This window comes from Erigeron canadensis, chromosome 8, assembly GCF_010389155.1.
Source record: "Erigeron canadensis isolate Cc75 chromosome 8, C_canadensis_v1, whole genome shotgun sequence".
Taxonomy (NCBI): domain Eukaryota; kingdom Viridiplantae; phylum Streptophyta; class Magnoliopsida; order Asterales; family Asteraceae; genus Erigeron; species Erigeron canadensis.
In genome coordinates this window covers 24,179,970-24,292,333 of record NC_057768.1, presented here as the reverse complement: position 1 = coordinate 24,292,333, position 112,364 = coordinate 24,179,970, and the positions used below count along the sequence as shown (strand labels likewise).

The following is a 112,364-nucleotide window of genomic DNA, read 5'->3' as shown; positions in this document are numbered from 1 at the left end:
AACTTTGGGAACATCAACCTTTAACATTGATCTGCAAATTAGGAGCATGTGGTGACAGAGAAGTTGCGTTTTATTAAACAAAATAAAATAAATTATTGAAATTAATAATATATAATTTAGCTTGTAAATATACGTGACTATTGTATTACTATTATACAAGAATTTGATAAAAAAAAAATAAATAAATAACATATTAACATACAATTATATTATCAATATACTGTACATTTACAAAAAAAAAAAAAAAAAAAAATTTTCCAACCTCTTTTTTTCCCCTAAAAATCAAAACAACTCAAAAATTTTTACTCTATCAATAGAGATGTTTATCTCAAAACTAATGTTTCCAACCAAGTGATGTACTTTCAAAGAAGAGGCTTATGATAACAAAGTCAACGTTTGTATGTATTTATTTATTAATATTTTGAAAAAACAAAATTACAAATATACCCTTAAAAAAGTTTACATTGTACCAAAATTGGAGTCGGACTCCATCCATAGTTTTATTTCATATATTTTGCAAAGTTATTATAGAATAAAATCGAAACTCAATACTAATGTGTTAACTATGATCAATTCTAACTTGACAATTCAAAGTATTTAGGATATATTATTTTTCTTTATTCGATTGATAAAGATCACAATTTCATCTTTTTTTTGTGGAAGGGGTAAAGGAGGAGGAGGGAGGGGGGTCGAACTCAGAAAATGAAATGCAATGGATCGGCTGGTAAAAAAGTGGGTGGTTTAGGTTTTGGTGGTCTGGATGCTTTTAATTTAGCATTGATATGTACAAATGGATATGACATGTGGTACAAAATTTAGATGCCGTGAGGTTTAAAATCATTCATGGTTCTGAGTTTGTGTTCCGATGTAAAACAAATGGTAATAATATTTGGGCAAATATATGTTCGTTATTCTCTGTGACACACTCGATTGCTAGCCCCCTTAAGATGTTATTGAAGAACAGTTGGGATTGAAAATAAGACAAGATTCTGGAATGATCATTGGCTTAATGGTGGCAATCTTGCAACTCGGTTTAGAAGGTTGTATGTCTTGGCACCATCTAAAGAATGTGTTATGTGTGATATTTTTTTATAATATAACATGAAAATCCGAATGACATCGAGATATTTGTGATGACATGAATAAGTAATACGAGTAACTTTTGGCATTGAATCAGTAAGACTTAATAAACAACACAATAAATTTTATGAAATTATCAAGGTAAAAAAAAACAAATGTTAATAAAGTGATATTGAATATTTTAATTTATTAATTATTACTTAGGAAAATTGTATTTTTGATATATATAAGTATAGAAATATATTTACTCGCGTATTACGCGGGTCAATAATCTAGTTAATAAACAAATTACTCTCTCATCTTTTTAACTCTCTACCTTTAAAATACCCAAAATACTCTTAATTTTTAACACATTCTTAACTCACACACTAAATCTATTTAATATATCCCTAAAATATTTTACACTCATATTTATCCAAACTATCTATCTCCTTTATTAATTAATTTAAATATTTCCACCTAATATCTTTATAATATTCTTAATAAAGTTATTTACAAAAGATACATCCCTTAACCATAAAATAACTACACTACCATTTACGTCAATTACTTTTTGGTTAATAACCACATCGTTACCACCACCGCCATTAGCACCACCCGTTAACGTTATCGTCGCCGCATTTCGCAGGTACCCATCTCGTTTATTTTAATGGAAAACCCGTTACGGAATTTGTCTTCAGTATTTTGTTGTACATTGCATGAGATGATGTTTTGCTTTGTTGTACATTCTATGAGATGATGTTCCAGCTTGACTACTGTTTTGCTACTTTCTGTCGTCTACACCACATAATCATGTTCCTTATGTATTGAAGTTCATCTCCAATGTCAAGTAAAGCTTAAACTATTTGAAGTTTGAAAATCATTGACACCCTCCATAATCACACTAATAATAGCCTTAAAACATTAAACTCTAACCCTTACGGCATTGGAGTCTTTGATACAGTTTAACTACAATTTGCTTTTTAGAGTTACCTTAGATCAAAGAACAAGACATTGGTCTTTAACTACATTTTGCTTTTTAGAAATACCTTAGATTAAAGAACAAGACATTGGATCATTGGATCATTTGGCACCACTATAAACACTGAGATTGCTTTAAAAAAGTATGCTTAAGTTCTAAATTAGTAAATTACATGTGATTAAAGTATGTGTAAATTTTGTGATTGTCAACGTTTTTGAGAGCCCAAATTGGTACAATGATGATATGGCCATCGTAAACTTTTTTGCATCAAAAAGTTCACTACTAAAATTGGGCCATATTTTATTTTGACTAGCTTACCTTAATAAACTAAATTAAAATACTGCCCACCTCTGCTTTTATAATAAGAGGGTTAAGAGCCAAGTTAGCTAATAAGTTGCTTTGACGAGAACAGTGTTATGCTCTTAATAGGCTACTAAGCTTCCTTAATTAGAAGCCAGACAACCCCCAAGTCCTTCCTCCTTTTCGTAATTCTGCGATACCATTCTTTCATTAAACCACATGATGAAACTTGTTTGCACGCTGTCACTCACCGGATGGCATCACAAGTTCACAACTCACACATATATGCTAATTGATTGCTTTGCCCCAACCAACTCATGGAGGGTTAAAAAAATTTTAGGCACACTAATAGGCTTACAAAATTAAGCTAAATGCAAACACATTATTCGATAACGAGAAAGACGACTGTATGCAACATAATAAACTGTAACATAGAAGGATGAAAAAAATAGCTTTTCATAAAGTCATCCTAAACTGAAGTGATCCACTAAAGATTATCCAAAGTTACAGACGAAGAATACGTTGAAATCTAACACATCTAAAAAGTTCAAACTTGCATGAGATAAAAATTAAAGGTAGGATAAATTTTGTTCCTAAAAATTACCATTGTAACCCTGTGCAAAAGCAAACCCTGATTGAAAATTACATGAGATGGTAATGAAAAATACTTGTGAAGAGACCTGATCCACCAATAATCTTGTAACATAACGCTAAGGAGAGAAAGAGAAGAGAGTGAGTTCAACCTATGTATTGGTGGTCACTCATCAAACACTATCTCTTGGAAGGTCTGGCATCATCATCGGCACCGTCATCATCATCGGAGTCATCTTTGGGGGATCGCTTTCGCTTTGGTGGGGCTTCAACTTTGCCACTGTCGTCGTCTTCCTCATCTTCATCATCCTCTTCAACCTCATCTTCATCAACGCCATTCTCCTCTGGCTCAAAATCACTAGCGTCTTCCTCATCTTCTGGGTTAGCCACTGGTTGAACCAAGTATTCAGTTCCCATATCTTCCTCCTGCAAGGGCCATGAAAAATAGTCAGCAAAGTTGCCAAATAAGAAAAAAGATACAAAATATAATAGAAACGGTTCCAAATCATCTACAACTTCATGGATCTGACTTCACACGAGAGTAACATGATGTCACGATGTGTTCACCACCAACACATGATAAACTATTGAGATCTAATATGAAACCATTAGTATTCTAATACCAAAATAGAAACAGAAAACTTGGTTAGAAGTAACAGCAAACATATCCCCTGAAACAATAATGCAAAAAATCTTAAGATGCACAAATTAATGTAAAATTAGCTCAATTAGATATTTTGACAAAAAACTGACAAACAGATTCAAAGGATATAATAAACACCAAGTTCTACAACCATCAAATAATCCCAAAAAATTAAACTTGAATAAAAAGGAGTGTCGTTGCAATTGTGAATTCGTAACAAGAAGAACAGACACAGTATTCAAACTATAACGCAAAAAGTCGTACTGATAACAGGAAAGTGGTCCAATCCCATAAGTTGTTCCTTTACAACTTCATAAGTTCATATATTTATTGGCTCAAAAAAAGCAGTTTAATTTTATATTCATGTTGCTATCATTACTTTTCAGATAATATTTGCACTCAAATCTCAGAGCACAAAACATACTCATCAAAACCATGTACTATCGGTCTCCGACTCACTGTGATTCAAACTCCTTTTGTTACATGAGCTGAACAATAACCTATACTAGTCCAGTAGTCCGTATCACAAAATTGTCATCAAACTAGAGTTTTTGATAAAAGGAAAATACGATACGGAAATCACGTATCACAGAATAACACAGCTAGAAACTAAGGCACGAAAGCTGCAGTAAAAAACTCTCGATTCACAAAAATCATCTTATCCAGATATTCAAATCAATACAGTATTTATATATATCATTTATTAAAAAAAAAATATAAGCTATTCAGAATTCAGATGTAATCAGAATTCAGGATAATTTGAAAAAATTTATAAATAAAACGAAGATAAATATTTGAATTTAAATAAGTAATAGGATAAAATCACCAGATCTGGACTAAACTTTCATAAACACTACAATAGCATAATTAAAGTATTTAAATTCATTAACTAAATAATATAAATTAGCAAATAATATGCAGACATAAACATAAAATCACCAGATCTGAAACAAATAATTCTCAAAATTATATATATATATATACATACACACACATATATACATATAGATAAAAAGAGGTTAAATAAGAGATAAGTATATACCTCATCTTCACCTTCTTCATCGTCATCACTATCTTCGTCGTCGTCGTCGTCGTCGTCATCATCATCACCATCATTCTCATCATCGTCGTCGTCCTCGTCATCTTCATCATCATCACCTTCTACCGGCTGAGCCGGTACGCCGGAGCTCTGAAAAACCTCTTGCGCATCATCATCTTCATCTTCTTCATCGACGTCATCATCATCGTCGTCATCGACGTCATCATCGTCATCTTCTCGAACCTCCTCAACTATTCCTACAGCTATAGGAATTTCATCATTCATCTTATCACTTCCAATTTCCAATTCTTCTTCAGTTAACATATTGTTATTCATCTTTGAATTTTTTTTATTTTTTATTTTTGAAAATAATTATTATTTTTTTAAGTAAATTTATTTTGGTTGAAAATTAAGCCTAGGGTTTGACAGTGAAGTGAAATAGAGAGGTATTGTTCGTTTTTCATATGGTTTAATCTTAACCGTTAAATTTGTATGTCGACTTTGGTGACGTGGAGTTTAATCTAACAGTTCGTTATCAAGAATAACACTTGCGGCTCCATGGTCTCACGTGCCTCACGCGTGATGGCATCTAGGGTTTAATGTGCGAATATTGTTACAATAAGGCTAATTTTGTCAAAGTATGTAGAGCATGGACTTTGACCTAATCAGTTCTTTTGGGTTTTAATCAATAGGCCCATTTATAATGAACCCATTTTCCAAATTATTTTGGGTATTTAAACTTGGCTAGCATAAGGTTATCTCCAACGGGACGTCCTTAGGTGTCTTTGGATATCCTTTGTCGTTGAAGCTTGTCCAAAACTATGAATATTTTGAAGGATGCCCTTACCTAAGGGCACGCACTTACTTGTCCTTAGCTAATATATTTTTGTTTTTAGTGGGAGGTAAAAGGATATGTAAAGATATGTAAAGATGTTTGTATGGTTGGAGATAAAATTAAAGAATTTAAAGGATTTCTAAAGATGTATAAGGATTTGTAAGGATATGATGTGGCAACTCAAAGGGCGTCCTTAGCATTGGAGATAGCCTAAGATGTCCGTATGTACGAAATCTCTTATCTCTAAATCTATATCTATATTTATCTATACTATATTATAAAGTAGATTTTCCCTAGATTTTTAACATTGAACTTGAAATTTCCAATATTAATTTTAAGTACTTCCCCAAAATGCCTTTCCTATCTATTCTATATTTATCTAAAATAACTATAATACTCTTTCTCTCTCCTCAAATCTCAACCAATCATCTTTTTTCTCTTTCCTCCATAAATCATTTATTCCTCCATAAATTATAAAAATTGTATGGGTGTTCTTAAAATTTCATGCTCTTTCATTAGAGATGTCATTCGATATACTTTCGACAAATTTTAATTTAAATCCGAGGACGGAGCCCGTAGGGCTAAGGCATTTGACTATCATACTCTATGACATATCAACTCCTATAGCCTATCATACTCTATGACCTAGGTATCACCCCACTATCTCACCGCCGCAACGCGCGGGTACTTGCTCTCGTACTATATTATAAAGCAAATTTCCCCTGACTAAACTTTAAGTTTCAACATTTACTTTCCTAAAATGTCCATCTATCTATGTCATATTTACCTAAAATAATTATATACTCTTTCTCTCTCCTTAAATCTCAGCCAATCATTTTTTTTCTCTCTGCTCCATAAATCATTTATTTCTCTCATTCATTCAAAATCTTTTATTTTAAAAACCGTATATCGATAATTTATAAAACTTATATGGGTGTTCTTAAAATTTAATGCTCTTTCATTAGAGATGTCATTTGATATAATTTCGATGAATTTTTAAATCCGATAGCGGAACCCGTACGGTTAACGCATTTGGCTATCACATTCTATATGACCTATCACTGTGACATTCGTCAGCAAAACCGGTACTTTATTATAGCCTCTAACTTAAATTCCAAATTTCTTGACTAGTCAATGTACCTAGTATAACAAGTGTAGAATTTTGGTGAATAAAATCAATAATTATCAAAGTAATTTTTATAATCAATACAAGTAGTAAAATAGAAATAATAATAAAATTATACATCAAAAATGGTGGAGTATAACATTTAGGGGGAGAAGGGGACGACCAAAAGAAAAAAAAGAAAAGTTGCATTTTTATTAGAACTCTTGTTAAATTATATATTAATATAGTCTAATTATATTCAAACTCAAACACTTATCTCTATATCAAATATAAATCAAATACCCTAAATGAAACCAAAACCCTTTGATTTGTTTTGTCGTAGAGCAACAAACAAAGCTCCATCACAAGATCAAATATTTTAATCATCATTGTAAGCAAATATTTGGTAAGATTATTTATAATTCTTATGAATTTTTGATTTAAATTACAATTAATAATAAAATCCTTATAGATTATATTTTATGTTATTTTGTCAAGGTGTCTAAGGAGTGATCGTCAATCTTGGGGTAAATTACTTATCTTTTCTTTTCATATATATAAATTTATCTTAATATCTATTGATCTTTTATTTTAAGTAACCTATTTGAAGAATCTATATTATGGCAAAATTTATAATAATGAATGAAAGGTTTTTTTAAGGTTAAATCAAGAGCTTGAAGTATAAATCATATTAATACTAAAAGTTTACGTATTATTTGTGGTGTAACAATTTATATAATATAAGAACTCTAATTATGAAGACATGGAAATCATAATAACATATGTATATAGGTGTTGGAAGATTTGAAAGTATATATATAAATATTTATTTTTAGTAGTCTTTAAAACAATAAGTTTGAGTTATTTCAGAATCTGGACAGATTTGGTTTGCCAACTTGAAAAAGGTCGTATCTTGGTTATGAAAGATGGTTAAGTCACGTTTTTGGTGTCTAAAATTATGTTCAGGAAGTCTACTTTCTGGTGGAAGTGGTTTCGTGTCAAAATATGAAGTTTAAGGTTGTCAAACGAATTTTATAACAAAACTGCGCAAAGCTGAGTTTTCCGAACATATTTAGGTCGACTTCAAATAGTCATATCTTGGTCGATTTTATGAACTGGAAGATTATTTTTTTTCCAGAAACATTTTTAAGATGTTAAGAGTGTACAGTAAAAATTTGGATTTTTTTTGAAGCTTCGAAGGCCCTTAACATTTATAAAACTTTTCTGCGCGCAAACAGTGAATTTCAAACTAGTCTGTGATTATGGAATTTTAAAAAATAGTTAACGTGCGAAATAAACTAAGAAAAAATTTATGTAAGTATATAACACTCTAAGGTTACAGTGGTTAAGATTTGAAAGCTTGAATTGTTCGTTTCATCCTAATAAAAATAGATAAAGTTACCAAAACTTTCAGTGAATATGAACTTGTAGAAACCAATGGTATATCATTAAAACAAATACACTATATTAAGTTATGTGACTTGTAACTTAATAATACATGACAAAATCAGTTGTGAATATTTTGAAAGTATCCATATATGTACATCATCAAATAGGGGTTACAATGGACGGTTATTGACCATGTTCATAATTGTAACTTGTTCATATATATATGTTGTGTAGTATCTAGCGACCTTGTTAGACTTTGCATAACTACTTGCTTGTTGAGGTGAGTTTCGTGGCCCCTCTTTATTTTATTTCTTTGGGGGGAAATGATGCTCAAAACACTTTTCATTTCTTTACTAGTTGTGCCAAAACTTGTTTGTTTTCATGAACAAATACGTGTAATTATGAAATGTGTATGTTAGCTTGCTTGTATTGATTTCTTTGATGCAATAGACGTCTTTTGATATTTATTGAAGACTATTGGAAAACTATCGACCAACTTTATACTCCAACTGGTAGTTGTTGGTATTTAAAGCATAATTGAGTTGTTGGCAGGAGTGATGGGGATTGTGTTGTTGGATAACTATGATGGCATTGATCAGTATTTAGTATGCTACCACATGTTTATATTTACACTATTGTCCAAACCTCATATATCATGCACAACAAACTCATTTGTATTCCTTTAAACCTACGAACTCACCAACGTTATGTTGACATTTTCGAGCATTCATTTTCAGGTAATAACAATGCTTAAGGAGAGTGAGCTTATGGACTTTAGGAAGACCAATAAAGAGATCATTCATGGACTCCTAGATTTCATTTGAAACATGGAACTCTATTTGCAATTTGCTACTTCTTTTGATATTTGAGGTGTGTTGCCTAGACTTTCCGCTTGTGGAATTTACATTTATTTGAATTTCATTTAGTATGACTCTATTATAAAGTCCATGTGCTATTGCTATATCTTTTCGTCATATCCTACAATTCCGCCTAAGATGGGGTGTGACAGAATGGTATCAGAGCCTTGGTTATAGAGAATTAGGTGGTTTGACCTAGACTATAACCTAAGTTCCCACATATAACATGCATAACAGGGACTATGTGTGCATTATATATATGTCTAATCATTCATGAGTTGTTTCACTTATTTGTGACCAATATGTGTTTTGTTATGTGAACTAGGTGCTTGTATATGTTTATGTTACTCATATAATACTAATCGTTCACTATGAACCTATGATCATTAGTAAATCCTGCATTATTAGATTTAGCTTGTTTGGCAATACTTCTATGGGGGTTGTGGTAGTTTTGAGAATTCCTAATATTTAGACCTATAATCACCTTAGTTGTTTAAACTTCTGTTTATAAATAGTGATGTTGGATATTGAAGGTAAACACATCACATAACACGACATTAAGAAACTAGAAGTGGAGCATATATAAGTCTCCATCGTCCTCTTGAGTACAACTTAGAAACCTTATTTAAAGAAAATTTCATAACATGTTGATATTTTATCTTAATATTTTTATGACATCATCAATAAAAAAAACAAAATGGGCAAAAAAGAAAATAGAAACTTATTTAAAGATATAATAATTTTAGATAATTTTAGTAGATACTCATGAAGGTTTTTATTTTACTTAATCTTTTAAGAATGAAAAAAACAACTAAAAATCAAAAGCCGTATAATTAACTAAACTTTTCATAGTATCTTTTTTTAATTTAATTAACTAATTTTTCTTTTTTCTCTCGATGTCATGATAACTAAAGTAAAATGTTAAATGTTCCCAAAAGGATCGTTATTGAAATAGAAAACAAATTTGTGAAGTACACTGATTATTGTAATAATATTTTGGAGTTAGAAATATGAGATTTGAATCATTATTAGATATCTAACATAGCTGATGTGATTTATATATTATAATTTTTAAACAAATTGTAATCTTAACATCATATTTTAATCAGCTACCCGCATAATATGCGGGTTGAGCTAGTTAATCTTATAAAAGAGTTTTACTTTCCGCTTTGAGAGTGTCATAATTAATAAATGTTATCCATTTTTCTTGATTTTCCTGATAAAGGTAGATTTATTTATTTTTGTAATATATTTAACTAGCTAATAAATCTGGATTCAATTGAGACATATTAATAAAAGTTTTGTAAAAAGTATTCTAAAGTTGAGACAAAATTGATTGAGCCTTTCCTAAATATCTATGTGATAATTAACTAAAACATTTTTTAGTTTTGACAAACAAAATGCATATATAGCTACTGATGTGCAAAATCGAGCTTTAAATTTATAAAACTAAAACCACCTAAAAACTCACTACTATGCACTCACGGGCTGTGGACCCAATCGTTTGTAATATAGTTAAGAGATAAGTCTGAGTTCGTTTTCAGGGATTGGGAATGATTAGTTGCTTATGAAATGGTTTGAAAAATGGGTGTTGCTTTGAAATCCTCTTGACAATTAAAGTAAAATTGGTTTGCAAAATAATTGCATAAATTTAAAAAGAACTTCAGACAATATAATTAAAAGTCATCCGCCTTGACTTCCCTCGACTTCAAACGTGATTGCATTTAATTAAGAACAAATTCTCTAGAGTTTAAAGATAATCGTGACAAGATTAAGGTGCTCACGTGGTACCACCAACCGTGAACAAAATACCGAATCATTTAACTGCTAGTTAAATTACCCAAGCCGGTACCACCAAAACTAAGACAATTCTTTCAACAATCAGTTTTATTGACTATCCAATTATCAATTGAACCTATGTGACAATAACGTGGTACCACCAACCGATATCAATCACGTTGACAAAATTAATCTTTTCTTAAAATGATATTCACTATCATACCATGAACTAGTGATAATTACTTATAGACAAGTAACCGTTTTGAAATCAAATACACATTCAACTGGTACCACTAACGAAGAATTATATGCAACCAATATCAAAGTTAACTAATAAAAAGAATTAACATCATCAAGATCACAGAACAACGATAATTAAATAAACTCTTTTGAATTAAAAATATTGCAATCACATTATCCGTCTTGTTTCATCAAGGTGGATACGTTTAGCCACTCATGATCAATCCAAAGTAATAATTAAAATAGAAGAGAAACATGACGTACCAATCGTTTGATGAAAAATAAATTGCAAGACAGTAAGTAGATACGATCTAGATGGGTGCCTGTGAATCTTCAACAAATCCGCCTAAAAAATTATCTTGATTGGAGGGTGAAGAAACCTTGTAGAACAGCTCCTAGAAAGAGTTTTTGATGCCTGAAATTCGACCTAGGGTTTTGCTTATATACCCTCTGAAAATCTGATGCAAAACCGACTTATTCCTTCAGACCCCGTGTTCCCACTGCGGCGCGGGCTTCGCCTTCCCTCACTGCGGCGCAATGGTCTTGGTTTGACTTTGACTTTCAGCTGACTGCGCGGCGCAGTGGCTTGTGTGACCGCCACTGCAGCGCAGTCATTTTCCTCGGCCTTCTTTTCTCCCTTCCTGACTGCGGCGCAGTCAGCCTAGCAGTGGGGTGTTTTCCATTTTTTCCGTGGATAAGGACTACGGCGCAGTGGGCATGGCAACCTCCACTACGGCGCAGTCACAAGCCTGGTGACTAAGATTTATCTTTCGATCTTCAAGCTTGCTGAACTCTTCAATCTTCTAAACTTTATCAACTCTCAATCATTCAGATCAACTTCTAGGCCAATAACCCTTCGTAATTGCACCAGATGAACGCGTAACCTGTTTAGAGTCTGTACACACTAACAAACACCATAAACGCGCCAAATGCATACAAAATATACTTGAAAAGCATAAGAAATAGGCCAATAAGGATGTGGGTAATGAGTATAAATTAGTCACATCAACTACCATCAAGTTTTTGTATCATATATACTTAGTGAGTTAGTGTGTGTAAACAATAAACATACATATAATATTCATAACTTCATAATAGTATACCTTATGTTTCAAATAAATATAATTAGATTATTAACCCGCATAATATGCGGATAAATTAAAATCTACTATGAAAAAATTACTTAGATAATGAAATTTAAAAGACCATGTTTAAATTAATAGAGTTTAAAAAAAACATTTTTTTAAAAAATTGACATCATAAATATCAGAAATAAATAGTAGAATAAATTTTAAAAAAGATAGTTTTTATGACATCATAAGTAATTAGGGAAAAACTAAACTTTAAAAAAAAAAGTGAAAATGCCAAATAAGTTATTTCTATACAATGCTTATGTCATAACAATTGTTTTTCTTTAGTATAGAGATTTTTGATTTACAAGGAAATAAAAAACAAAAAGAAAAAAATATATAATTTTATAATTATGTCCTTAATATATAATTATGAATAGAATTAGGTTCATATATAAATTTGTAATTCTTGAAAGCCTAAAAAAATTTTCTTCCCATTTAACTCATATTTGGAAGGAAAAACTTTCTACATTTTCGAAATTCAAGTAGTAAGAATATAATGTAAAAAAAAAAATTCTAAAACTATCAAGAGTAATGTAAATTTTTTTTTAAATGATCCATGAAAATTTAAAAGATCATGTGTAAATTAATAAAGTTTAAAAAACATTTTTTTAAAGTAATTCTTAAAAGCCTAAAAAAATTTTCTTCCCATTTAGCTCATATTTGGAAGGAAAAACTTTCTACATTTTCGAAATTCAAGTAGCAAGAATATAATGTGAAACAAAAAAAATTATAAAACTATCAAGAGTAATGTAAAATATTTTTTTTTATGATCCATGAAAATTTAAAAGACCATGCGTAAATTAATAGAGTTTAAATAAACATTTTTTTTTTTAAAATGTACATCATAAATATCAAAAATAAAAAGTGAAATAATTTTTAAGAAAGAAAGTTTTTATGACATCATGAATAATTAGAAAAAAAAAACTAAACTTTTTAGAAAAAGTGTGAAGATAAAAAAATAAGTTATTTTTATAGAACGCTTATATGGAGATTTTCAACTTACAAGGAAATAAAAAACAAAAGGAAAAAACATATAATTTTACAATTATGTCCTTAATAAATAATTATGAATAGAATTAGGTTCATAGATAAGTTAGTAATTCTTGAAAGCCTAAAAAGTTTTCCTTCCCAATTAGCTCATATTTGAAAGGAAAAACTTTCTATATTTTCGAATTTTAAGTAGCAAGAATATAAAGTAGAAAAATGAAAAAGATTGCAAAAATGTTATTTTAAGTCAAAGGAAATAAAAGAAAAGAAAATTGATATGGAACAAGATTAAAGTCATACACAATAAAGTTGTGGGAAAGTTAACTCTACGTCATATACTAACTAACAAAAAGCAGCAGATTAAGATTATTCTTCTTCTGCAGACAAAAACGCTTGACACCAACAACAATCCCGTCTTCTTTTCTAACTGATAAAAACAAAAGCAGCGTAAGAAGCAAAGGTTTTTATTATTATAATTTTGAAAAGAAAAGAAGGGAGGGAGTTATCAACATGAGGTCAGGCTCAACATCTATTTCCCATTGGGTTTGGGGTTAAAAAGTCAGCACGTACGCAAACACGACATCTCCGACGCTGAGCTTGAGTTGAAGTCCTCCAAGTTCCGGGGAAAAGATTGTGGATGTTGTGTTCCTCAATACCTCGCAGATCCTCATCATCAACTTGGGTTACCTCTTGTATGTATGCATATTTGGCCCTATCAGACAGCTTTGACCATTTTTAAACATCAACTCATACCTTTCACCGATTAGGAGAAATCTAGTGGGATCGTCCATGTGGTATACCAAACAAGTTAGGGGGTTGGAAAGCCATGAAAACCGACCTGATTTGATAATCATGAGGATGATTGTAAAAACTGATGTCTCAACCGTCTTTATGTTGCTGTTGGGATCCATCTGATCTCTCAGGTATAAAACAACCTCTTTCAACTTAGGAAAAATAAGCTCTACACCTTGAAGGACCTCAGGATACTTAAGACTGACTTTCAATCCCTGAGATCCCGGAAGTAGTTGAGGTTCCAATTAAAACTCCCCCTCATCTCCCAAAGCATGGGACTTCTGCCCGACTGGTATGCGAAATAATAAAAATCATCTCGCCTCATCACTGTCTGGAGGGCCAATACCTTATTCGAGTAGTAATCAAGTTAAATAATCGCATCACCATCTAACATCCCCCGAATCTGTAACACCCAACATTTAAGAATAAGGATTTCCAAAAACTTTTGCCTAACGGCGTTAAAAGAAGCGGAATTAACTTTAAAAGTCCAAACCAGTAAAATCTGTTTGGTTTATTCATTAAATGGTGTTACTAGCCATATCATCAAAATAAGTCTAAATGGAAATCCATCGGTTGCCTAACATTAAACAACCGAGCACATCATCAATACAAGTCATTATTATCTAAACAATAAGCAAATGTCTAAAGCGAGTAGCCACTATGGGTAAACTATGACCAGCTTCAAGATCATCTACCCATGCCTCACATCTTCTCACATCTACCTGCTCGCTATTGTTGGACCTGAGGGCACAACACATTTTAAAAGAGCAAGTGTTAGCTAACGAATTAGCTAAGTAAGATAACACATAAGTTATGAAACGTTTGTCCATTTAAAACATTATATAAAAGTCATATTAATTCGTTAAGGCACATATCCCCAAACATATCATCACACTTACATATCATATCATCAACATCATTCATATTAGGATGGGTCATCCTAAATGTGCCTAGTCATCTTTTGTATCATCACATATCACATTTGAACATCTTTATAATTGTGACAAAAGTCACGCGTCTCATATAACATATGCATCTCGTTAAGTGTGACATAAGTCGTACCCGACTAGATGAACCACCATTCAGTAGTGCATCAATGTCGTTAAGGAATGGCAAGCCAATCTAGGAGTAATCCGTATGTTCAAAGACATTGGTGGTTAATCACGCCACCCGGAGGTACTCAAACCACGTAATTATATTGCAAGGAGCCACCCAAGCAACCATATACGCACTCACCGGGCAAGGGCAAGTACGGGTTAAGCTTAACACTTTCACATCAAATTTACGAGCTCGATTTCACATCACATATAGTTTAGGTGTTTACACAACCTAAACAATCATCGCATATACATCATTACGTTTGGGCCCTTAAACGTGCACGTGTCATGGCAACTTAACAAGTCTAGTGAACTAGATGAACAAGCCATGTAATCATGCACATTTCACATATCATCATCATACATCACATTTCATAGCGTTTCATTTCATATCATCACATCGCATACATTGTTACATCACGTACATCGTCATATATCATTGCATATCGTATATCATTACAACATTGCATAACATTTATCATCTTAGATCGTACATCATTTCATATCATATCATCTATTAAGCATACATAACATCTCATAGCAATACGTATCATTGGGGTAGCATTTCAGGCTTTTATATGCATCTACATAGCCCATATCACCTCCCGTATAATCCCGAATACCCATAAGCAACCAAGATATCATTAGGGGAAGTTATTATATGAAAACTATGTTTTTGTTGAACCCTCAGCGTGTCAAAGTAGTGTATCTTACCTCAATGGAGTGCACAAGAAATGATAACGTAAGTTACCGAGCTTTGCAAGTATTCCGACTACCTATAATCATTAAACGACTACCCACTCACTTAAGGTCATGACTCACGTCTAAATACCTATAAACATTACTCATGACAATGCTTGATGCATCGGACATTCGATTAATACTTTAAAGCTTACATAACTCGACGAAACTCGGGATACACTCACTAAATTAACCTTTCTGGAAACTTGACATTACAATAATCTTTCAAAAACATTTCCATTAGAAAGTAGACTCTCTCACGATTCCGTGGATATCTTATTTGTCAAAAACGGAGTTACGGTTCAAAAGTTATGGCCATTTGAAAATTCCGTCGCTATTGCGTCGCAACTACCTAGTTGCGTCGCAGCTATGTGTCACTGGTTTCCAGTTGCGCCGCAGCTTAGTAGCTGCACCGCAGCTAGCCCTGTTTCTGCACAAACCTCATTGTTTAACCTCCAAAACTTAACCAAACACACCCCAAACGACCCCAAACCTTATGAACGACTTTTAACCCTCAAAATTCATCATTTTAAGACTCTAATGATGTCATGAAAACAACCCTTAACATCCAATTGATTTGCAACACAACAACAATCATTTTAGGTTACCGAATTGATTAAAACTCACGTTTTTTACTCCAATCAACCCTCTAAAGACCTAGATCAGTTATGAATCGAATCAAGGGATTGAAAGGACATGAAATCAATGTTATTATACCTGGGATACCTGGAGATTATAAAGAGGATACAAAAACTTGATCAAAACACTCTCGAATCAACCAAACGAAGATGAAATCGAACAAGGAATTGATTATGGCAATGGGGAATGGTTAGGGCTCAAAGAGAAAAGGATATTAGAAGCTAAAGACCTGCTCTTTGACCCTAATCCCGTTTTTGACTTTCACTCTATGTCAAAACTCGTCCCTAAGCTTCCAAACGTCACATTATTAGCCCTAAACACCTATGTGAACTATATACAACTCAATAAACACTTTGAACACCTCTAAAGGCATATAACAACATCTTGAACACATTACTACGTCAATCAATAAGACATTCAAGTCTCACACGCATAACACATTAACTACATATAAGCTCTAAATTTAACATGGACGTAACGGACACGTTACGTTGACTTAACGACTAAAGTCAACCGTTAAATAAAAAGTTTGGGATGTTACAGAATCCGCCTTTCAGGCCTTTCCATACCCTTTTCTTATGCGTGACCTTAAAAAAGTGAATGGACTGACAGTATCAACATGGAACTCATACGATTCCACCATCTGTAACAGAGAATTTATTTAGGGATTAAGAAAAATACAATAACTTTCTTTATTGATTGATGATGCTAGTATTTGTACACATAACTACATTTCCCGCTCCTATAACTAACATTTGAATAAATTACAATAACCCTAGACTATTACAATTGCTACAAATACCCCATATACCTTTTGTTATGTAACAAAAATTAAAGAGATTTTTTTTCCAAAACATATAAACAGTCAAACAAACCCTAAATTGAGACATAATCGTATCCGCAAGCGAAACCCTTCGAATCACAAAATACCCGAGTACCGGTTACATCAATTACTTTTAGATTAATAATCACATCCTTACCACCACCGCCGCCACTGCCACTACCCGTTGCAGCCACCACCACCGTATTACACGAGTACCCATCTTTTTGGTTTGAATAGTAAACCTCTGTTCCTTTTATGTTCGGCTCCACTTCTATGTGTTTTACATCACTTTTTTAAACCTTTTATTCACTTTTTAAAACCTTTTGTCATGAAGGAGCTCAAGATTTAGCCTTAGGTGATGGTTGGTCAAATCTTAATTTTCATTTTTTTTTTTTTTTTTAATATTCAATTATATGATATAGTTTTTGTATTTTATTAATGTTGAGATTGGATGTCTAGCAGGTTGTTGCGTAGCTGCTTGCCAACTTATTTGTTTTTTTTTTCTTTTTTTCTTTCGTTATATTTTTTTTCTAACGTTTACTTGTGGATTAGTTTTCTGACGGATGATATAATTTAGTTTTTTTTTATTAGTATATTAGTTTGTAAAATTTTTTCAAACAACTTATCCAAAACAATTAATATCTGTTATCACTGGCCAACGATGTTAGGGTTTTAATCTATCAGTAATTTGAAAAGATTTCTTTAACGTTTTTTCAAATAAAAAATAGTTAATGTTTGTTATCCCGACCAACGATATTAGGTTTTTAATATATTAATTAGTATATTCATTTGCTACAGAGCCGGTCTTGAAAGTTCGAATACTCAGGGCTAGATGCTCAAAATTTTGCACATGTCATAAACTTTAAATAACACGACACAATTTTATTTGAGGTTTTGGAAGCTAGTCTAGCTAGGTAACTTATCCCTACGCTTTAACAACTAAATAAATAAAAAAATTGAATTAAAATTAAATATACAAATCAGTTAAAATAATGTCTTCATGCATTTTCTAATACAGAAACCTAGTATATACAAACATGGACTAGAAGCCCATTACCCCCAACATATTTGCTCCTTTGGGCTTGTGTCCACTTGGTCCAGCTCTGATTTGCAAAGATTTGTTTTAACATATTTTTACAAAATAAAGAAATAGATAACTTTTGTTATCCCGACCAATGACTGAGTAACATTAGTTGTTACTTATATCACACAGACACATTATATAACAAGGGTTTAGAACATTGATACTTAGTCATATAAGTTGATTCTAATGACGGCAAACCGCATATGGGCATAGTCATCTCAATTACAAAGTAAACGAGCTAACTGAGCTCAAGAAACAAATCTCTAAGGGCACGTTTAGTTGGAGAAAATGTTTTTAAGTTTTCCATTTTTAGTTTTCTAAAGAATGAAAAGGTTTTTCATTTCTAAAAAACCCTTAAAAATTTTGAAAACGTGTTCAAAATAAAAGATGGAGTTTTCATTTTTTCATTTTAAAAAACTAGAAAACATGTTCAAATTCACTTGTTTTCTAATTTTAGGTTTATATAAGGTTTAGAAAATAGAAAAGTGAAAACAAAAACTGAAAAAAATAGTTTTATAATTTTAGTGCAAAAGTTAGAAAAGAGAATTTTCATTTTCTAGGAAAACTTTTCTAAAAAATTATAATTTGAACGCGTTTTCTATTTTCCATGTTTTCTTAAAAAATGAAAATGAAAATGAAAAACAAGAAAATTTTTTTGAACTAAACGCATCCTAAACGTAACTAATAACACAGGAGATTCGAATAGTTATGTAAGTATTGACTTCGAGCCTAAACGTTGATAAAATATTCACATTCGACTTTGACTTGACTCGATTTACAACTTGCCTACAACATGTCAACATACATATATATAGACCCCGGCCCCACATAATTATCACAAAGTAACATTAAAATACCCAAAGGAGAAAAGAAAAGAGCAAGCATTCTGTGCCTGTGTATATTTATACATTCGTCCTTCCACAGTTCCACCACCTTGAAATAGCTATTTTTGTTTTTGTTGCCCAAATTCCTTTCAGAAAACACAAAACCCTAAATCACAAAATGCACTAGTCACTCCAAATCATATAACATATTAATATACATATATATATATATATATATATATATCATTAACAAGACAACATCAGTTTATTATCTGTGAAAATGGTGTCTGAAATTGAAGATGAAAGTTCATTTTCGCTTCTCAAGGTTCATTTTTTTTACTTATTTACTCACTAACATAATAATTATATATATATATATTTTATTAGATACAATGTATAATTTACTCTGTTACTTAAAATGTGTTGTTTTAGCTGTCCGTCCCAAAATAAGTGTCCACGGTTTAGAAGAGAAACATGTAGTTTAAGGAAACCCGTTATTGTTACATTGTGTAATAGAAACTAGAAAGATGATAGTACAATGTTGTTGTTTGGTCGGGCTTGTATGGATTAGTTTTGTGAAAAAGGTGTATATTAGGCTTAAAGGGTGTTTGAGATTGTGTTTTCAAGTGGGACATTTGGTTTGAAAAAGCATGTTCTAACCTGCTTTTTAAAAATTGTGATCTCTCTTGAAGAAAACATAGATAGTCACTTTTACGGCCTGACTCTTTTTCTGATTATTTGTGTTTTGCAAGCGCAATATGCCAATAATCATGTTTCACTCAAAATGCGATTCCAAACTCCCCTTAGAATGGTAAAGTTAGTATATTACTTTTGGAAGTTAACAGTTTTTGTAGGATGTTGAGAGTATCATTTTAGTGGAAAGTAGTACAAATGGGACTTGTGTTGAAAAGTGAAAGGAAGTTATATTTTGTTACGAACTCGAAAGATTGGAAATCATAACGAAGAAAGATTAACCAAACAGTTAGTATGAACTGTTGATTAGATATGCTTTTTAGAAGATTATCTTGTTAATAAGAAAATAATTTAAAAACAATGTTTGGAAAAGGAAAAAAAATATTTTCTGCATTTTTCTCGGTCTTGAAAAAGTTGGTTGACACCTAGAAATGTGGTTTTGCAATGCAATATCAAGATTTAAGCCCTAGTTGGGTATCATTTGTCACATGATGATTGAAGGAGTGATATGTTTTGAGGAAAAGTGCTAGGATGTCTTCGAGTTTAAGTTTATAGTGTTGGCTTGTTGGGAATGTTATTTGTTAATTGCTATTTTTTGCAATGGTTGTAGTTTATAAGTGATGAGGGACTTGTGGCTTCTCACGAAGAGAAATTGAGGAGGAAGGATATTATTGACAAGCTTAAAGAGGTAAAATAATAGTTTTATTTTACCTTTTCTTTTTATAATTCACTGTTCATTAGTTAAGAGTCTTATTTGTTATCTTCTATTCATTGCATGAGATGTCTGTAAATTCAAGAATCAATGGTCATGTTGGTCATAAAATCCAATACAATATATGTTTATAATGGGATTGTTATAGTAAATTTCGACAAGCGATTTCAAGGTAATGAATATAAATTTAAACATTGTACGTCTTTTCAGGAAAAAGAAGACCATTTGTCTTTTCACAATTTTGTAAAGTTTGGTTACGGGTGTGGGTCCTCAAATATCGTTTGGCAAAAAATCTAGTGGCTGACTTTTGAACTTGTTAAAGTGGAGTGTCTGAACTTGGAAGGGTAAACAATGACCTGTATTGCAAAAATATGTATTACAATAAGTTTCCAAAAAGATGAAATGTGGTGAATGGATTGAACATGATTGTTGTTCAGACTTAGATATTGTAGACGTGGAAGTCAAAGGGCAAAGGATGGATGACGATATCTTAGAGCTTGTTTATTAACATATGGTGGCCAATAAATTTATTTTGGGATTTGAGTGCCAAAGAATGAGCTTAAGGGGAGCATTTTTAGGATTGTGAGGGTTGGAGCACCGTGCGATTAAATTTGTCAGAGAGTTGGCGTTGGATAAGAAGCTTCCTCTTATTGTTTAATGTAGGTTAACACTAGTTTAAATCATGTTGGCGAGTTCATTTTCTTACAATATAGGATATAAAGGTTTCAAGGATAGTGGTTTCTTTAAAAAAGGAAATTGCAGCAGATGAATTATGAGATAGAATGGGCCTATTTGCGCGTGACAACTTTAGATAGCTATAAAGACTGGAAATCCATAATTGAAACTATATGTGTGCCTTGAAGAATATGATTATGGAATATGAAAAAATAAATATTCCCTAATAATTGATGATTAGGTTGCATACAAGCATCTATATACACAACTATTGTGGGTTTGATATTCGGCATCTCAGTTTTCATAGGACTTACTGAATTTGTAGTCAAAAGGAATGACTTAAGCATATGATAAAATATCTTTAATAACCATAAAAACTGAAAAAGAGATGCAGCAAAAGAAGATAGTTACCTGGGATATTCAGTTTGATAAAGTTTCTCCAACATCTTATAGGTTTATGAAAGTCTATGTATTGTGATGATGCAGATACTGATGATCTGGATTAAAAGAGTTGCATATCAACGTAGGTTGCCACATAATCATATTAAAGATACTTCAGCAACAATATTACCACATGGATCATATGGCCTTGATGTATGTTTTTATCTACTCTTTTGCTTTTATGTTGTACCCAGCAACATATTTTAGTGTTCTGATCTTTCCATAAATATTTTTTAGGTTTATGATGCAGAGTCCAGCATTGACGTTCTTTGCGTTGGCCCTTCTTTTGCTTCTATGGAAGTGAGTTTTCTAGTGTTCCATTTGATTTGTGTGTACATAGAAATGTTATGGAAGAGCACACTTCCTTAATCTTGTGGTTCTGTTTATGAGCAGGAAGACTTTTTCATAGTTTTGCAAAACATGCTTCTAGGGAGACCAGAAGTGTCTGGTATACACTGTGTCAAGGATGCAAAGATTCCTTTGTTGCGGTTTACATTTGAAGAAATCTTGATTGACTTGTCATTTGCTAAATTCCAAATTATAGCTGTTCCCGAGGTGAGCGAGAATGATGTTTTCTGTTTCTTCTGCATCTATCTTTACTTCTCTTTGCTAATGTTACAATTACTATGGCTAATTATTATGCTTTTAGAATGTGGATATACATGACCCCTTGTTCGTAAAGGATATAGATGAAACAAGCTGGAATAGTTTGTCTGGAATACGGGAAATGAATAGCATCCTGCAGCTTGTTCCAGATGTAAAGGTACACCATGTTTGTATGGCAAGTGACCTAACATTTTTGGTATTCATATATTTTAAAATTTAGTTCTGGAAGGACTATCTATGCAAACTAAATAATATCACCATTTCTTTCTTTCCTTCACTACTTGCATCGATTTCTGAACTCACCAATCATTCTTATTTTCATAATCCTTTCCAGAAAATCCTTAAAACTACAGAATGTATTTTTGATTCGTGAGTAATAAGTCTAAACCTATAGCGGTATCGTAGTAAATTTTCTTCTTCTCTCTATATATATAATATTACCATGCGGGTGTGAAACCAGCATAGTCTTACTATGGGACAGTGATGCACCTGTCCGTTTTTGACTTTTTTCTTATGCAATCCGACTCGCTTGTTAATTAGATATTTTCATGCAGATATTCAAGGAATTATTAACTTGTGTTAATACATGGGCAAAGAGGAGAGGAGTGTATAGTGAAGTAAGACTTTCCATTTTACCTTTTCACATTTGTTAATAATGCCTTCATAAAATTCTTTTCTGTAAGACCTACAAAAATCAAACCTCATTTGCCTGCTCATTGACACTGTGATACGCCCTTGTTAATTGATTGAATCCCCTTTTATCCATTTTGCAGCTATTTGGGTTCTTTGAAGGCATTCACTTGGCTGTTCTAACCGCCTTTATTTGTCAAAAGAACCCAAGTGCCAGTTTGGGAAATCTGCTTTCTATCTTTTTTAAGACATTTGCCTTTTGGCCTTGGCCCGAACCAGTTGTTTTACTTGAAGGAACAACATTGCCACCTCTTCCTCCTGGAACACGGCCATTGATGCTTATTCAGTCGTTAAGCACCCCAGATGACTTTTGCAGTTTAAACATGACTAGCACCTTCAACAAGATCAGATCTGAGTTTCGTAGAGGATATCGTCAGACTGAGGTACAAATAGAATACTTATTCTTTAAATTTCAATCAATTTCCTTACAAATAGGTCAATTTAGGTTGATTTATCTCAAAGGAAAAGTAAAGCAAATTAGCACAAGGGGAACAGGTTGGACGTCACCCAAAGACTGTCTAATACATAAAACCCACTATATCATTTTTAGTCAAAGATTTAGATTATTATTCTTACAATAATATATTTTTAATCACAATTAATCTTTTAACTATATATGATCTTCTTAAGTTGTAGAAAAAACCGGCCCCATAATAAATATGATGGACCCTGTATCAACCTGAGCTCATTCGTATCTGTTACCCTTCCACCCATCTTGCTAGCTTTAACAATAGCATCTGTAGTGAATATCACAACACTTCTATTTTCAGATATCACATAAAAGTTGCACACTTTGGGTGTTTGGAAAATTTCTAGTCAGAAGTAGACATATACGTCTTGTCGTTGTTTTGGCTTTCTATTGTTAGATGTGCAAGTGTGTTGGTTTTGTCCGTCAACCCTGAATGTTGATAATCCAAACTAAACTGAACCAGCCAACTTTGATCTGGGTTAAGTTCAGCGCCATTGTTTAGACCATTATATATACATAAATTATTTTGCATATAGAGATTTAAAAAAAGAAAAAGACATAAGAAAGATTTTTGAAATCAAAGATGAACTAAAAGAGCCCATGCATAGGATTGAAATTGGACTGATACTGATTTGAATAAGTATCTCTGGTTTTCTTTACCTGAAGGAACCAAGTACCAACTTCAATAATGCTTTATCGAACAGAAAACTGATACGAACCAAAACAGATTCAAATCTATAAACACAGTAAACAAAGAAAACGATAAAAGGGTTCTTGCAATTCGAGAAGCAAGGATCTCCTAAAAGTCTTAAGACCTCAATTCAATTCATCCATAATAAATGTTACAGCCTATTGTCTATATAAATACTAATTCTATAGCTTGATTAGCAAGCTAACTAAATAATATAGAAGATATCATAACTATAGTAATACAATAGTTTCCTAATCATAATAATAATAAAATTAATATTATATTTCTAAATAATAATAATATAATCTTCCAGCAGATCCATATCATTACTCCCGCCCCCAAAACACACCTTGTCCTCAAGGCGTGGCTTCAAAAATTGCTTTAGGTGATTCCCGGGTCCCATATTTTGATGTGTAGTATTGCCTTTTGTAGATCATAGGAATGCAGCAAAATAAAACCCGCAATAAGTTGCCATGGACGTCCAAATATACCATCTCTTCCTGTGTCGAATTTGAACTCATACTTTGCTGCAGTCTGGTGATTTGAAACTAACCCCACCCGATCAACAACATCACGACCAGAATGAACCCTCATGAAAGGCTCATCTGCCATCTTCTTACTCGTATGAACAAGAGATCCAGTTGAATAATTATTGCTCTCCCTATATTGGATCTTTGGTAACTTATTTAGTTGCCCAATCTCTAAAACAACTGTATCACCACCTCCACCGTAAGTACCCTGGTCAGCTCCATGAGTCAGACCATCAACATCTATGCCATTATAGGCATTCTCATCCACACAGTTAACTGGTCTGACTTCTTTCTGTTTGGCTTCTATTTCCAAATCAGAGCCCATTACCCTAATGGTTGGCCCAGGCAGTGGCACGGGCTGCTGTAACTTTTCTTGATTTCTTAATAATGACAAGAGTTCGCTGAGCTGTTGATTGATTGCCTTCTGACCCTGTATCAACATCTCCTGACCTTGCTTCATTTTCTCCTGACCATGCTTCAGACTAGCCAAGGTTTGATCTATACGATCGAACCGAGCTTCAGTAGATGCACAGTATTGCTGGAAATCGTTGTCAACATCAACAATCGTCCTAGAGCCCATTGTTTAATAAAACCACAGGTTGCAAGAAAGACCGCTCTGATACCAATTGATACGAACCAAAACATATTCGAATATATAAACACAGTAAACAAAGAAAACGATAAAAGGGTTCTTGCAATTCGAGAAGCAAGGATCTCCTAAAAGTTTTAAGACCTCAATTCAATTCATCCATAATAAATGTTACAGCCTATTGTCTATATAAATACTAATCCTATAGCTTGATTAGCAAGCTAACTAAATAATATAAAAGATATCATAACTATAGTAATACAATAGTTTCCTAATCATCATAATAATAAAACTAATATTATATTTCTAAATAATAATAATATAATCTTCCAGCAGATCCATATCAAAAACAAACTTCGACTATTAAATTAAACTTGATTTACATTTCGAAATTTAATCACCGTGCTCATCCTTCCACTAAAATAATCAATGTGATAATTGGTGCAATAGTTGTAAAAATAAAATAGTAAGTATGGTGGTCGGTTTGGTTCTAGAAACCATGAACTGAACTGAACAAATTGATTTGAAAGTCTGAACTCTGAACTAAATCATTTATTCTTAAACCAGCCTTATAATCGTAGCTATTATAAAGTGTACATTACATATTAACTTTTGGCTACTAGTCAAAAAGGTATATGAAAGTATGTGTCTGATTTCAACTTTAATGTCATAGAGAGAGTATGGTTTTCGCTTATTAATGTTCTTTTTTTTTATAAGAAGTTGGCTGCAGAATTTACATCCAATTGCTATTACAGATTTACAGTATTACTTCTATCATTGCCGCAGGATCCCTTCAAGCCACAGTTTGAATGGGGAAACCTCTTTGAGCCATTCCCTTACTCAAAGAGTTACCTTCGTTATATTAAAATATGTCTTTCAACTTATAACAAGGACGAGACTGGGACGTGGGTGAGCTGGGTAAAATCACGCATCTGTAGTCTTCTGGCTAAGGTAAGAATATCATCTTTTTAATTTTATGTTTGAGCAGCATGATCATACTTTTGTTGCCTGCTGTTTGCTGAGCAATGCTACTTTCATTTGAGCCCCTAAATAAGCGTGACAATTTCTTGTTGGATTACCACGACAAACAAAACACTTCCCTGTTTACCAAAGTTTGATTCCAGGATTACTATTTCATTTGCTAGTGACTATTACCAGATATGGGCAGTTGGGCGGGTTAGGAACTGGTCAGGACTCAGATAGCTGGGTTGGGTTGCCCTCAAATTTGTCCAAGAAAGGGTAATTTTTCATAAACAGTTGGTATGTCCAATATGATTACAGATTTTATTCTGTTAATAATAATATATTATTATAAGCTCGCCTTGACCTGAAACACCCTTTTCCCAAAATAGATTAATTGTCTGTAATGTAAACAGTTGGTTTGTCAAATTATACAAGACTTTTATTCCTTTTTATTTCAGGAGGTTTTATGTGTTTAAAATACATTTCGGGCATTTTTCGAGTTTCAACCCTATTGACTCATATACATTTAAGCTACTTTTATTTCATTCGTTAGAGATAAAATATATCTCGAATTGACACATCTATCGCAAATGGGTCAAATTTGTCACCTCTCAAAATAGATTTAGCATTGAGTTTAGTTAACAAGGCTCTCTTATGTCTTCACTATCTAGGGGTATATTTAAAATTTAATTTGACTAGTAGTGGAACACTTCCGAGTTCTTTTATCTTTTGCTTATAGATACAAGTATATAATCTGAAGTCATGAAGAATGGCTGAGTATTTATTATCACAGCCTAGGATAAAGTGGAAGCTTCAAATACAGTAAACTCACATGATGCAAGTGAGGACTAAATCTTTATCTTATAGGGGCCATAGGTCTCATCGACCATTCACATGACAACATTCCAACCGGACATTTAGTTTCCTAAATTGTCAACTAGGATTGCATTGGGGTGCATTACCTTTGTAAGCGCTTGGGGGGTGGAACTTGATTTACGCTGAACTTCAATGGTTCAACCTCATTTGCGATCAAGTAGTTTGTGTGATAAGAGCCTTTGTTAATGAATTAGTACCGTTGCAGGTTATGCAATTTAAGCCAATAACATGTTCTACTCATAGCTAACCAAATATTTGTAAATTTTACCACCTTGACCATTTGGAGCAAAAATATAATTCAAGCTGATTCACTTTTATAGATTACTAGGCCATTGCTACTTTTGATAAAATAACGTAATAAACTGCTTGGACAATGCCAATGTAATTTGGAAAATTACTTCGTAGTTACTTGAGTTTTATTTGGTTATGACAGTTGGAGGAGTTGCATGCTTTATGTGATCCGAACCCTACAGAGTACATTGACACAAGCATAGGGGTGCCCAATGTTGTTTTCTACTGGGGATTAGTGCCTGGAAGGGGGGATAAATTGGACCTAAATGCTGTAACACAAGACTTCATGGAAAAACTCGGTATTGGTTATCTCAGTAACCGGGGTCGTGTGACTCTAACCATGGTTCAATCATCCCAACTACCTAAACCTTTGCAGCTTGCTAGCAGTTTTATAAAAGAACTTCTAAAGCCAAACCTTAACCATCATCAGGAAATGATACCAGTGTGTCCGATGCATGCTCCTCATTATGTTGGGTACATGGAAACTAATGGAAGTCCTTTCGAGCTCTCAAATGGGGATAATTTGATTGATTAAAATTGGGTTTTCCGGACGGTTTCTCTATGTTGTGCTTCTTGTGGTCTTTTAAAATGGTAGCATAGGTGGACAGAAATTTTTGGGAGGATACGGTGTGGTGGAATATGATACAAAATGGAAAACAGATATGATATATTGTGTATATTCTTGACTCATTTTCACTACATGGAATGAATACTTTGGCCAAATTGGTACACCACCATTATAGTCTGTTGAAATTTACTTGTTGCTGTTTGTGGTTGAAGTGAATATTTTTCTTTGTAATCTCTCTCTCTCTCATATTAAAAAAAGTTACAATATAATATTGTCAAAACAAATAAAGCTTTTCTAATACAGATTTACTCTCAAAAAAGGATTTTTTTTCTTAGACGAGAAATAATATCCGCTCGTTGTGGCGGTGAGATGATGGAGATGATAGGTCAAGTCATAAAGTATGATAGACAAATGCTTAAAATGTACGGACTCTGCCCTCATATTTAAAAATTCGTCGAAAGTATATCGAATGACATCTCTAATGAAAAAACATGAAATTTTAAGAACACCAATACAATTTTTATAATTTATCATTTTCACTACATGGAATGAATACTTTGGCCAAATTGGTACACCACCATTATAGTCTGTTGAAATTTACTTGTTGCTGTTTGTGGTTGAAGTGAATATTTTTCTTTGTAATCTCTCTCTCTCTCTCATATTAAAAAAAAGTTACAATATAATATTGTCAAAACAAATAAAGCTTTTCTAATACAGATTTACTCTCAAAAAAGGATTTTTTTTCTTAGACGAGAAATAATATCCGCTCGTTGTGGCGGTGAGATGATGGAGATGATAGGTCAAGTCATAAAGTATGATAGACAAATGCTTAAAATGTACGGACTCTGCCCTCATATTTAAAAATTCGTCGAAAGTATATCGAATGACATCTCTAATGAAAAAACATGAAATTTTAAGAACACCAATACAATTTTTATAATTTATCGATATACGGTTTTTGAGATAAAAGATTTTGAATGAACTAAAGGAATAAAATGATTTATGGATGAGAGAGAAAAAAATGAGTTGTTGAGATTTGAGTAAAGAGAAAAAAAATGAGCGGTTGAGATTTAAGATTATTATAGGTATATTAGATAGAGATGTTTAAATTAGTGAATAAAGAATAGAGGTATTTTGGGTAGTTCAAATCATCTTTTTAAAGAAAAAAAAAAGGGGCCAAAATGTTTTACAAGAGCACCATTGGGTGTGGGCCGTATTCGACCGTATTGAGGTGCGCATTGGGTTGTTCCGTGGTGGCTAATACGGAGGTTGGAGCTTATTTTGTTTTTTTTTTTTTGTAGGTGGCTATCAAATGAGAACTAAATTAAAATGAGAACATTTACAAACTACATTTTGATGCATTAAAAGTCCATAAAACTGACATAGTGCATAACTAATTATTATTATTTAAGTATTTAACAACATATTGATCCGTCAAAATCGAAAAAATCACGTTTTTTGTTGGATGCATCATTTTGATGAATATGCATCCAAGATGGATGCACAAAACAAAAAACGTGATTTTTTCGATTTTGACGGATCAATGTGTTGTTAAACACTAAAATAATGATAATTAGTTATGCACTATGTTAGTTTTATGGACTTTTAATGTATCAAAATGATGTTTTTAAGTGTTTTCACCGTTCTTATTTTAAAAGTGTTCTCTTCGGAGTGTTACCTTATATTATATATATATATGTGTGTGTGGGTGGGTGTGGGGGGGGGGGGGGGGGGTTTGTGTGGTGTGGGTTTGTGAAGAAGAGGATGACACTTTTGTCATCTACTCCATCCGTTCCATATTAATTGTTCAATTTTTACTGGTCAAGTTTTTTTCTTCTGACTTTGACCGTAAATATCTTTGTTTGTGTTATATATTGGTTGATTGTAACATCCCAAAATTTTAAAGGTAAAAGAAATTAACCTCTTTTTAAAGTTTTATACTCATGACTCTAGTTTAAACCGATCAACACTACCGTTAAAGCACTTGCAAATTGAATGAAGTAGTAGTAAAAGCACATTCATTCTGTTCCAAAAACTTTAATAGAAAAACAAAATATACGTATATAATAAGTGGTGATAATAAATTCTAAGCTATTGAAGTTTCCAAATTCATAACTGTAAATCTATATCTATAAATCCTTATAGGGTATTGGAATTAAAAAATTAAGCACTTTTTTTATTCCTAAAATACCCTTATAACCCCTTATCGTACGTACGTTGCTCTACTCTAGCTTCTCCTTCCCACAACCTAAACATTCAACAAACCAAACCCCAACCCTTTCTTCCCCAAACCCTCTCCAATCACCACCGCCTACAATCACCACCAACCACCGTCCTTTAACATCTGGTAAGTATAATTTTTTATAATAGATTTAATTAGTTTAGATTTAATTAAAACACTCTCATTTTTATGATTATTGGATTTTTTTTTCTATTGATCAAAATCCGACCAAGGTGATTCTTTTTATGATATTCGAATTCTTTTCTAATAGCAAAAATAGATACTGGAAAAAGAGAGGGTGCCTAGAGAAGGGTACTACCGCGCCACCACCATCCGTAGTTGCCGACGGCCACTTGAATAATGAGGTAATTATTTTTTCCATTTTCTAATCTTGGTTTTTTTTATATATATCTATGTGACTATGTTGACCATTTGGTTATTTTTTTATATATTTTATTTTGTATATTTATGTTGTATTTGCTTATGATGAGGTACACTTTGGTTTGTGACGGAAACTTTGTCAAACACGGGATGGAATATGAACTGGTTGAGATAGTTGAAGCATGAACATATTATGTTGTTATGATTAAATTCATGGTTTATGTATATATGTTTTTGAATGCTTAACATGATATGGGTTCGGTTTTGGAAGTGATGGATTGTTATTAGTTGATCAAAGGTGGAAACTATAACTTATTATGTAATCTAATTATGTAAGTATTCAGGTTGTAGATTTTTATATGTTTGGCTCTTTTAGAATTACTATCGATAGAATATGCAATTGTTCATTTGTAGTGAATACTAATGATTTCAACATGGATTTACTCTATTTTTTTTTCAAATGACATATAGAATTGAGAAGTTCACTATCTTACCACAGTTGCTTAAACAGTTGCCAAAGAAGTTTCATAACAGAAGATTAAGCGATGGATGATTATAATTGGATCCCGAACGAGTTCTAAGATGTTTTTATGACAACAATTTTAGGTACTTATAACTTAGTCGTTCCTTACTATTTGGGTTCTGTATTTTTATTTAGAATTTGAAGAGTGAATGTTTTCATAAATATTTACTGAAATACAGAATGGATACAGTTGACCACGTTATGTGCATCGCCCTTTTTTACAGCTTACATCTCGGCCAGAGATAAGATTTTAGGTATTTATAACTTCTTTGCATTCATTTGGCCCCCGTATATCAAATAATACTTAGGTCGTTTATGAGTTAAAATAGTATTCATTCTGAAAGATGGTGGCGACTCGAGATTTTGTTAGATGTTATAGGTTGTGTGATGTTGTATATGGGAAGCAAATTTTATGAACTCTTAGATGGTTAGACGTCGTCTGCAAGGCCTGGAAACATATATCAGTTACCTCGGCTTAATACATAGTGAGTGGATGTTGCCAAAAATGTAATATGTCAAGGCATTTATTTTTTTGACTTAAAGAATTATGTGTATATCATGTTTCAATATAGTTAATGATTTTACTGATACCTTGATGAATGAGTTAACAGCAATATAATACAACATAACACAAGCTTTCAGCCTTATGTATTGTGAAAGTTTTGTTAGCTTAGTGTTCAACAATCATAGTGTTTGAGGAAGAAAGAAAATATCAAAAGAGAAGCTACATAGATATTGGTTTGGGCTCTCTATGGACTAAACTTTCAAAAAGGAATCCTGTATATATTTCTTAACCATATGTCATGGTATAATATATAGTTATATATAACTGCTTTTTTATGACATTGTGTCTTTTGTTATGTTTGTTATCCAAAGTAATTGATTACTAGCCACCATATCCACCGCCGCCACTACATCCGACGTCGCCACCACCACACTAGCCGTCATTACAACCATCGCCGCTACATAGCGCGGGCACACACTCGAAATAAAGCTAACCTCTTTCCCCATTTCCGACTAATCGTAACACACACCCAAACTTTCCACCACCTACTTCCATTGCCACCCTAAGACCACTGCCTTCCATCTCCACCGTCGCCCTCCATCTCTACTGCCAAATTAACACCATCAGCACCGTTCATCACCGCCGCAACGTGCGGACACCAGGCTAGTTGTAATAATAATAACATGCTAAGTTATAAATTACTATGGGAAATAGAAGGAAAAAAAATGGAAACGAGTGCTGTCGCGGTTGAGAACAGGGATAAGGACACAATTCTTAGGATTTAATCTTTAACATCAAAGGTAAGCAATTGTTATTATATTATATTATATATGTATATGTATATGTATATATGTGTAGGTTGTTAATATTGCAACTTAACCGATATATGTTATATATAGTTCAAAAGATAAATGTGATATAATTATGGAAATTAAAAATGTGATATAATTATGGAATTCAAAAGAAAATGTAAAAGTGTCGGGGGCACATTAAAACGATAAGTGTCGGGGGCATACGAGTGTGACAAGTGGCGGTGCCACATCACATAAAAGTACTAGTACATGGAGTGGCGGGGCTACAAGAAGTGCTGGAAGCACATAAAAGTATCGGGAGTACATGAAGTGGCGGGGCCACATAAAGTGTCGGGGACACATGAAGTGCTGGGAGCACGTGGAACGGTTATGCCTGTAGATTAAAACTCACTAAGCATTAAGCTTACGTTTTAGTTAACATTTTTGTAGGTGGGGAGATAAATAGGGAACTATCCCTATGATGAATTAAAAGGACGGTTTTGAAGTATGGAAATGAAGTACTTGGCAAGGGACCGAGCCATGGTAATCTTTCTTTTGAATCAAGCTCTGGATGCCCGGTAAATTATTTTGTCAAGGTTATTAAAAGAAGTCGTTACCAAAATTAAGTTTACAAGTGGTGTTTAAAAATATGTATTTATGATATTATTTTAAAATGTTAGTGTTGACATAGTCAACGTTGATAAATAAAAATAGAAATGTTAAGGTCAAAGTTTTATAAAAAGAAAAAAAAAATGTTAGTGAAAGGGTTGGGATGTTACATTTTCAAATTAAGCCCAACCGATGATTATTCTTTACATGAAAATTGTTTTTTGATTGTTTTTTGAATAACTTATGTGTAATTTTGAAGTTTATAATTGTGTGGAAACATAAATTATCATCCGTTATATAATTATGTGGAGATTTGGATTCTTGATCACATGTGCACGAATATTGCTATGATTACATATGATCGACTTGCATACATGTGATCATAGCAATATTCGTGCACAAGTGATCAAGAATCCAAATCTCCACATAAATGTATAACAGATGATAATCCATGCTCCACACAATTATAAACTTCAAAATTACACATAAGTTATTCAGAAAACAATCAAAAAACAATTTTTATGTAAAGAACAATCATCGGTTGAGTTTGATTTGAAAAGTTCTCGAAGGTTCTTGCAAAAAAAAAGGGTTCTCAAAATAACTTTACCCTACATATTTATATATAAGTAAACGATTTTCCGATAGATACATATATAGTTAATTTTAAAATAATAAAAAATAAACCAAAGTTTTAATAATTTGCCAAATAATCCAAGAACTTTACCATATAAGGGCAAGGGTGTAGTGCCAAAAAATTAGCTAATTGGTTAAATTGGCTAATTTTGAGCCAATTAGGAGATGACATTTGTGATAGCTAAAAACTTGCCAACACTAGCTGAAATCTTGCCAATTTTGTGGGTGTAGTTGAAACGCCCGAGAAAATTTTTTTTTATTTAAAAAAAACATTTATATTCTGTTATTTTTCTTTTATAAACTGTAACTATTATCGACTAGTGTATAATCTCAAAAATAGAACTTGGTGCATGACTTGTTAGTTACACGTGTACCATTCTAATGAACAAAGCTCCAGACACGAGACCTTTACATAATATAAGAGACCTTTACATAATATAAGATGAAGTTCTAAACACAAGACTGAAACTAATGACTCAAGAGTTATGACCAGGGGCAGAGTGTAGTTACCATGTAAACCCGATGAACAGATTTTACATCAACTATTGAAAGACGACTACCACCTGATCTTTGGTAACAGAGTAGTTAGTCTACAAACCATCAGGTGGTTTGACATGAGCCAACAATAAAGATCATCTAAAGTTTGCTTATAAGTATTGATTCATTTTGTGACTAAAAGCTAGATATAATCTGGACAGAAAGCATCAGAAGGTTTTAACATAGACCATCAAATAGTTTCAACATAAACCCCGAATTGAAACTGTAGGAGGCTAACTAATAAAATTCGACTCTTGTTAAATGATCAGGAACTACGATATAATTTGGACAAAACCATTAGTAGAGAGGACCAGAAATATTGAGCTCACTCATGTAATAACACTCATGTAATAACACTGCTAGAGAATAAGATCTTTAATATACCGGACTAGTAAAGACTCGCGGGTTTTGACCAGGAGTATAGTTATATTATGATGTAAACTCACTAGAAAGATTTTTCCTGATCCAATCACTAAGAACAACTACCACCCGACACACTTTAATATGTAACCATTATTATATAAAACCATCCGGTGGTTTAACATTAACTTGAACCAGAGAAACGTATCCAAGCTACCTATGTATTTACTTTTCATTTTATGACCAAAAGCCGAGATATAACTGGACAAAAAGCATCAGGTGGTGGTTCTGGACATGGACTACCAAGGGGAAGCTATACAACTAACATATGCAGCTCGTATTTTATAATCAAACGCTAAGGGTATGAACTGGACAAACGATCAGGTAGTTTTTCTTTTGGTTTTGGAGTGACCCAAGAAGACCAACCATACAAGTAGTGAATCTGCTCACTAGTCGACTCAACCCTTGGCGTATCTCAGCCTAAAACAAAACATTCAGTACTACTTTCAACATCATATTTACATACAAAATGACGATCCAGGTTCAAGATACATGAAGTTTAAGCTTGACCAAGACCAGGCTGCAAGCTAATGCAAACACTCCTTTCTTACTTGTTTCAAAACGACTATTCATACTTTACTAGGACCTGCTTGCAAAAACCCTTTTACAAACTGATATGGATAGAACTACATAGAACTACATATTTACTTACTTACAATATGACCCTATATAGTTACCATAATATGTTTCAAAAGCTGGTTTACAAACTGGTTTAATTTGCAACTTTATAAGTTGCACAAAAAGGGCGTAACTAGTATCAAAGAAAGGCATAAGAGATACCCGTTACCCATCCAACTAGCAACACCGCTAGTGCTAAGCTATACCCTTCCCTGGATCTTTTCGGGCTCCACTTGTCTCACCTAAAAAAAAAACATATATAACGGTAAATATAAATACTTAGTGAGTAAACGGGTTCTAGCATATAAAGAATGCATAATCTAAATTCTTTCTGTTGTGATCTGAAACAAATTCAGAGTCACATTCTAGTATGTAAGGAATTCCTTTTCTGGTAATTCTATGCATTCAACATTCATGAAATAAATGGCATACTCATACGAGAGATATCTAAATCAATCCCGTATAAAATAACCTTCTGGTAATGTGATAAGTACATACCCTCATACATATCTAAATGCATTCCGGATATTACCTATCATTCTATTCTATCCGTTACTCACCTTATAATCACCGTTAGCTTTTAAGTAAAACTTGGTTGATCTCTTGTATCACCTATACACAAAGCATAATACACGTATCACTTAAAGGTTAAAATACAACTATCTATTCTTTTTGGGCTGTTTTCCATCAGCATCTAACTACAAAATATCCCATAGCTAATATGACCTTTTTCTGAAAATCGAGTTTTCTTTGAGGCTTTACATCAAACACCTTGTCTACATGATTTTATTCACTATAAAAATTACTTCTTTTGTTTAAGTAAACATCCATGTATCTACTACATCAATTCCAATCAACTTGTTGCAAATCACGAGTAAATTATATGAAGCAAAACTTGTATAATCAAATCTTATAAAAACATATCTTTCTTTTTTTGACTAAAACATGGTGGTAAAAGATTACCACACCATCTTTATCTATAATATCTCAACTAGTAAGTTGAGACTCAGATCTTCTACAAAAATCAGGTTGATTATATTTAGTAGAAAAATTCATACCTTGATTTACTCCTGATTAAAGATCAAAAGCACTCTACTTTACTTTCTAGTTAGCTAAAATCAAGTGTCTCTTTAATCTTGAGCTAGATATCTTCACGAGAGGGACACATACTCACGACACCATGTTTTCACACACTAAGTATAGGAGCTCCCAGATACTTCTATTAACTTCCCTTTTGTTTTTCTTTCACTTTTTCTTTTAAACTTCTACATGTATATCTATTTGATTAACTTTATCCAATAATAATAAATATGAACTTTACATATATAATACATTAGTCCCTAAAATAACTTATTGTGTACAATAAAGGCACTAACTAGTTGACTGGTACTTTAGGCATATAATAGATATACTAGATATAACTTATATATCATAATGTTTATATTTTAGTTCATATAGATTAAAAATACCTATTTGAATTACCTTAATTTATGGGGTGTTAAAGTAGTGCCAACATTTGCCAATTTGCCAATTCCAAAAACTTACAAACACACCATAAACTTTTATTAAATTTAAAAAAACAATACACATACAAATTAAAACTAGGAAAAAAAACAATACAACTATAAAATAAATAACAAACTAAAACAAGTTATCACATGGCCACCCGTATTTTTCGGCGATGTCGCGTTTGCGTTGCAATTGTATGCTACTATGCTACGCATGGGCTCGACCAAGTGTTCGTGAGGTGCGCCAAAGATTTGGAGTTCTAGTTCCATCGTATTTTGGCGTTGAAACTCGAGTTGGGATTGTAGCAACGCTCGTGCAAGGTTTTCACGTTCGAGGGTGGCTTCCCTCTTCCTTTGGCGTTCGAGCCTCTTTTCTTCTTTGTGTGCAATACTCACCTCCCTATACTCCTCAACCGAACCAAGCAAGCCTTCTTTACTTTTGGCCGAACTCATGGCCTTGCTACGTGATTTTCGAACAAATGAAGGCATTGAGTCCTCGTTCAAATCGGGAACTAGAGTGTAGTGGCTCGAAGACTCATCGGTTTGAGCCCTTTTCTCACTCCCGCTAGTATCTTCGGTGCGAGGAGTGCCGGCCGTAGGAGTATTAGGCTCGGTCGAAGTAGGAGTAGTACCAAAACCACTCGCCGGTGGAACATATGCAAACTTGTCATGTTTCATTGCAACTTGCCAAGCTTTGATATGTTTGAATCCTTTGTTCTTTTTGCGTTTTGCCCACTCTTCCAAACTTTCGGACAAAATTGTCTCATCATTGGCACCGCTAGCCCATTTATGTTCCTACAAACACATAAAAATAGAACAAAAGTATATATATATATATATATATATATATATATATATATATAAAACGTAAAACAAAAGTATATATATATATATTCGGAAAAAATTAACCATTTGATTGTAGATGCCGGTAAACTCGTTCAATAGTGGTTGCATTTTCTTCCACTTTGTGTTCACTTAATGGTATGTGCGTTTGTGTTTTTTTTGTTGGCCATTGTAGTATGCAAGAATCCTATTCTAAAAGGATTCATATTTTTGTTGATCGCTGGTAGCGGGATCCGTAGAGATATGGAAAAAAGCTCGGGCCAACAATTCTTCATCGTCGGCACTCCACGCGACCGGGGGTGCTCTCGTGGAGGTGGAGATTTTTTCCCCTTCCCACGACCGGGTGGAGGTGGCGCCTCCACCTCCTCGCTAGAGGTGTCACGCACATCGTCATACGCCTCGTCGGGTTGTGCTTGGAAATCATCATCGTCTTCAAGAAAAGTGATCGTGAGTTGAGTGGGTTGGGAAGGAAGTTCAAAACGGCACATGTCGACTTGCACGGGGAAGCCATCGCTTAACAATTGAGAGAAGTCGTGGTCGAGGTTTTGGGTTTCGTTGTTTTGATTTGAAGAACCGCCGAAATCTAATGGTTGTTCGACGGGCCGAGGAATTTGAAACGAGAGTTGATTTCTTGGTCCTCGGTATGTTTTAGATGATTTTCTTGTGGGAATCATTTTGAAGAAAATATGTGAAAGAGATAAGATATATAGAGAGTATAAGTAAAATTTTTAGTAGTGGAAATAAAAGGTTTTTGTGTTATATATATAGTAAATAAGGATGGGGTAAGTTTTGTAAATTTTTATAAAAAAAAAACGGTCACTTTGACCACAAAAAAAAAAAAAAAAAAAAGACACGCTCCCAACGTTCAAAAGTGTAGCTCCAACGTCCACTTGCATCGGCCAAAACTAGCCGATGAAACTAGCCAATCTTGCCGGTTAAACTTGCCGAGCCAGATGCTATAGTGTAGCCGATTTGCCGATTCTTGCCGATGGTTTTTGCCGATAAAACTAGCCGACTACACCCTTGTCCCTAAGTTTTTTCATATAGAGATATTTCATAAACTATGTATTATATTATATGACGGATCTTTTAACAAATCAGTTTAGCAAGTTGCTTGTATAATTACGAACATTTGCATAAAATCTAAATCAATAAAAAAGATACTCTCAAAGTAGATCACAATAGACTTAACAACGTGAATCCTACACCATAATTCATTTTTTTTTTTCTATTAGTATGAACAAATACACCATAATTGGATTAAAATAGACCATTGTAGTCTTAAAGATAATGCTATAAGGGTTTAAAATAGGCCTTTCCGATACGTGTGGTTGGCTTAATCAAAGGTGAAATCCAAGAGATCTTAGTTCCATCTATGATCTATAGATACTTCATTATAATCTAAGAAAATTGCTTAACATGTACTGTATTAGAATTACCGGTTGCAATAAAATGTTTTGATAACATGCCAAGTCCAAAACACCCACATGTTATTTTGATCATTGATGATTTGATTCATTATACTTGCAAAACAATCAAAAGTAATATTTTTGAATTCTTCTTTTACACATTTTAACAGATTCACCGATTTAACTTTTCTAATATAACTTTTTAATAATTACTTGTAGTATCATACTTATTTTTTCAAATAGGCCTTTGACTTGCATAATATATAGTATTAAAAAAGATCAAAAGCACATGAAAAAGAAGGCTGAGAAGGTCAAAGGGATTTGGTGCCTACCTGACATCAGATGCCCAAAAATAAAATGGTATTAGTGAATAGAAAGTGGAATGCTATTATTGCTTAGTTTATGGATCTGATTCACATGTATTTTTTGATCCAGAAATTCCTTTCCAACTTCCAAGTGTGAATTATAACCCACCATCTGTATACCTGCACACCCAGGTTGTTTTTCCATGCCTAAGCCAGGGAACAGTCCATGAGGGTCAATCAACAAACTGACCCCGATACCCACAGATATCCATTATATCTTTTTTAATCTTAATGACATCATCTACTTCTAATAGATTGTCCACTAACAGGATCTTTAGAAGTTATTGTAATAACTTCATCACTAATTGGATCTCTAATGATACTCTTGCCTACTTACTTAGTATGGTGGTCAGATAAACAAAAACGAAAAGTATTGTCACGTCAGCATTACGATAGTGAAAACCACATTGAATCATTTTTGTCCATTGTGAGGTCCATTTATCCAAGGACAAAAAATTACTTACACATACTGGTGCGGTACCGCACCAAAACCACCACTTTGGAAACCATGGTGGTGATGATTTGGTGAACCGCATGGTCCATGGTTTGTTCAATCATGTTGAGACTACGGCTTCCATACCATGCACTCTTACAAATTTTCGTTTAATAAACAGTTTTAGTTAAAGTATACAATTGCCATCCGAAGGCGCATCATGATGCTAATATGAGTTTATGAGTATCTAACTTTGGTTGTGGAGTGTGGACTATAGGCTTTTTCAAGTCAAAGATGAACAATATTAATGTAATTTTACTCTGCCTCATTATCTCTTAAAAGTATGTCCAAAAAAGAGTCCATACCAAGTTATGGCTGTCTATTAGTCTGATCCTGTCTAAAATGTCATGCCAAGGCCTCTATTATCTATGAATTGATTTGCACATGCATGTCTTCAACATCGCATCTTCTTTCTTTGTCACTATTACTCAAAAACCCAAAAATACCCTTGAAAGAAAATATATCAATTTCATAAGCATATCTAGTAATTATATATAATCAAGTGAACTTTAACATTTTGAAGAGGCATTTGTTGAGTTTCAATTTCTGAGATAATGTGCGACAGGGGTAAATGCATTGTTCGTTCCAAACAGGAAGCGAAGGGTAATATGGTCTTTTTACATAAACCAATATCTTTAGCACAAACACTTCACAGATGTGATTACTAAGCTAAGTATGAATCAAATCTGAATCTTGTAAGTGGGGTATTAGAAAATTGAACCCAACTAATTTACATGGAAATCAGATCTTGATTATTGTTGACTCCATTACAGATTATTAAACTTATCTAACTTAAAGAAAGAACAAAAACAACATACAAGCTAACTCAAATCCAGCGATACTGCCGTTTGCTTATATCTGTATCTAAAAAAGGACTAATCTAACAGAGCACAATTAGAACTAACGTATCCTATACACGGAGTATTGTTTTTATTCAGCTACAGTAGTTTCCTGCTAGCAGAAGCTGAACCTGAAATCTTTTGAAATAAACTGCATAATACCAATCAGAACGGGTCATTAGATTTTCAACAAGTAAAATTTTCTGTAAGACGAGTCTATCAAAAGAAAATATGGTTGGTTTACATACTTTGAAGATCGAGTATGTGGTAAAATGGAATCACTAGCAGATGGGTTAAGTTGCTCCTGTATAAATACTAGACCATTCTCCTTTGTTTGAGCTGTCTGCGGAGAACCAGCAGAAGTAGTCATGCCCGGATTTCTACAGGACATTCCTGCAAAATATAATATAGTGATTTAGCTTCGGTTTAAGAGAGATAGTTGATAATCTGATCTGTTAAAAGGAAATAAAAAACAGTAAAATGACATTTTCAAAGATTTTTCAGTGGTTTTTGGATTTATTTCCATGTAGATGTAGGGCAGACCAATATATTTGAGGGACATTATCTTTGATGCAAAGAGCATATGCAATGTTGGGTCATATTCAATGCCACACTTTCCTATACATTAGTATAATATAATTGTATCTTCTAAAGATTATATGAAGCTTAACATCCCAAGAATCAAATGAAGAACTTTATGAAGGCTCACAACTCCTGCACAATCTCAAATTATGGCTAAAGAATTCCGTACATTGTTTCATTAGAAGTAATGAGACAAGCTCGATGTTTGTAAAAGATGTGTTTTACATAAATTATACAGTATCTTCTTTTACACTTGTTTTTCTACAAATGAATGTGGAAAAACACTAATATCGGGTGCCAGTGGAACATTCTGTACATTGTAAACAATATATCTACATAACGATAAATACTACTAAAAGAAAGGGTAAATGGGTGGGAACCCAAGTCCCATGTACCACAAGATACAGGTTATGCACTTGCCTTTGGCAAGTTTTTAACCTGTGGCTTGGAGCCTTCATCTATGGGCCCATGTGGTCATATGGTGGCGATACCAGAGTGGTTTCACCCCATTGGTCACTAAATGCTACAGTACTAATTACCAACTAAATCGTAAATTATTACCTTGGAGAAGCATCATCAGGAAAAAGATAATTGTAAAGAGCATAGCAAACAAGCTACCACCACTCATTGACGACGACGATGATGATGAAGAAGCCTTTAACGCTTTCTTCGCCTGCAATGCCTTCATTCGTTCAATTCTTGCCCGTTTCATCATAGCAAGTTCAGCAAGCTCTTTTATAAGCTTCTGATCAGCAGCATCCAATGAAAATCCCCTAGGAGGTCTAGGTGGTTTTGGTGGTTTTTTCGCACTTGAAGCCTTTTTACGCTTCTCTTTCCCAATTTTTTTGACCGAAAAATCTACTTCCTTTTCTACACCCACCTTTGAGTCAATCACCACTTTTAAGACATTATCTAGTGGACCGACACTTAAACTCACGAAACTATCATCTACACTCAATAACTGATCATCAAGGCTTTCACTTTCCGTCCTACCATTCTCAAGATCAATAACGAAATCTTCGTCTTTAATTGGAGCATGACCCATTTGAGCTTAATTCTTAAAGATCAAGAATTTCACTTAATCATAAAATAAAATTTGTTTCCCAGATACTAAATTCTCAATGTTGACAAAATCCTGAATTCAAAATATATTAAAACGTGATTAATATTATTTCATCTCATCATGAACTCTAGTACATTATATAAACTTCAAGAAAAACAGAATTTGAACTTTAAAAAACAAAACAAAAATAAGAATGACAGCTAAATTAATAAAAGGTAAAGAGAAAGCAAAAATGACAGACATAATTGTTTGCATATAAAGTAAGAACACAAAAGTAGGTGAGTTTGTGACATTAATCAACGCGGTTGCACATATATAAGAAAATGAAAACTTATACTAGTTATCAAAAAATAAAAAAATCATATCAAAAATATTCAAAAAATTAAAAGTGTGACACAAAATTTGATAAGTGAACAGAAAAGTCAAAAATAAATACCAACTATTAGCTGTAAATTAACAAGCACAAAACATATCCAAAGAAAAGAATGTCAAACAAAAAAAATGAACTATATATATATATATATAATTCATTCAACAATAATGAGTAAATATATAGAATTATATGAAACTGCCAATAAGTAAATAATGTTTGAATATATAATGAATTGTGAGAAGAAATATACCTTATGTGAAATGTAGATCCAAAGATTTTAGAGAAAGAAATCAAAGGATCTATACATATGTATAATGTATGTATATATGTGTCAATCCAGTATAGAAGAAGAGAGGAAATTCAAATGAAGAGTGACCGACAGAGTCGTAAGTTCAAATTTGAATGGGTGGTGGTGTCCATTATTATATATATAGATAGATATAGATATAGATATGTATATACAGCGCACGCACGAGGGTTTTTAAGGATTTTGGGGACAGTCGAGAAACTACTGCCAAATTTTTTATTTGTTTATATTGTTAGTGCTATTGTGCTAATAATTACTACATCAGTATTGTGATTTTATTCAAGAAATTAACACTTTTATAAATCACAACTAACACGGTATTCACATAATGCACCGGTAGGCCGGTAGTTATGGCGAAGATGTTGTTGTGATGGGACGACTTTTGGAGGTGGATGTGAATAAGGCTGACATAACAGGTCACACGAAATCTGTTAAGACACGGACATGTTAAAACACGAACCTATTAAGGTCAAACACGAACACAACTTGTTAACTAATCGTGTCATTTTTTTCAAACACGAACACGAGACAAAAATTAACATATACACCTGTTAAGAAACATGTTAACATATACTTTATAAAATTCTTGACTAATATTAAAAAAAACTTTAACCATACAAAAACTTTTACAAATTTCAACTATTATATAACGGTAATAATCCTTACATTACAAAAGTTCATAGACATCTTACCTTTATAAAAATCATATATCAAATTATAATAATCAATTCTTAGTAATTATATATATGTGTAACCTTAACAGGTCTTAACATGTCCTAACAGGTCTGGATCTGTTAAGACACGAATCTTAACAGGTCTAGGCCTGTTAAGACACGAAACCTGTTAAGGTCAAACACGAAACCTGTTAAAAACAGGTCGTGTCGTGTTAACAGGTTTCGTGTCAAAATTGTCGGCCTTAGATGTGACGTCAAGTGGTATATATAATTAATGTAAATGTAATTGATGTAAAAGGTTAATGAAGATATTTTAAAAGATAAAAGATTGATATTGTAATTTAATCATTAATGTTAACGGGATAGTGTAGATAAAAATGTTCTAAATAATACTAGGAAAAATATTACACATTTTTAACACTTTCAAAAATAAGGTATTAATTTTTTTTTTGTATAAGATAGTATAGATATTAGATAAAGAGTTTTAATTTTAACTCGTAGGCTTAAGCCCGATATTGTGAAGGTTCAATAATCAAATTGACAGGGTTCTTTATAGTAGTTTAATTGTGTTGAATCTACAACTTTCTAATTAATAACATATTGTCATGGATAGTTTTGTTCAAAAATTTTACATATAAAATTTATATTTTCTCCATAGCAATACCACATCAACTTCCGCACATCAACTTCCGCCTATGTGTTGTTTTACGTTTTGTTGTTATACTTTGTCGATATATATATGTTTGCTATAAACTATGGCTTATAAATTTATGCAAGGACAATACAACTACGTTCAAAAGTTAGCATTGACGAATACTATACATAGAGTCTTTCTTCTTATGGGGTTAGGGTGTAGCGTCACAGCCGGCCAAGCTACTTTAAAAGTTGATTCATGTAAAGTGGGCCTAACACGATAATGTGTGTCTTGACAATTAGCATGTGTTTATACCTTTTGCATTTGATATATATTTTTTTTCTTTTGCTATTTAAGGCCGTTGAACTACTTGAAAGAATCCAACGGAAATTTTATGACACCACGATCTATGAATGTAGTTTTAAACATCTTAGTTTTGCTATTAAAAAAAGAATCGCAGCTACACAGCTTGCCATCTGTTTGCATTCTATTTCTTTGTAATGACTTACTATGAGTTTTTTTTTTTTGAACGGCAAATTTGGATTACCGACGAACCACTGGAGTATAATCGTGTCATCAAGGTACCACCTGATCATATCCCCACTAGGCAATATAATGTCAATACACCAATTCAGGAGGAAACTCGTTAAATATGAGAAAACCCCTTATATAAGATAACCTTGTGATCACAAGCCCTTATCCCACCCTAAAATGCCACTAGGCTATTAAGCCATGGACAATGACTTACTATGATTTAGTAATTGAAGGGGACAAAAGTAGGATGTATGACATCAGTTTTCCATCAACTATTGTAAATAGGTAAATGTATGGAGATTTTTGTTCAAGCTAAAAAAAAAAAAAAAAAAATCGAACATTTTACCTAATATATATGCAAAGTAATTTGTTTTTTTCATTTTGGGTGGGCTTACTACTTAGATGCTTTTAGCAGTTATCCACTTCGCACTTGGCTATTCTCGATCAAGATCTTTTATCAAGTAACATCCAAAAGTATATCTTGCGAACCTTTTCGCATCACAACATTTTAAAGATTTTTTTTTTTATAACATAGTAAAACACATGTGTGATAAGAGTATCAATTTTTGTGATGTAAATAACACTCCCCGCTTCTAAAACTACGTGTCTTTTAACATGGATATACAGATATATATAGTTCTTTGTAAACTAGATTTTAGACCTGTGTCCAACACTGGACACGAGACTTACGACATTATTAATATTAGATATTACTACGTTATACATGTAACTCATAAAAGCTTATAAGTTTAAAGTTGAAGATATAAGTGGATACGAAGTGTTCAATTTAAATGTCAAGAATGTTAAGCTAATAGAAAGAAAACTAATGTAATAAAAGAACATTGGAAGGATATACCCTCCTTCATCATTTGAAAGACTTATTAATGGAAGAAATTTGTTGTGTTGTTTTTTTTCTTTTCATCTTTGTCACATATTAACACCTTAAAACCCTTCTCGACTTAACTCGAGATACTGCAATATAGAATTGTTCGTATGTGAAAACCGGGCTTTGTAGATAGAAATCGATTTTTAATAACATATTGTAAAATTAATTATTTTAATTTTTTGGTTTTTATTAATTAAATAAAATTATGTAAAAAACTAAATGATGACATTAGCGAGAGTCAATTAGATGAAATCGAGCGGTATGATTGGTTAATAAGTAATTAGTTCAACTATTTTTTAGTGTATATTAAAATTAAAATAGTACAATTACTATTTAAATTTTAATATATTTACATTAAATTTAATTTATTTTTAATTATATATATATATATATATATGATAGAATATATTATTGGATATATATTAATTATTATTTTATTGAATAAATATTAGCTATTATTCTATCAAATATATAAAAACTAAAGTAGTTTCTAGGAGCAAGGAAAAGATAAATGACCAAGCACTAGCTTTTGCTTTTAGGATTAAGTTATGGCCCCTTTTAGCCTGCTTAAACCACTTATTTAAATCCACAGGATTCTATGAAATGCTTCACACGATCTTGGAAGTCAAAAACACATAGCAACAAAATAATTTGGTAGAAACATAGAATTGGTTTCGACACAATATATAACAATTTAATAGTTTTAGCTTCTTTTTATGTTATTTTATATGTAATCGATCCGCAATATATAGTTTTCTATTTGATATGTGTTCTTTCTATAACTTATTGACTTTTGGCTTTTAAACTAATATTCAACTAATTTGACAATTGAAAGTCAAAATAATTTTTTCAATTGAAAATGTACCCCAATACTTTTGATTCATTGAAAGTTGAAACTAACAGCTTCCATGTGATGTGAGCACCATTAAGTACCCTTGTGGTTGAAGTGTCTTACAGATGTGGACTCCATGCATTCCCATCCCCATTAATCATATCATATACAATATATATCTCTATATCTATTTTCTACTTAGATTTTCTAACTAAATATGCCAAGAGCTACATTCATTTATGTTATTGCATTTATGATTGGGATAAGTATCCTGGAATGTAACAAACTTTGGACGAATGTCTATAGTAGGAAATAACTAAAGTTTTGTGTATTGTATATAAACAACTTTAAAAAATGTTTATTGTATGTAAGAAAACATATGTGGCAACCATATAGAGGTGTCACTTGTCTGATTTTAATTGGTTGAATACATTTTTTTACATACAATAAACATTATTTTCGAGTTGTTTGCATATAATACACACAACTTTATTTATTTTCTACTATAGACATTCGTTCAAAGTTTGTTACATTATAAAATACTTATCCTTTTATGATTTTATCTATGGTATAAGCTTTTGCATACAAGTAACTAAACAAATGTTATCATTTAGTTCTACTACTACTAGCGTCTAGCAGGTTACTATATATAAAAAAAGATTGATTCGATGGGAATCCCTGATCCCATATATCATTTGATACTCACTAATCTTCCAGCTAGGCTAATGTCCAGATGAATCTCAACCACTTTTTAATCCCTTGATTATCTCAAGTTTGCCTTTGGCAAGACTCGAACCCAAGACCTCTCCTGAAAAATGACGACTGGCAGTCACTAAGCTATTACCCAATGGTTAGCAGATTATTATATAACAGCCACGTCCAAATTAACCTTTGTGTTTATGTTTACATTATGAAAACAATGATCTAGATTAACTTTAGTTGATATCAGTTTTTAATTTCAATTTGAAAGATAAAAAAGACAATTTCATATATATGATTTATAACAGCACAGTATCCCCGCAATGCATTAGTGGTGGTCGTGTCGGTGATCTGGCGTGGCCGGAGTCGGCAACAGATAATGATGGCGGAGACTATTGGTGGTGGTGTGGAGTGGTAAAAGTTGATGTAAAGGTGGTAATGGATATATTTTCAAAGATAAGGAATTAGAGTGTAACTTCAAAAGATAAATGCTTATGATATAAATTAGCAAGAAACTAGATTTTAGAACCGTGTCCAACACTTGACACGAGGTTTACAACATTATTAATATTAGATCTTCATACATTTAAGTCATAAAAGCTTATAATTTTGAAGATATACAACTAAGTGTCGTTATATTTGTCAAGTTGTAGTACAATAATCATAGGTTCGTCACTGACATTATTAGTCGAGAGATATTTATGGAATTGTTGCCGTAGTCATTCCACAAGTCACATGTTATAACTTTTTGGATATAAAAACAGTCATAATGTTATCTAACCAGTTGTACTCATAATGTGATATTATTATAAAAGATAATTAAGAATTAAAATATAAGCATACTTGTGATCATGTACTTGACATTCAATTATATTGATGGAATTGTTGTCGTAGTCATTCCACAAGTCACATGTTATAACTATTTGGATATAAAAACATTCATAATGTTATCTAACCAGTTGTACTCATAATGTGATATTATTATAAAAGATAATTAAGAATTAAAATATAAGCATACTTGTGATCATGTACTTGACATTCAATTATATGTATTTGATCATGATGTAGACCCCGAATAGGTTTATTTTGTATCACCCGTCCTATAATAATTAAATAACAATTATGATTGTTTTTATATTCTTTTGATAATAATTAGGACTTTTGATTTGAGTGACAACAATAACTTTAAACATTTTTATGCAAAACTAATATATAAAAAAGGAGAAAATTATGTATTCTTTTTTATTGAGAGATGGAATGAATCTTAAATGAATTTCATATTGATTTGGATTAAGTATTCAAGTAACCCTTTGTTGTAAATCGTGTTTTGTTTTGTGATCGTCTCATGTTCTGTGATTCCTATTGTGTTTAGGATAATGATATATCGTCATCTGTTATTATGTTTGAGATATGCATCTAGATTTCAAATTGTGTTTATATTAAGTATTAAACTTATTATTATTATTTATAATTTATAAAAATTTAATTTAATATTTGATAATAAGTCATTAGGTTTTGAAATAAGTTTTGTAGACAATATTTCATATGTCAAATTTTTTTTAATTAATTAAATTACTGTAAGTTTTAAAAACTTCTCTCAAGTTGATGGCTAAAAAAAAATATAAATTAAGTATTCAGGGTTAAAAAGTTTAAATTATTGATGGAAAACAGAAAAGTGTAAATTAATGAAAGTTTTTCTACAAATTAATATAAATACTAACATAATAATATATTTGGATAATGATTCTTATAATTTTTAATTTGTAGTTAATCTAAATGATGACATAATCGAGAATCAATGTGATAAATTTGAACGATTTGATTGTTTAATAAGTTATTAGTTCAACTATCTTATAATATATATATAACATTGAGTAATTTCTAATAAAATTTTTCATGTATAGGGGGTATTCAGTAAAGGAATTTGAATGATTTTCAAACTAATTTTCTTGTAACAGAGGTGGTTAAATCTAAATAATAATTAAAACAATAGTGATCAAACCTCTCTAAAATTATCATAACTTATTTCCAGACCTATCCAAGCCTCACTCCCGAATCAGCCTCATTAATTATATTTTTATTAAATTAAAAACCTTATATATATCTTAAAATATAACAAGTTTTTACTTTTAAAACAATTTAATATTCACGTAGACTTCAATATACGAGAACAAAATCTAAAATTATGGTATTTACATGCTTACTAAGTTAAAATAGTTAACATATACTATTTAATATTTTAAAAATAATTTAATAATAGATATGAATATGATCAACACCACTTATAACATAAATTTTTATTTATCTAATCTAATAAATTTATTAGATAATTAGTTTTTAACGCATTAAACAGTTATTCAGAACATGTTTGTGTATATTTTTTCTTTAAAGAATCATATTTTATTTAAAAGAAAATAAATAGGTGGAAAACTTCTGGTCTCATGTACCCCGTCATGACTCACAATTCATACAAGGATAACAATATATAGTTTTTCATCTATAGACTCTTGTGATCATAAAGTGACGGTACCAGTTGATATGATAATTGGTAGACATGTTTTTTTTTATGTATATATTAAACAACTTTTTTAACTGACGCACATCGTGTGGGTAAAATACCTCGTTTTTTTTTTATAAAATAGCAGATATAGTATAGATAAGAGTGAGATATCATTTCTTAGAGTGAGATATCATCCTCGTGTTATACACTTATTAAAATTTAATAACATTTAAGATTTTTTTAGAACGGTTGAGTTTATTTCTATATATACCGGCAAGGCGTCGAATAGTAAAGTTACATCAAATCATGATTCGGGCTAATTTGCCACGAAACACGGCGGCTGAAATCATTTGGTTAACTCATCTCTTAAAAGAGCTTCATGCTCTACCACCGGGACATCTCACTCTTTTATGCGACAATCGCAGCGCTCTTTTTCTCACGCAAAATCCAATTTCTCACAAGCGTGTTAAACATATTGAGTTGGATTATCACTTCATTCGTGAGTTAGTCTCTTCAGGAAAATTACACTCAGTTTATACCAACCAAGCTCCAGGTGGATGATATTTTCACGAAGAATCTTCCTAGACCTCAGTTTGAATTCTTCAGAGACATGCTTTGTACTGGACCTCCATCAGTTCGCTTGAGGGGGGATATTAGCTCAGAAGTATAAATATAACTTTGTTTATTATTGTCCTCTCATATTCTTTTATTTATTACGTGACCTTTCTTTATCTACGTATGTATCTATATATACGTATTCAGATTGTTAAGTGTATGATATAGAAAATCAACTTCTCACATCATGCAAAAGAAAAAAATTACATCGTGTGCTTATCCAAAAGTAAGAAATTAACGAGCAAATAATTCTTCGCTCGTAACATTGGTACCTCAGAAAGTGGACATTATTTCCTTTTTTTTTCCACAATGGCCATCGGCATACAAAAATACACCTTCCAATATCCTTCTATAACAGCATAACATTTAAGATGTTGGATGTGTTAACTTTCGAAGTCATGATCATTTATTTAAAAGTTAATGTTATTCATACGCCATCAATTTTGTTGTGTGATTTTTTCGCTTTAGACTAATCATCCAGTAGATATAGATGTTGGATAGATAGATAGATATAAATCTATAATGAAAACAAAGTTAGAAGTTGCTAAACGGTTGTAGTGAACTGGTGATTAAGCCAAAATGTAATCAGCATGTTTAATTAATTAAAAGTTTAGATAAATAAACTGATAAGGAATTTCTAAACTTTCACAACATAAAAACACGAAAATACCGTTTCAAAATGTGGTTGGATTGCAAGTAGTAGTCATAGTCACGATAAATAAAGGAGGCACGTTTTAAACATTGATGCACCCCCTCTAGGGAACTTACCTTGGACCACCTTATTTTTTTAATCTTAAAAGCTAATCGTATGTTTAATCTCTAATTATACAGATTATGTATTTATTGAGGATTTAAAAAAACCATGGAATTATTTGTTGCTTTTTTCTGCATAGCTTATTAGAATAACAATACTCATATAGTCAAAGACAAAATATGAAAGAGATAAAATGTACATAAAAAGTTGAACACATTGCATTTTTGGTCCTTGTGTTATCACACATTTTGCAAGTTTGATACAAAAATGTGAAAAGTCGCGAAACGTATCCCTGTCATATCACACCTGTTGCAATTTTGGTCCAAAAATAACGTGTCGTTAGAATTCAGCCGTTAATACCCCCATGTGCTTGTCACATGGGGGTAGTTTCGTCCATTTATTGCTCATAGGACCATTTCTAAAATAAAAAAATTATTATTTTGTATACGAGTATATCTATGAGTCTATGAAAAAGAAGTGTGTTCGGTTTGTGTTTCATTCAAGTTTAAACCCAAAGACACAACATTACCCGAAGCAGCAGCCACTTGGGATCCATCAGTCGCACCACCAGGAGCCTTCTAGTGGCTGACCGGAATCTGAACAGTAGCAGCGGCAGCCGTGGGTGGTGGGAAAAAAAGTATGGGGCGGTAAGGGTTTTCTGGATTTTTAGGGTTTTTGTTCAATCCCCCAGCCCCCAGATCGTTTCTCCAGTCAGAATTAATCAAAGTAATCCCGTCACCATTGACATTCGCTGCTATAGCCTCCCCCTGGTGGCTGGCAGCCACCCTAGCGGCGGCGAGTGGCGGTTGTTTGGTGATTTTAGGGTTTTCCACCGTTTTTGAAGGAAATAGCGTAGCAGCAACATTAGATTCGAATGAATCTACAACAAATGACTCAGAATTGGAGGAATTAGATCTCAGATTTTACTTTTTCCACAATTTTAGATTTATTTGCACTTTTTTCACAATTTTGATTAGGTTTTTTAGGCATGGTTTGGATCGGAATTGAAAAAGGAACAAGAGAATGAGATCATATTGTTTATTTCGATTGTGTTTTGATTGATTTTGATGGATTTTGCAAGACAAAGAGGTACGAATCCCTAGGTGAGAAAATTTTCCAAATTGAGAGAAAAAACACATAGTACACCTTCCATCCGATTTGTTTAGAGCTTAATTCTTATTGCTAATATTTTGGATTATTTTTTGAGATTTGATTTTTAGGTTTTTAGAGTTTGGATGATTTTGTGAGTTAAATTTGATAATAAATGTAACTGTGATTGATGTTTTTGATTTAATCTGATGGTATTTGTTGATGATGATCATAGACTCAGATATACTCGTATACAAAATATATATATATATACGAGATATGTCACCCGGGCGTTGCCCCGGGAGACATTATATTTATTGTATTTCATACGAGGTAAAATTTATAACATGTTTTCAGAAACATTATATAGTTTGAATAACTGAGTTGATATTGATCTTTTAATGAATAAGCTATTATTAAGCAAAGAAATTTGGCAATATAAATCATAAACTAAAATAAATCTAAAATTAATAAGTAATACAAATTAATAGTCGGAAATGATTACGTGTATATATTTGAAGCGTACCTACTACTGTTACTTATAGTTTACTTATATAGAACGTAATAGTTTACGTCTAATAAGATGAGATAATCTTAAAAATGTAACAAACTAAGAAAAATGATACTCCGTAATATACAATTAAAATAACTCATCTTTGGAAACAATTTAAAAGATCAAACAAAACATAAGGGCCAAAACAAACTAAATATGTTCGGCCTAAAATTAAAAAACTAAAGGTGGACCCAGATAAAAATAAAGTTGGCCCGTTAGTCAAGCCCAAATTTAAAAAACTAAAAACAGACCCAAATAAAATGAATGGCCCGTTAAGAAAATGAAACCGGGCCCAAAAAAATAAAAGTGGCCCGATACTATTCTTTACACGCAAACCAAAGATTTGTTTTTAATATATATACTAATATGCAGAACTGGTCCTATGAGCGATAAATGGACGAAACTACCACCCATGTGACAAGCATATGGGGGTATTAACGGCTGAATTCTAACGAGACGTTACTTTTGAACCAAAATTGCAACAGGTGTGATATGACAGGGATACGTTTCGCAACTTTTCACATTTTTATATCAAACTTGCAAAATGTGTGATAACACAGGGACCAAAAATGCAACTCATTCTAAAAAAGTATATTTTTATCCGAATATAAGACTGTAAGAGACTCTTTCTATATAGCTTATTGAAGTTATGTTAAATCTTTGTTGTAGGTTACTAGCACACAAGAACATGTTGATATTAACCATAAATGAAACAGAAGCGCAAGATTCGATCTCAATATCAACTAATTATGTCGACAAAATCTTGCTCAATTGGAGGTAATCTTATAAAAAAATCATTAAAATACATCCATCTAGTTCATAATTTATATTTGGCTTTCCAGGAACCCACAACATTTGTTGCATAACGTGTTAGTTGTCACTATAAAAATCATCAAACAGGACCTACGAACGAACCTATGTTCAATAAAATTAAAATTTTAGTGCTTCTCTAAAAATCTTTTTTTCTTATACCTCGATGTATCCAAAGCTGCGATACTTTTTTATATAAGTCACATATTTATAAATATTAAGTCATTAAGATAGAGAAGTTGAAACTGACTTCAACGATATAAATATATTTAAAAAAATAAAATAGAAGGAAACCAACTTTTTATATGTTTAAATAACACTATTATCCTTTAATACTACCATTTTTATTATAAGTTATTTGTTTATTTCAATAAAGTAAAGTAGTAAAACACAGAGTAAATTTAGAGTAAGGCTTATAGCTTAATGGTCGGATATGCAAATTTAAAAACTGAGTCAAAGACTGTCTTTCTTGAGTAATCTGAACAAATAAAATTCGTGCTCATTTCAATTTATCTATTGATAATATAAAACGACTCGATTCCTTTTTGTTTTCCTAACCAAAATTTTAACAGAAACAACCTTAAAGATCCTATGTTCGTTTTCACCCTGCTATGAAGATGCACTCCTGGCTGGCGGCTACATACTAGCAAAAGAAAAGGATCTCTATTACATTTAGAGGAGAATCATTGGTTTGAGTATCTTTTTGCGTTATTATCATCAAACAACTTGGCTAAATCAAATTTGTCCAAATTTCTCTTCTTATAAGCATCTTGATGTGCAAACAAGTTTCCGTTTTGATATAAACTGGAGTTTACAGCACCATTTTGTTGATTTCAAAAGACTACACTTAGGGTTTTCTTCAAAGCAATGCTACAGTTATCATATTTGTTTGTGTCCAAATTCCTCATCTTTATTGGTATTCAAATTGCAGAATTACAAGCATCGAGTAAGTTTTTCCTCTGGCATATCTCTGAGCTTGGAATTACCCTCGAATGACTTATAATCACTTATAATCACGGGCGTTATGACTGGTTCAATACTGGGGAACAAACAATTCAATCCTGCTGGTTCTAGTAAGAACATGAGTACTGGGGAACAATTCAATTCTTCTGGCTCCGTGAAAACATGAGTAGCTAATTGTCGAGCTTTTTAGCGGCTTGTTATAGCTCGAAAAAAGAAAGTAAGAGGTGGTTGTTGTAGGTATTCCGGTCAGGAAATGAGCTCTTGTAATTTGATAAACATTTTAAATTTGCAAAAAATGTTGAGGTAGCCCCTAACTCTACTAGAGAATCAAAATTGAGAGAACTACGTTATCTTTAACTTTGCTCGACAAATAATTCACATTTTTGAAATGTTTCTATACAAATTTAAGAAACTTATTTTCTGAGAGACATTACTCTATACCCTAAAAATAAAGAGGGATCACCTGATCATTGTCTATAAATAAATCGAAAGAGACCGAGTGCATATAAATATTTCACAAATAATCTAATAGAAGTACAAGAGGGAGGGATTCAAACTAAAACTTGAAGATGGCTGCTCCACTCGATGGCTTTGACGCAAACACATAGAGACCGAGATCACTCTTGTTAATTGTCCCATTGTCAATCCTAGATTGATAAAATTGCTCCTGAAAGAAGAAGAATTTAAACCTACTCATTAGCATGAACAAGTGATCAACTTTTGAAACTAAGAAAATGCCACCTGTAAATAATATTGTGTAGAAATTGAAAGTAACAAATGCCACCTGTCAATATAGCTCCGCCTAGAGTAGGTGTTGCAAGGTGAGTTGGTTGAATGGCTGTATGGGTTGGGTAATGGGTCAAAACGCGTTTGATTAAAAGCATGTCATTTCCTCGGATGGGTTGAAATGGGACAAGTCAGGGTTAGCATAGCAGCTAACACGTTTTCTCATACTATCAATCTTTTTTGCTAGATAACTAATGCCTTAACGATAAATCCAAAAGTAGAATTATTTCAATACTAGTCTAAATTTTGTAATGATAAACTTTTAAAATGCCATACTAGTTCAAAAATAAACTTTGAGCAGCTTTACACCTGTTGCTTGACCCGTTTCCCCAAGTTCTATATTTAACCATTTGACCCATTTGAGATATGACATGAACCAAATCAAGCCAAGTAAACATAAAAGGAATGAAATTGCCTCCTGGCATTCAAACCATTAGCGCACAACTGTTTATTTTTGCTAAGATTGCGTTCATGTGGTTTAGGCAAGATTTAAACAAAAAGCAAAATAAGATGATTAAAATAAGTCAGTTGTTCTGTATATGAATTAGTACTAGTGACTGAAAGAGGGGAAAAGCAACCTTTAAATTTAGAATGAATTGTGGGACAATGCTTTCTTTAACCAAAGCAACTGCACATCCACCCCATCCGGCTCCAGTAAGCCTAGCTCCGAGTGCTCCATTACCTTTACAAATACTCACCAATTCTTCTAGCTCCGGACAGCTATTCCAAAGGTACACACAGAATAAGATTCATCTGACAAGCTATCTTGTACACTTGCACTACTTTATTAAGTTTACGAGTAGTCAAACCAGGTGTTATGTGTAAAATCAATACATACACAAAGTGACAAAGATACATGTATGTATATGTTTGTGTAGATGGTAGATGTATACCTGCACTCAAATAGAACACTGCAACTATAGTGGCTATCATTCATAAGATCACCAAGCTTCTTCAGCTTTTCCTCCTCACTGCAAAAAGGCTTCCAAAGTTAATTAAACTCTGGACTTCAAACGGACATGAACGTGTTTTCTATAAATACTGGATCCTAGAAAATAGTTAGACTCACTCGATATTTGATGATACCGCATCCTTGAAAGCATATACTCGCTTCGCTTCAGAATACACGTGAAAGGCTCTCTGATAACACAGATGTAAAAACGTGCAGAAAAAGCACATCATAACGATATTCACATATAGGTAAAGAAATGGTGGTACCAAGTAGTAACCCATGTGAATTGATTGTAAGACAGGTAAAGAATTAATGATAAATAGCACTTTCGTGCAGATGGAGATGGAAATTTGTACCCTATTACTTATAAATGAGTCAAATTATATTAGGGTTTGGCTATACAGGAAATTAGTTAACTGGGTCAAAAGTCGTCCTAAGTATCTTAGTGTGTAGAACCACATAAATTATTTCTTCAAAATTGTAGTAAAATAACTATCATACTTAAAAGTTAAAACGTTAATTATTTACCCATTCAGGCTCATTCCCCAACCTGCCCGAGCCACCTGTTTTGCCACCTCTAACTATAGAGTTAGAAGAAAAATATTGTACAGATTATATATACCCCGCCCACATAAGGGTAGATTATCATGGAGCCAGAGGCAAGTTATGAAAGCAATTCAAAATAACATATGTTGAGGGCTGGTGGTTTGGTAGTAATATATTAATGAAAATAACAGCACAAATGACCAGCAATACGAGTACATATAGTAAATTTACAAGTGTTTAGACAAAACAATATATAAATAAGAGAGTAGATGGACGGGAAAACAGGTTAAAAGAGTAATTGCATACAATCTTTATAACAAACACTCTTTAGGTCAGATAAAAAAATTACCTGGAACAATTTGTAATGCTTGGCAGCTTTTAGCACATCCAGTGAAGATGCTGAGTCAGCGAATATCAGATTCAAGCTTTTAGAAGTGAGTTTCTCAATTTCTTCAGCTGTATATGGCTCTTCTTTGAGATACTCCTGTAGATGCAGCAGTAAAACTTTTAGAGAATTATGAACAATTACAAAAAGCACTTGGTGACCTCAGGTCCCGAGTTCGATCCCCGCTTGGCACAAAAAACAATTCTTTTAAGGTACCCGTTACCAATGAAGCCTAGGCCCACATGTGAAGTTCTAAAGACGCGGGTTCGATCTTTCGGGGTGCCAAGATCATGTGGGTGAGGATTGAGGTATTGTATCGGCATCATATATGGCTCATATGGGTGAGTGAATGGGTATCCAATTGTGGTACCGGGGCTAGGGTTCCCCCATTACCCATTTTTTTTAAAAACCAAATCATTCTAACAAATCCAGGCAAAACTATGCATCACTTACTGTTCAAGTAGTACAATCATTAGCAACATGTCCACATAAGTGGCAAAATTTTTGGTGATATGTCAAAAAGAGTTTAAGTCAAAACAGTTGATCGTAGGCTCTTAGCACATGTCAAAACAATGTCCAACTATAATAACTTAGAAGACCGAATGCATTTACATTTTAGGAAACTTTCAACCCTCTCTCGTTCTAACTAATCTATGTCATTTTACTTCAACCAATCAACCCATTCATAAGTAATTGAGTCAAAAGTTACACCTCTACTAGATGATACATCAAATAACCAAAGCACACACCATGTTTTCCATTATAGAGAAGAATTAAAAGATAATATACCTTAACAGCAAGGGTAGGATCAGAAGACCCGTGAGTGCCTGCAAAAGATACACATAAACCTTCCACATCGGAAAGTGTTTTCACTTTTGATATCGCCTCTTCGGGATCCATTCCAAGTTTGATGCCAAGTACAATCTGAAGAGTTTTCAAGATGCAATGATACTTAAAGGACGATCCAATGATTTTAAACCCGATAGAAGCTACCTATTAATCTATTACGAAAAAACTTTGGTTGACCTAAACTACAATTCTACAAATAAGAAAACAGATACAAAGCAAATTCTTTATTACTTACAGAAGCTAATCGACATTCTACAACTCGGTTATTGTAGTTGGTTGCAGCAGTTACTGCTTTTTGAGATTCAGCCAATGAATGGGCAATCACAAAAGATCCGCCAGCTGGAAGTTGCACATCAGTTGCACGAATTGGGTTGAAATCTATGAGTTCAGCAAACCCAGTTTTGGCCATGATGGATATTGCCTAATTCAGTAAACACTAACATATAAGTAATGAAATATATAGGCTAACTAAATAGGGAACTTTTATAAAACGTAACATTTGGCAAATAGGGTACCTGGTCCATTCCACCAGATTGAGTCCCAATGTGTCTTTCGCACACGCATGTTAGTTGAGCAAGTTCTTTCTGTAACCGCACAAATAAACAACTGTCATAAAACGTAAATTTTTTTGCATACAACAGAAAGAGTTCAATAATATTGTCAAATTGAATAAATGATAATATCAAAAAACTTATAGAAGATGAGAATACCTTGGAAATATTGACGTCGAGGGCAGCCATTATGGCAATTGTTGAAGAGCACACAAATGCTGCAGAGCTTGACAACCCAGATCCTGTATAGGCAAGAAAAAGATCAAACAAAACAAGAAGGGGTTCTCGTTCAATGCTAAAAGAGAAACCTTGAACCTTCACTTCTAACAGACAACATAAATTTAAAGGTAAGTGAACATAGATCCAAGTATCTAACCTGTAGGAACTGTTCCATCAATCATCACATCAAGTCCAACTGGTGAACCGACATCTATCCCTCCCGATTTAGCATATTCATAGAAACCTTTGTATCTGCATAACGTAAGAGCATAATTTTCTTGAATATATGAAATTAATCATTAACCCGTCACATAGGAAAACTTTTAATGCTTATTGTTGTCGTATCATCACATTAGTTAAGAACATTCAGCAGAATTTGTATATTACTCACCCACAGATAAAATAGTGTCCCCATCGATGATTCTTCAGGTCAATCTCCTGCAAAAGTATGAGGCTGGTACAATAAAATTCTTTTCCAAATCGAGCAATTACAAGAAGAAATTCTATCTTGCAGCAAAAATTGGCCATTTACCTGGTCGGGATCAACAGGATATGTACACATTGTGTACTTGTCATTGACGTTTGCAATCCTAAGAAGCTTTTCAGATTCCCCTGCATCCCGCTTTCTAATTGCTACTATTGTATCTTGCCTAATGGCCATGGGCAACACTGAATAACCCTCATAGTCAATATGCTCCCCAATCAAATTCACTCTTCCTAAATTCCAACAACAATGTTACAAAAGATTAAGCTCATGAAAAATACGGATAAAAATGCATGAATATAAAGGTCAAACTCAACACAATTTTAAAGCTAAACTTCGTCACCATTAGTGCATGCCTAGTCGGCACAACCAATAAACTTTGTATCACCATGTTTATCCGAAGCTGATCATATGACAGTCGCAAAAGTCAAATTTGGTAAGTTTAGGTTCCAAAAAACTTGCAATGTGAGATTCTCCAAATGGCATGAGAAGACATTGATTCAAATTTCAATGAATACAAAACTTCAACTCACAGTTATCATTTTTACCAAAAATCCTCTTTATTTGATCACGATTCCGCATATATACAAAGTTCTGGATCTAAATTACAGATTGCGACTTAATTTCAAAATTTTATTTGAATCCTCTAAAAATTCATGATGATGAATAAAAGTTGAAAATCTATATATTACAGTCTTAAGATGTCTAATAAAAGGTCTTTGCTCCAAATATATCAGGCAACATCAATAATTTGCAATTATAACAATAAAAAAAAATAAAAATTACACAAACTATAGCTCTTAAAAGGTTTTCCAAAAACATGATGAAAAATCAATCAAATATATATGAACATATTCAGAAAGTACATTTGATTCTTATTCTATACTTTATTTTTAATGATTTGATTCCTTATTCCTCTCTTTTTCTCAAAAAAAGCTCTAAGATCTTAACTTTTGTCAAACTCAAAACCCTTTTATTTAAAGGTTTTAGTTAAAACAAAACAAGCATATTAAAGTAAAACAAATAAAACTATAGGTTTCTAAAATCAACATGCATCATGAAAATCAGCGTGCATCAATATTTACATTTGTGCTGTGTGAATCTTCGTGCATCAATTTTATCATGATCAAATTTTATTATGATCTAAGGGTCAAGATTTTGTTAGTTGTTTTACAATAACCAAAGTAAATAACAAAAAAGATTATAAAAAAAAAAACAAAAATAAAAATAACTTGATATCAAATATTCCCTGATTTTTAGTAGCATTAGTTGTAACAAACTTCAATTCAATGTAACTAATCTGAATATAATTCATACTAATATGATTATTATTATTATTATTATTATTATTATTATTATTATTAAAAATTTACCTGATCAACATTACTACTAAATATACATACAGTAAAATATATATATGTATATATATATAGATATATATATGAGTCATGAGTAAAAGTTTAAGAAAAATAACCTGGAGCGCGAGAATAAACATGAGGAAGATGGCCAAAGAATTGTTTGAATTTTGAATTGAGAACAGAAAAACGAAGCTCAGCTTCTTCAAGCTGTGATCCACTGCCATAAACTTCTTCAAGTTTTGAGTGTGTTGGAACCGGCAGATCTTCATGTTTCTCCGCCATTGATGATGATGATGATATTGATTGATTAACGCTGTTTGTATGTAAATAGTAGTAATAAAATAGTTATATATAAGTGGAAAAAAGGATCACCGAAAATTCGTGAATATATATATATATAAATATATAATATATGGAATGGAATTATTATTGTGGATAGATATAAAAGGGATACTTACACTCGTAGTTGATCAATTTTCAAAATTACTTGTAGCGATTTGTAATTATCCAGTCAGCCACGTGGATATTTCATGACTCTAGTTACAAAAAGTTTATATACTCTTCTTTTTTTTTTTTTTTCATTATGTTAAAACTTTTTATCTATCTAATCTATCTATCTGACAATATAAAAAGAAATCTTTATTTATATGTTTAAAAGTTAGCCTAAACATAATATGGAGAAGAATCCACATATAAAATTAAGAAACATAATTAGTAAAATCATTTTAAATTGATTTTTAAAATATATGAGTTATGTTAATTTGTCATTTTTGTATGATAAAACAACTTCGAAAACGTTTAAGAAAACATGTGGCAAAATAATAATAGAAGCTTTATTTTCGAATTCTCTAATTATTATGTTTAATAGTTAATTTAGTTTTAATAATCATTTTTCAAAGGAAGGTGATATCTGTACCAAAAGATTTGATACATGTACCATCAGTATACATTACTGACTTGTACAGTCAGTTATAAAACTTGTACATTGTGGTACATAAATCAAAAATTGTGGTACATTTATCATTGCTCTTTTTCAAATGGATGACAAAGATGGTGAACTATTAGGATTGGTATAAGATGAAGCTCCTTGATGTTCTTGTTTTTTTCATGAAAGACATTCACTTATTTTCTTCTTCTGTTATACCGAAAAAGATTAATCTTTTCATATGGAGGTTAACGCGAGACTGCCTACCCACAAGTATCAATTTGTTTGCTAAAGGGGTCGATGTTTGCTCGATGAGGTGTGTGAATTGCAATCAGGGAGTTGAGTTGTCTAATCATATATTTAATCTATGTAAAGTTGCTGATTAGACGAAAAGCCTGTTAAGTGACTAGGTGAAAATTAACATCCTGAGCGAACCTCCTGATGGTGTTCATTCGTGGTGTGACGACTCTAACATTGCTCCTGCAAATCGTGTTTGATTGGAAGCCATATTGTTTATTTGGTATTGGCAACTTTGGAAATCAAGGAACAATGCTTACCACAATGCGATCCATGATAGCAGCAAAGACATTCTCAATTCGATTATCTCTTTATCTTTTCTTTGGATAAACTATCGGGACAGGAAAAGCCGGTCTACATGGGATTTATGGAACTTGAACCGATTGGGTCTTTTATCGTAATTGGCTGTTTGTTATCTTGAGATCTTGTTTCCTCGGAATTTGTTTGGGGTCACATCAAAAACAACACGAAGTGAAAAACGATGGCTCGGCTTTCATGTTTTAGATTTTTTTTTTATGTCTCGGTTAGCCGTAATTAACATAAGTTAAAGCTACGGGTAGCGTCTAAATTGTGTAATTGTTTATATTTCTAGACTCTGTACTTTTGCCCCTGGCGCCTTGATAGTGGATTGATTAATATATGCACAAATATACTGTTTGCCGTTAAAAAAATAATGTAATATAAAGAAAAGAAAAGGACAAACATTCTTTGCATGAAGAATAGTAAAAGGTAGGAGGAAAGAAATCATGAAAAATAGACAAGCAGAATAAGAACACTCCCCTCGCTTTCTGCCTGGGTATCCAACATACTAGCAATATAGATTAAGAAAATGATAAATTCTCTTAAACAATTTTTTTACAATCACATAGTCGGATTAAAAAAGAAATTGAATAAATTACGCTTGTCAGATCTTGTCATGTTTAGGAGGATTATTACTCAGTATAAAAGAATGTCATTTTCCATATAATAATTATAAGAACGTGCAGAGAAAACAGTGTTTACAAGTTTACTAGCAAGATTCCCACTTTTCTGTTTTCATGTAATTTGGAAAAGAACTTAGAACCAAAAGTCGGCTTTCTAAAATAAGTTCAAAATTCCAGACCTAAACCAAATGTAGCCATGGCCACTATGGTTTGGTTCTAATTTTGTGGTCAGGTCGATATTCACACACCATACATCTCATAACAGAAAGCACTGAACCACTGCAAAATCAAGCATCCACAAAATCACTAGGTACCAACCATAGTTTGGTTCATTTACATGGTACCATTTCATGGAAGTCTATTTTAACCCAATAGTTGAATACTTCATTTGCATTCAGAACCTAAAGTTGGCAATGTCTTCATCTTCATCATCCTCGTCATCATCATCGTCATCATCATCACTATACATTTTAATTGCTTTATCTTCATCTTCTTCTTCTTCTTCTTCTTCCTCATCTTCTTCATCCATCATGTTTTTACCATCGTCTTTCAAACCAGTAGACAATACAACGGTTCCTCCCCCAGATGTCTCCATATCCTTCCTCAATTTTTCCATGTTCTCTTTCCTGCGTTCTTCCTCTAATCGTTCCTTCTCTGCCCGTCTTTTGTCCAGTTCAGCTCTGCAGAGATATTTACAAAAAAGAGACTAATAAACAACTTGTAACGAGAATGCAAATGGGGGTTGTACGATATGAAACCTCCGGATCAAATTAAAATCGTACCAAAACTTGACAAAATTCATTTTATTTCTAGTAAATAGCAATAAGACATAGTTCACGCCTATTATTTCCATTCTTATTGGCATATCTTTCAAATAAATATTTAACAAGTTATGCTAAACTACTTAACTAATTGTGTTATCAATTTATAATAACTTATCTATTGGTTACACTGTACGTGAAGCAATCACATATACGCCTTCCAGATTGTGTATACTTTTAATGTTTTGTAGTGTACTAGTGTTGACTTTCCAAAGCCTACATCACAAAAATAGGTAGAAAGCATATCATCTTATATTCTTATGCATATTTGAATTGGTCAGTTGACTCAATTCCAAATGGGGAAGGCTTAAAAACTTTTAACTAAGAAAAAAACTGTTTAAACGGGCCGAAGTAAAAAGTCATCTTAAGTGTGTTTTTGGCGCATACAACCTTCTAAACAGCTAGCACGTTGCAAGTACAGAGAAGTATACGAAGAAATCCAGCACAGAAGTGTTTTGAGATGACCCAAGCCAACCCCTAGAGTGGATCTGAAGGGTCCCATACAAATTGACTTATTCGAAAAGGGCCATTTTAACTAGGCAATTTTTGTTTTTAGACTCAGTATTACATAAGTTAACTAGGAATTTTTTTTGTTTTTAGTAGAATTATACCATCTAGTTTTGGAAAATCGAGGGTTTCCAAGTCCACGGCCAAGTACTTATTACAAAAGATGCCCACCAAGTATGGAACTCATTTCACCGGTTACACAACACACCCGACCAACTCATTTTACAATATTATCCAACAGTCCTTCGGAAGAACATGTCCGCTCTGCACAAGCGACCTAAATACACTAAGATATCTAATTATGCTCGGATATCCCTCTTGTTGACACTTTGTCTAATTTAAGTTTTAGGTCCATTTTGCTTCATCATTCAACAGTTTCATTTTTAAGATCCCGCACCCACTTAGATGGTTTCAGAAAAAATAATAATTTACGCACAGGTCTCGTTTAGATGGTGTAAGAAAAACTAAAATTTAGACCCATAAGATGGAGTTTGCTCAAGAAGCAAGAAAAGTTCATAACAAATATCATCATGTATCAAACTGATCATATAAATTTAATAAAACTGTTCATGACCATGTATGTACATATCACTGCACAAGGGAATATCTATCTGGAAAGAACTAGAAATGGAAATTATGACACATTTACCTATGTAAGTCTCTTTTTGAGCCATGATTTATCATTAAGTGATCAAACATGTATGCCTATAATATTGAACTGAAAAACAAAAGAGCTTGTCAAACATAATTAGGAGTGTATTTAGATGCATACTAAATTGGCTATTTGGCTTTTTAAGAAAATTTAGTGTATTATAGTAATAACATAACTCTGTGGTTAGTATTAGCACATTAGTTATCTAAAGAAATTAATTGAAATATCAACTCAACCTGACTCAATTAAACCTAAACTAAAACATACCAACTTTAACACATTATCTGAAAGAAAATAATTATCAAAAATGCAGAGGATAAAGTGGTCTGTGTATGATATAGATAAGAGAGTCAGGGCAATACTTGTAAGTTTCCATGTACTCATCTGAACTTGCATCAATAGCTTTAAAGAAGGCATCCATCCCAGCTCCAGACACTGCTGAAACTCCAACGGCTCGTAAATTCTTATAGAATTCCTCAAGAGCAAGAGAAAGACTTCGAGTCAGGGTTGACGTGTAAGAATTGTCCGACTCCAGTGCAGCATGGAACACCTCAAAATCTTCCATCCACTAATTAAGTAACAAGAAAATCACATACTCAGATTCTTTGATATCTTCACAAAAAGATGTAAATTTCTACTAACAAACTAATCTGACTCGGTGTATCATATGACATCCTTTCAGCACTCCACAACTAAAATTAGAGATGGCAAGTTCATCTCATTTACATATAACAGAGAAGACTTTGGCAGGTGTTACAGGTTGAGAATCATTGAAAGTCTAGCCAAATGCATAAAAACTACCTAAATCCCTTTGCAAAATAGGTTGAGATAATCTATTTTGATAATGCTAGTCTGAGCAATCATATATAGCAACCAGCATTAGCATAAAAACCATTTGCAAAAAATTAAAACATGAAGGCAAAAGTGGTAGCTGATCAGACCAACCCCACCCATCCAGCAAGGCAGCAATAACAAGGTTATCCATTTTGACCTTTGCGACCCGCATATGAAAATTGCATTATAGAGAGAACTTTTAATAGTGTACTTCACCTCCAGAGCGAATTGGTGCTGGGCTACATCTGTCTTGTTGAATACCACAACTAATGGCAACCGGGTCTTGTAAAGAATGCTACAAGCATAAAGCATGTTGCTCATAAAAGTTTGTGGATTCTCAGTACGAGGTGTATCAACAACATAGGCAATCACTGTCGGGAAAGTTGAAGCAAAAGCTTCAGTAATAATTGCTCCAGAGGCAGACCAAGTGAAAATCTCAATTTGACCAGGGGTGTCCACAAGAACATAATCGAGTTCATCTGCTCGCCTCTCAATTACTTGAATGACCTAATAACACAACGTTCGTACATATTACTTATTTGAGACCAGAAAATACAAGAAAAAATCATAGAGACAAGCAGCCAAAGCTTGACAAGCTATTGAGAATTCCGTTTAGAATGTGGAAATTACAAGCCATTAACTTAGGAGTGACACAAGTAAATTAAAAAACCATTAGCTAGAACAAAACAGGTAGAAAGTTGTCCGTAACGATTATACTTACATAAAACATATAGTCATTTTTGTTATAAAAATACAGCCTATTAAAGTAATCATATTTGACACTGACAGGCTAAGTATATAACAGAACATTTACTAAACAGAGATGGTCGTAAAAGTTACCTGTTTGACCCAACCCACCCATTAAATATTACCAGTTATATTTAACCCCCGTTACCCTACTAACTAAAGCTTTACATGCTATTGAGCATCACTGATATATATGTACATTTATAAGAAATAAACAACAACCAGTTCACCATTACCTCATCAAATTTTGTGGCAAACAGATTAAGTGATGTTAATATCCCTCCATTAGGTCCAAGATTGAATTGTTTCATGACCTCCTTGTATTTAACTGTGTCCCTTATATCAATATTCGCGCCAAACGGAAGAGTCATAACAGCAGGATCAAGATTCATCACATAACCCCTCTTGTTGGTAGCTTGTGTATGACACACAGTTCGATGAAGAAATGTTGTTTTCCCACTCCCTAGGTATTATAAGATGTGGAGTACACATGGTTAATAATCACTAAATTAAACCTATGGTTTTGATTTTGAGCAATACAATAGATCTATCTATCCTTTTAAGAGGGATATCTGCAACATTTAACTACTACGTCACTCAAAAAATTTACTCTGTTATACTATGTGAGCAGTAAAATTATACTTTATGTTACAACTTTGATGATAACTTCCACAAATAGGTTGCAAAAGACCTTCGCAAATAAATCTAAAAATTCAAGTGTTCTTTTTCCTTCTCAGATGACAAAAGGTTCCTATGCAAATACTATTACTATATATACAGACCATAATAATACTCAAAGAATGTTTAGTATTGCATTTCTTTAAGCGCTTTAATGAGCACTTTTTAAGCACTATTGGAGGTGCTTATTTATAAACAGTTTCTAAAAGTAACCCCTTCGAAGGTTTTTGTTATATCTCTAAATGCCCTTAAAGCTAAATTTTCGTGCTCAAAATTAAGCAGCATTCATCTATGTAAAAACTCGGTCTATTTTCCCTTGAATCTAGCAAAAAAATTACACCTAATAGCCAAACACTTGAAACTGCATTCCTGCTTTTCCAAATACCACTATACACTATACGCACTTAAAATACGCAGTCCCAAATGCACTTGCAATCAAAAACCTTAAAAAAGGGTAAATGAGCAGTAACATAATATATACCTGCCATTCCAACAACAATAACAATAACCGGCTTTTTCTTAAACCCCGAAGCGGAAGCAGACTTTTCTATCTGCAGCTTCTCCATCGACATAGCGATATCGTCATTCGTTCCATCAGTTGACTATAACCAAAATATTTCAAAAAAAATAAGTTAAAGTAAAACTCAATAAGTCAACAACAAAAAGTAAACACAACGCAAACTATGATAAACCCTAAAAAGTAAAAACTAGAAGTTGAGCCAATGTTTTTACATTAAATTCGGCCGAATTCGAGGGTTCGGTTTGCATAGCTGATGATGATGATGATGCAGCAGCTGCTGCTGCTGATGGTTTATGTTCTTCTAATACTTTCAAAGGCTCAGAATCAATTTCCATTTTTATAGAGGATTCTTCTAAACTATGATAAACCCTAAAATAATAAAAATGGCATATTAATTACGGCAGTAAAATGATAAAATCAAAAGAAAGAAAGATGAAAATATTGTTATTGTTATAAGGTCAAATATTTAAGAAAACATACCGAGCAGTAAATGGAGCTGCTTTTGATTCAACGAGAAATATATGAAGAAATTGTAAACCTAATACTTTGAGGGATTTTCGCAAGTAAATGTCTCTTTTAGAAATGTTAAATTGAATAAAAATTAATATAGAACCTCCTTTGTTTTGGGTTAATATAAAATCTAACATGGGCCTATGACGAGGGCTAAAGAGGCCCAATATTTCAAGGGCTGCTAATCCTGTTATTGTCTGGATATATGTGTTTGCTTTGCGACATAAAGATTTTTCGTTTCGTTTCTGCGATATAACATCTTGTTCTCTTTATGCCAGCCAACTCTATCATCTGGTCTGGTCCGATCCGATCCGGTCCGGTCAGAGAGTAGTCTTCTTTAATCTAGAAGAAAGAAGGTCTAAGTTCTATTTCTAATGAAGAGAAAAGAGTTATCTCACGTCCATCTGTTAGCCTTCTTTCCAACTATTTGAGAATGGAGTGATCTCAGAGTAAGTAGCAATATACCCTTGAACCTCTTCAACGATTTATTCAACAACTCCATATGACTAGTCATTCACATAACCTATGTCAATTTTGGCAGCAATGTACCCTTAAACCTCTTCAACGATTTATTCAGCAACTTCATATGACTAGTCATTCACATAACCTATGTCAATTTTGGCGGACTGTGCTCCACTCCGGTGAACTCATGCGGTTCTGGCGTGCCCAGAGGCCAGAGGTGAAGTCGTTCACAATCCGTATGACCAACACCATTCAAAGGTGTCGGCTCACCCCGCCTAGAACAGTTATGTTTGATTGGGCTCCCTTTTAAAGAATCACTTTAGCGGTTATTTTCCCGACCTTCTTCTTCGAGTAATCTATTTCACTCCTCTTTATGTTAAAGGTATTTTAGAAAGCCAAAAAATAAATAATTTTGTTTTTGAGGCGTGACTTGTCATGGGAATATTTTCCAAAGGAGTGAAATAAAAAATTATACAAAAATATTCAATGAACCTTTGGGGCATCCGTCGTCACCTCATAAACATTTTTTGTTTTTTTTTTTTTTTCAAAAAATGAGTATATATTGTCGTTTAGTGCAAATTCTTGTAGTGAATAATAGTGATGTACAATCTATACTTATATACTATCATATAAAACTATGTGTTATACATAATGAATATTGCATGAGGTTTTCCTAAAAAGCCTCTTTGCAATATATATAGCCGATGTACGGTTTAGACGCGTCCTCTAATTGTCATACACAATTAGTGGTCCTTACCCTTGTAGCTAGCTAGTGAGGTAGTTATTGTTCGAAACGTGCCGTATAATAATAACGTCATAATATCATACCATGTTCATTCTGTTCGTTACAACCTTACGTACAACCACATGAAATATGAGAATGATAATCCATACATGCATATAGCTAGCTAAAACTAAGAAGAAATATATAATTATAATTAATTAGATACAAAAGCTACCAGAAAATTAAAGACCAATTAATTAAAACAACATATGGAAATTGTTTAGTAATTAATAAACCAAAAAACCAACTGAACATACATATATAGCTATTGCCTTCAAAAACTAGCTAATTAATTTAACCTACGGAAACATGATCTCCCCATCCCCCAAAAGATAATTAACCCTAGCTAGTAATTAATCAGCTTTCCTAAAACACCCTTAATTAATTAACTAGCTAGGTTCCTCTTTGGGCTCCTCTTTCCTGACTTGGAAAGAAAACATATCTTGAAGAAGACCATCATCTTGAAGGTAGGATTGTCTTTCTTGAAGGTACGATGATGGACTAGAAGTTATGTTCATGGGAGTACTAGCGTTAAAACTTGAAGAAGAAGAATTACTACTTTGGTGGTTATTATTGTAAAAGAAAGATTGAGATGGTTGTTGTTGTTGATAGAAAATCTGTGGCAAAAGAAATGAAGAAACACCACCAATACCACCATTAAGCCCACTACCATAAGTAGTTGTTGTTGTTGTTGTCTCCGAAAACATTCCTCTAGGTGTCATGGGACATGGATGTGCATGAGTTCCTTCATAAGTTGTCACGACTGTTGATGGGTCCTCTGATGATCTTTCAACTCTTTTCTTCACTCCACATGATGCACTTGTGCACCTATAGTAACTCCTATATATATCATAAGCATTGTCAATATACGAGTATATATATTACATTTGTATGTATTGGTTTTAACCATAAGATTAGTAACTACTATTTAACACATGGATGATGGATTAGTGTACATATATAATTCACCGATCACCCAGACAAATGATCTGGAAAGCAGCTTTTTACTTTTTAGTAGAGGTATGACGGTTTATATACTGTATTTCATATGTAGTCTTTTTCGACAATATTGATTATAATTGTTTTATATGATTCGATCACGATCATTCTTAGGAACTTTAAACTAGCCGACACACGTGCTATAGAGTAGCTGATGCTTGCCGATGGTTTTTACCGATATATAAAAGAAGCCGACTACACTCTTGCCTCTTTATAGAACAAACAAATTAAAGATTGGTAAGGTGAAGTGTACCTTGGAAAAGGGCTGTTTTTGACAGCTTTTTGGCCGTACTTTCTCCATCTATAGCCATCATCCAAGTTATCAACTTCAGTCTTTGTCATGAACGCAAATCTCGGCTCTTTTTCTTTTTTTGGGTTTTTCTTTTTGGCTTTCAACCTACATGCATAAATAACACCCACATCTTAAAACAATATTTTAATGATATGATAGATTACACAAAATAATTAATGCTATCTTTTTCTTGTTTTCTTCTAATCTATTTTTGTTTTATGTAAAGCAAAATAAAAGACATTTTTTAAATTATGTCATAACTATATATATATATATATAATCATTTTATAAACACTAAGTTGTTATGTTTTTTTGAAAAAGTTAATGTTTTATTAATCATCACTTTTTATTGATATATAGACCTTTTTTTTTACAATCACTTCCAACCGATAGAAGTGCTACTCAAGATAGATTATATTGTATTAACTGAGCTTACTCTATCACGTACATAGCGATATTTTTAGGAAAAAATCTAACAAACATGTCACAGACTGAGGTTCAAACTATGATTTGTATGTAAACAACTTGCCGGTTTATAGGCTCCATTTGTTAATAAAAAAAAAAGTTTTACTAAACAAAGCCCTAAGATCTTTCGTTAAGGTACATAAAATTTTTATGTACCTTAAGTGAAGCTCTAAGGGCTTCCTTTAGCATTTTCCTAAAAAAAATAGTTCGTTTATTTTAGCTATAACTTAATAATATATTTTGTAAATTAAGTATATATTTTGTTCAACTTTGAAAGAAATTGAGCGGGGAAGTAGCTAGGTTTCTATATTTTATTGAAGATTTTTAATTGACTAAAATGTTAACCTAACAAATAGGTTAATTTTTCCTACTATTGTCTTCATATAGTTATTTTATATTTCATACATGACAAAATTTTGGGAAAATGTAACAGGAATATGCAACCCAAAAACAGGAGATCAAATTTATCTTTTTACTCTTAATTATTCCATTAAAAACTAAAAAATGATCATCAGAAATTCAAAATCCTTGTGTACGTGTGAATGCGTGTGAAAATGGCTTTCTTTATTAATTCTATATTTTATCGATAGCAAAAAAAAAAAAAAAACTTCTATATGTTAACTGTCAACATTAGCAAAATAAAGATTTTTTTTTCAAAAACTCACCTAATTTATGTGCAAATTAATCCAAATAGTTGTGCGTGTATGTGTGTGAAAACGAGTAGCATGAGTTTTATTCTTCACTTTTCACAAAATAATAAATCCATTAAAATTGAATAAAAAACACATATTAGTACGACAGTTCCAACTTAATACTATAAGTTTATGTTTGCGTATAAAATCTTCAATTATAAAAAGAAATATTTCTTAACTTTTTTTTTTTTGAACGACAGAATATTATTAAATAAAAATGTTATCAAGCAAATCACTTGTGACAACAAAAGGCTTACAAAAAATATTTCTTACTGTTTATTAGTAGTCTTTTGTTGATCATCATCAGCAATAATATCTGATTTTGCACTATTATTATTGCTATTCTCCACATCAAAATTATTATTCACATGTTCATTTGAAGAAGATGATATTGATGAAGAATTTGTGGTCGGAGTATTAACCATAATCTCTAATGTCTCCGGCACGGTAGAACCTGACGGTGCAGCTGGCTCAACCACCAAATCCTGCGGTGGTGTAGGTTGTTGAAGCATATCAAAAAGTGAAGCACCACCACCACCATAGTCTTGAAAACCCAACATGTCATAAAACCCACCACCACCAAAGACAGATGGAATCTGATCGGAAAAAGTTGAATTTGCCATTATTTTTTTTAGTTATATATGTGTTAGACTTATAAAAAGCATAGATTATTCATTTGTAGGTTCTACAATGAGAGAGAAATATATAGATAGATAGATAGATAGATAGATAGATAGATAGATAGATAGATATAGATATAATTAATATATAGTGTGTTTGGTTTTTTGAGTTTATAGTGTGAAGAGGTTTTTTTGGTTTACATCTATGCAACATCACATTAACAAAGTGCGTGAATATATTTATATACTTTTTGTAATACACATGTTATACCCTTCAAAATTAGTAAATTGAAGTTGACCCCTTATATACTTATTGACAAAAGATTAAAAAAATAATAATAAAAAAATTTTATTTGCCTACATGGAAGTACTATGGAACCATCAAATTTTTTCATAATACAGAATTCACTAGTTATTTAATGGAAAATGATTAATTCTTTTAACTAAATAACCTACTAATTCTTCTAATTATGAGTTGAGTACATGTGAAAAAATCAAGGGGCAAGATTAGGAAAAAGAATTAGTGGATATCACATGTCATCTTCTTAATATATTAAAAAGATTATAAGGTTATTTGGTTAGAAGGATTTATCATTTTTCTTATTTCATAATACAAAATTCACCACCACTGGGGATCTCCCAACAATACTTCCTAGCATTATTTCATTCTGACTGTCAAATTAACGATAAGTCACTTTTAATCTCAAAACACTAACAAGACGTACATATGACTTCACCAATAATCCATTTATTCACACCTCATTCTTATTTACCATATATTTAAAACAGAAGGTAAAATATATACTCCGTATATATTGTTGACATTAGGGTCAAATTGATAATTTTATAAACAATGAATACTTTAATATCAAGTCTAACCATTTTGGGCAATGTTTTAAATAACAATATAAACTAGTTGGTAATTCGGTATTTACCGGTAATATCGGAATTGAAGTGTATTCTGGTACAACTAGTCTGTTATTTTTTGCGGTATTTTCACTATTTATTACCGCTGGTATTTTTCGGTATTTCCGGTATTGTAAAACCCGTTTTTTCATTTATAATTTTTTTATTATTTGTTTGAATGACTTTTATGATACTTTGATGTTATTTTTTGTTGTTTATAAGCTTTAAAACTTATATGTTGTTATAAAATACATATTTGGTATTATTTCTGAGGGGATTGTAATTGTATTATGAATATTTTTATTAAGTTATAACAAATTTTGTAGCATTTATATGCATATATAAATTAAAATATAAAATTAACTATACCGGTAATATTGGTGGTAATACCGATATCGGGCACCATACTCCCAGTACGACTAAAATACCGGTATTTAAAACATTAATTTTGCACAGAAAGTATTGGAACAAAAATGCTTAATTAGACTTTTCGTAGCTATATATCATCTCCTTTCTTTTTTTTTATCTAAAAGAATTTTCAGAATGAAGAAATTAAAACTTTTATTATTTGTTCCTTTCTTAACCTTAAAAAAAATAAGCTCAAGAATACATTATAAGTATGAGAATGATACGTAAGAGTCAAAAGCCTGACGCATACATAATGTTAAGTTAAAGTTGAATTAATTTCTTCGGTGAAACTTTTGTTATAATAAATAATTTCCCTTTTTAGTTTCGTAACCGATGAATATTGCTCAAATTTAATACATACTATATGAATGTTTACATACTATATGAATGTTGATGATAATAGTAGTGGTTAATGGTGTACGTAATTGATATAAAAAATGTTAGTGTAATTTATATAATAGTTTAATGATTGATTGTATAAATTAACTTATTAAGAGTATTATCTATAATAATATTAGTGTTCAGGCCCGTCTGATGCACGGTAGTTTCAAAATTTATCAATGAAATCTAAAAAATTGAAATTCAAATATATTAAATATACTGAATAGAATTAAATAACTAAAAATAAAACATAAAACGATGAAAATAAGACAAAAGGTTGAAGAAGTAATGGGTAATAAATACTAAGAGTTAATGTAGGTTACAAATACAAAAGTTAATATATAATATGTAGATTAGTCAAGTCATATATCACAACTTAATCAATATAAAAGATAAAGAAGAAACATACGAAAATTAACTCAATATAAATATTAATTACAGTTTACCTTTCTTTTCAACTTTTGTTAAATAAAAATTTTACAGTTTCTTATATTCTAAAAGTGTAAACTATATAATTTGAAAAATACATACTAATTCATCAACAAAGATCATCTCGAACGTTTTGATTTTTTTCGGGTTGTTCCACTCAGAAACAGTCCATACATGCACAACACAAAGTTGTAAATGATGGTTAACATGTGTTGGCTCAAGATCTTCAAGATGAACAAATGTGGTCTTATTTTTTGTTGTTGAAGAAGAAGCCATAACAAACTTATAATGGACAACAAACTAAATTTAAAAAAATAATAATAACAAAAACATAAGAATTCAATGTTAAATAATAATAATAATTAAATATAAACAAAGTATATAAATAAATGAAAAACCTTTTTGGTAGTGGATGGTTTTTTTTTTTGCCGCAGGTTTTTTTAGGGTTGAAAATATGTGAGAGTTTTTTTTAGTGGTATATATATAGATAATACTCCGTAGTAAAAAAATCATTTTTTATTAAATAAATATTAAAAAAAATAGAGAATTAATATAAGGAGAGAGTATTAGGCTAAAGAAGAGAGATTAAGGGTGCCAAGTGTACCTCCAACCTACTCTTTTATTATATTATAGATAATAAGAAAATCAATTATTATTAAATACATATTAAAAATATAGAAAATTAATAAGAAGAGAGTATTATGCTAAAGAAGGGAGATTAAGGGTGACAGGTGTACTCTCAACCCCCTCTTTTAGTTATATTATAGATAACTAAAAGAGAGGTTGGATGTACACTTGGCACCCTAATCTACCTCCTTGAGCATAATTCTTTATTCTTGTTAATCCTTTATTTTTTTATATCTTTTTAATTAAAATTTTATATGTATTCTTATTATATTAAAAAATAAAAAAATAAATCTTTTTCTCTCCCAAAAACAAACCTACGGCTAAAAAAAAACTACGATTGACTACCTAAAGGTTTTTTTTATTTATATACTTTGTTCATATCTAATCATCATTATTATTATTTAACATTTAATTCTTATATTATTGTTATTATTATCTCTTTTAATTTAGTTTGTTTTCCGTTATAGTTTCGTTATGGCTTATTATTGAACAACAAAAAATAAGACCACATTAGTTCATCTTGAAGATCTTAAGCGAATACATGTTAACCATCATCTACGACTCCGTGTTGTGCATGTATGGACTGTTTCAGAGTGGAACAACTCGAAGAAAATCAAAACGTTCGAGATAGTCTTTGTTGATGAATTGGTATGTATTCTTTAAATTATATACTTTGTTGCAAATTTTTTATTTAACTAAATTTGAAAAAAAAAAAGTAATCTGGAATCAATATTTATATGGAGTTAATTTTCATATACTTCTTCTTTAGGTTTCGTATTGATTAAGTTGTGATATAAGTCATATTAACAGTTGCTCGAATCATATAACTTTGATTAATATATTTTGAAACTACTCGTCCATTGGATTATAAGGTGAGTTGTGGTATTAAGTTTGACACCAGACTAAGCTACACCTAATTAAGTACTCTCTTCGTCCCATTAAAAATGTTATGTTTTAAATTTTTTAAGTCTAAATTTTGCAACTTTGACTATATGTAATTTTCTTTGTATTAGATAATAATTGATCAAAGTTATATGAATTGATTGTGTTTTATAATTGTTTTCAATGATATAATTTTCATTAAGTTTTATATCACACAAAAAAGATATATTTAAGATTAAAGTATAAAGGTTAACACTTTGGATATTCAAATTAAGGTCAAACAATATGTTTTCTCGAAATCATTCGGACTTCTTCAAGTCTATTTATTTGAATCAAAAGAATAACTAAATACTCGCTAAACTATATACGTCGATCACTATTTATAATTACATTAACAAGTGAAGTTTTGATCCCAACACAACAATTCTGTAGACACCTTGATTATTATTTGAACACTTACAAAAATAGTTCAAATTATTGTTAATGTATCTTTCAACAGCAAAAGAGAATAAATTAATATTAGATAGTTTAGATTGTGATGAAACTTGTTAAAGGAGATGTAATTTCAAAGAATGGAATTTGAATGAAATGAATTATGGTGGAAATGAAATTTAAATTAATTAAAAAGAATGAAACTCAAAATAAAATAATAATAATTGTTATTGTATATGCATTAAAATTTTAAGTAAGAATAATAAAGTTTTTTTTTTATAAATAATATCAAATAAATATAGGTAGTTGAATTTGGTTGATACGACATAACCAAAAGAAATAATAGATTTACATGAATCATTTTCTTAATATTTAAAGGAAATCATTTATATTTAGAGACTAAATTAAAATTACTCATAAGTCTAGACTACAAAAAGTGCATAACTTTCATAATATGTAGTTTAGAGGGCATTTATTAAAAATTAAATACTCCATATTTTGGAAATAGTATATTAGAAAAAATAATGGGTAACATTGATATATGTGGTAAAAGCATAAGTTATTACGATCAGGGTACCCACGCAATGCTGCGACGTTGGTGATGGGAATGCGGTCTAGTGGTATCGGTGATGATACAATTGGTGGTAGTGACGGTGTCAAGTGGTGCAGGTTGATGTAATTGTGATAATAAGAATTTTTAAAAAATAAAGACTTAAAGTGTTAATTATTAAAATAAAGGTTTAAAGTGTAAGTTAATTTTATTAAGAACAAATTTGATATTTAATAAAAACTATTTTCATAATGGGTGTTTATTAAAAGTAATTTAATAATTTCGTATATAACTATTCCTAAAAATGGGAGGTGTGATAATTTTTATAAATATATACACGTATTTATACATCTCAAAATAATATGTATACATGGTTGATGGTTCAAATGAAATATCTAGAAATGAATTTAAAATGTCGAGGAGGGTAAACAAAATTTTGAAAGCGAGTTTGGTTTGCACTTTGGACGCATTTGCAGAACCGGTTGCTGTCAATCACTGATAGAGAATTTGCCACCGGCTTTGCTTTGACCGGATGACGTGGCCGTCGCCATAAATGAGGGGACGCATTTTGCATTCATACGATGAGGTTAGTTGACCGGGAACCGGTTATGTGTAAACGGGTTTTCGGTTTCACTTGGCAACGGTTCGTGTGCATGAAATGAAATATATTTTGATCAAGTCTTTTATATGATTGAAACATTATTTTCCCGGTTTCAAAGTTTGAACCAAAAAATAAAATATTTATATTACAAGTTTCAATCGACTTTTATTTTAGATTAATTTACACGGAACATACCTAAAGTATAAAAAGGCCTACTTTACAAAGGGAACGTAGTTTCTTGGGAACCAAAAGTTTCCCGGTAACCGGCCGCACCGGCCCGGTAACCTTCGTTACCGTCAACATTTGGTACTCTTTCGATAGTTTACTGAATTTGGTGTAATGAACCGCAAGCCCTTCAGAAGGACATAATAAAAAAAAAAAGATAAGAAAGGTTTGGTTACGGGAACCAACGGTGACGAAGGTTACCTACTTTTGGTGGACGTGGAGCCAACGAGTTCAGTCGAACACCTCAGTACTCTTTTGATACAAACTTTTGAATTTTTACCCGGACCATACCTAAACTTGCACTTTTCCACATTGATCATACCCAAAGTTTCACTTTTTCACGCGGACCATACCTATCACTAACGGCCGTCTATTTGGCTGTTAAGACAAGCCACGTGTCGTGCACGTGAGGTATCAAATACGTAATTTCATGTATATTTCAGGTATCATCAAAATATCATATCTACCCAAAATTTCTTCAAATACAATACAAATATATATATATATATATATATATATATATATAATTTTCTCATACAAAATATCATATCTACCCAAATTAATAAATAAATATAAATAAAACTTTAAATTTTTAATAATTAGTATTTGAATAAATTACACGAATGATACTTGAAATATATATGAAATTACGTATTTGATACCTCACGTGCACGGCTCGTGGCTTGACTTAACAGCCAAATAGACGGTCGTTAGTGATAGGTATGGTCTGAGTGGAAAAGTGAAACTCTGGGTATGATCAATGTGAAAAAATGTAAGTTTAGGTATGGTCTGAGTGAAAATTCAAAAGTTTGTATCAAAAAGAGTAACCTGGGGTATACTTTAGATATCATCCGTGTAATTTACTCTTTATTTTATTTAAAGCTAAAATATTTCATGAGTTTTTTTTCTTTTTAAGTGTGACCTAGCTATAACGGGTTTATAACAAAAATAATATCACGTGAGCAGAGACGATATTAGAAAAAAAATAAATTTAAAAAAGGGCAAAATATTAAAAATTTAAAAAAAATTTAAAAATCTATAATAAATTTAAGAATACATTGTCAAAAAGTTTAAACTTTAAGGGGATCATATAACGACATCCAAATGTATGAAATCGACTAGTTGTAATAGAGTTATTTTATGCATAATTACTATGAGAAATGATAATATATAGAATAAAATAAAATACTCTATCTTAGATCAGCGAGAAAGTATGTCTGTTATTCTTCTTTTACCGTATTATTATTATTATTTATTAATTTTTTTTTTATAGATACAGACTAAATGTTACAACAATGAATTTAATTAGACTATATTGTCTTAACCGAATTCATGTTAGAGATTTTTCACCCTAGCTATATCTAATAGGTAGGAAAATCCCATATTAATTTGGTCGGAAACATCAAGTAATAAAGATAAACCTTGCTACCTTAAGACCCGACTCAAATCCAAGCCTTAATTGAATCGACATTTATTTGCCATTGTGCTATTAACGCAACGACAAGATTGACTAAGTAAATTATTCTTTAGATACTCTTTTGTTAATATTAAGTAATTACATAATTAATTATTTACTTAGCTATGTATCTAAGTTATCGTCGTATCCTATAACATTTTCTTAACTGTCCACTTATTTAAGAACCGATTTAACCTCCAATACAAATGATCAAGCGTCAATTTACAATTCAATCATATATACTAATTTTATAAATTTGATACAATGAATTTGTCACGCAATATATGTAACAAATATGACACTATAATACACTGTCCTTATTTATCTTATGATAACTCGAGTCGCATAACTACTAAAAAAAATGGCTTCTGACACGGTCGAAAAGTATCTTTTGACATGGTTATGAGCCCATGTAAAAGGGTAGTGTAACTAATGCTTACCCCCTTTATACACGGTTTTATGCCCGTGTCAAAAAGGTTATCTTTTGACACGGTTCTTCACCCGTGTAAGAAACACTAATATAACTGTGTCTGAAAACTATTTTTTAACACATTTGCTTTCCAACCGTGTATGATTTCAATAACATTTTTCCTAAAAATATGTTCTGTATACGAGTCCTGTATGCCATCTGCACAACTTACAAATTATACTATCCTATACACTTTAATAATCCATACCAATACTCACAATGCTACTATGACTTTACTCATTCATTCAAACATCATATAAAAAGCAAAGATCATAAACACACACACACACACATATATATATCCAAATGCCCCATGAGTTTACAAAAACACCATCAAGATGAAACATATTCGAAGACATTAAAGATAACGTACATATATGCGACATCATTGTTAAAGAGAACTACTTAGCTACGGATAAATTAAGATCTAAAGCTTACAAAGACATATTATCGTTTAAAGTAGCAAATATTTAGCCGCTTGACAATTGAGATAGCAATTCCATCCACTTCAGCTTTCGAAAAGCATTGTGTTTTCCATGGAGTCTACAAATGAATATCAATATATGAAACCATAATGATTGACAAAATACCATGCTTCATATAGAATAAGAAAATTTTAATACAAATCTAAAACAGACCTGCTGAGGAAAAATATATTGATGTTACATCACAAAGTGACAACCATTTGCAAATATAGTACCCACACTCCCATGATTCCTTTTGCCGATTGCACTAGATTGTAAAGAAAATATAATAATCAGACAAATGAAAGCATAAACATAAAGTTGCAAAATAAAAAATTAACTATATACCTCGGCCATGATCCATGTCACTGGTCTAGCCAAAATACTTGGACTATATTTTATAATAGCCCTATATGGAAAACAATATGTTAGTTTGAGCTATTAAATAAACATACGAAAATAGTTAACTCAAATAAAATGCATACCATGAAAGAAAAAAAACATTGTTTTAGTCGAAAAAAAACATTGTTTTAGCCATAGCAAGTGTATAAAAATATCATAATTTCAAAAGCTAACAAGGGATCACATGCATGCATATAAAACAATCCAACAGCAGTAGGTATCTAATATGGCAACAACGAAAGATATATATATATATATATATATAACTAATGAACTCATTATATACACACAAAGACCAGCAGTATAGCAGAGTTGTTTTATATATAGAGATAAAAAGCAGCAGCAGTGTAACACGATATTATATACACGAAAACAGCAGCAGCAGTAGTGTAACACTATAATTCCACATACAATTACTTTTGACAGCAGCAACAGTATTACAAAGCTGCTTTGGCAGCATATAATGCAACGATTACTTTCGATAAACTTTGAATAGCAACATCAGTCTTGGTCATACCGACCTAACCATAACCCTAACCCTAATTCAAACATATATACACACAATATGTAATACAAGCTTTAACTACAGACCACACCAACATATACATACACTAACCCGTCTAACTATACATATAAACACGGGAGCATGACTACACGAATACTAGTAGCATTACTAGCCGGTTTACTACACCCGGCTGCCTAACTACATAAGTACCAGCCTATACACTTGTCAAGCATCAGGCATAAAAAAACTTGCCAACAACAAAATACAGATTAACTTATTAACTATGATCAAGCAAACAGTAGTACATATAAAATAAACAAGGTTGTATATATTAAAAGCGTGACAACAACCAAAACTGGAAACATTACACATAACATATCAATAAATTACTTACTTGTCAAGTAATGGTTTGATCAGATATGATTCTGGCTTCCTTTTAGATTTCGCATGGGTTGAATCCAAAACATAGACAATGCGACTTCTAGGCAAGACTAGTAAGAGCACCCAATGATTCCTATCGTTTAAATTGATTCAAAATAATAACTATTATCAATAAAACTAAAACTAGAAACTTAAAATCTTACAACAGTTAATGAAGTTAGATAGAGGTACTTACCAATCCATACATGGTGCAATGAAAAACTGTTTGTTTTTGTTGTGTGATGCGGTAAATGAATCATAGATTAGATCAGTTACATGTGAAGGTGAAGACTGTATCTGAAGATCGCCAATTGAATTCGGGTGTATAAAAGCACAACGGTTGTTCCTTGCCTTTTGGGACAATAACAAATGTAGTCCGCTAAAATGTTCAATAGTTAGTAAAGTCACATTATAGATACAACAAAGTGAAAACATATATATTTAACTTACTTCATATATGCCGCAATGATGCTCGACTCCAGCCAACCTTCCGTCAATAAGTCATACAAATCTTCATAGTATAATGCGATCAACGTTTTCTCAGCTCCAAGAACCCCATTCCCAGCTTCAACAGTAACCCCCACTCGCCACCACTCATCATTGGACTTCAAACGGGAATAAAACCTCTGTAAATCTGGTGGTCGAGAACGTATTCTAGGAGGCATATTGACACTGATTGATTGATTCACTTTAGACTTTTCAGACATCTTTTGCCTTTTAGAATGCACCTCAATATCTTCATTTTGAGCCTACATTAAAATATGAGAATTTAATTTGATTAACATGTATTTATGTGTTATTTCAGCAAAAGCAAGCAGTTACACGTTGAACTTGGGGTGAAGTCGATACCAGAAACTTTTGTGATTGACATTTTTCGACCATGCGTGTTGGTTTTGCAACATTCATTTTGGAGACCTGCTAAAAGTATGATTTAAGGTTAGAAAGTTATAAGTTACTTTATGAGATGTGTTAACAATTATAGAATATGCCGATTTAGCATTCCAAAAGTCTAGATACAACAATATTAGTTGAAAATAGAGTTGAAAGGAGCTTAACAACAAACTGTCCAGGTTTTAATACAAGAAAAAAAAATCAGATTCAAGTTTTGGCACATAACACCTACGAGCCAGTTTTAGAACACCAGTTCGAGTTTTAGTACAAATAGAGTAACACTTCAGATTTTAAAGCAAATAACTAACTTTGTTTAGGTCCTAGTGTAAGCAGATTAAGAACTCAAGTTTAAGCACAAATAACTTGATGTTCGATATTTACAAATCACACTTGCAGGTCATTTTTAGCATGCAATTTGGGTTTTAATACATTGAGTAGCTTCAAATAGGGTTTTAGTTCACAAAGACCACACTTAGCTCAAGTCACAGGTCATCAAGTCAGTTCGGTTTTTAGCTCACAATGGGTTAGGAATAGAACACACTTGCATAACAGAACCTAAAATGTGAATTAGGAACCTTACAATGAACTAAATTCTGAAGTAAAACAATTGAGTACCTAAAACCGACATGAACTACACTGTTTTCTTGTGAAAATTCAAACTTGAAATCAACTTAAGCAATCATAGCAAATTAAGCAAACAAGGTACCAAAAAAATCCTAACAGACACGAACAAGCATTCAGCTGAATTGAACATACCAATAAACTGTAAACCAACTTAATGCATCACAAACGAGCACTTTGCAATAAAAACTAACTTCAAATTTTGAACAAACACATTCCAATCCACTAACCAAACACACAGAAATAAAAAGGTATGAATAAGAACCTTAACATCTTCCAGTTCGCATTTTAATCACATGAACCAAATTGCAAATATTACCTTAAGTAAAATATCAATTTGTGGCCATTGGATAAAGGCCCCATTTGCATCTTTTAGCGTCTCTAATTCTTCATTATGAACGGGAAGGTCAAAATCACCAAATCCATCATAGACCATGTCAATGTGAACCTTCACACAACCTGCCTTCATTGGAAGGTTATGAAGGATCCCATCGCCTATAGGATACACCATCCCCTTAGCACATGCTAATCGAGTCGGTCCATATATTAACTCGCATTGTGTAGGTTTCTGCATTTGCATTAACATGTTCACATAAGAATGATGTTATTACTCTTTCAAGAAAGTTAATATATGATTCCAGCTAAAAATTTATATATGATTTAATATATATCCTAAGTTCGGTCTAAACTCATGTTATCTTGGTTTAAAAAGGTACCCGGACCGGGACTAGAAGTGGTAAACTATACAGAACCATGGACCTGATAGTTCAATGTAGGGTCGGTTTTCAGTTTTCTCATTTGAACCAAAATATGAACACCCCAAAAAATGATAATTGACACAAGTTATATTTGGTGTTACCTCGAGAACAGTGGCCCACTCTAAGCATGTTGTTGAACCTTCACTACTATGTCGCATGCCAGGGCTACCACTGGATGAATATTGTTGTGATAGGATAGTTCGAATTTGCTCCTGCATATGCTTTTGTTGATCCATAAAGTTAGCATTAGATGATTGTAACTCTTAAATCCGTCTTTCCTGATCCTCCATATGCTTTTGTTGATCCTCCAGAGTTCTTTTAAGTGACTTTATGTCTTCATGTTTTCTTATCTTATCTGCAATGCCTGGAAGGTAGTTCTCACCCCGACATTGTGGCTTACACCTTTAGTGCGACCCCCGTGGTCCTTTCCCATCACCGCGACCCCCGTGGTCCTTTCCCATCACCGCTACCAAGGAGTCTTCACCTGGTGCCAATACTTTAAACACCATTGAGATAGTTTGTGCAAAAATCAATCACTTCTTCAGCAACATATCCTTCAACAATACTACCTTCGGGTCGAGATTGATTTCTTACATATCCTTTTAAGAAACCCATATATCTCTCAAATGGATACATGTATCTTAGGAAAACGGGACCGCAAGCCTTTTTTTCTTCAACTATATGAGATACTAGGTGTACCATCACATCAAAGAAGGAAGGCGAGAAATACATCTCAAGTTGACAAAGAGTGACCACAATCTCCTTTTGCCACAAATCTAACTTTTCAGAATCTATCACTTTTGAATGAATCATATTAAAAAACCAACTTAACTTTGTGATTGTGTGTCGAATATGGTTTGGTAGTATTCCACGAATTTCAATGGGAATCATATGTGTCATCCAAACATGACAATCATGAGACTTCATACCAATTAGTTTCAAGTCTTTCATTGATACTAACTTTCTAATGTTCGCAGAATACCCGGATGGAACTTTTACACTATGCAAGCATTTACAAAAACTCTTTTTGTCGTCTTTCGACAAGTTATAACAAGTTGCTGGCAACCATGTGTGTTTTCCATTATCAACAGGAGCAAGCTCTGGGTGGATTCCCAAAGCGACCATGTCCTTTCTAACATTAACCCTATCCTTCATTTTCCCCTTGACGTTTAACAACAAACCTATCAAACTATCACAAACATTTTTCTCAATATGCATCACATCAAGACAATGTCGCACTTGCAAATGTTTCCAATACGGTAATTCCCAAAAAATATATTTCTTTTTCCAAATTCCATCAGGCAAACCCTTATCACCTTTTCCAAATATAGTGTTTATATCTTCAACCTCAGAATATACAGTCCTGCCATCCGAAGATGGACTTGCAACTCCACGCACGGGTTTCCCATAAAACAATTTTGCATCTAGCTTCCGGTACGGAAGATACTTTGAAAGAAACCTTCGATGATTCACAAACACATGTTTTCGACAATGTTGCAACCTTAAAGAATCCGTGTCATCTCGACAGACAGGACAAGCTTTTTTCCCCTTTGTACTGTAACCTGACAAATTACCGTATGCTGGAAAATCATTTATCGTGCAAAAAAGTAAAGCTTTTAGTTGGAAACTTTCTCGCTTGTACGCATCAAACACTTCGACACCTGTACTCCATAATTTTTTCAAGTCATCAACTAATGGAGCTAAATACACGTCAATGTCATTTCCGGGTTGTTTAGGACCTTGAATAAGCAATGACATCATGATGTATTTACGTTTCATACATAACCATGGTGGAAGATTGTAAATGCATAAAAGGACTGGCCAACTGCTGTGAAAACTGCTCATATCCCCGAACGGATTAATTCCATCTGAACTAAAAGCAAACCGAATATTTCTAATTTCCTCGCCAAATTCTTCAAATTTGGTATCTATGTTCCTCCATTGGGAAGAATCTGTCACATGTCTAATCTTTCCATCTATTTTACGCTCTTCGGTATGCCAACGCAACAACTTTGCATCTTTAGAGTTTGCAAATAGTCGTTTCAATCTTGGTATGATTGGCAAATACCACAATATTTTATCTGGGGGCCCATTGTTCGTCCTGTTATTGTCACCCCCTGTTTGATTTTTTCGCTTATATCGTGATGTACCACATCTAACACAATGATCTAAATCTGCATACTCATTCCTATATAATATACAATCTTTAGGGCATGCTTCTATTCTTTCAATTTTCAATCCCAGTGGACACATGAGTTTTTTTGCTTTATATGTTGAAATCGGTATATCATTTTTTTCTGGAAGAATTTCATGCAAAAATTTTAGTAACTCTATGAAACTTTTATCGCTCCAACCATAGCCTGCTTTCAAGTTAAACAATCTATAAACAGCTGAAAGTTTGGTAAATTTAGATCCAGGATACAATGATGTTTCGGCCTCATCAAATAACTTTTGAAACTTTTCATAATCCTTATCAAGAACCTCGTCCTCCACATCGTGTAACATGTCATTCAACTTATCACCATTTCTATCATTGTTAGGAACATTGTTATCATTTTCATTAGAATCAGGACTAACCATGTTTTGATCATTCAAATACTCTCCATGATATATCCAACATTATACACATTTCAGTGAATCCTTCACAAATTAGATGGTCTTTAAGTACATTTTTATCACTAACATCTTTCATATTTTTACATTTTTTACAAGGATACCGAATATGATTGTCTCCACTTTCAGTCATATACTTCTCAACTGTTTCAATAAACTGATTCAAACATGTCAAATAATCCTTTGTAGCACGTGGTATTTCGTACATCCAATAACTCCGATCCATCTGTAACATTAAAATATACATGTCAACTAAATGCATGCTCGGTAACAATCCAGGACAAGTTTGGTGGCCATCCTAACCCGCTTTTTGAATAATTTATCTCATATGCGAACGTATATAATAAATTGATTATTTAAGAAAAAATCGGACAGCAATTCCGCTTAACTCCCCGAACATGTATATAAAATACATATTTGTAGGAGCAAAGAGAAATGCCTACCAAAATTTTATTAAATAATCAAGTCCATTATATACATTCACATCCTAAATGAGACAAATTATTCAAAAGACTGATAAGCCTCAAATTGTACATGTTTCCCTACACTGAATTGGACGTTTTGTACTAGTTTTATAGCCATTTATACTTGTTTTGTGGTGCATTATGGTATTTGCAAGTGGTTTCAGGCCTAAAGCGGGTATATTGCCCCAAATGGTAGAAAATAGCTCAGAAGTGGTCCATATGCACTAACCAAAGAAGAACGAAGCTGAAACGGCAAATCCCTGCAAGACCTCGCGGCGCGAGGAGGGTGACTCGCGACGCGAGCCAGGGTAATTCAACCCAGTCGCGGCGCGAGAGATGTAGGTCGCGGTGCGATTTGTGGATTTTCAAGATAGAACTTTTCACTGAAGTCCCTAGCGGCGCGATTAGGCCCTCTCGCGGCACGATCCAGGTTTTCAACCCAGTAGCGGCGCGAGAAGGGACCCTAGCGGCGCAAGTTGGGCACTTTCGAAGTCAGAACTTTGGCCTGAAGGAGCTAGCGGCGCGACCCAAGACCCTAGCGGCGCGAGTTCTGTCTGACATCACCATTTTCTCTCTCCTGGGGTATAAATACCATCCACCACTCCACCCAAACCCTAGTCTTGGACATTTTCAGCTCACACACTTATACCTCAGCCCTTTTTCAAGGTTTTCAAGAGTTTTTCACTACTTCAACATCATTTGAAGACTTGAAGATTAATTTTAGCTATTGTTACTCATTGTAGCTCGATTGTAACTTCGGTTTATATTTGTTCTCTATATTGGGTACATCGTGTCTTCCTTTCTACTTCAATCTTTAGCTTTTAACATTATGAGTAGCTAAATCCTTATACATCTATGAAGATGAAGTGAAACAATTAGTTATGGTTGCATAGTATTTTGAATTCAAGTTGGTTTTACTTAACATTTTGTCAAGATCTTAATGAAGTGATTTCTTCCACTTAGATTTGTGTTCTCGGTGATATTTGTGTTTTTCAATAGTGGTACTAGTTGAATGCAAGTATTATTTTAGTTGTTTGTCTATGAACAATTTTTGCTAGGTCATGGTATGATAGTAAAGAATATAAGTTTAATAGAAATTACTTTGTTAAGTGAATTTAACGGTTGGTGGTACCACAATTCTTTCACAAAGATTAAATTGTTATTTAAGTAGTCAAACAAACTAGTTAGTTCAAGGAAGTGTAATAAGGTTGGTGGTACCACTTGTTGCAAGGAATTGAATTGATTAGGTGATTGAGTCGATTTTACAACCGGAGTGCACGCCGGGTGTGTTTTAGTCTTGTCACGATTATTGTCACCAACAATATTGAATTTTGAGCTTAAACCATATGCAACCTAAACTTCTTGTGTAACGGATTCGACATAGATGGCTTTTTAATTATTTGTTACAACTCAAACTATTTTTCGCATACTCTCGATTGACACCGGTTGAGTATTTAATTTATTTTACTTGTCGATTAATTAGCTTTCTGAAACGCAAAGTGACAACTTGGTGACAAACCAAACTTTCTCTTGATTTACATTTTTACAACCTTAAGTACAACATTTAGTCCTTGTGTTCAATCCTGGTCTTACCCATTAACTATATTACATACGAACGGGTACACTGCCCGTAAGTGTGTGGCAGACAGTAAACGGTAGATCTTGTTATAAATTATTAAACTCGATTTCACACATCAAGACAGCCCCAAATGGGGACTATCCGAAACTAATCTCTATTAGATTAATTCCAGACGGGTGACCTACGGCATATGAACTTCCTAAATTGAATGATACATTGCAATTCTATACATATGCGAATACGAATGATCATTAAAATTAACCAAGTGTGAAGAAAAAAAGTTACCTTATCCAAGAAAATGTATCAAATATTCTTTAACCCATATTAAAGTTAATCAACTTCTTATTCTTCAAGCTAACAAGATTCACCTAAAAAAATATATCATATACAAATTAGAAAAATGAAACAACAATATGCATCTATAATATAAATTTGTATAGATTATAATACAATTATAGTATATTAAAAAGTTTTAAGTTACCTTATCGAAGAATATGTATCAAATATCCTTTAACCCATAATAAAATTATTAATTAACTTCTTGTACCTAAACATAACAAAATTCACCTAGGAAAAATATCATTCACAGATTAGATAGATAAAACAACAATATGCATTATAATATATAGATTTATATATATATTATAATACCATTATTATAGTTAAATAAATGTTAAAATAAACTCACTTGAAATAAATGTTGAGACGTTCCACCAAAATATTTAAAGATATAGAATTTAATGTGGAATATTAGAAGATTTTAATGTAGAGTTTTAAAAGAATTGAATGTGGAGTTGTGAAAGAATTAAATATGGAATGTTAGGGAAATGAAAAAAAGAAGTGAAATATGATCTAAGTTCCAATGGCCAAAATATTTTGTTGAAGACATTTTACACGGTTTTAGTTGTAAAGTGTTAATAAGCAGGCTAGCATTAAATGCGTTCAACTACCACCTTTCTGCTACGGCCTTTTTTACACGTTTTTTTTACCACAACCGTGTCAGATTTTCCGTTCCAGCTTTTTTACACGTTTGCTTATCTAAACTGTGTTAAAGTTTCCGGGTTTTTTTTTTATACATTTTACACGGTTGCTTATTTAAACCGTGTCAAAATTTCCGCTTTTTACCTTTTTACACAGTTTTTTCTATACTCGTGTATAATGATCAGTAACAAATGTACTAATCTGGAGAATAAATTTTATGATTCAAATTAACCTATATCGCTTTCACAAGTATTGAATGGATATTCGCTTTCTTCTTAAATCAAACAACACCAATAATTTCGGAGGGTCAACTGGCCCTTTTGCTAAAATGTTTCTACTGATGCATTTCTTTGTGTTAGAAATCTTTTTTCAAAATAGGAAGATGTAATGTTTATCTACTTCGTAAACATACAATTTTGATTATTTAAAGTTGTTAAAATGGTGAATTGGGGATAGTATAGCTAGAAAGCTTCTTTCCACCAACGGGTGAAACCAATTATTTCTATCACATCAATATTTTATAATTGTATGGAAGTAAAAAATATAAAAACACTTTTAAGTGTTATAAAGTGTAAAACAAGAACAATATAAAAGAACAAAAATATAAAGAGAATGGAGAGAGTACAACCTAATTTGGAATCATTTTATAGCCCAAAATATGTTTTTTACTCGAATTTTATCAAAACGAATCGAAATTGGAGATTTTAATCGAAAAGCTTACGAATTCAAAACGAGTAGGGATTGAGATCAACCTAATGGTTGAACTCGACCAACTAAATGTCACTTTAAAACCATATAATCATATGGTAGTCAATGGGACCAAAACTACACCCTTTTGAGAAAACTAGTCGACTTTAAGAACTGATTAAGAGACAAAAGCCAAACAACGAAGGATCAGGTTGTCAAGCTCAACCATGGCATGGTCGAATTTGACCAGAAGTGGTCGAACTCGAGTAGAAAAGGTCAAACTCGACCAGATCAAGGTCAGATTCAAACTTGTTTCGAGCACAAACGACTAATTTCGATGTGATTTTGTCCAAAACAATAAGATCTATGGCTAGCCAATACATACCCAAGAGTATTGATTGCACAAAAGCTCCACAATTCAGAACACAAAGGGTGGAATTCGACATATTGCATACTTCATGTGTTCGACAATTGCACAAATTAACTTTGATCGAATAAGAATGCGACTAGTTTTTGAGTCTTTGGCAAAGTAAAGGATACCCTTGATTTGTAGTTGCACAAAACCGAGTACATGAGTGCATAATGGGTTATATCCAACCTTAACCAAGGTTGAATTATAAGGTCCTTACACACAACATTCAATCAAAAATTGCACAATCAATTAATCAAAGACATTATTAACTTAGCTTTTGATAAGTACCGAAAAGTAACATATCTATGTAAGAATAACCGAATTGAAGGGATGGAGAACAACACTTACATGTTTTTAATGAAGAATGTGTGTTTTTTAAAGAGAACATTAGAGAGAAATCTTATGTGTGTAAACCTCTTTTGATGAACTGGAAGATCAATATTATATATATATAGGCATGAATATGGTTGAATTCAACCAGGTCGAACTCAACCAGGTCGAAATCAACCCATATTTGGAAAGTAGACTCTTTTACAAAATTGTGGCCACTTGAATCGTCAAAAACGGAATTACGGTTTGAAAGTTATGACCAAAACAAAATCAACAACGTTTTTCTATAGCCGACTTGTTTAATTAATTACGTATACCATTCTTCGTTGAAGCGACACAATATAAGGCCAAGTAAATTACCCATTGATTTACTAGTACCCAATAAACATGTTTTGTCTTATGTTGGATCAAATAATCGCACTATGACTCAACCGAAGGTGTGAGTTGGGTTGTGGGTGTTTATCAGTGATTCCCTTACGGTCAGAGGGTCGGAGAGACCGCTTTACGCCGGATGGTTTGATGACAAAGTCGATTCGTTCGACTTAGGGTTATGATTATAGTTTGTTTAGGGTTTATCCGGAGGTCGAATAAACTCGTGAGAGGGTTTTAGTGTATAGTTCGTATGATGTATACGAATTGTGTGGATGAATATATATATGCCGTGAGGCTCCTCCTCTATTTATATAGAGGGTAGATAACTTGGAGAGGAGGATAAGAGAATTAGGGTAAATCTCTTCCTCCTTTGTGAATATCTTGTTTCCTTCTTGAGGAGATTTGTGGTAATCTTGTTACCAATCCGTGTCCGAGTATATCGGAGCTTCAATATATATTTAATAGATTAATTACGGAATATATTGTATCCATCCTTTGTTGTATATCTCCTCGGAGCTAGGTAATTATTTCCTTTAGAGCTCCGGAATGATTATGCTGAACGGAGGTCAAGCTCCGTTATGTGTATAAGTAACTTTACCTGTACGAAGGTGACTTCATATTCTGCTTCTGCTTCGGATACGGAGCTAGAGCTCCGTATGGGTATATCATCAAGCCCCCAGTCTAACGGGAGGTTTTATCTGTAAAACATCGTGTTAGACTTCAAAAATCAAAAAATAAAATCATCTGACTACCTTCGGTGGGATCTAGAGTCCCAATCTGGTGCTTCGATGAAATACTCTGAATCTGCTGATGATGCTTTCAATTTTCCGAAGCCATCTTATAAGGGTAGATATGCCATTTTATGCTGCCGCGTATCTATCCCTTCGATGGTTTAACACGGACGCGCATATCTTGAGGGAGGCCTTAATCGACGGCTGAGGTTAGATATGCGCCGATTTTTCAAACCATCCGTCACATCCTTTTATATATTTTGACGGCTCTGATTTTCTTTTTCTTTCTTCTTTTTTGTCTCCGATTGTTTTCTTGATCTTCCCTTCGACTCCTCGCATATTATCATCTTCCAAAAGAGATATCTTAAGCAGCAATGGATCCTTGTCACTTTAGGACGATCTGCACTACATATCCAGAGATGACGGAGGGCGATGTTACATGGTTTCGTCGCTGCTATTGCCGGTCCGGTGATCCTGAAATTAGGGTTCCAGGCCGAAATGAATCCATAGTGGCTGCGCCTTCCGGATTCATAGGTATGTATACTGCTCCTTTTTCTGGTGGCAACCTTAGGTTTCCCCTGTCTCCTTGGTTATTAGGTATCCTTGATCGTTTTGATTTATACCTATCTGCTGTTCATCCCTTAGCTATTACTGTGATAATGTCTTTTGTTGCGATTTGTCGTGCATATGAGGTCGAACCTGGAGTACGTACATTTAGGTATTTTTTTAGGTGGGTCAATCGTGATGGTTGGGAAATGGTCGAGGAGAGGCCCGGTAGGTTTTTTTTTGGCATAGGTGACTCTGATATGTTGGATTGGCGATTGGGCTTTTTGTTTTTTAGTGAGGAGTATGTTCATCGAGTCTTTAGAAGTGTATGTGATAGGATTAGGTTAAATTCGGGCCTATTTCTTCTCGATGATGATTATGAGGGAGTTGCTTTGGAGGTACACCAGATACGAAGGTCACCCTTCGCGTTGGTAGCACATCCCACAGTTATTTTATATTTGTGCGGGATTACTTTATCGTGGGAGGGCTCCCCTGATATTCCTGTGCTCATCTGGTGTTGCGAAGGTACGAGCTGTGTCACTTTTGATGTTGGCTATCTTCAATTTGTGCCTAATTGCCCATATAACATTTTGTGCAGAGTTGACACTTAGGGAAGCTATAACCATGAATCCTCAGGAAGCTATAACCATGAATCCTTAGGGGATGGTGATTGGTAGGAGGCCCAGGGTTTCCTCCGATGGGGAAGAGCCTTTCTTTGCTGGTGTCGGGGCTCCTTCTCTGAAGAGACCTCGTATCGGGGATGGTCCTTCCCATTCTGATTCCCCTATTATCATCCTGGATCCTCCAATTAAGGAAGAAGCTGTTGTGACTGCTATTGCTCCAGCGGCTAATGCTGGACAAGGTACGCCATATTTTAGCTTGTATCAGTGATGTTGTTATTATCTCATGCTACTCCTTTTGTTGATGCTTGTTTTGGCGTTAATACTTTTGTTATTGTAGCTGCTGCATCTAATCCCGGGCGAAGGCCTGGGAAGGAGCCAGTTGATGAAACTGAAGCAACTTCAACAAGGGCAAGGGCTTTGAGAGTTGGTGAGACTAGAGCGACTACAACGAGGGTAGATGGTGCTGTAGTTGGTAGTTCGTTTGCCGAGGTTCCTTCAACTAGTGAGCCCTTTCGTGGTGTTTAGGTAGCCCTTGTATATTTTCATGTTTAATGCTTCAATTTTTCTCACTTTTTTCTGATATACTTTCATGTAGGGGCTTCCATCTTTGGGACACTGCCTGATCCGCAGCTTTGTCGACAAAGCTTGAATATGATGGTCTCTGGTCACCTGCGAGTGATGTTGGATACTATGCCTGCTCAAGGACTTGCTGAACTTTCCGACCAAGCATCCTTTGCTTCCGGGATGATAAGTTCAGCAACTGCGGCAAGGATGCGCCGCCATCTTGAGGAAAGCTCAGAGAGGCATAGATCAGGATTGGCTTCTCTTAGAGCTGCTTCTTCTACCTCGGCGGTTGAGTCCTTGCAGAGGGAGTTAGCTGATTCTCAGGAGGCATTGTCCCTGGTTACCCAAAGTCTGGACACTGCACACCAGCGTATTGCTTATCTTGTTTCTTTGGGGCCTGCTGGCTTAATTGAACACCTAGATACAGAGCTCGAAGATGCCAGGAATGCTAACCGGTAGATGATCTCTAGTGTCATACCCCATGTGTTCAGTATGCTAATGAGAAGCCCTGAGTTTGATGAAAGTCTTGACGAGTTGATAGAAGCCAACCGGGTTGATGCCCGTGCTCTGTTTGCTTTGCGTCTGGAGAGTCAACGAGTTCTTACCCTTAGGGGCAATAGGGAGAACTTCCTTGGTAGGCCTGGTAGGATTGATGAAGCGGAGGAGGCGCTAAGGAATATTACATATCCTTATATTCAGCAAATAACCTCTAATCCCAATGCTTTTGTTTCTGATTTGTATTGTATTAGGCCTCGAGGACTGTAAACAATATGTTGTGATTGCTTGAATGGCTTTCTTTTTCTCCTTGCTGCTCCGTCTTGTGTACTTGATGAGAGGATGATGTCTCTCATACTTGCATTCCTTTTGAAGGAATGTCTAACATACTAATGCTTATGTACTTCGATCATAAGGAAAGAGTAACTTGTGCATTAGCCTCATGGGTTTATTACCTCATGGTTGTTTTGAAAAGTCTTATGGGCGTCCCCTTAACAATTCAAAGATTTTAAATTTTATGCGCATTTGAGAGAATATTACGATCGTTTTTATTTATTTTGGGAGCTTGTAAGTACATGGCAGGAGGATTGTTACAAAAAATAGATTTGTATTTTTCCTAGTTGCTACTTTTATGCTGCCCTGTCTGCTTTGTTTAATTTGGCTTACCCCGGGAAGAGATCATGCTCCACCCGGTCTTAATGCCTTCCGAAGTCTTTTGCTTGAAGTCGTCCTCGCTCTCCATTTCTTCGGAGCTTCCTGAACTTTCTGCTTCGAAGGACCCTTTTTTTGTAGTGTGCCCCATTCTTCCCCTAGGGCCTTTCTGGATTTTTCTTCGGTTGCGTTTGTACAGGGGTACGGAGGTTTTTCCCTTTGTGCTGCTGGTCAGCCGGGAAATTATCGCCTGAATCCCTCCGTGAGTCTTGTATTGCACGCACGTGTATGGTGGACACTATCATTTCAAACTTCCTCAACCTTTCCTTGCCTAATAGCATGTCATAGGGTGATTTTGCTCTTATCACAATTGCCAAAGTCCTTGCGGTTTTGTGTGACAACCCTCATTTTCCGACTAAGACAACGTACTTATATTTATCTAGGTATCTATCCCTAGAGGTTTGTTAGGGAAATTGACCTTCTAGACATTTAGGCATATTGACAATTGCCCTCTAGTACGGTGAAATGCCTTAGAAATGCCATAAACAATAACTAGAATCATTCGAGATAATCTCAAGCAATAAGCTAGTTTTAAATGAACTTCATAAAATACCTTTGAACAAAAATTTTTATTGTTAACCAATTAAGTTATATAAACAATAATGTAAGACTCACAAGTTGAGATAACAATCCAAATTTCCTATAAATTGTCCAACAAATTAAACACCAAACCAAATTTAAGTAAATATGGCCATGAAAATAAAAATTTCCATCTCGAAAATATTTGTAAGTTATATGTATATAAAGTGCTTAAATAATGAGTAAGTATATATATATATGCTTAAAAATAAATACAAGTTTACAACTAATAGCTTATGTAACCAACATAAATACAAGAATATATCCATACATACATATATACATGACATATACATACACTTATATATTTTTTAACCAAAACAACTAATTACCTACATTTAACTAACATAACACTTACAAAATAAATACCCACTTAACCTATACTTACACTACAATATATATACACTATTTTTATACAAAAAAAAATAAGAAAATCCCTTAAAAACCCCCTTGATGGCCAGCCCTCCCCACTCCCCATACAACACCTCCAATCAAAATTCATCCTCCCTTATACTCCCCATACAATTAACACTCCAACACTTATTCTTCCAACACACACACAAACACATTCTTACACTCAAACAACTACTTTCTCTCCTCTCTTTCTCTCTTCATTTTTGGCAGCCCTCAAGGAAGATAAAGGAAGAAAAATCCATCTAAACACATATTAATAATAAGGGTTATAGGCTAGATTAACAAAGGATTAATTCAAGCATAGTTTAAGGGTTATATTAAGGTTGAAACAAGGGTTGTTGGAGGCATTAAGGGTCACGAAAATCTGCATATTCTCATCATCAAAAAGTGTTCTTCAAGGGTATAATCTTCCCTCCTTTCACTAGATTAAATCTTGCTTATGTTTATGCTTAAAGGTTTTATCAAAAACTCATGTTTTCTTTATGAATCTTCAAGTTTTCTTTTGAATATACACTTGATGAGGGCAAGTTGATAGAATCTTTTCTTTCATGATATTGCATGTCAAGATCTAGAGAAAAGATTCAAGGATTCAACAAGTTTAAGACCCAAAAGTGTTGTTATAGATTAAATAACTTTTAAAGTGATTTTTCCTTTGAAATATGGTCATATTTTTATATATCTTGATGAATATATTTCTGGAGTTTTTCATAAAAATATGTTTTTAAGTTGTTGAATTGAAATTGGATAAAGATTTGTTGTTAAAATGATGAAATGATTACATGCATGCTTGGATTTGCACTAGTTTAAGTTGTTTTGATTTGAGATTTGAGATGGGTCTTTAATTGATGATTTCATATATATATATTGATGATTAAATACATGTTAATAATCTGGGATTTATGAAGTTAGTACAAGAAATAAGGATTTTATAAGAATTCAAGACCAAACAATGCATAAAAGTCACTAACCGAAATCACAAGAACACAAATATAAATTCATCACCTTCATCACATGATTTGTCCATAAAATATGAAATAAAATCTGGAGAAAACACTAATGAAAGATGAATAGATGAATTAGGATGAACAAAATGTATTGGGTTTGCCAAAATAAGTATTGGGTGAAGCCATAAAGTAAAGGCATGCATTGGGCAAACAAAGTAAGCTGACAGAATCCATCTTCTGTCTTTGAACGGGAAAACTGGGCATGTGAGGGCATTTTCAAGAAAGACTATCAAAATAAAAATTGTAGACAAATGAGTTAAGATTAACCTCCAACTGGAATTACTCAAAAATACTGAACCAATTTAAAGATATGATTTTTCTACTGAAATTGGTCAAAACTGTAATTTTGTATGAATATTTTATAAACTTTAACAATTTTTATCTCCTAATCCATAAAGTTCCAGGAAGTCATACTTGGTGGAAAGTAATTTCAATGTGTTGTGAACTTAAAATAAAATCATGGGATTTTTCTAACAATCAGAACATCAAGAACTTTTATAAAACTTCTGATGTCGCAAGCAGTGCCCATTCGGGACAGTTCGTGTTTGGATAATTTTTACGGACACCAAACATCATCTAAAAATTCACCAAAAATTCAAAAAAATACTAGATACATATAAGTCACTGTGTAAAAATCATGAAGGTCCAAATAATTCGTCTTGACCCCAAAATAGTAGCTAACATTTCTTAAAAATAAAGTATAAAACAGAAAATTTGTAAGTAATCTTATAAATGGCATAATGGGCTATGTAATGAACTAAGAACCATAATGGGCTAACCCGGCCCAAATAATGAACCCATAAGGAACACAAATCAGTAGGCCCACTTGGCCCAATAAGCCTTATAGCCCAATAACCACTATAACCCATTATGCACCTAACCCAAATAAGGTAAAGCCCAATAACTAATGTAAGCCCAAAACATTTAAAAGCCCATGACACCTAAGGCCCAATTGATAATGGCCCATAACACTTAAACGAATTTCATGAGATAAGTGTAATCAAAATAAAACAAAGATAATTAAGTGAGATTGACATAAGTAATTATGTTAACCAAGCTATATATTGATATCACAAATGTTAATTCACGCTAAAATCGATTACACAATAAATGATGAACATGGATAACATAACTTAATACGATATTTCTACATGATGACCTAAGATGCCAAGTGAAACCACAAATGAAGCCAAGTTACCAAAAATCTAACAACTTATAACTACGCATGTAATTAAAGTAACATTTTACACCATCAATCGCTACAACCAAAACAATGCGAATGTTGGCAATATACTTGGATTCCACAATTGATAGCAATATAATGAAAGTGGCATTTCTAAGTGAGGGCTTAAGATAGGAACTTACATGTATTAGTCCTATCGTAGGGATAGTCTTGGCTTTCAAATGTGATTGAGAAACGTGACGGATGTATGATGGAGCGATTGATGGGAAGTACCCATTTTGGATAAGTGAATATAATATGCGGCATATCAAGGTGAGTCATAGCCCCCTTTCAAACTCTTTTATGTGTTTTACTTTCGGGGTGAAAAACATGATAAATGAAACTACTTTCTATATATGCAATGTTTCTTGAAAGAGAGTTGTTATATGAAATGATTCTTGATATATGAGTATGAAATAAAATTGTTTCGTATGTTCATGAAAATAAAGGATTTATGTGATGAGCTTGAGTTCTGTCAAACCGCTGCGTTCGGTACACTACTATTTACTCCGAAAGTGGAGGCCTGTAGTTAGTTAGTTGCGCAACTAGGTTTCGTCCGCTCACCCAAAGCGTACCGTTGGAAGGTTGGTTGCCTTCGTGACAACCTCCACTTCTAATCTGGCCCCCGGGTGTTCTAACTACCTTAAGATAATCGGGCGTCTCCATGGCACGACCCATTATCATCATTGTTATTATTATTACGGCACTTGATTGACAGCTTGTGCTATGAATTGAATTATTGGATTGTAATCGGACTTGAATAAAATGGTAGTAGTAGTGGCTCAAGCATTTACTCATCTAAGATAATGGAATTAGACCCTTGTGGTCATATGACAAGGATTTATTTACATGGGTTATAATGAGTTGAACAAATGATTATCAAAGGATGAATTGGAAATATTCATGGAAATTGGTGATATTGAAATGATTTTGGTAACCGAATGATTTTGGTATGATATACGATTAATCGATTTATATACTTTTTCTCTCATGATGATTTGACAAATGAGAACCTGAAATTTTACTATAGATTACATTATGGTATTTGGAAACTTGATAACATGATATGAAAATTTTGTCGATCATATGGTTTGGATATTTCGAAATGTAATAGTAATCAGTTTTTCTAAGTATTAAAACGGTGATGTACCAAGATTTATATAAAAACCTATGCACTCACCAACTACGTTTTCGTAGTTGACACTTTTTCTTCATGCTTTTCAGGAAATAAGCTTAAGCATTGAGGATTTATATGCTTCATGATTATTTGCGTTGCCTTTTGGAGTCAAAGATCAAACCTTGTGATAGGCAATGGAATCCGCCTTGATCATTGTAGTATACTACTTCATGTGCTTGTTATTTCTTTCGCGAACTTAATATTCAAGTACGGTGGACGCATTTGTACTTGGAAATTGGTTCACATGCTTGTACATTTGTAAATTCTTTTATCAAATAAAACTATGGTGAATGTTATTTATAATCCTTTGTTTTGAATACTCGACTTTCTGTACATCTCATTGTTCCGCCTTAGTTGGGGTGTTACATTTTGCGCCATGGGAATCCCCCGATGGTAATGTCCAACCATATTTGTCCCAATGGGCGACATCCTCCTTTAGCGGTAGTATAGTCTCTCTTAGTCCTTTTGGCAATTGGAGGAAGCTTCTTTCGTAGATTGTGTTGCGTCCACTTCCTGTGTCAACTTGTGTATTTTTGAGGCATACACTGCCTATGTTGATCTTTATCAGTACGGGGTCTACCGATCCTTGTCCGTCCATATCACCAAAGTGGTAATGTTCTTGTCCTTTTTTAATCAATGTACTGGACATTATTCTTCTCTGGTGCTCTTCTGGCTCCGGTTCGTCGAAGCTCGGTCTGGTTCTTTTGACTAGATGCGACAGTTTGTTTTCTCTGGCAGCGTCGTCTATCTGTCTTAATAATTCCCTGCAATAATCTGTGCTATGACCTTATCCATTATGGAAGCAACAGAACTTATCGAGATTTCTTGTTTCTTTTTCTGATAGCGGCACAGGCTTTACAAATGTCTTTGCTATCTCATCTGTGGAAAGGATTTCCGAAGGAGTTTTGCGGAGGTTGGCTGTTGTTCTTTTGTAGCCGTTAATTCTGTATATAGGAGATGATTCTCCCATTTGCGAATCCTTAGCGGCTTCTGTTTTCTTCTAGTTTTTCTTTGTGGGGGTCCGCCATTTAGCCATGGCCTTTTCCGCTGTATCCTCTGCACTTTTCCAATCAAGACATTTGCTGACTAAGTCTGAATAACTGACTGGTTTGCTGAGGCATAGATGTCGTATAAGTTCTTTTGATCGGAGGCCATGTATGGCCCCAGATACCTTCCCTTGCTCGGACAAATGCACTAGGTTTCGGGTACAATCTCCATGCCGTTGCAGGAAATCTTCTATCTCCTCACCCTCCTCTTGCTTTATTTCGTGTGTCCGGAGGTGGGATCCGAATTCGTCCATTAGCTTCATTTTGAAACTTCTGGCATCGTGTATACTTTCCTCTGGTTGGCTTTCCAGCCAATTCCTGACCATTCCGTGTAGGAGGTAAAGTATAACATGGCATACTTCCGCGTCACCCCATCCCTTCTGCTGGGTCGTGTCATCAATTTTTTGGAGAAAGTTGTTAACTTCGGAGGTACCACCATACCATGGGAGGTCGTGGGCATCTAACAACTTTACAGGTGGCACATGAAGGCGCAACTCTTTCGAAAACTGCACGCATGAACCCTTGTACTTAGGCCCTGGTTCTGCCGGGGAGGTCCCTCCCTCTTTGGCTTCGACCGGAAGGGACACCTGGAGACGTTGCGGTGCTGCAAACACATACGGGTAGTACCATGATCCATGTATTTGCATTGGGCAACGTCCGGCTCAGGGAAGTAATCCTGTAAGCTAGGGTTGTGTCGTCCCACTCGGATAGGGGTACCCTCCGTAATAGCATGACGGATATATTAGTTGGTGTGGCCGTATCATGCTATCGGCCGTAGCGCTTGTTAGTAGTTCTTGGCGTGACGGATAACGGGGTAGGGTAGGTAGGTCGGGTAAACTGTTCCCGATCCTCTGGCTGACCCGTTACTGCCTCGGTATATGTTTTGAGGGTTGGTGCCTTCCTCTGGGATTTTTCCGGGTGACAGCCGGTTTTCTTTACCTCCGCTCGCCGAGTTAGTCTCCGGGGTTAGGTTTTGGGCGTCGTTTCTTTTTGAATTTTCCAATGCCCAAGACGAAGGGTTATCCTGGTCTGGACATTTAGGGGTTTCTGCAATACCCTCTCCCACCCCAGGGACCATGCTACTTCCGTTAGTGCCTTTCCCCCTTCGGGAGAAGGTTTTGGCTTCTTCGTCTGCTGCTACTTCCAAGCGTATCACGCTGGCTGGCGGCTGCTCGGCAGGAAGCGTTAGGCCGTTGCCCTCCCGGATGCTTGGAGGGTTCACGATCTCGACAGTGAAATCCTGGTCACCATCTTTGCCACGCTCGTAGGCAGCTCTCGACCCTTGTTCTGTCGACGAGGAACTTGGGTTTGACATAATGCTTTATTTTGATCGTGGGTAGGTCCGGTTTTGTGAACAAACAGGTTCCACGGATGGCGCCGATTTGTTGGATCAAATAATCGCACTATGACTCAACCGAAGGTGTGAGTTGGGTTGTCGGTGTTTATCGGTGATTCCCTTACGGTCAGAGGGTCGGAGAGACCGCTTTACGCCGGATGGTTTGATGACTAAGTCGATTCGTTCGACTTAGGGTTTTGATTAGAGTTTGTTTAGGGTTTATCCGGAGGTCGAATAAACTCGTGAGAGGGTTTTAGTGTATAGTTCGTATGATGTATACGAATTGTGTGGATGAATATATATATATATATATATATGCCGTGAGGCTCCTCCTCTATTTATATAGAGGGTAGATAACTTAGAGAAGAGGGAAGAGAATTATGGTAAATCTCTTCCTCCTTTGTGAATATCTTGTTTTCTTCTTGAGGAGATTTGTGGTAATCTTGTTACCAAGCCGTGTCCGAGTATATCGAAGCTTCGATATATATTTAATAGATTAATTACGGAATAGATTGTATCCATCCTTTGTTGTATATCTCCTCGGAGCTAGGTAATTATTTCCTTTAGAGCTCCGGAATGATTATACTGAACGGAGGTCAAGCTCCGTTATGTGTATAAGTAACTTTACCTGTACGAAGGTGACTTCGTATTCTGCTTCTGCTTCGGATACGGAGCTAGAGCTCCGTATGGGTATATCATCATCTTATTCATACTCTAATCCATACAACCACAAGTCTAGAGACTTAAATTGGCAATTACTGACCTTTTACGAACGGAAAAGTATAGTGAGACGAACGATTAGGTGATAGTTACACTCCCTTGCTGCCCTGGGCACTTTGGGTGGCTTGCCAGCAATTGAAGCCTTTCCCTTTATCAACATATTTCTTTGTAATGGCAGCCTAGAACTCAAGACTTGTGCTAAATTCAGTAGTTTTTTGAACAACTGTTGCGCTCTCAGCAACAACATTTTCTTTTTCCTTCTCCCCCACAACAATTGTTGCTTTAACATCATCAACAATGTTAATAACCTTATCAGCTTGCTCACCCTTAACATTTGCTGGCACAGACTCAGTGTTGACATTATCAGCTTGGGCCTTGGGGAGCACTTTCACAATCAGTTTCAGCTGCTAATTAAACTTGTTTACGTATTGTCCGTTTACTTTATTTAATTTACATTAGTTGTTTAAATTGCATAATCTTGCAAACTTGGGACTTTCATATGTACACACACATATACAAATATTTGAATTTCGTTGCTCTAACGTTTCAATTGTGTGATGAATGTTGGCCCTCTTTCCCTGGCCTCTCACTTGTGTGATGTCTTTTACAAGATGGGTTTAAGTGATAGGGTTAGCATCTATAGTTTTATAGGCATGTTGTGATGTAGTTTTGAGGCGGTAGTGGTAGCAACTTAGATATTAGCTGCGGTGGATGTGGTGAAAGTAATGGCAAGTTGAGTTGAGGTTGTGTTTGAGGTCGCCGCCTGGGTTGGAGTTATGGAGAAGAAAGAAAATCTCTTTTGTGAGGTTGTGTTTTTGGGGGAAGGTTGGGATGCTTCCATGTTAGGTGTGCGTCGCTAATATATATGGGAATTATTGTTTTAGTCGGTCATATATATTGCGGCTTATGGCTCGGAAATTTAGTTCAGTTCGACAATTCCCTTCTGGTCAAAGAGCTTAGAGGGGCCGCTTTACACTTATTGTGTCAATTTGGGATTGTCAAGTTAGTTCAACTAAGATGTCAATTTAGGTGGGTCGAGCTGGTTCAACCCAAACCTCTTTTGACCCATTAACCAACCAGTTTGACCTAATCATCTTACACCCAGTTCATTTTTATAGTGTATGTATATCCGGATCGTTTAGTGAACGATTAAACACTTAACAACGATACGAAAAAATTATTACTACAACTTTATTACACTCATCCTACTCTATGCTTGATTTCTAATTCTCCCCTATAAAATTTCTTGATGAGTGATTCGTGTTTCCTCTTATTGATTTCTTCAAGAAGGAATGATGTAAACAGGCCATCATTGATGGTGGTGGTGCAGACATGGTACAAGTTCAAAAGAGCCTTTGAAGTGGTGATATTTAAATCATTTGTTATGTAGAACCCTTTTGCTCCATTGAAGTTTTCATAAAACATTCCTACTACATGTGGATTATAAATAGATGTCAATATCTGGGGTTTCTAGTTGACGAAACTAGGTTAATTATTTAGCCTAGCAATAGTGATTCTGTCGCCCTTGGGGATACAACGTAGTCATCTATGCCTTGTTATTCCGCCATTATCATGTAGTTTTTATTATAGTCTTTTCTATGTTTATAATCCTTAAACATAAAGATGTAGTCGTACGGAACATATCATTCTATCTATATTATTTTTAAAGGTTTCAAACCTTAACTCGGCTAAATAGGCTCAATGATAAATCATATCATAGTATTTTTACAGTTTTTTATTAGCAAGTTGCAGAGATTATAACTAATAAATTAATAATAATATGTGATAATATCAGAACACCTAGGAAATAAGTCTATGGATAAATGAAAACGCTAGCATTTTCAGGTTCAAAATTGTAATCAATAATAATAATGCACTATATGTTATTTTCTCGTTTGAGATTAAACTGGATGATTACTCGTGTAATATGCGGTAAACATATATAATTAATGACATGTTAAATTTTATAATATCATTTGACAAATATTTAAGTGGTAGTAATTGAACCACTAAAAAAATAAGTTAGATTGGCGGTCGTTAAGATTTCGGTTTAAAGTGACCGAACCATTGGAATATGGATATGTCTTCATTAGAGAACTCGTGAAGTAAGGTTTCCGTTTGTTTAGATGTTTTTCATGCATCTGAATATGTTTGCATTGCGTTTTGGTCGAATAATTTAGTTATTCACTAAATTTATTAAGCAATTTAATTATTAATCTATACATCGCATATTGTGCTATCTATTCATTACATCTTTACGATTTTCATATAATTATTATTTTGATATATAATTATGATAGCTTACTATAGATTCCGTATATATCTTTTTTGTTATTTATTAACTTAAAATTCATTGAATAATTGAAAGGTATGCCATTTTGTGCATCATACCGGCGTAATCTTTTTTGTGTGTGTACATGTTATATTATAATATACAATATTATCCGGTTTTTTAATCCGACCCGATTGATTTGATCATTCCGAACAGTGAAATGGTAAGAAGGTCGATTTGACATCCAGTTTGGTTTTCAAACGTTGATTTAAATATGATAAGATACTAATGACATAAAACTAAATGCTTATAACCAGAATTTATTTATTATGTTATATGATAAAATTTTTAAAAGTTATAAATTAATAAAAACGTATTACACTAAAATATGAAATTTTATTAAAAAATAACAAAAAGATGATTTTAAAGATGAAAAGTAATGTAAAACATAAGAAATATTAGTTTCCATAATTATAAATTTAAATAACAATAATTATTATGTCTAAAAATTTATTTAAGGAAATGATAATCATTTAAATTTATTAAATTAAAATTAAATATAAAAAACTTTAAAAAAGGTATATTACATCAGCATTTTGATTTTAGACCCGTGTCCAATACTTGATACGAGTTTACGATATTATCAATATTATATTTTCATATATTTAAGTCATAAAAGCTTATAATTTTAAAAATATACGATTTTAAGTGTTATACTTTGCAAGTTGTAGTAAAATAATCATAGGTTCGTCACTGTTGAGATATATTGATGAAATTATTGTCGTAGTCATTCCACAAGGCACATGTTATAATAATTTTTCTATAATAGAAATTTTTTGAAACCTCCGACCTCGATATGTGGAATCGTCTTGCGCCATATGTACTGAGATTGTTCGGGATACATGGTCCAAGCCCGGTACGAGGATGACTTGTGCCTAGGGGTGCAATGAATTCTTTCCTTTTTTTCGGTATGCCGCTCCGCGAGCTAGGATAAAATTATCAGATGTCCCTTTCGTTTACAACAACCTTAACCGCACAAGCCTGGGCCTACCTCCATCCCTAGAGGAGCCGTATGAGGCGGAAGCTCCACGTTGTATTCATAATGTGATATTATTATGAAAGATAATTAAGAATTAAAATATAAACATACTTGTGATCCTGTACTTGACATTCAAGTATATGTATTTGATCATGATGCAAACCTATAGCACACATATGATTATTTTCAATCACGTGTTTTCATATTCTTTGATAACAATTAGGATTTTTAATTTGAGTGACAATTGTAACTTCAAACATTAATACACAAAAATTATATATAAAAAATGAGAAAATTATGTACCTTTTTGATTGAGCGATAGTTAGAATCTTGAATGGAGTTCATATTCATTTGGATTTAATATTCAAATAACCTTCTCTTGTAAATCGTGTTTTGTTATGTGATCGTTCCATGTTTTGTGAATCCTATTGTGTCTAGGAAAAAGATGTTGTATATCGTCATATGTTTTTATGTTTGTGATATGTATCTAGAGTTTAAATTGTGTTTATATTACATATTAAACTAAATATTAATATTTATAACTTATAAAAATCTAATTTAATATTTATTAATAAGTCATTAGGTTTTGAAATAATTTTTTGGTAGACAATAGTTTATATGTCAAAATCTTTTAAATGAATTATATGATTGTAAGTTTTAAAAAGTTATCTCAAGTTATGCCTAAAAATAAATATAAATTAAGTATTCATGGCTAGAAAGTGTAAATTGTTGATGGAAAACAAAAAAATGTAAATTAATGAGATTTTTTCTACAAATCAATATAAATATTAATATAATAATGTATTTAGATAATGATTATTAGGATTTTTAATTTATAATTAATCTAAATGATGACATAAGCGAAAGTCAATTTAATGAAATTGAGCAATTTGATTGGTTAATAAGTCATTAGTTTAACTGTCTTATAGTATATATTAAGATTAAGATTAAGATGTTGTATATAGAATTTTTACTTTCAAAAAGACTTTTGAAATTTTAAGATTTTACTATCTTAAAAATCTCGCATTATTCCAGCAAAATGCAGTGACAAGTAATACTTTCTTCAATTTTGTTTGAATTTCGATGATTTTTCTGAAGTGAAAATGACATTCTATAAACATTCAATGTAATTTTAGTTTGTTAGAATGTATCAATTATATTAAAAAAATTATAATGATTATCAACATAAATAATGATTAGGCTTTATTTGATATTTATTTATAAAAATAACAATTTAGTTGCTTTTCGAGGGGTATATTATATATATATATATATATATATAGGGTAAAGTTATTTTAAGAACTTTTTGTTAGAGAACCTTTGAGAATTTTTCAAATCAAGCCCAATCGATGATTATTCTTTACATGAAAATTGTTTTTTGATTTTTTTCTGAATTACTTATGTGTAATTTTGAAGTTTATAATTGTGTGGAGGCATGGATTATCACCCGTTATACAATTATGCGGAGATTTTGATTCTTGATCACATGTGCACGAATATTGCTATGATTACATGTGATCGACTTGCATACATGTGATCATAGCAATATTTGTGCACATGTGATCAAGAATCCAAATCTCCACATAATTGTATAATGGATGATGATCCATGCCTCCACACAATTATAAACTTCAATATTACACATAAGTTATTCAGAAAACAATCAAAAAACAATTTTCATGTAAAGAATAATCATCAGTTGGGCGTGATTTGAAAAGTTCTCAAAGGTTCTCGCAAAAAAAAAAGGTTCTCAAAATAACTTTTCAATATATATATATATATATATATATATGTCATTTTCAATCTTAAATTTTAACTAATTAAGAATAGATACAAATGTCGGTATAGATAGCGGGGTACCCGTGACCCCGCGTAATGCCACGACAATGGTGGCGGCAGGGGTAATGTAATGGTGGCGGCGATTGGGTGGTGGTGGTTGAAAGTAGTATAGGTAATTGATATAATGGGGTAATGTATGTATTTTAGGAATTAAGCATAAATAACTTAAACAGGTGAGACGAGTATACTGATGATTTCACATATTCTAAAAATGTAAATTTTCAACCTAAAGTCTATAATTTTAATATATTATAAGAGTATGATGAATATTCATTTCAACACAAATACAAAAAAAAAGTGCAATTATTTAATTCAGCAAGAACAATTTAGGCCGGTGCTTATAAGCGTCCCTTAGGTGTGTCCTCTGAGGTGGAGAAGCTGGACGTCATTGGCAGCAAGCTTCTCGCGAGGTGCGTCCGAGCAAAACGCCACTGTGAAGAAGTTGGAAGACGACATGAGGTGGGGCCATGAATATGTTTTTTGTTTCTTTTTCTTTTTTTCTTTTGTGGTTTACATATATATATATGTATGATAATGATATAGATATATTTTTGTATATGTTTCCTCCTGAGGGTTATGTGGATACAAATTCGGTATATGGGATTAGACAGTTCCTATCAAGTTGTCGTTTTCTTTTTATGTTTCTATATTGTGTGTGTGTTGATTTGCAAGTGGACGCCGATTAGTAATGAAGACGAAGGGGTATTGGTGGTGTGAATGTGTGATGATATATATTGATTATGGAAAATGATTAATCAACCTAACTTATATGCTTAAAAATCAACCTAAAACTTTAAGAATTTGACATGTGGATTCCACTAATTCTTTTTCCTAATCTTGCCCCCTGATTTTTTTCACATGCCATTATCTTACTATTAGGCGTATCTTTAGACACACCAATTACTAATTTTCAAATGTAACCCTTAAATATTACTAAAATGATGAATAATTTTGCTAGTTTTATAAATTTTAAATATAACCCCTTAAAATTAATTTAGTCTTTTAACTTTTGTATGTTTAAAATTTTATTAATTTATATGTGATTTTATTTTATGTTTTTTTTAATCATTTATAAAGTGCTTATTAATTTTTTTTTTAAGTAATAAAATATAATAGAAAATTTTGAATGATGTGGCAAAGAAGTTTCAAGAAGCTTGTCTTATAAACATGGAGAGTCCTGAGTGGAGTCCTAAATGATGTGATGCTGAAGCGCAGGCAAGAAACTCCAAAAAGCTTGTCATTATAAGCACCGGCCTTACTGATTCAACAAAAAAATGTACACGTGAAATTTATGTCATTTATAGTTTTTTTAAGCAGTTATGTCATTTATAATTAATACAACTAACAACAATAAATCAATGACAACTTACGCTTAAGGTGGTCTAGTTGTTCGGACCTCTTTAAACAAACATCTTGGAGGTAGTCAAAGAATAAGTTCAAATTCCGGTCCAACCATGGTCCAACCGATTGGACTGGCCGGTTTGAAAACATTGGTCACTAAGATAAGCTAAATACAAAAACTTAAACTCATATTCTCTGATAAATGAAAGATGAGAACTTTTTAAACAAATACTAGTAAGATAAAGACAATAAACTCGAGACAGGAGTGTTTATTTACTGATCAACAATTTCCATGTTTAAAATCACTTGTTAAGAATATAAATTTAATTTGCAACAAATTTACATTACTGTAGTTTGTTTTGCAGTGTTTGTAATTCAACATGTATTCCCCAAAATGGAAACAAGCCCAAGTCTCCATCTTTCACTATAGACCAACTACAACTACAACTAGAGACTTTTGGACCATGACAACAAGATGGGGGGCATAGGTTCAGAGGGAGGGTAGCTGAGGAGTCATATATAATTTATGGCCCAAGTCAAAGTTGGAAAACATACAAACAAAAACTACTGCTTTTGAATCAGTCAGCCAACTGCAAAGGATAATGTTTTTGTTGTTCTGCTTTTGACAAAAATTACAAAAGTAGTCTAATACAACAAATGCACAGTCAACCTTTTTTAAAGGATGAGACTATGAGAGATACATCATTCAACTTTTAAACACTTCTTTTTGAAACATGGATAACATTTTATCTATAGAGTTGACTTTTTCATGTCACTCTAGAAGTGGTGGACTAGTAGTATATATGTATATTTTTAGTATTGGTATAGAGGAGTGATGAAGTATAAAATTTGACTTGGCTTATGTATTTTTGGTATTCGAGTTGACCAAATGAAAGATCCATACGGATGTTAGTACGTCATTTGCAAGTAAATTTAATTAGTTATTTCAAGGATAAATTTGGTGACGATTCTGAAAGATTGTTCATATTTATTGATGGGTGTGCAACACTTCCCTATTATCACAAAATTACCTCCGGCACGTCACATGTCTAGGTTTATAGTTCGCGTATATGGTGGTGTATAGGTCGTCGCCTAAATACTATATGCAAGATATAGGTTTATATATGGCGTACATGGGGTGTTTGCTAAGAAAAATGAGGTGTGTGAATAAAAATTTCCTTATTGATTTAGTTAAGCAAAAACAGATTTTGTTAGGAAACAATATTTTTTTCATGTTCCTATATATGTTAAAAAGAGAAAAAAAATTGAACACAAAAAAAAAACACATTTTGACAATAAAGAAGAAGCTAATTACCATCCACGTACATTAATGATACATACGTACATATTCATTCATTTAACTAAGAGAATATGAAATCTTTCACGCTTTTACCAAGTAAACGAACTTCTTGCCGGATCATCATGTTCATCATTTATATTAAATTCATTGTTAATAAAATTATATCAACTTGTTCATCATTTATATTAAATTCATTGTTAATAAAACCAAATATGGAAATTTTCCTTGGCAAATCAAATCACCCAAAACCTGGCCAGATAGACTTGTTTTGGTCTACATATAAGTATATAACCTAGTCCACCAAGGAATTCAGAGAACAATACATATGTAGCCAGCAACCTACACAAATTAATGACAAAACAGCCAAACAATGATACAAAATGGTAGCTCAGCTATATATGCAAAATCTTTGACCAAAATTAGCTTATTTCAAATGGAAGAGAATATGATGACTTAGTAGCCAAATTCTAAAATAATGTTCAATAATAGATGTGTTGTGGACCCGAATCACGATCAATAATTGGCAACGATAACATTAAGCAAATACGTTACCACAGCATAAAAAATGTTTTTGAAAGATAAAATAACAAATCATACAATCTCTTGGGACCTGCAAACCAATTTTCAGGAAACATAAACATTAATGTTGCATTTCAGGAAAATTAAGCATTAATCTATCAACCTATGTTACTTAAAGATACAGAAGTAAGAAACCTGGCTGGCTCTATTCATTTTTGCCCGTTTAACGAAATACTGTATAACACAAGATGAGAGTCTCAAAGAAATATAACCCAAGTTTTTTGGTCCAAAATGACACATCATACCAACTATTTTTGGCTCTTTTCAAAATAATGATTAAACCTGATATCAAAAAAGCCAAGAAAGATGTTTCCAGAAGTCAGTCACTCGAAAACAGAGGATACTCCGCATTACAGAGTATATAGATGTCGACAGATTTGGAAATATCGCATATGAGATGCATAACGTAATAGAGATTGACTGTCGAAGCCACTACAGATACAAATTCTTTGAAGCTAGATTACTGTCCAATTAGTAATCATATGACACACCTTGAATATTCCTATCTTGTGTCTAAAATAATGATAGCAACAATAAATCTTTTATTAAGTACTACAAAGACAAAAGACTGGTAATAAAACCAGCAAGAATGTGTCACTATTATCAACTCTGGATTTGATAAGAATAAGGTTTGATATTGTGATGTCAAAATATAATCTTTTTTCTAAAATTAAGTAGTATTAAGTATATATATTTTACACCTGCTCGACTTCTACCTACAGATAAAAATGGTCGAGTATGGTACCTGGGTAACAGTGACTTGATCTCATAAGAACTGTAGATCACCAACTAGAACTTCTAAACTGGCAATTATATTTTCCAAGTTCTGTAGCAGAGAAGTCGACTGCTTTACATGATGTAAACAAAAGAGATAATAAAATGGTGGCAATTTCAACATCGTCTCTATCATAAATCAACGATCTTAGGATACTAGAAAGAAGGGATAAATAGGGAGTCTGCAGGTACTATATATGGTCCATCCAATTTGTAGCAGAAGACATGTTACTACAACTATAGGAGCTCTAGAAGTTCTAAAGGAAAATGTTTGAGTGATAAAAAGACGATTAAAATTAGAGTCGTATCCATTCGTAGTGAATTTGAGACAATAGCCATGAAACAAAAGAAATGGGAGCTGGAAAATCCTGTAATATAAGAGTGTGTTACTCATATGATGATACATGGTGAAATTGTTGGCAGTGGATCTAATGTAACTAGGTTGGACTGTGAATTGGCAAGGAGTTGGTTCAATCTAGGCTACGGTTTTTAAAACATTGCCTGAAAGAGCCTACTTAACCGAGTGTGCAGACAACTACAATATGTATCTGACTGCACATAAGTGAAGTGAAATCAAACTATTTATAAGCCAAGCATAAAGAATCATTTCTCAACAAAATAGCTAAAGCAAACTAAAAGTGGATTCTGGTGTGGAGAAAAAAGGCAAATTTACAGTACAATAACAAACCTCATCACTGTCCTTGCCTCGTCAAGTAGCAACGATATCTAAGCACTTCTCGATATCAGGAATCTTCGCTCTGTAAGCAGAAAGCAAAGATGGAAATCTTTGGTTTCAAATGGAGAGAAGTGAAACAGTAATGTGTGGAACTCATATTTTGCTTATATTGAGCACATATAACTTCCTTTCGATGTCATCTTTTGCTCGCATTCATGAAAGTAACAAAACCAAATAATTTGGATTAAACAACACTTTCGATTTTCAAAATTCAACATGTATTTCTCCATAATTAGTTTACAGATAAGTTATTTGTACTGTTCTACTACAAACATTCACCGATACAAAGTATATCAC

At 33.0% G+C, this 112,364-nt stretch overlaps 7 protein-coding genes and 1 long non-coding RNA gene across 8 annotated transcripts; 1 reads left to right on the top strand and 7 right to left on the bottom strand.

Moving 5' to 3' along the window:
* Nucleotides 1-2,781: 2,781 nt before the first annotated feature.
* Nucleotides 2,782-5,041, bottom strand: LOC122578815 (prostatic spermine-binding protein-like). The gene is made up of 2 exons (XM_043750860.1): nt 4,618-5,041; nt 2,782-3,358 (listed from the first exon to the last, which is right to left on the bottom strand). The coding sequence occupies exons 1-2, from the start codon at nt 4,948-4,950 to the stop codon at nt 3,113-3,115; spliced, it is 579 nt and encodes a 192-aa protein (XP_043606795.1). The 5' UTR covers nt 4,951-5,041; the 3' UTR covers nt 2,782-3,112.
* Nucleotides 5,042-19,203: 14,162 nt separating this feature from the next.
* On the top strand, nt 19,204-27,902 carry LOC122579817 (nuclear poly(A) polymerase 3). The gene is made up of 10 exons (XM_043752052.1): nt 19,204-19,264; nt 20,243-20,320; nt 21,506-21,613; nt 21,698-21,760; nt 21,854-22,015; nt 22,110-22,223; nt 22,621-22,683; nt 22,840-23,139; nt 25,822-25,986; nt 27,308-27,902. Exons 1-10 carry the CDS (start codon nt 19,220-19,222, stop codon nt 27,698-27,700), a joined length of 1,491 nt encoding a protein of 496 aa, XP_043607987.1. The 5' UTR covers nt 19,204-19,219; the 3' UTR covers nt 27,701-27,902.
* A 6,892-nt stretch (nt 27,903-34,794) lies between these two features.
* Nucleotides 34,795-36,231, bottom strand: LOC122609745. The gene is made up of 3 exons (XR_006325379.1): nt 36,030-36,231; nt 35,532-35,583; nt 34,795-35,213 (listed from the first exon to the last, which is right to left on the bottom strand). It is a non-coding gene; the product is annotated as an uncharacterized LOC122609745 (long non-coding RNA).
* Nucleotides 36,232-40,296: 4,065 nt separating this feature from the next.
* Nucleotides 40,297-42,847, bottom strand: LOC122579512. The gene is made up of 4 exons (XM_043751695.1): nt 42,697-42,847; nt 41,572-42,145; nt 40,677-40,821; nt 40,297-40,579 (listed from the first exon to the last, which is right to left on the bottom strand). The coding sequence occupies exons 2-4, from the start codon at nt 42,053-42,055 to the stop codon at nt 40,528-40,530; spliced, it is 681 nt and encodes a 226-aa protein (XP_043607630.1). The 5' UTR covers nt 42,056-42,145; nt 42,697-42,847; the 3' UTR covers nt 40,297-40,527.
* Nucleotides 42,848-54,629: 11,782 nt separating this feature from the next.
* Nucleotides 54,630-60,790, bottom strand: LOC122579179 (galactokinase). The gene is made up of 13 exons (XM_043751292.1): nt 60,543-60,790; nt 59,117-59,301; nt 58,976-59,022; nt 58,742-58,836; nt 58,525-58,607; nt 58,330-58,398; nt 58,050-58,235; nt 57,755-57,889; nt 56,930-57,064; nt 56,152-56,222; nt 55,976-56,053; nt 55,661-55,802; nt 54,630-54,963 (listed from the first exon to the last, which is right to left on the bottom strand). Exons 1-13 carry the CDS (start codon nt 60,706-60,708, stop codon nt 54,853-54,855), a joined length of 1,503 nt encoding a protein of 500 aa, XP_043607227.1. The 5' UTR covers nt 60,709-60,790; the 3' UTR covers nt 54,630-54,852.
* Nucleotides 60,791-62,590: 1,800 nt separating this feature from the next.
* On the bottom strand, nt 62,591-67,894 carry LOC122578594 (GPN-loop GTPase QQT2). The gene is made up of 7 exons (XM_043750579.1): nt 67,811-67,894; nt 67,543-67,699; nt 67,292-67,412; nt 66,369-66,595; nt 65,602-65,892; nt 64,914-65,119; nt 62,591-63,251 (listed from the first exon to the last, which is right to left on the bottom strand). The coding sequence occupies exons 2-7, from the start codon at nt 67,663-67,665 to the stop codon at nt 62,966-62,968; spliced, it is 1,254 nt and encodes a 417-aa protein (XP_043606514.1). The 5' UTR covers nt 67,666-67,699; nt 67,811-67,894; the 3' UTR covers nt 62,591-62,965.
* Nucleotides 67,895-69,258: 1,364 nt separating this feature from the next.
* On the bottom strand, nt 69,259-72,234 carry LOC122580055 (probable WRKY transcription factor 48). The gene is made up of 3 exons (XM_043752326.1): nt 71,808-72,234; nt 70,339-70,482; nt 69,259-69,926 (listed from the first exon to the last, which is right to left on the bottom strand). Exons 1-3 carry the CDS (start codon nt 72,155-72,157, stop codon nt 69,476-69,478), a joined length of 945 nt encoding a protein of 314 aa, XP_043608261.1. The 5' UTR covers nt 72,158-72,234; the 3' UTR covers nt 69,259-69,475.
* An 11,845-nt stretch (nt 72,235-84,079) lies between these two features.
* On the bottom strand, nt 84,080-86,161 carry LOC122610466. Its single transcript, XM_043783454.1, has one exon. It carries the CDS (start codon nt 86,159-86,161, stop codon nt 84,080-84,082), a length of 2,082 nt encoding a protein of 693 aa, XP_043639389.1.
* Nucleotides 86,162-112,364: the final 26,203 nt, after the last annotated feature.

Coding starts and splice junctions, on each gene's coding strand:
- LOC122578815 (XM_043750860.1), bottom strand. CDS start 4,950: ATGAATAACAATATGTTAACTGAAGAAGAATTGGAAATTGGAAGTGAT. Junction 3,359..4,617: donor ATGAAGAAGGTGAAGATGAG/GTATATACTTAT, acceptor TGGCCCTTGCAG/GAGGAAGATATGGGAACTGA.
- LOC122579817 (XM_043752052.1), top strand. CDS start 19,220: ATGGTGTCTGAAATTGAAGATGAAAGTTCATTTTCGCTTCTCAAG. Junction 20,321..21,505: donor TTATTGACAAGCTTAAAGAG/GTAAAATAATAG, acceptor GTGATGATGCAG/ATACTGATGATCTGGATTAA. Junction 25,987..27,307: donor TCTGTAGTCTTCTGGCTAAG/GTAAGAATATCA, acceptor TGGTTATGACAG/TTGGAGGAGTTGCATGCTTT.
- LOC122579512 (XM_043751695.1), bottom strand. CDS start 42,055: ATGGGTCATGCTCCAATTAAAGACGAAGATTTCGTTATTGATCTTGAG. Junction 40,822..41,571: donor CCTGATGATGCTTCTCCAAG/GTAATAATTTAC, acceptor TATATTTTGCAG/GAATGTCCTGTAGAAATCCG. Junction 40,580..40,676: donor CCACATACTCGATCTTCAAA/GTATGTAAACCA, acceptor GGTATTATGCAG/TTTATTTCAAAAGATTTCAG.
- LOC122579179 (XM_043751292.1), bottom strand. CDS start 60,708: ATGGCGGAGAAACATGAAGATCTGCCGGTTCCAACACACTCAAAACTT. Junction 59,302..60,542: donor TGTTTATTCTCGCGCTCCAG/GTTATTTTTCTT, acceptor GTTGGAATTTAG/GAAGAGTGAATTTGATTGGG. Junction 54,964..55,660: donor AATTCATTCTAAATTTAAAG/GTTGCTTTTCCC, acceptor TTCTTCTTTCAG/GAGCAATTTTATCAATCTAG.
- LOC122578594 (XM_043750579.1), bottom strand. CDS start 67,665: ATGGAAATTGATTCTGAGCCTTTGAAAGTATTAGAAGAACATAAACCA. Junction 65,893..66,368: donor TTGCCACAAAATTTGATGAG/GTAATGGTGAAC, acceptor TTGTGTTATTAG/GTCATTCAAGTAATTGAGAG. Junction 63,252..64,913: donor GAGTACATGGAAACTTACAA/GTATTGCCCTGA, acceptor ATATCTCTGCAG/AGCTGAACTGGACAAAAGAC.
- LOC122580055 (XM_043752326.1), bottom strand. CDS start 72,157: ATGGCAAATTCAACTTTTTCCGATCAGATTCCATCTGTCTTTGGTGGT. Junction 70,483..71,807: donor CAAAAGACTACTAATAAACA/GTAAGAAATATT, acceptor TTATGCATGTAG/GTTGAAAGCCAAAAAGAAAA. Junction 69,927..70,338: donor AAAAACAGCCCTTTTCCAAG/GTACACTTCACC, acceptor TGATATATATAG/GAGTTACTATAGGTGCACAA.
- LOC122610466 (XM_043783454.1), bottom strand. CDS start 86,161: ATGGTTAGTCCTGATTCTAATGAAAATGATAACAATGTTCCTAACAAT.